The 144,179-nt window shown below is 38.9% G+C and overlaps 3 protein-coding genes and 2 long non-coding RNA genes across 17 annotated transcripts in view; 3 read left to right on the top strand and 2 right to left on the bottom strand.

Annotated features, from left to right (window-relative positions):
* The window catches only part of LOC104601625 (uncharacterized), an 11,318-nt gene extending 4,989 nt beyond the window's left edge, over positions 1-6,329 (top strand). For both annotated transcript variants that reach the window (XM_010265036.3, XM_010265037.3), the window contains one exon: positions 6,002-6,329. In XM_010265036.3, coding sequence (XP_010263338.1) covers positions 6,002-6,087 — 86 coding nt within the window. In that variant the 3' untranslated portion in view covers positions 6,088-6,329. The remainder of the gene's footprint in view (positions 1-6,001) is intronic.
* A 3,220-nt stretch (positions 6,330-9,549) lies between these two features.
* On the top strand, positions 9,550-12,622 carry LOC104601622 (uncharacterized). The gene is made up of 2 exons (XR_735923.3): positions 9,550-10,129; positions 10,297-12,622. It is a non-coding gene; the product is annotated as an uncharacterized LOC104601622 (long non-coding RNA).
* An 8,544-nt stretch (positions 12,623-21,166) lies between these two features.
* On the bottom strand, positions 21,167-27,601 carry LOC104601621 (methyl-CpG-binding domain-containing protein 2-like). Its single transcript, XM_010265033.3, has 6 exons — positions 27,465-27,601; positions 26,813-26,904; positions 24,971-25,598; positions 22,889-22,942; positions 22,478-22,659; positions 21,167-21,630 (listed from the first exon to the last, which is right to left on the bottom strand). Exons 3-6 carry the CDS (start codon positions 25,576-25,578, stop codon positions 21,392-21,394), a joined length of 1,083 nt encoding a protein of 360 aa, XP_010263335.1. The 5' UTR covers positions 25,579-25,598; positions 26,813-26,904; positions 27,465-27,601; the 3' UTR covers positions 21,167-21,391.
* A 20,589-nt stretch (positions 27,602-48,190) lies between these two features.
* LOC148790014 (uncharacterized) lies at positions 48,191-53,043 on the bottom strand. 2 transcript variants are annotated; one of them, XR_016079748.1, is made up of 7 exons: positions 52,159-53,043; positions 52,009-52,079; positions 50,398-51,914; positions 50,180-50,317; positions 50,014-50,079; positions 49,837-49,926; positions 48,191-49,740 (listed from the first exon to the last, which is right to left on the bottom strand). It is a non-coding gene; the product is annotated as an uncharacterized LOC148790014 (long non-coding RNA). The 2 variants fall into 2 exon arrangements; XR_016079749.1 differs by lacking the exons at positions 50,398-51,914; positions 52,009-52,079; positions 52,159-53,043 and having other exon boundaries at positions 50,180-50,387.
* A 7,826-nt stretch (positions 53,044-60,869) lies between these two features.
* LOC104601620 (Tetratricopeptide repeat (TPR)-like superfamily protein) lies at positions 60,870-130,561 on the top strand. Of its 11 annotated transcripts, XM_088893569.1 has the most exons (6): positions 60,870-63,749; positions 99,884-100,031; positions 116,503-116,608; positions 128,692-128,790; positions 128,901-128,964; positions 130,214-130,561. In XM_088893569.1, the coding sequence occupies exon 1, from the start codon at positions 61,134-61,136 to the stop codon at positions 63,654-63,656; it is 2,523 nt and encodes an 840-aa protein (XP_088749695.1). In that variant the 5' UTR covers positions 60,870-61,133; the 3' UTR covers positions 63,657-63,749; positions 99,884-100,031; positions 116,503-116,608; positions 128,692-128,790; positions 128,901-128,964; positions 130,214-130,561. The 11 variants fall into 11 exon arrangements, with proteins under 11 accessions (XP_088749695.1, XP_010263331.1, XP_010263330.1 ...); XM_010265029.3 differs by lacking the exon at positions 116,503-116,608 and having other exon boundaries at positions 128,915-128,964; positions 130,214-130,560; XM_010265028.3 differs by lacking the exon at positions 116,503-116,608 and having other exon boundaries at positions 130,214-130,560.
* Positions 130,562-144,179: the final 13,618 nt, after the last annotated feature.

Here is a 144,179-nt window from a genome sequence, read left to right as displayed (position 1 = left end):
CATTTTAGACATGCAAGATGCAACCAAAACTTCAGGGTAAGCCCATGTTTATTTGTTTTAACCCTTTCCAGTTTTTTTATACTGTCTTAGTGAGTTGAGCTTATAATCTATATGTAGTCAGTTATATTATTCTAGCATGCTAATCAAGTTTGTTGGGGTCCCATGTTTATGCTGCCTTGGGCACATAAGATGGAGGATAAAATATGCAATTGATGTGAATCAGTCTTCTAATATCAGGTTTAAAATCAGTAATTAACAGTGCAAATCAGATCTGAATAATAGTGCAAGAGTTGTGTATGTCGAAGAGAAGAGGTAAGAGAAGAAGAAGTCGAATAATTCACCCTTCTCCTCTAACCCTATTTTATTAATCTCTAGGAATTAATGATGACAAATATGCCCTTAAGTGATTGGCCATCTTGGCAATTACATAAAGAAAATAAAACAAGAACAAATAACAGGCCCATTAAGTGAGACCCATCAACATAAAATAAAAGATAAAAATAAAGGATATCACACAAGCAGCTGTTAGGGCCCATTCGGCCCAGTCTCTTTACACTCCCCCTCAAGCTGAGCATAGATGTCAATCATGCCCAGCTTGCTTATATAGTGTGTCAATTTCCCTTTGGGAACTCCCTTGGTCAAGATATCAGCCAGTTGCTCTTCTAATGTGATAAATGGCAAACAAACTTCTCCTGAAGAGACTCTTTCCCTTATGAAATGCCTATCAACCTCAACGTGCTTAGTTCTGCCATAGTAGTTCTGACACACCGTGAGCCATTGCCCTGTATTCTGCTTCAGCTGAGGATCTAGCAACTACTGATTGTTCCTTACTTCTCCAAGGCACAATATTCCCAGCAACCAGAGCACAATAACCAGAGGTGGACCTTCTGTCATCCATACATCCTGCCCAATCTGCATCAGTAAAGGCCTCCAACTTCATGTGGCCATGCTTAGCAAATAGAATACCTTTCCCTGGAGTACTTTTCAAGTAGCACAGAACCCTTTCCGCATCAGCTAGATGAGTATCTCTAGGCAAATGCATAAACTGACTAATAACACTTACTGCATAGGAAATATCTAGCGGAGTCGTGCAAAGATACAAAAATTTCCCAAGCAGTCTCTGAAACACTCCCTTATCAGACAAAGGTGCACCATCTGTGGCAGAAAGTTTATGATTAGGATCAATGGGAGTGGAGATGGGTTTAGCTCCAAGTTTACCAGTTGCAACAAGAAGATCAAGGGCATATTTGCGCTAAGATATGAAAATACCGTCCTTAGACCGAGCAACTTCAATGCCCAAGAAATACTGAAGGTCTTCCAAGTCTTTGATTTCAAATTCAGAATTGAGAAATCCTTTTTAGTTTCCTGGCCTCTTCAATGTCATTACCTATGACCACAATATCATCAACATAAACAATCAAGAAGGTCACCAGAGTGTTATTTCTCTTTAAGAACAATGTATGATCAGATTGTGTTTGAATGTAGCCAAAGGAGACAAGAGTAGCCCGAAATCTCTCAAACCAAGCCCGAGGAGATTGTTTGAGACCATAAATGGATTTGTGTAGTTTACACACCTTGCCTTTCATTTCTTTCCCATACACCCCTGGTGGTAGAGACATATAGACTTCTTCATGCAGATCTCCATTCAAGAAAGCATTTTTAACATCAAACTGGTGTAGGGGCCAGTCAAAGGTAGCTGCTAGAGAAAGCAAGACCCTAACTGAAGTCATCTTAGCTACAGGAGCAAAGGTCTCAAGATAGTCAATGCCATACAATTTGGTGTAACCCTTGGCAACCAACCTAGCCTTATACCTCTCAACCGAGTCATCAGAGTGATATTTAATGGTAAACACCCATTTACACACCACTGGTTCCTTCCCTTCTGGCAAGTCCACAATATCCCAGGTATGGTTCTTATATAATGCTTCAAGTTCAGTCTTCATAGCATCCCTCCATTCAGGTTGAGATAATGCTTCCGGTACAGACCTGGGTATCACATGTGAAGAAATAGAAGCAAGAAATGAGTAGTAGGAAGGAGAGAGAAGGCTGTAAGATAAATGTTTGGAGATGCAATGGGCTATACACTTCTGCTTGCCCTTGCGAAGAGCAATAGGAAGGTCAAGGTCAGGGACGGTCGAAGGTGGGTTGATAGAGGGCTGACCTGTTTCCTCAGGAACTATGGGAGTGGAAAGATGCTCTTCTGAAGAAGTGGAAACAACATGCATATGTCTGAATCTCCACCTTTGGTAACACCTTTGGAGAGTAGGAGCAGAAGCAAGAGGAGGATCAAGGGTGGGTCCAGTGGAAGAGGTGGACACCCCATAATCAGACTCAGAAGGGATGGGAAGAGGAACAACTGGAGACATAGCAATGGGTTCATCAGATGTCTCCCCCTCAGGAGGAATACTAAAGAAATGAGTCAACTCTGCAAAGGTGACATCCCGAGATACAAAGAGGGTGCCACGAACTGGATCAAAACAACAATAACCCTTTTGTGTAGAGGCATATCCCAGAAGCACACACTTATGAGCCTTAGTTTCAAATTTATGCCTTTGGTGGCTATGAATATGCACATAACAAGTACTCTCAAATACACGAAGAGGGAGAGAAAATAGATCCTCATCCGGGAAGAGAAGACTGAAGGGGGTTTTAAAGCCAAGGACCCTGGAGGGCATACGGTTGATTAGGTAGGTAGCAGTATGAACAACATCTCCCCAAAACCTTACATGAACATGGGATGCAAATAAAAGGGATCTGGCAACCTCAACCACATGTCTGTTCTTTCTTTCCGCCACCCCGTTTTGTTGTGGAGTGTAGGAACAAGAACTTTGATGAATAACCCCAAAAGTTTCAAGATAGGTGGAGAGGGTTTTCTCAAAGTACTCCTTAGCATTGTCAGAGCGGAATATTTTGATACGGGTATTAAACTGGGCGAGGATGAGTTCATGAAAAATTTTCACAATAATTGGTACTTCATCCCAGGATTTCATGAGATAAATCCAAGTATAACGAGAATAATCATCAATAAAAAGGATAAAATACCTGTAGCCCCCCATGGTTGGCATGTGATATGGCCCCACACATCAGAGTGAACAATATGGAAAGGAGGAGATCTTTTATTACTGATTGAATAGGAATGTCTACAATGCTTTGCTAGCTCACATGACTCACAATGAAGACTAGATAAAGACACTCCTTTAAACATATCTGGGAACAGATGACTTAAAGCAGAAAAAGACAAATGACCAAACCGGAAATGACATAACAAAATTTTGTTAACAGACTCCGACACAACTGACTCTAAAGCAACTCCATGAGGTGGTTCCAAGACTTGATTTGGTGTGTCCATCAGGTATATTCCGTTCGCCTCATGGCCACTCCCAATCGTCCTCTGAGACTGCAGGTCCTAAAAAACACAATGAGTGGGAAAGAAGGTTATGCTGCAGTTCATGGACTTTGTTAAGCTATTAACAGATAAAAGGTTTGTGTTAAGCTTAGGAACATGGAGGACAAGGTGTCAGAGGTCTTTATATCTCCTTTACCAGAGATGGGGGCAAGTGACCCATCAGCAAGGGATATTTTCTCTTTCCCAGAGAGGAGATGATATGAACAAAAGGGTTAGATAGGCTGGTCATATGGTTTGATGCACCGGAATCTATAATCCAAGGGAGTTTATGATTACCTGAAACTGAAGCATGATTTGCTGAGGCATATGTACCTGAGTGAGCAAAGGCCGACGAAGAGGATGTACTGTTGGAAGGGTGGGCTGAAGAAACTGTAGCTTCCAGGTGATTTAGGAGCCTCCCATACTTCTCAAAGTCTAACTTCATTGCAGCCAACTGCTCAATGGTTTATGTTTTCTCACTCTCCTTACTTTCCCCTTCAGGTATTGTAGCAGCATTAGTAGTCTTGAGTTTTCCTGCTTGACTGCCCTTCTTAGGATTGTTCTTAAACCTCTCAGGGAGTAGTTCAGGGTGAAGTTTCCAGCAGGTGTCCTTGGTATGCCGTGGTTTCTTGCAATATTCACACACCTGCTCCCCCTTTTCAGTAGGCCCCTTAGATTTCATTCCCGCATGTGCAAAGTGTTCTGTAGGTGGACTTTGCAACTGAACTTGTCATCTTCTTTCCTCACTACTTATCATGGCATATTCCTGTGATAGAGTAACCTCATCTCTGGCCAAAATATTCTGTCTGATAATATCAAACTCAGGGTTGAGTCCAGTGAGAAACTCGAACATCCTGTTTCTCTCCACCAGCTTTCTGTACATTTCAGCATCCTTCTTACTCTCCCATACCACAGTTTCCATAACATCAATTTCCTGCCATAGGGATTTTAGTATAGAGTAGTAGATTGCTACACTCTTCTCCCCTTGTCTCAGGTTCTTCACATCACTTTTCAATTTGTACGCTCGGGCTACATTCAGTTTCTGTGAATAAGTCTCAGTTACACTATCCCATATCTCCTTAGCAGAAGACATCCAGAGATAGTGCTGGCTTATATGAGGTTGCATAGAGTTAACTAACCATCCTATAACGGTATAGTTCTCTTGCATCCATCTCTCAAATTCAAGATCTGTCTCTTCGGGTTTCACCTTACTGCCTGTGAGATACCCGAGTTTTCCTCTACTACAAACATAAATTTTTAGACTGTAACCAGGCAAGATAGTTTGTCCCATCTAGCTTAATCGTGGTAACACCAGTCAAAACGGAATCTACTGGAGCAGGTCCAGAAACCGGCACCTGCTTGAACTCACTTCCGTATGTCTCCATTAATCAAACGGAAATCAAAGAACTGAAATTTTAACTATGCAAACTTACTTGAAGTCAAACCAGAAATAGGGTGCTTGAAAAACTAGGGTTTTGCTCCGTCCAGCAGATGTGAGGAAGAGAGAAGATGGTGCCGCACCAATCAGACTGACCCAAACTCTTCCTAACCTGAACCGCCCTCCTTTAGCAGTCACAAGACACCTTCCAAGCACAGAGCGCCACACCCAAGCTTCACCTTTCCTGGTAACCTCGAAAATCTCTAGTTGGCTAGGGTTTTGGGCAGCAGCAAAACAGCATCGATTATTGGCAAAATTCGGCCAGAACTTAAATCTCCAACCCTTCTACCAACTAGGCAAGTGATTCTCTATACTATAGAGAACCTATCTCTCCATACACTCTCTTGATTTTAGAGTGTACAGGAACGAAGAAAAGGAAGAAAGAAGAATTGTACCCGCTCTGATACCAAGATGTGAATCAGTCTTCTAATATCAGGTTTAAAATCAGTAATTAACAGTGCAAATCATATCTGAATAATAGTGCAAGAGCTGTGTATGTCGAAGAGAAGAGGTAAGAGAAGAAGAAGTCGAATAATTCACCCTTCTCCTCTAACCCTATTTTATTAATCTCTAGGAATTAATGATGACAAGTATGCCCTTAAGTGGGCGGCCAGCTTGGCAATTACATAAAGAAAATCAAAAAGAACAAATAACAGTTCCATTAAGTGAGGCCCATCAACATAAAATAAAAGATAAAAATAAAGGATATCACACAAGCAGCTGTTGGGGCCCATTCAGCCCAGTCTCTTTACAGTGTATCAATTATTTCAACTTACAATACATAAACACTTATCTCCAATTAAATGCCAGCAAAGCTATTTGTGTCATAACCTTGTAAGAGAATCTGTTTTCATTTAACCTTTACTGATCAAAATTTTTTCCTTCAACTTATCAAAAAAAATCTGTTTTTATTTCTGCAATAGTGATCGTTTTCCCTCTTGTGCTAATGGGCTTTGCCTGATCAATTATATATTTTAAATCCTATGGATGCAATACCCACATCTGCATCCATAGCAGATAATTGGTTTTTCGTGTTCTGCCTTCTCATTCTGTTATATGGTTATTTGCTATGATCTGCTTACCCTATTCAGTTATATGTTATCAAATGTTGAAGGACCTTGTGGGCATATATGGTATCTATTGAATGTTGACCGAATCAAAACATTTAATCTGTGCAGAGATTGTGATGTTGCAAAACAAATTTCAGCAGGATAGAAAGCGGATACAACAACTGAGGGCTGCTAGGAAATTCCGGCCCTACTAAATGATGTAAGCCTTTTGATGGAAGATTTAGAAGCCTCCCAGGTGTTTCTCATGTATTGTCTATCAAACGAAACACAGCTTTAATATTTCAAGATAAATTCTAGAGAATTTCTTGCTTGCTTATTGGTGAATTCTTGAAGAAATGGAGCAGATGGATAAAACTCAGTAATTGAATATACCAGTTTTGTGTGGTTTAAGAGAAAATTTTGAGGCATTTATCACACTAGATCTTTTCATTGGCCATTATTGGTTCCCCCATTTGTTCAAACGATGGTGACTTTGCCTACTATATATATTCTATCAACAAATAAACCATTTGTCACCCACTGTTAATTTCTTTCCCTTCGTTTCATCACTTCATCTTATAGCCAGAATGGCAAGAAGAAAGTTATCAGGACATTCCATCACATGGCACAACAAATGGAATACCAAAGCTTATGTATTCTATCAACAAATAAACCATTTGTCACCCACTGTTAATTTCTTTCCCTTCGTTTCATCACTTCATCTTATAGCCAGAATGGCAAGAAGAAAGTTATCAGGACATTCCATCACATGGCACAACAAATGGAATACCAAAGCTTATGTATGTGTTCCCAAATGAATACTAGACCTTGGCACACCAATGAATCTTGTTGCTCAGAATATCATGTTTTGATAACATTTTTGTTCAGAACTTGAGGCTTCATATACAATACAAGGTTGTCGATGATTCATTTAGATGGGAAGGTGAACTTTGCAGTTCAGGCGAGGTTGATTTCGTCCCACTGTCATACCCAGAACCTAATTATTGATCAAATATTTCATACAAGATTTCCATGCAAGTTTTAGTCTTTTGAGATTCACCTTCACTTCAACCTCAACTTCTAAGCGGGAAGAATGAAAGAAGATTGAAGTGAAACATCGCAAGTCATGCTGCTGAGTTTTGTTACTGATTAGATTAGAAGACCTTAAAGCACCATATTCTGAACAAGTGAGCAACCTCATGATGATGGAAACGGATTTGCTCCTTACACCAACCTCACAGTCAAGGTTCAAAGTATGGATATGTATCGGTCCGTATTGGACGATACATATTGTGCCAATGACTTCCCGATACACCCCTCCAGGGGTTGTATCAGGCCAGACCATGGTTCAGAGGGTAGTCGGGCCTTAAACCGACCCCTCTAAACCGATTTTGAAAAATAAATAAATAAAACTTAAAAAAAGTACCGATACAGGCTGATACGCCCTACCATAAGTATGAGAGATATTCCCGATTTGTGGTTGCAAATGCTGTGAGGTTGGTCTGAGGTGCATTCTGTGAGGAGCAAAACAAAACAAAAAACTATGCTGATTAGAGTTTATGGAAGACCATGCAAACATACGTGGGTATACCAATCACGGGTGAAATTTGGTTGGTAATACTGTAACAAGACCCTTGCAAAAACTGTTGTGGATTGGCACCTCTATCTTTTCAAGGTCCAATCTCCTGCCCACGTCTACTCACATAACATCGCAGTCACACACAAGGAACATCTCATCCTCCTATATAATATTATGCACGAGGAGATGTTGTCAATGCACGGAGGTAGTGTGTTGTGAGTAGACGTGGGCAGAGTTCTTATCGACAGGAGATCTGGAGTCCTCTTTTCATAGCCTACTACAATTCTGGTTTAAAGAGGTTGTTAGGGTCTCATTAGAACTCAGGATGAACATACAATAATCTAGTGTGTTTCAACATACCCTAGGATCCGTCACTCAGCATGCTTCACTCCAACCTCACAGCATGTGAACATCTCCTATACTTGTATTTATTATTCATGGGAAGATATTCTCAATACAGGGTGGGATGTGGTTGAAATTGCGATTGCCCTTAAACTATATGGTTGTTTAACCGTAAATAGACGCAGCCGTCGGAGAATTTTTGTTATTTAAAACATTCCTTCCATATATTAGTGACTATTTATGGAAGTTGTCCAAGTCCAACTAGGTCATTAATTATTTTTAATGATCACTAGTCAAAAGCCTATGTGATGCATGGGTAAAAATAAAATATAATTAATATAAATAAATAATTGCAATTCATTTTTAATTATTTCTAAAACCAATTATTGGATAATTACTCAACTTTTTTATAATTAAATTTAAAATATCAAACAAAATAATACAACCTACAATCCAAAAAACGAACAAAACCCTGTAATGTTGACAACATTGAAATTATCAAAACAATGTTGGTACCGTTGAAAAACTTTAATTAAACTCTCTACAATAACTTACCCACACTAAATTGATCAAACTGAGTGGCAAATCTGCTCAATATTCATACCATCAAAACATCAAAATTATGTCAAAACTCAAAATCTACAAGACCTGTTGCTTGTAGAAGGAATCATTAAAAAATATATCATAGAAGGGTAATCATGCATAAAATGTTTTGAACAAAAAATTAAATTTAAATTTATCATAATATAAGGGCAATTATATCTCTAGTCTTATCTTAATTTTACTTTATTAATAAAAGCCCTTTCTATGAAATTGAAAACAAATGAAAGGGTTTTAGTAAAAGAATTCAAAAAGAAAAAAGAAAAAAGATATTTAACAAATAGCCAGATTTTGGCTTAGCAAAGTAGGGGCAGGATTCAACATGTAGTAACATAAATACTCTTAAAAAAAGTATAATTCACTTTGAATCTTAGGCCTCCTCAACCTCTCTATGACTCTAATTGCAGACATGTTCTTTTTGCTTAGATGAATCCTAACAAGATTCTCCACATAAGTTTCAACTGAAACACATTTTAGTACATCACCCACGAAAAATATATCAAATTGGGTTTGGAATAGCGTAGAGAAAGAGAACAGATTTGTAGCAATGTCAAGTATAAACAATCAAAATTAAAGAAGAAAACACAAAAAAAAAAAAAATCCAACTACGAAAAATTCCAGAGGGGATGGAGAATTCCCGAACCAGCAATGAACTTGATTGCTTCTCAGAGAGGCCAGAAAAGCACAAATGATCTTCCTACCTCCCTAAACTATGAATTTAATATGTTTCTACTCGGAATAAAATGCTTAGCAGATCAAAAATAGAATCAGAAATTAACTAAAGAAGGAGATAGGGAGTAAATATATATAAATAAAATTATAAAATAAATAAGGTAAATAGAAAATCAAGTGAGGGAGTAAATATATATAAATATATATACGATTCTATGTCTTACTTTGCTAGCAATAATAATTTGTTAGATTATTAAATTATTAACTAATTAAATAATTTAGTAAAATAAGTAAATAAATAAATAAAACTTTGTGTTATCAATACAAGATTGGTAAAAGTTATCTCAAATTATTTAGTTAAGGGAAAATTCTTGATCAATACAATATACTTTGACGAGTGAAAATTTGGTCCCTGAAATTTAAAATGTGATAATCCAGTACTCAAATTTTCGAAATACAACAATGTAATACCTGCCGTTAATAGACTGTTAATTATGCATATCACGTGAACTCATGTGGGATTTAAGACTTTTAATAATATCAAAAGTACCCTTCAAAATAAAACACAGACACAAATGCGATCTTTTCACCCACTCATTGGATGGTTGGAATTGCTCCATATCATTTTTGTTTTCTTTTTTTTTATATTCTAATGAGAAATGTGTTGATTATTACAATACAACTACTAAAGAAGAAGAAAGAAAGGGAGAAAAAAACAGGAACCCAGAAAAGTAAGTTCTTCGTGTGCACGATGCATACATTACAACTAAATAAGCAGTCTTAACTCAAGTCTTCATACGCATTCCTGTTTTCTTTCTGCAAAAGTTGTATAAAATACGAGAGGAAAGAAAGGGAGGAAAAAGCAGCGAGCCTCAAATTTCTCTGGATTTCCCCCTAGAGAGGAGCCATCGGAGCTGTTTGCTGGTGATGGTGGGCGATGATCAATCATCTATTGCAATGGCGAGTAGAGATAGGGATCGAGAGCTTCTCATACCAGTTGCCGATGATGCCTCTTCCAAAGCTTCTTTGTCATCTGTTGCATCGTCTCATCATTTTGTACAGAGGTCAGCTATTTCTCTCCCTTCCTAGCAATTCCTTTTGTTACTGGATTTGTCTTGCTGATTTGGTGGTGACTCATGCTAACTTTTTCCCCCTTGAGTTTGATTTATTCTTTTTGGGACCTTATTACTTGATTCAGTTTGTTTTTAGAAACCCATTTGCCTTTTTTTAGGTTTTTGCTCCTGATAATGAGACGCGCCTTATTTTTCGAATGGGTTTCCGTAGAAACCTCTGTTTAGTTCTAGAGTTCTGTTGATAGTGGGAGAAGGAGATGATTTGGTTTTCCTTGCATACGCATTCTCTCTCCTCTCCAAGAAGTCAGAGCTGGGAAGATTGGTAACCAGTACCAGAAAGAATCTAAACGTATTCTTGTTTAGTTTGCTATTTGATTGATTATCTCTGAGAGGGAAAAATTAAAAAGAATGAAAAATTTAATGGTTGGTTCTGATTTTAGCACATGGTTGATAAAGAAAATTAGATGATAATTTGAAGGGCATTTGTGTCTTTTCACATGTTACTTAATAGCTAGTTAACGACAAGTAGGGGTGTAAACGGATCGAATTCGACTAGGATAAGACAATATCCAAATTTGAATCCGATTAGAAAATTCGATTCGATATTTGATGGATATTGAAAATTATTATCCGAATTTAAATTTGATTAAATATTTGAATATTCGATTCAATTCAATTTTGATTAATTAATTATTTTAAATAATTAATATATATATATATAAAATAAATATTTATTAATATAAATTATTTAGATAACTTAATTATTATATATAAATTATATAAAATATTTTATATAAGAATTAAATAATCGGTCAAATTGGGACATTTACCGAATCGAATCAGGTCATATCTGAATTCGAATCCAATTAAATATTCGGTATGAATAGGATATCCGAATTCGATCGTTAGATATTCGGATTATTCGAGTTTGATTCGATTATGTTGAATACCGTTTACACCCCTAACGACAGATACTAGATTGTCGCATTTCAAAAGTTAGGGTATTGGATTGTTGCATTTTAAAGTTCGGGGACCAAATTGTCACTCGAGCCAAAGTATAGGGTATAGATTGGGAATTTTCTCTTTAATTAATTAATTTATTATTGTTAATGGGTTGGGCTAAACTACTGGGCTACCGAGCCCATGAACAAGCTTAGCCCGGTTTATGGCCCAGCCTAGCCTAAGACTTGGCCCGCAGACCAGCCCAACCCGTGGCATGGCATGGGCCCCGTATGGGCTCGGGTTAAAATAAAATTTTAAGATCTTTAATTTTTTTGTCTATTTTTTTAATTTATGTTAAAATTTTCATTATTTTTTCAAAATTTTTAAAAAACATGGCTTAACCCAGTTCGTGGCCTAGCTTGGCCTAAGACTTAGCCTATGGACCGGCCTGGCCCATGGCACAACATGTGCCCGGGCCGTATATTATATACAATAATTATACAATATATTAATACATATAACTTTATAATCAATTTTATTATTGCATATATAAACAATTTTACACATCAAAATTCATATAAAATAAAATGTTAAGATCTTTTTAAATTTTCTGTCTACTTATTTTAATTTATGTTAAAACTTCCATTATATTTTGCAAAATTTTTAAAAACACATGGGTTAGCCCAGTTTGTGGCCTGGCCTGGCCTAAGACTTGGCCTGTACCATGGCATGGGCTTGTGTGGACTCGGACCGACCCCTAAAGTATCCTAGTGGTGGGAAGCACGACTTGTACGGCATGGCCTAATATGACTCGATTGTAAATAAAATGAGAGATAAAGTCAATTTTTAACAATTATGAAAAATGTAGAAGTTTAGTGGCATCAAAGTAAATAGTTAGTAGTAGCACCATTATAAATAATTACATGTTTAGTACCAAATATGAAAGAGGAAAAGGAGAAAAGATAAGTTATGATTTTTTTTTTGTTTCGATTGTAAATAAAATGAGAGATAAAGTCAATTTTTAACAATTATGAAAAATGTAGAAGTTTAGTGGCATCATTGTAAATAGTTAGTAGTGGCACCATTATAAATAATTACATGTTTAGTATCAAATATGAAAGAGGAAAAGGAGAAAAGATAAGTTATGATTTTTTTTTGTTTTATTTAATGACATCATTGTAATTAATTAAATTTGTAGCGGTAATGGTTAAAAGCATGAAAAGGGAAAAATTATAAGATTATAAGATTTCATGTAGGTTATATAAAAAAAGATTCCATTTGGCAAATGTACAACAATCCAGACTTGTGCTTTTAGGTTATATATATAGATTATAATTTTTAGGCCATGTTTGGGAGTACTTAAAAAGTAGTGTTTATTTGAACTAAGTGTTTATCTGGGTTGGGACTATTACCATTAAGCACTTATTGGTGTTTAGAAAATAAGTCCGAAATAAGTGCTTATTTTAAAAATAATGGTTTTTTTTAAGCCCTAATTTTTTTCTTCCAAAATTATCCCTAGGTGAATTTTATAAAAGTGTTTTTTTTTAAATGCTTTCGTAAAAGTGTTTTTTATAAAATTGATTTTATTATAGTGCCTTAATAAAGTACTTTTATAAAAGTGCTTTCATAAAAGTGTGGATTTGGTACATTAGGTAGGTAATCCTAGCAAAAATGTGGATTTGGACTTTTAGTCGTCTTACCACCTATCTTTGGAATTATTAGTGTTACCCTAAAATACCAAAAAAAAAAAAGATTTTAGGCAAATTGCTGAAACCTTCCCTAAAATTTTTGACAGTTGCTGATCTATGCCCTGCTTTTTTTTTTTTTTTCTAATGGTAGTCAACTCCCTTGAAGTTTCTAACACCCTTTCTCTTATAATTATAATAGAAAATGTTGATGCCTAGGTCTCAATTTTTTTAGGGATAAGTAGACTGCTCCACCTCAGAATTCTAAATTAAACTGCAGGCATATAACAATTCAAAATTATAAACACCTCTCCACCTATAACACCCATACTCGTTCGTGAATTGGCATCAATTCCAATCTGGCACCTACTCCCTAAAGGAAGGGTTAGGATCCATCATATGGATGTTCGAATCATGCTAGATGGTTGGGCAAATTTTCAAAATTTTCCTAATCTTTTTGGGAATCGAATTCCCTATGTTTTGGAAAACTGCATTTTTCAAGATCGATCTTGCACTGAATCGGACTATATTTGATACCAACCAAAGAGGGAGATGTATACCTAATACAGATGACACAAACACATATCCCAAGGTGAAAGTTCACGCCCAAATCAGACGTAAGACCAGCCTTCATTGAAGATGGCGCAGCATATTTTTAAAGTCGGTTCAGCAACGCAATTTTTAGCAAAACTACAATCCAACTACTTAGATTGAACTGGGGAGGTGAGCACAAAATTCCTCTGAATTTTTTTTTTTTGCAAAAATTAAAAGAACACTTATCTATATCAGTCCGGGAGACAAAAGGGTGCAGAGAGAACTAGAAACTGCAAAATATGAAACTGTCTTGGACTGGTCCGCCCCCTCTCTTTTATAATCTCTTATGAAACTATTTCCTAATCTAATTAGGAAATCATCCAAATCTAAATTGGATCTGGACTCTAATTAGAGATAGACCTTATCTTCTTATAAGATTAGATCCTCTATACCTAGATCCAAACCCGGATTCTCCCCATGTCACACGACAACTTAAGATGTCATGTGACAACTTAATTAATCACATTAATTATGGGCCTTAGGCCCATCATCTATAAGGCTCACGACCCAAAGGTGTTGCATGGCCAAGTTAGGCTTGATTTGTATGGCGTGGAACCCCATCATAACCTCACATAAGTCCACATGAAATTAGCCCAGCCTTTGGGAAAAGGCCTGGCCGAATTCACTGCTAAATGCAGTGAACCCTTGAACACATCACCATGGGCTCAAAAACGGGCCCAACATTTACACTTAAATGATCATTGAATTCAGCCATCCTATGAAGACCCAAGGATAATGAACTTAAGTAACCTAGGGTCTTTAGCTAACAAGAACAGTTGTTCAACATGTGTAATATAATTAGCTAATTATTATCTCATTTTTTCTTAAAATTGTTTAAAATTACCCAAAAAACTTCTCAAGCTGTGTCATGCGAGAGGCAAGCTTCTCAAGCCTTGTTGTAGAGGCCACTATCAGACATTGTCTACATGTTTCAAGTTTTGTCGATCCTTCCACAACTGGTTGCAGGTTGGGTTTCTACCTAGCCCGCTCAAAGAAAACAATGATGTAAGCAACACTGAATAATAAGAATTTGTATTTGCATCCTAAAATGCACTAGGGGAATTCTCCTTAGACGGGCAGCAAAGAGGCAAGGTTATGAAGCAGGTTATTGGTATTTTTGGAAGATGAAGAAACAGAATCCGATTCTAGTCGGAGAGGCAGAGTTAGACACAATGGCGAGGGAACTATTACAGAAGATGGAGAGGGAGGTGGGTTATGGGCCACTTAGTAAGTGTTCTCAATTAAGGTCAATCATGGCATCGGTTAAGGCTCAGTTTGGAAGGAGCACAAATACATATATAGAGTGCAAAACCTTGTATTTTGTATTATTTTATATGTATTTGCACGGTCCATATTTGTATTTGTATTCCTTCTAAACTAAGCATAAGTAACAACATTGAATTGCATGAATCCAACTGGCCCCTAATCCCAAGTCCCAACCTTCTCGGACAAAAAGACGAGCTCTCTCTCTCTCTCTCTCTCTCTCTCCATATAATCTTGATTAATCACATTTAGCAGTTTCTTGTTAAGAATCAGTGTACCATTTCTCAATATCATCCTACACAGAGAACATAGTGCAGGCATACTGCATAAGAGCAAGAAAATTCATCAAATCAAATGGTAGCAAGACCAGCATGACCCATTATCCACCACCATTCTACTAATAGATAAAAATAAGAAAAGAACGAATAAATGAAAATAGAATTCCGCCCAAAGGAGAGAGAGAGAGAGAGAGAGAGAGAGAACAATAGAAACATAGCAAGAGAGCGCAGCGTGAACACTTCGGCCATGGCAGATCCGCCGACGTTAACTCCATTCGACAGTTGTAAAGCAACCTTTTTGGATAATCAACCATAGCAAATAGCAATTTATAGAAAAAAAAAAAAAAAACAAAACAAAACAAAACGAAACTCCTGTTTCAAGCTCAAGAAGAAAGAGAAGAAGAAGAAAATCTCCCACCTTATGCAACTTCAGGCGCAAGGCAAAAGGTGTACGTCTCTGGGCCTACACCCATCACGTCCACTGCAAGGCTACCGAGGCCAAGCGATTTTTGAGCAACTTGCCTTGAGGCACACCTCACGCCTCTAAAACCATGGTCAACAATGCAGATTTGCAAAGGAAAAGTATAATAAACTTATGAAACAATTCCAATAATGCTTGTATCCTCTGATTGGCTAGTGATGGGAACCCCCACAAGATGTGGCTAGCTTATTCAACTCTAATTCTATGCGGCTACAGAAAAAAAAAAAAAAAAAAAAGGATGAAATGCTTATGGAAGGTAACAAGAGCAGCTGTAGTTTGGACCATCTGGGAAGTAATTGAAACCCAGAGCAGGTCAAGAGAGGAAGTAATTGAAACAATCAGAATCAGATCTGCATACTGGGTAAAAACTATTGACATATTCAAATATATCTCAATAAATGATATAATGAGAAAATAGAAGGAAGTGACTCAGATGGGAACACAAAGAGATTACTAAGATGGACTGCAAACCTCAAGAACCACATAAATTGAAGCTGAACTTTGAAACCCAGAGCAGGTCAAGAGAGGAAGTAATTGAAACAATCAGAATCAGATCTGCATACTGGGTAAAAACTATTGACATATTCAAAGATATCTCAATAAATGATATAATGAGAAAATAGAAGGAAGTGACTCAGATGGGAACACAAAGAGATTGCTAAGATGGACTGGAAACCTCAAGAACCACATAAATTGAAGCTGAACTTTGATGGCAGCTCCATTGGAAACCCTGGGAAAGCAGGAATAGGAGTATTCCGGAATCACAATGGGGAAATTGTGGCCTTGTACTCAGGACCAATTGGGTATGGAGACTCGGTTCAAGCAGAGACAATGGCACTCCTACAAGGCCTGAAAGTAGAAGAACAATTAGAAGCTAGAGATTTGGAGGGGGGGACTCACTTCTGGTTATTGCTTGGGCTAAGCAAGTAAACTCAGCACCATGGAAGTATAAAATTGCATTCAGGGAGATCAATTCTCTTACTAAAAGATTTAACTCCACTTTTGGATGGGTTAAAAGGACAGGGAATGGACTGGTAGCAAAACAGGGAGTTCATAAACCTACTCTATTTTGGGCTAAACTGTAGCTGGCTGTATCACAGCAGTGGGAGGTTGATCTACATAATCTGGGTTTATTTGTGTGAGCGTCGAAAAACGGCTCACTTGCCACTTGAGCTAGAAATGGAATCTTTGTGTGATGAAGGGGAAAATAAAGGCAGTTTTGGGTGAAACTTCTCCGAGTGGGGTTTTTGGGTAGTCTGAGATAATTCATAAAATCAGATTGAGCCAACTGGGCCCGGATCGGGCAGACCTAGAATCCAGTCAATCCAGAGCCTCGAAATGGAATCTTTGTGGGGTCGAGGGTAAGTGAAGGTGTTTTGGGCTGGAATTTCGTATGTAGGGGTTTTTTGGTATTCTGGGGTGATTGGAAAAGTTTGATTGGTCTACATGTGTTCGGATCGAGTGGATATGGGTTATGGGTGTGAGAATGTTCAAAATAGTATCTTTGTTTGATGGATGGATGAATGAAGGAATCTTGAGTTCAAATTTCATGAGTACGGGTTTTGGATGTTCCGGGTCTAATGGTTGTGTCTGATCTAATAGTTAAGGTGCAAGTGAGGGTCAATCGGGACCATCAAATAGGTATCGGGTAGGTTTAACGGTGGATCTGAAGGCTCTCGGGGTGAAATTTGGGTTTTCTGGGTTTTTGGGTGTTTCGGAGAGGTCAGAAGGGTCTAATCGGGTGTTTGGGGTGAATTGGAGGTTCAGGGGCAGACCGAGCAAAAATCGGGTACTGACACAGCTGCCCCTCTTAGCACACAGCTATTTTTGCGAAGGACAAGCTTGGAAGAGGGGCAAGACGAGGAAGGAGAATTGCGGTAAGGAAAGGCAAAGAAGAAGAGGAATTCCCGTGCAGCACCCTTTCATTACGTTCCGACCATTTTATTCTTGGCAAAGCGACCTTTCCTGGGTATCAAGAACCTTCGGAATCAAGGTATATTTGCCTTGAAAGAAAACAATTGATAATAGAAAAACTATTTGGAGAAAAGACCCCTCCTTGCGGAATCAGGGATACGTCTGCAAAAACTAGATTTGACTAAACCTACAAGAAACTGTATCTGGATAAATCTGCGAAAACTGGATTAAAGTAAATCTGTGAAATTTGGATCTAGGATAAAACTATGAGAACTGGACTTACTCTGGATTTGGGAAAAATCTGGATTAAAGTACATCTGGATCTATGAAAACTGGATTAAAGTAAATCTGTGAAATCTGGATCTGGGAAAAATCTGCGAAAACTGGATTAAAGTAAATCTTCAAAATCTGGATCTGGGAAATCTGCTTTTCTGGGCTAAAAGTACATCTGTGAAATCTGGACCTGGGAAAGCTGGATTAAAGTAAATCTGTGAAATCCAGATATGGGAAATCTATGAAAAACTGGATCAGAGTAAATCTAGGAAATCTGGATCTGGGAAAACAATTGCGAAAACTGGATTAAAGTAAATCTTCGAAATTTGGATCTGCGAAATCTGTTTTTCTGGGCTAAAAGTACATCTGTGAAATATGGATCTGGGAAAGCTAGATTAAAGTAAATCTGCGAAATCCATATATGGGAAATCTGTGAAAAATTGGATCAGAGTAAAACTGGGAAATTTGGATATGGGAAAACAATTACGAAAACGGGATTAAAGTAAATCTGGGAAATCTAGATCTAGGAAAACTGGATTAAAGTAAATCTGTGAAATCTGGATCTAGGAAAAATCTGCTAAAACTGGATTAAAGTAAATCTGCAAAATCTGGATCTAGGAAATCTGTGAAATCTGGGCTAAAAGTACATCTATGAAATATGGATCTGGGAAAGCTGGATTAAAGTAAATCTGCGAAATCCGAACCTGGGAAATCTATGAAAAACTGGATCTAAGTAAATCTGGGAAATTTGGATCTGGGAAAACAATTGTGAAAACTGGATTAAAGTAAATCTGGAAAATCTAGATCTGGGAAAACTGGATTAAAGTAAATCTGCGAAATCTGGATTAATGCAAAATTTGGATCAAAAAAATCTACGAAAATTGGATCTAATAAAATCTGGATTAAAGTACATCTAGATCTGTGAAAATTGGATTAAAGTAAATTTGTGAAAATTGGATCTGGGATACATCTGCGAAAACTGGATCAAGGAAATCTACAAAAAACTAGATCTGGGAAAAACTGGATTAAAGTACATCTAGATCTATGAAAACTGGATTAAAGTAAATCTGTGAAATCTAGATCTAGGATAATTCTGCGAAAACTGGATCTGGGAAATCTACGAAAACTAGATTTGGGAAAAATTGGCTTAAAGTACATCTAAATCTATGAAAACTGGATTAAAGTAAATCTGTGAAATCTAGATTTGGGATAAATCTACGAAAACTGGATCTGGTAAATCTACAAAAACTAGATCTGGGAAAATCTGGATTAAAGTACACCTGGATCTGGGAAATCTGCGAAAATTGGGTTCGAGTAAATCTTTAAAAAACTGGATCTGGGATAAATCTGCAAAAACTGGATCTGGGAAAATCTGGATTAAAGTACATATGGATATGGGAAATCTACGAAAACCGGGTTCGAGTAAATCTGTAAAAACTGGATCTAGGATAAATCTGGGAAATCTACGAAAACTAGATCTGGGAAAATCTGGATTAAAGTACATCTGGATCTAGGAAATCTACGAAAAATTGGGTTCAAGTAAATCTTTAAAAACTAGATCTGGGATAAATCTGCAAAAATTGGATCTGGGAAATCTACGAAAACTAGATCTGGGAAAATCTGGATTAAAGTACATCTAGATCTGGGAAATCTGCAAAAACTGGGTTCAAGTAAATCTATAAAAACTGGATCTGGGATAAATCTGTGAAAACTGGATCTGGAAAATCTACGAAAACTAGATATGGGAAAATCTGGATTAAAGTACACCTGGATATGGGAAATCTGCGAAAATTGGGTTCAAGTAAATCTGTAAAACTAGATCTGGGATAAATCTACGAAAACAGGATCTGGGAAATCTACGAAAACTAGATCTGGGAAAATCTAGATTAAAGTACATCTAGATCTGGGAAATCTACGAAAACTAGGTTCAAGTAAATCTGTAAAAACTGGATGTAGGATAAATCTGCGAAAACTAGATCTGGGAAATCTATGAAAACTAGATCTGGGAAAATCTACAAAAACTAGATCTATGAAACTGGATTAAAGTAAATCTATAAAATCTGGATCTGCATAAGTCTCCGAAAAACTGGATTGAAGTAAATCTGTGAACACTAGACCTGGGACAAAACTGTGAAAACTAGACGAAGTAAATCTGCGAAATTTGGATTAATGCAAAATCTGGATTTGGGAAAATCTAGCTTAAAGTACATCTGAATCTACGAAAACTGGATGAAAGTAAATCTATCACTAAGAAAAACATGTTAGAGACAAACAAATCAATCACAAAACACCAACAAGTATTCTTTAGCTGTTTTTTTCTTTTTTCTTTTAGTTGTGTTTTTACCTCTTTTCCTCCGTTATTTTTCATCAAACTGCATGGGTGTTTACTGTCTTTGAATATTGCTATAAATTTTCTGTTGAATCTTTATGCTCTTTTGTTCACTGTCGTAGTAAGTTAGATCGTGTCTTTTGGTGCATTTGATTTAGCTCTGTTTAACTCAGTGTGCCTACAAAAGAATTTTGGTTATTACCGAATGATAAGATTAGTTAGCATGGGTATTTTAATTTTTGTTGAACAGTGAACTATTAATACGAGTGTTCTAGCTTCTGTTTTTTCTTTCACCTTATTTTCATTTTTATTTCCTTGTTATTCTTACTTTTTCTCAATTTTTTTTATCTTCACGTTGCATGGCCTTTTTGGATAAGGAAAAAGGGTTTGTTCTAGCTTGTTAAAATAATTGCTAGGGTGTATGCTCACTAGGGTAGTGATCGGTTATGTCTCTCATCAAGTTTATTTATGCTGGATAATGTGTTCCACACCTTCATTTAATTCAGATTATCAGTTTTCCTTAATCTGTATTTAATGGATTTCAGCATCCCATGTGAGCCCCACTTTTGGACCCAGGAGAGGAATGCCTAACCCCTTCCCTCTCCCCTCCAAGACCTACCCGGAATGGTTCAACCGGTGCCTTGGGCTGCGGGAGTCACTATTAAACCGAGCATGCTTTCCGATGTCGATCTCGGAGGTCCCATCACCTCCAATCCCATGTTTGATGGGTGGCGACTCCATATCCAGCCCAAGTGGCAAGTGAGCCGTTTTCTGACGCTCACAATTTGTATATTGTAATACTCCGGAGTGCAGAGTAGAAAAAGAAACTGTAATATGTTTTTCAATTTAATAAAAAGCTAAATTCTCTTTTGCTGATAAAAAAAAAAGTATCTAAACAAGCTTATTTCTAAATTATTTACTCTCTCTCATCCTAAGCCCTCCCACAGCAACCCATCTTAACACATGGTAGATGATGGATGTCCATACAATACAACTCATCATCCAGCATTCCAGCCTATACTAAACACAAAATTTTGCAAAGTTCCTATGAAGTAAAAAAATAAACAAACCAAGACAAAAGAAGAAAAACAAATGTGGCAGTTGAGTCTATCGTTGCATATTTATCCCATAATCAATGAACAAGCCTTTAGCGTTAATCCACGATAATATATGCTAAAGATTTTACTCAGAACATCAGGCGTGTTATGATATACATCACTACATAATCATCCACACCAAGACCATCAACAGAGTGAACAGACACAATAAACAAAACAAGGAAACATATGATACTGAATTATATATGAACCAAAACTTTTGTTTTTTTATATATAAATTCCTTCTACACCAAGGATACTGCAGTTAACCAACCTTGCAAGGCCACGCCCAAAGCACCCTCAACCCCACATGTCACTGTCACTTTTCTTTTCTTTTCAAAACAAAAGGTCCATTTAAGAACAAGGTAAAAAGAGATAAGATATAATGAATTAAAACTTACAGACTGAGATCAGTGGTGCCACTTTTTAATCTTTCTGGTTCTTCTGTCTTGAACTGACAATCATACAATGGACTATTTCCATATATATCTTTAGATAGTGATTTTGTTGTCCGCTTCTTTGTTGGTCGAGCTTCAGGATCAAAAATAGGAACCTCTACGTAAGGAGTTGAAAGCCCCGGTCCACCAAGTTGCAACTCTGGAGAATCGGCAGGATCCGCCCACGATAGTGGGTTAACTGCAGTAGAATAACATATATGGACCTTGTCAACAAGAAGACATTTGAGTACCATTTGAACAATTAAGGTTCTAAAGTTATCTTCGAAGATGCACGTTTGAGTACCATCCACACCAGAGATACCTTGTACTTTAAACCAAATAGCATGCCTAACCATATGATTCAATTCATTCTTATAGACAGTGAAGAGTCAAGAGAGTAAACCAACTTTCCAAGAGTTGAGTGTATTGATTGGAACTAAAAAACATGTTGTGCACAGATAGCCCATCCCAAGCTCGAGGATTAGAGAAAAGCCTGGTAAACCAACCAATTTCTCTTGGTTTCACTGAATCCAGACACAAACAACATTCCACCCCCATGAGGAGATGCCCATTTTAGGAAAATTTTCCACTCAAATCACAATGATTTAAAGGTTAAAAATAGTCTACAATAGAATTATCAAAAAAAAGTCTACAATAGAAAGGTGCACATAAGCCAAGGAAAATGAAGGGGGGGAAAGAATATGACTGAGGAATAACAGCAATCCAGTATATCCCATAGCCATCCCATTAGCCCTATACCATGATTAACGATTAACTTAAATCAGATAAGCATTTCAGAACACAACTTGGTTTAATTTAATGTAAATTCACCAACAATGTTGTGTATCATGCAATCTTCTATTAAACCAGAAAAACAAACTGAAGTTAATTCAGTCAGATAGATGGGTTTCAATCTAAGGGTTTTATGGATGATAAGTTCTAAAGAAGTTCTATTATATCAAGCTGGGCCAAAACTAAAGGAATTTTAATAAATAAATTATGTTCTCCAGTAGGTACTCATAATTATGGTTAGTTTCTTCACGCACCATCTGTAGGTTCAAGAGGACTTGAAATTCCAAGACCAGAGCCATCATATGAAGGTGCCACCCGTGGGGGGCCTGGGGGCCGCTTTCTTACATAGTTTTCTTGTAATGGTTTTGGGATTTGGAATGAAAATTGTGACATAGTCACCCCAGCATCAGTATACTCTGGGTGTTCAAGTAAATATCTGCACAAACCAGAAACATGTAAAACAAATGTCAAGGAAAGACAGAAAACCAACATTTTCCTATTACAACATTTACTTTTTATCACCTTTAGTTATGGTCACCCCACAATGAGCATACTCCTAATATTCTTAGTTTTTATTTTATTCATGATCTTCTGAAGAACAAAAACCAAGAAGGGAGGGACAGGAAAAAGTCATTTTTTCAGTTATTGTCATGGAGTACATGTACCTCTGGATCTCCACCATGGACCGGAGTCTCTTTCCTGATGGTGCAACATAATAACTGAAAACATTTAAAGAGAAATCAAAATATTGTTGTGATTTGATGAATCCACAAAATATAAAATGTATCATCAGTTATCAAAAAGGGTCATGGATCATCAATTTCTTAATAGGATGTCTAGTGAATTTCCAAAATTATATATGTGGATTAACAATATATAGATTCAACAAGAGGAATGAAATCATATTACAACATCAGTTGCAGGACATGGTAGCACCCAGGACTGGAATAGATTTTTTTTATACAAGAGAGACACAATCCGAGAAAAAGAACCAACTAAAGAATCTACAAAGAAAGATGTAGTCCAACTCCAACGAATGCAAACTATTTGTGTTGATTGAACATTGATGACCCTCAATGGCTACCCATCCGCAGCTTAATCGCCCTCCCTATGAACATGATGATAGCTAATTCTTAAACACAGCATAATAATCATAGAAAATGACATAATAAACTATTTACTGCACAGTCAGGAGTAATTGACAATATGTTCCAATTCATTAAATGCAACACTTAATCGCTGTTATGTGCCTATAGGTTCTGAACAAGTGGGCTGTTAGTGGGTCCATGGGGTCAGGTATTAGAGATTTAGGTTCTCAAATGTATGGAGCTGGCAGGGTGGGGGGCACATCTGGGTAAACTAGTGTGAGCCATTTACGTGTAAGAGGCTTGGAATGGTTGGTCACATAAGAGTAGGGATGTATGAGGGTTACTCCCTTGAGGAATGCTATGAAGTTATCTAATTACACTTTCATTGGAGGTTATCCACTTTACTCCTAGTCCAGGAGGCCAGTTACTCTCAAAGCAAACTACTCTCTTTTCTACATTTTACATTTTGATTCTATTTTCTCAGTTAATGTCCAAGCAGGAACGTAACACACACTCAAAAAAAAAATATTGATCCTTTTCATGCACATCCACTTTTTCCATTAATGACATTGATCCAAAATAAAAGTAATGCAGAATTTAACAACTGATTTTTTGACTTTCTCTAGCAGACTGATATCCAGATCATTCATTCTTTTCCGCCTGGATCAGGTATTAGTTGTTCTGTTCTTGATTCTTTGGTAGAAATTTGCTATTTGCTATCCTATTTGCAAGAACTAAGGCTTCAGGTATTTGAAAAATCTATTTTTGTTCATTTCAAAAGCTAATAGACTATTACTAACATACAAATAGCAACAATAGGTAATTTAGAAATTGATAAACCGTTACAAAGGCACAAGACAAACCACTGAGTTCAAGGTACATACAAATAGCAACAATAGGTAATTTAGAAATCAATTTTTAAAAAGGCGTGCACTTCATCTAAGGCACAATGCACACCAAGCACACGCCTTTCTGAAAGGAGCTACACCTGGGTTCAAGTAAGGTACATGTCTTGCCTATGCACCTAGGCAAGCATTCTTAAACACTGCTTAAACCTCAAACCTTGAGGATTACACCTCATCCATCTAAAGGTCCTGGTGCCTTACCTCATGGCTGTGTTTTTAAACATTGCTTGATACCTTTGTCTCTTCTTTATAAAAATTCATCTTTCAAAAAAAAAAAAAACTGCTTGATTACCTGTAAAGAGACTCAAAGCAACATGGTTTGGCAGCTATTTCAATCTTATATCAAAGACAAATTCCTTGTATACAAGGTATGAAGAAATCTGAATATTTTACTCCAATAGGAATATCCACTTTCAGCAAACAGCAAATAAAAGTAGTTGTGAGTTTATCATCCAAACAAAGTTTGACCAAAGTTCTACAAATCCATTCCAAATTTTTTTAATGATTTTTAAATAAACAAAATAAGTTAGACTGAATATAGAGTTAAGTTTTATGCATATTAAGGAATATTTGTTCACTTGCAATTATTATCAGTACCTGATCAGAGTTGTATTACATCAAAAGAACTGCACAGTACAAGGACTAGTAGAGGAAAAGAACATTAAAAAAAACAGAGAGGTTGAAACCCTTGTCCAAATAAGAGAACTTTGAAAAAGAACTAAGAAGAAAAATGAAAATGAGAAGGTATACATACATATCAGCAAACCTGGTGCTCCCTTCACCTCTGATCCTAAGGAGCCGTTCCCATCCAGGAGGGGGCTGTGCAATATTAGGTTTGTCAATTGCCCAAAGCCTGCTTCCATCTTGGGAGATATCTGTTGGATCATCACAAGTTATACCAGGACGCCATGCACAAGCTGTTTCACACACAAAAGGGTTCTGCAAAATAGTTTCACGTATTTCTTCATATTTTTCCTTAGTTGGGATAAGCCTCCATTTAAAACAGTTAGCACACTGGACAGTAAATGCCCCTACAGAGGGCAAAATTCTCGAAGGTGGGTTTGGTTTTGTGTAAATAGACAAAGGTTGAAGTTGATAACCATCAAGGTCAGCGTCATTAGCCAGTTCACTTTGATCTGTATCAGTGACCTCAGGATTATAAACCACTAACTGGTTTGAAGTATTTCCATTAAACTGGTCATATTCATCCTCTAGGAATTGCACATCATCTTCTTCCTCTCCCTCCAAGGGAGAATAATACCCAGGTTGCTGAATAGTGTCATCCAAGTGACTTAAGGAGCTAGACTCAGTCAGTTCATTCTCCTTTAACTTTGGGGGAGCATCACCATGAAATGTTTGCATCTGAATAGACCTTTAGTAATCTGCAAATATCGATGATATCATGATAAATAGCATGTATTGATAGTTCGTAAACCTTCTACCACAAGCTATGGTTTTGTGGAGAAATAAATAAACAGATGAGCAAGTCTAGGGATGGCAATTTTCCCCATTTCCCCGGGGATCCGCCCCGAATGGGGCGGGGATGGGGATGATTTTCCCCCCTTGCAGGGACGAGGATGGGGAAATTTTCATCCCCGTTAGAGGGGACGGGGCAGGGATGGGGAGAGCACTCCCCGCCCCATGGGATCCCCACTAGTATATATGTATTTATGTATTCATATGTTATATATGTATATATATACACATACATCTATATGTTAATATTTTTAAAATATGGTTGAATATATTTGAATCTTTTCTAATAGGATTGTAATTTTTAATTATTTTATTTTTATTTTTTTAAATAAAATAAAAAACAAAAACAAAATTATTAACATTATACAAAATCACAAGGAGTGGAGATCCCTACGGGGATGGGGACGGGGATGGGGAGAGGCTCCCCGTTGCCATTCCTAAGCAAGGCACAATACAAAAGTCAAGTCTTCTGTCCAAGCAATTGGAATTCATTTATCAATCCTTTCCTCAAAAGGCTACTACCATCACAAAAAATAAAATAAAACAAAAGAGAATAGAAAGAAAGGGGGAAGGAGTAAGGAGCAGGCCGAAAAGGAGTAAAGGAAATGGGTTGGAATAGTAAGCCATGATTTGGAGAATAACAATTTAACAATGCATATTGCCCTTGAGGTGAAACAGGATTTATCTCTCTGACAACAGATAGTTGGTCAAAACTTTGTTAATTTGAGTATTTTTCACCATTGCCTAACGGCAACTAAACCATCCAGATAAGTGACTTAACGCGTACCACCCTAGAACACAATTCATCAATAAGTTGTTGCATTGCTTGTTCTGTAGCATATATAATCACAATGGAGCATCCATCTCTTGTTGATCTTCACTGCGCTTGCTACGGCATGAGACTTCAAGCCATCTAAACTGATCTACACAATTGGATGTAAAGCAGCCCGCACCACACACACGCACACAAGAAAAATAAAAAATAAAAAAACTAGAAATAACAGAAGAGCTTAAGAAGCAACGCATTTCGATCCTAAACGTCATAACAAACAGGTAGGAACCGATCTATAATAACACTTCATACCAAATCCATGGCGTTCAAAGTTCAAGAGAAACTAACCTTTTGACTATATAAACAGACTTATCTTGAATCGAACAATACTAACTACCATGCCACGGATATCTAATCTTCCAGCATTTCTTGTTCAATCCCTGAAAAAAGAAATAAATCTATCACATTCAATGCAACAGACACGAAAACCCAAAAGAAAACAGAACCAAACGATAGAAACAGATCGCCCTGAACATGTATGGAGTTGTCTAGACTTCGGCTAATAAATATATAAAACTAACCAACAAATTCCCAGATAAAAGAACAATGGACATGGCGATAGATAAAAGCTGAACACACCCGATGCATTGGAAAAGAGACGAAAGAAATACAAGAAAGGTCCGATCCCCATGAGAATGTTGAAAAACAATGAGATCCAAAAGCTGAAACTATACGGAAAAAAAAAAAATCATAAAATCTGAACATTCAGCATGCGAACCAAAATCCAAACCAAAGCCGCCAAATCTTCGTTTGAATTGCATATTCAAGTTCAGACCTTAAAAACCAATCTAACTACACCATTATCTTTTTCTTCAGAAAAACAAAACCCAAACCATCAACAGCTCCAAAACGGTAAAACCCCGGTGAAATCCAAAACCAACGAGCCGGAGACGACTATTTCCATCTAGCATCCGGCACCCATGGAAATTTCAGAAAATACCGCTTCGTCTCCGCACAGTTCTGAAACAACGAGCCTTGCTTCGTTCTGCTCGCAGAAAGGAAAAAAGAGAGACACCGCAACAGAACAGAAGCCAAGAAGCCTTCTTTCTTCACCTAAATAAAACGAATTTTTGTATTAAAATACGTATCCAGAATATAAAGTTATTCAAATACCCCTGATATTTTTATGTAATAACGAATCTGGTAATATCGCCGAAAGTACGTTATAATGGAGGAAGCAAAAGCCGGAGACCCACAGCAGAAGGTTGAACTTCAAACTTTATTATCCCAAAGTACGGTATCTAAAATTCTAAATTTGGTAATACAATAAAGGACCTCAGCAATGAATCTTTCCGTTAGATTCATAAAAGATTTACTTTCGCCTTCTTCCGGTACTTTCTTTAGATGATATCACTTGTTTTTATTGTTATATTGAGCTGTATTTGGTTGCAGCGCAAATAAATGCATTTTTTAATAGAAAGATGATTTCATTAAACAGGAGAATAAAGGGAAATATGGACCAACAAACAAACCAAAACAACACAACACCAAATTAGAAGAAAACAAGCTAAGATAAGCAAAGACACAAAGAAAACACTAACCCAAGGAATCTAAAACAGACACGAACCAAAAGGGGAAACTAACTATTCACCATCTAATAAAAACAGTTATAATCCCGTTGGCTCACTTTGGAAGGAGTATAGCGACAATATTTGCTTCCTAGGATCCACATGAAACTCATAACCAAATCTTCACAAAATTTTACAATATCGTCCTTTAAAAAACCCAAGTCTTGCTTGACCATTTGCCATTGAACCATTCAAAAGAGAAACAAAATTTCACAACGCAACTTGTTGTGACCCAACCTTTTTTGTAAGCTTAATAGCTTCAACAAGAGTGAGAGCTTCTACAACTAAAGAAGAACCAGAAAGATTTTATCCGCATCCAACCAATCAACAAACTCTTTTCTGCATCCCTTGCCAAAAACCCACAAGCAGCTTTATTTGGCAACAAAAAAACACCACCTACATTTACCTTGAAAAAGCCCACTTTTGGAGGAGATAGTGTTGTTAAGCGGACTGGATTTGGTAAAATACGATCTAATCCAATATTGGGCCATTTATAAATGGACTGGACCAAATCCATACAAACCAAGTCCGATATGGTCCAAATAAAATGGAAATGGACCGGATTGGGTCCAATCCAATCTAAATTGAATCAAACACTAAGATAACATGAGAAATCTAGAAAATATATAAAAATAGCACTTTGATAAAAAAAAAAAAAGGACTTCGGTAAAATGCAAATGGACCGGATTGGGTCCAATCCAATCCAAAATGAATGAATAAAAGTACTTTTGTAAAAGTCCTTTCATGACAAAAGTACTTCCGCACAAGTGATTTTATAAAAGTATTTTCATAAAAGTGTATTCGTGAAAGTACTTTTATAAAAGTGTTTTCACGTAAAAGTACTTTTGTAAATGTGCTTTCATAAAAGTACTTTTGTAAAAGTGCTTTCATAAAAGTACTTTTCATAAAATTACTTTTATAAAAGTACGTTTCTAAAAATGCTTTTATAAAAATGTTTTCATAAAAGTGCTTTCATAAAATTACTTTTATAAAAGTACTTTTGTAAAAGTGCTTTCGTAAAAGTGTTCATAAAAGTGCTTCCATGAAAGTGCTTTCATAAAAGTGTTTTTATGTCAGCTTCAGTTTTGATCAGTTTCAAATTAGACAAGGATTTGGCCTCGTGATCAGATTATTAGGAATATGGTTTAGGTTCAATTCAGACTAATAAGAATATGGACCAATTTGTTTTGGATTAGCCCAATCCAATAATTATAATGGACGATCCAAATCCAATTTGATAAGGTTTGGATCAGTTTGGACTCAATCGAAAGTCGGTCCATTGACACCCCTAGGAGGAGAACAAGCCTCCTAAAAATCCTTGCCTCTACTAATGGAGAAGCTTTCCCACCCTTGATGCAAGGGCAAAGACCTCTTTGTTCTCAATTTGTTTATTCAATGAATGACCAAGAGAGGATTAACGATTTAGTTTTCAAAATAAAATGTATTTCTATCCTTCTAAATTTCCCATCAATAAATAGAAAAATTAACAGGAACATGCTCAAACCAATTAATAAAGGGCCTACAATTCAATATCAAATATGTTCTTAGGCTCATCCAGAACCAAGCCAAATACATCTACCTCTATCATAGAAAAAGAAAATGCTTTTTCTTTGGGTCAATTGGAAGGTGCCATATGGTTAATTAGCACCTTCTCAATTTGAGCCTGACCCTTTACCCACACACCATTGCCATTCTTTAATTTAATAATTTTGTTCTTTGCTCTTCTCCTCACGGTAGCGTTGTGAAAAAAAAAAATCTTGTACTTTTATCCTCATACTTTAACCAATTGACTCTAGACTTCTAAGCCTACATATTTTCCTCCCTATGTAGCAAGGTATGTAACTCCTCCAATCTTTCAGAATTAGCACCATTAAAGTTAGATCCCCCATTTCCTCTTCTCCCCCTTTCTTGAATTCTTATTTACTCCAATTCCTAAGTACAGAGCTTAGCTTGTAACACGAGCCAGGCTTGGATTTTCAGTCCTCAGGCCCAAGAAGTCGGGCTTTTTGATTTCTCAGGCCAGGCTCGGGCCTAGCCCTTAGGTAGCCCGAACGTGGCCCAATTATATATATATATATATATATATTGTGTGTGTGCATGTAAATGTTGCATACATATTTACATATATATACATACATATTTGTATATATAACATTTGTATAGAAATTTTGCATACATACATAAATATATGGATATATATATATATATATGCATAAATACATTTATATATGTATAATTTTAAAGTGGGTTCATTGACCAACCGAAACCCAGATTAGGCCTGAGCCCAACCCGAGTGCATCAAATTACATGGCAGGTTGGGCTCGGGTTGGGAAAATTGGGCTTGACCTCGGGCTCAAGCCTTAAGCCCAAATTTAAGAGGCGGGCCTGGGTTGACCATAAACCCAGCCCAACCTACCCAACTTGCACCCCTATTTGCCACTCTAGTTATCTTTTTATAGAAGATTTGTTTCTTTTCCTTTGCTACCTCTCCATAAACAAAAGAACACCACCAAGGGACCCTAAAATTGTGATGGTGAGGATCAACTAAACAAGCCCTTTTGCTCCTATAATACAAATTCCGTATCGCCTATTTTGTAGGGAAATGCACAACACAACACCAGTCCTCTATTTGGGGGCATTTGAACCCGTGTAAATCTTCTTCAAACATTGATCTGAAATTAATTTTTTATTTATCAATCCCCCTAGAAACTTTCTTGAACAAGAACTCCTATTGTAGAGAAAACACAACCTACCGAATTTGTTTTTTCAAATTTAGGAGACAAAATTCCAAAATTTTCCTTTCTAAAAGAATGCAACTCACCATCACAATTTAAGGGTGTGCTAACAACTAAAAACCTTACCTCCAAGAGACCCATTTTTTTATCCAAGAGATCCTTAACCACCTTATCCCCAACAACTAAAACCTTACCTCCACAAAGGGATTTTTTTTATTGGAGGTTTCTTATATTTAAATCAGTCACAATCCCATAGGGTAAACTACCTTAGATGAATGCAGACAAAACTTTTGACAACCCTTGAAAGGCAATTTTAAATGGTGATTTTCTCCAATGTTTGGAAAGGCAATTTTAGTGTTGAAATAGCTCATGACTTCCCACTCTATGTCCTCATTTGGTAGCATATTCTTATAAGGTTTGGCATAACTACTCAGGTTGTTCTCCCTTGATTCTAAACATTAACCTTATAGTTTAAATATTTTTTTATATGAGGGTTTAGGGTTAACAAACCAGAACCTGCTCCAAAATCTAATTCATCAACTCATTCCAAAGTTTTCTCCTATTCATACATGGTAACAACTTCAACCTGCTTTGTTTTTTTCATGAATTTTTCATTTTCCCACCAAACTATAAACCTCGTTTAACAAATTACCCAGAACCAAACTAATGGATTCAAAAGTTATTCCCTTATTGGAATTTACTAGCATTAGGCCTACAACTATGCTACTTGATTTGGTATTTCTTCAATGGCAAGTTTCAACCTTTACCTCTTTTGGTTAGCTATCTCAATTTGAACCCTCTCCACTCTATTCCCTATGACCAAAAAAGGTAATATTTGTGCCTACCATATTATTGCCTCCTTAAAGCCAAATTCCTTTTTGATCAAAAACTTGGACCTTGTCGAAAAACATCATTAGAAAAGCCAACAAACCCAACTTCCTATTAAACCTCCTAGTGCTTCCATCTTCCACCACACTAGTACCTCCATCTTCTAAGAATAGTTGCCTTTTAACAAGGAAACACCGACTTCTCTTTACTAGTTTAGCAATATTCCCTTCCCATTTCAGTTTTAATGATTTGTAATGTTTATTCTTGTCTTATTACCGCCTCCTTGAAGACAATTCCTCTCTAACTGAAAATTTGGACCTTGTTAGAAAATCTTCACTAGAGAAACCAACAAATCAAACTTCCAATTGAACCTACCAGTACTTCCATCTTCCATTACACTAGTACCTCCATCTTCTAAGAATAGTTGCCTTTTAACTAGGAAGCACACACTACTACTCTAGACTGGTTCAGCAATATCTTCTTCCTATTTTAATTTTGATGATTTATCCTTCATTTTACCTCTCTTATTAGGTTATTTCCTTTCTCCTTGAATACTAACCACACTCATTCCTTAGCTTTTAACCATGGCCCATAAACACTAGGACCCTCAAAATCTTCCATCATCCATTTATCCATTTTTTGAATTAAGAGCTCCACCTCTTTTGTTATTAAATATTTTTATCTACACAACTCTTTTCATTGTGACCCTACCTTCCACAATTATAACAAAATAGCAAGAGTTTTTTTCATACTTGAAAGGGACCACTCTTCCTTACCATATTCCAAGAATCCCTTATATCGTTTGGTTAGCAATTTTTTGACATTTAACTCACTCTAATACATAGACCAGTATCCTACTTTGGCCTTTTCTTCCTCCTCTTGCACATCCATTATGGATTAATTATAGATTCACCCACTTCCTTAGCCAACATCTCCATAGTCTTTCTCGTTCGGTACTCCATAAGCCCTTCTAATATTCAAATCTAGATAAACTTGGTTACTCTGGGGGTTTTTGATTGGTGCTTGAATGGTGATGAGAAAAAAGATGAACTTGGTTACTCCGGTGAAGGGATCTGGTAAGTGTGCACCTGAGTTTTTGTCCGTAGTTTTGGTGGTGTGCCACTTCCCTTCCAGCAAATCTGTTGGAGGGAAGCGAAGATGGGAAGCTTTCAATTGGTACCGAAGAGTGGAGAATGAAGGCTGGGCAAGGGTCAATCTCTCCTATAGTGATGCGGCGGCAACAAGTGCTTGGCCTACTTTTGGGTCGTCAAAGGTGAAGATGATTGGCGGTAAAAGGGTGGTAGTTACAGACCCTTAGGTGGTGAATGCAAGAAGGGAGTTCTTGTGGAATTGTTTGGTGGGAAAGTTCCGATGGGGGAAGGGAACTAGGGAGGTGGAGATGTGGGCAAACAGGCAATGGAGGGAGGTGGGGGAGTGAAAGTGAAGAGAATGACAGACGACCTCTTCCTTTTTATCTGTCTGTTGAGAGCTGATGCGGAATGGGTGTTAAGAAATGAGCCTTAGTAGTTGGAAAGAAACCCCCTATTGTGGGGTCTTCATAGAGATAGATGATTCTCCTCTAGAGATTGCGACTTGTGAATGGGTAAGAATGAAAGTTTGTAGGGGTGATCAAATTCTGAGCAAGATCAAAGTGGTGGTGGGGGAAGTGTTGTTCACTGTCCAGATTTGGCAAGAGATGTTGTCGTCTAATTGAAGATGGAGAGGGGGAGAAGAGTTGCCTTGGAACGTTCAGATAGAAGAGAACGGGCTTTCAGATTGTACCAAGACTTGGGTCTTGGAAGATGCTGGCGAAAGTGTTATTCCCCGTATGTTTGAAGAGGTGTGAAGTCAGAAGATTTGTACACGATCAATCTCTCTGACAGTCGGTGGTAGAGAAGTACCTGCAAATCTTAGATTTCTTATGAGCCATCCAATTTCAGTGACAACGAAGGTTCCAAATGGGCTCGATCAGGAAGCCAATGGAAAGGAAGTTTGAATTTCAAACCTAGGTGACAATGGGCAGACCTTGGGAGTGGATGCCATTAAAGGCTTGATCAAAGAGTGTCTGGCCAAGCTACAACTTGCACCTAGGGAGGGTCGTGCGTCAAATATTCAAATCATGGACCACTACCCCCCTCTTCTCAACTCACATGTGGCCCATGGCAACTTAGATGATGATTCTGGGACTAGGTCACCCTTTCCAACCTAGTCGGGTTTATCTTCCTTTAACTCAGATGTTGGGCCTAGGCCCAAAGCAAATACTGAGCCCAGGTCCCCCCTAGTCGAAGGGTGCAGACGAACTTTGATCTCAGAACCCCTGGTTGGTTTAGCCAACCGTTTACGGGTTTAGGGGCCACTCAAGGTTCTCAGGACCAACATTTAAATACTCTATGATGGAAGAAGAAGGGTGGGAGGGGGGACTTTGGACCTCCACTCACCTGAAATGAAGCCTATGACCCTCCGACTGCTTTTACCGAGGCAAGGTCTCAGTTGGAGTCCAACAAGTTTGCCGGGCTACGAGTGGAAGATAAGTTGATTGAGGTGGATCCGATTGCAATGGTGGCTTCATATTCTCAGGCCAAAGGTGGTGGAGGTGAGCAAGAGGGTGCCGGTTCATAGGTGGAAGGTAGCAAGCTTTGTGCTGCTAATGTGGGTGTTGAAATGGAAGGGCAAATGCAGAAGATCAGCAGTTTGATAGTGGTTCAGCCGAGTCAGTAGGGGAGCAATCAGTGAGTACATGTGCTTCTTCCAAGGTTTCTTCTAAGATGCTGGGTTTGGGAAAGTTTCTAGGGATTTAATTAGGAGGGTTTGAAGAGACAATCAAATATTTGGAGGGATTAGAGCAAAGAATGCTTCTGGATAGGGGAAAGCTACAGCAAAGAAGGGGATAACAAATCTAAGAGAAGCAGAGAAATGATGTGATTGATTTGGGGCTTAAATGACAAAGAAGGCAGTAGTGAGGAGAGTGTGAGGGAGGAGAAAGGCTTGAGTGCCAAGCTTTCCTTTGCTTTAGTGATATGTAATGGAGTTAAAGTTACTCTCTTGGAACGTTAGGGGTTTGGGGTCGGGGAGAAGGAGGCTTGTAGTGTGTGAGTCTGAAGAAGTCAGGGTCAAAAATTGTGTTGCTCCAAGAAACTAATATGGATAGTGTTGAGGCTACAGTGGTTAGAAGCATCTGGGGGGAGGGAGATGTTAGGTGGAGATCAAACTCAACAGTCAGGAGTGCAGGGGGGTTGCTGAGCATGTGGAACCTGACGGTTTAGAGTTTGGTTTCCTATAAGATTGGAAATTTTTTAATTTCCCTTGTCTTTAAGTTTGTAGATGGTAATGTTTGTCAAATTACTAATGTATATGGTCCTAATGATCAAAGCCTGAGGGAGGAGTTGGATGTGGCAAGGGGAAGTTTCTCTTATCCTTGGGTTATTGGTGGGGATTTTAATGTCACTCTGTCTACGGAGGAGAGAAGCTCTAGAGGGAGAAGATCAAGGGATATGGTTTAGTTTGTTGATTTCATTAACAGATTTGAACTTCAAGACTTACCCCTTCACGGTAGTCAATTTACTTGGACCAACAACCAAGATTTGCCTTACCCTTATGAGGTTAGACAGGTTTCTGGTTACTTCTAATTGGGAAGATATCTTTCCAGAGTTTAAGCAGATTGCCCTTCCTAGGCCAATTTCAAACCACATTCCAACTCAGCTGGTTTGTGGTGTCAGATTGAGAGCAAAAGTCCCTTTCAAATTAGAGAATGCCTGGTTTGAGGATGCTACCCTAATTCCTTTGTTGAAGTCTATTTGGGAGGATCTGTCGGTTGTGCATACCAGTTCAATCATTCTAGCAAAGAAATTGGGGACCATCAAAGCAAGACTAAATATTTGGAAATTGGAGAAAAATATGAGTCTAGATGTTGAGAAGTAAGCTCTCCTAAGTACCATAAAGGAAATCGACTTAGCTATTGAATTGGGTCATATTTCTAAGGAGCATAGGCTAAAAAGATCTCAAGCAAAATTGAAGTTTGATAAATTGGCAGTATCAGAAGAAATCAAATGGAGGCAAAGAGCTAAAGTGGCTTGGATTAAAGAGGGGGATAGGAATACACACTTTTTTCACAAAATGGCAAATGGCAGAGATAGAGCCTCTGTAATTACTAGGTTGGAGGGAGAGGGCAGGGTGGGTGTCTCTGAGACTAATATGAAGCTAGTGGCTACTAGCTTTTATAAAAAGTTGTACAAGGAGTCTTGGTTCTTCAGACCTTTTCCTAGATCCCTTTCTTTTAATCAGTTGTGTGATGTGCAATCATTTCTTATTGAAAGATCCTTCACAAATGAGGAAATAAAAGTAGCAATCAAGTTGTTGGTTGATGAGAAGTCTCCATAACCTGATGATCTTACAAATCTTTTCTATATTAAATGTTGGGATGTGGTGAGACAAGACATTCTGAATGTTTTCCAGGACTTCTATGAGAGGGGATCATTGTAGAGAAGTCTGAATACTACCTTTATAACCCTCATTCCAAAGATTGAAGGTGTTGTAAATATTAAGGACTTTAAGCCGATTAGTCTTCAACATAGCTTTTACAAAATCTTAGCTAAAGTGCTTGCTGAGAGAATGAAAGGGGTCCTTGGTAGTGTTATCTCAAATAACCAAAGTGCTTTTGTTCTGGGTAGGCAGGTGTTGGACTCTGTTCTCATTTCCAATGACCTCATTCATTCCAGGAAAAAAGAAGGTTCCCCAAAGCTGATTTGTAAACTTGATATTGAAAAGGCCTATGATCATGTCAACTGGAGATGTGTTGATCTTGTGTTACATCCGATGAATTTGGGCAGAAATGAAGGAATTGGGTTAAAGATTGTATCACCTCTCCAAAGTTCTCGGTCTTGGAGAATGGATAGTCTACAAGCTTCTTTGATAGTTCTAGTGGTCTTAGATAGGGTGACCCCCTGTCTCCTCTTCTATTTATATGTGTAATGGAGATCCTCACTCTATTCTTTAAGAAGGTTGCAGCTTCAAGTGAGTGGGAAGGTTTTGTCATTGCTCCGGGGGAGAGAAGGTGAATATTCTTCAATTTGCAGATGATACGTTGTGCTTTGTGGATGCCTCTCCCTCACAAGTGGAGTTAATCCTTGGGATCTTATCTTGGTCTGAAATGACTACTGGTCTAAAAGTTAATTGGAACAAGTGCCAAATTATCCTAATGGGCTAGGTTTCCAACTTAGCAGATTGTGCTGGTATTTTGGCTTGTCAGATTGAGTCCCTTCCAGTCGAATATTTGGGACTCCCTCTGGGGGTGAGTGGTGGTTCTGCAATTTGGGACCCGGTAATTGAGAGAATGGAAAAAAAGTTGGCCTCTTGGAAGGCAAAATACCTCTCTTTTGAGGGTAGGGTGACTCTGATTAAGAGTAGTCTCTCCAATTGACCCACCTACTTCTTGTCTCTATTCTCTATTCCAAACAAGGTAGCAAATCAGCTTGAAAAGCTTCAAAGGAGTTTTCTTTGGAGAGGCTGGAAGGAGAAGAAAAAAGTGCACTTGTGAGTTGGGAGCAAGTTTACCTCCACAAAGTTGAAGGGGGATTAGGCATAAGGAAGTTGAAATCTTTTAATTCTACTCTCCTCTGCAAGTGGATTTGGAGATTTGTAGCAGAAAATTATGCCTAGTGGAGATCTTTCATTGCTAGCAAATATGGTGTGGATTGGAGTAAATGAAGAATGAGAGACCCTCCTCCCAATTGGGATAACTCTCTATGAAAAGGGATAATGAAGAATTTTTCAACTCCGGTTGCTAGGATCGCAATTAAAGTTAGCAATGGTAGCAGGACCAAATTCTGGAAGGACCCTTGGTGCTCAAATGAACCCCTTGTTGATTCCTTCCCTCTCCTCTTCTAGTGTGCTTTGGATCAAGAGGCTTCAGTTGCAGGGTGCTATAGTGTATCTAGTGGTTCAGTTCTTTGGTCTCTTTCATTTCGAATGAACCTTTTTTATTAGGAGGTGGATAAGGTTTTGAATCTGTTGACCTGTCTTCAGGACCATGAGCTGGATTACGGTGCGAAGGATAAGTGGCAATGGAAGTGGAACTCAGATGGGGTGTTCTCTATCAAATCTCTAGCTTCTAACCTCTGTAGGAGGGGTATTCCTGATTTCCCTGATCAGCAAGTGTGGAATCCAACCAGCCCAACTAAAGCCAACTTCCTAGTTTGGACTATGGCTCTTAATAAATGTCTTACTAGAGATAACCTAGTGAGAAGGGGCATTCAGATGTTGAACCTATCTTGTAGTCTGTGTGGGAGTAGTGCTGAATCCACTAACCATTTGTGCATCCATTGCCCATTTTCTGCTCTGTTATGGGGCCATTTCCTCAGCTCCATGAAGTTAAGTTGGGTGATGGCGAGGTCGATTAAAGAACTGTTGTGTTTCTAGCAGCTTATGGGTTTGAGTAAGAAAAAGAAGACTATTTGGAAGATGATTCCAATTGTTGTAATTTGGTCCATCTGGACTAAGAGGAATAGAAGGATTTTCAGTAACAAGATTCTAAATCCGAAAGAGCTAATTCAGAAAACAGTGGGCAAGTTGACATCTTGGGTGTCTGTGTCTGCAGATTTCAAAAATTGTAATGTGTCGGTTGTTTTTCTTTCTAGCTCATGGTGGAATGTGTAATTGCTGATTTGATCAGTCAGCCTTTTCTGGGACTGATCTCAACTTCCTGTGTGTAATTTCTTTTCAATAAATATTACTTTACCTTTTCCAAAAAAAAACATTATATTCTAGATATCTAAGGTATCAAAAACTAGATGTGTAGTTGTCATTGAGGATGACTATTTATCAACATGAGTGGATAGCCTTTGCCTATCCAAGGCTCATTTAATAAGACATCCTCCATATCTCTCACTTCAAAACTTTATCTACAAGACATCATTCTTAAGTTTCTCGATCTTATAGTCTTCATCAGTCCACCACCAAAGTTTATAAAGCTTTTGCATCACTCCTTCCACATTAAGTGGTTTGTTTAAAAGGATCTTTTCCATAAAGACTACACTTCTCTATTCTATTTCATTCACTACATGTCCACATTTCTTTGAGTTTTCTATTTGCACTTATGCTATTCTCTACTTTTCCTTCACCTTCATTCAAATCCTCCATCTATCTTCATATATGTCCCAAAGGCAACTTCTTTCTCTACTCAAATCCTCACTAGACATTCCTACTAAAAAACGGGCTTACTCCCTCTCAGAGTAGTTCGCACGCTCTCTCAAAGCAACTCCCCTTAGAAAGTTTTGGAAATGTGTGGGATTACAAATAGGTAGAGTGTAAATTATAGTTTACTTTCTGCATTTTGCTTCAAATTTGATGTTGTCTTGTTTTTTATGAAAAGTAAAATGGTATGGTCCCACCTTATATACAAGAGAATAGAGGTAGGAGGAGGGTTATTTTGTTTGAGAGCAAGGTCAGAGGCAATATGATGCCCCCCCCCCCCAACACACACACACACACTTTGTATGAGAGAAATTTGAGGTAGGAGAAAGGTGATGCAAGTTTTGCATCAGTTTTTGATATGCAAAATTTACATTACTAGAGAGTGCAAACGAGACAGTCAGTACAAATTTTGTATCAAGTAAGAGTGCAAATCATAGTTACAATTTAGGCTCAGTCTAGGAAGAGTCCAATACAAATATATACAGTGCAAATACAAGGTTTAGAAATACTATATAAAAGGTTTTGTACTCAACATATTTGTATTTCAACTCTTTTTTAAATAAAACTAATAGTGTCCTCTTCCCAAATTGAGCCTGAATTTCCTCATGTGGGTTTGTGAAATATCACGACAACCAAAAACAAAGGATTTGCATAGATTTCCTTGTAAGTAGGGTCACTTAGTTAGACATCCATATAGTTTTAGGTATTTACTAAAACCTACCCTATAGTTTGTGTATTACTAAGTGTATGTTTGGGAGGGCTAAAGCACAAAGGCTTTTTGTTTTTTTAGATGGGTCCTAGGTGGACAACTAATAAACTGTGTTTGATGAAAAGTCTAAAGAGCCCAAATCTGCTATAATCAATCACTTGAAGGGTTTTCTTCTTTACCCTCTTTGAATAGCTTAAAAATTGGAAAATAAAAAATAAGTTGAGAAGAGACATTGATTTTCTAGGAGAGCTATTTTTTGTAGCTTGCTTTGAAGCAGTTAGTCAACACAACTCAATCAATGTTGAAGCTCTCCGAGACGAGCTCTAAAAACGTGAGAGGGTATGGGTTAGAGGTTTTAATTTTGAAAACACCCATGACAGATCTCTAATCAACATTTTAGAAATAAAAATTAGGGGTAGAATCAATATTTTGGCCTTTTTCTTTCCCTTCGATTAATTTGATCAAACAAACATTAGGATCAAAAACATCATTTCTTGCTCACATCTGAGCATAACAAGATAGGTGTAGTAAATAGATGAAACCATATCGGATGTTTACCATGATCCTTGTAATTATCTTTTGCATTTATCAAATTTGATTTTCTTTTCTTTTCATTTGGAATCATTTACTTGCAATTCTATCTTTCTCAAAAAAACAAATGTAAAACCTTGAAAAAATATAAACCAAGATTTACACTCGGCAATTTATCTTTCCATACATAATACATTAGCACCCATGCATGCATAAATGAAATTTATACCACAAAGTAAAAACAAAACAAATGGATTTGTTATTTTGGAACATGTGATGCATCTTCGGCCCCCATAGTGGTGACCAGGTGAGGTACTACATGCTACACCATTTTATTCAATTCATAGTGTAGTGGGTTAATGGAAGTGATAGGGCACATATGCGGGTCCATGTAGGGGTGTAAACGGATCGAATTTGAACCGGATCAGGTAATATTTGAATTCAAATCTGATTAGAAAATCAGATATCTGAATTCGATTTGATATATAATGGATATTGAAAATTAATATCTAAGTTCGAATCTGATTAAATATTTGAATATTCGATTTGAATTCTATTAATTAATTATTTTAGATAATTAATAAATATATAAAATAAATATTCTATTGATATAAAAGATATAAATTATTTATAAAACTTAATTATTATATATAAAATATATAAAATATTTTATATATTATATATAAGAATTAAATGATCAGTCGAATTCAGACATTTATTGAATCAAATCAGGTATCCAAATTCGAATCCGATAAACTATTTGATAAGAATAGGATATCCGAATTCGATCGGTTAAATATTTGAATTATCCAAATTCGATTCGATTATGTCAAATATCGAATTCGAAATAAGATTTTCGAATACTATTGCCACCCCTAGGTCCACTAGCAATCCCTAATTGAACTACTCTCAACTATTGGGGTCATTGGCTACAAACAAATGGATTTAGGCCATACTTGAGTGGACTCCCAAGCAAAGCTAAATTGTTTATAGCCTTTGGACTGTTTGATAATGGCTGAAGTGGTTGAATTGAATGACTTATAATAATAAAGTGTTGGGTTTTAGGCGCAAGATGGGCTAATCTTCTATTGTATTGGTTTATCTCCCTTATGATAATGGTTAATAAAATTTTAAAGTGGTCATTCCTCCACCTAGAGTTATTCACTAAAACAAAGAAATAAATCATTTAGTTTAGCAACCTCAACTGTTATCAAACATCTCCTTAGGGGCCATTTGATATAACTGCAGATGCTTAACTAAAAAGCTTATAGATTTGTATTTTAGGCTATGTTTGCTTTGAAGGAAAAAGTAGGGAAAGGTAGAGAAACCTTTACAAATCTTGTATAGCTTTCCTTACCTTTTCCTTCCTTTCCCTACATTTTCCTTCAAACCAAACATAGCCTTAGTAAATAAGATTTTAAAAAAGTTTCGGGACTTTTAGTACTCTTACACGTGGCTTAAGATGGAGTTGCCAGTTGTTTCCATATTTGTTTATCCTATGCACTTAGATCTTGTCGTGACTTCTAGAAGCTAAACTCCATCAGCATTGAACCATGGCTTTAAGCTAGGTAATTCAGGTGTGTGGAATTAACACTTTTTTTTTGTTTTTTTTTTCCTGATGTTCTAAGGCCATGTTTAGGAGTTCTCAAAATCTTGTTTCTAATGGGCCTAGCCCGAAGTCCAAGCCTGAGGTAGTGTAAAATTGGGCCCAAAGCCCAGCCTATGAACAGGTCTAGGCCCACGAGGTAGGGGCAAGGTTCAAAAAATTGCCCCGATACGCCCCTATAGAGGGTGTATTGAGGTTTTGACTGGTTCAGGGGGTAAAGGAACCTTAAACTGGCCCCTTGAACTGGATTTGAAAAAAATTAAAAAAAGTAAAAAAAATATCAATAGCCCCTATCGGTGTATTGAATGTATCGATATTTAGAACCTTAGGTAGGGGAGCAAATGAATCAGATCATAATCCAATTTGATTCAAATATCCCCATTTCATGTTTTTGGATAAGATTGGATAATAGGATCCAATAAAGGATCAAATTCGGATCACCAACTATATATATATATATATGTATATGTATGTATGTTATTTATATTGCATTTTGTGTTTTTTATAAAAAACATGTATACATAATGAAAGTAGTTGAAAAAATACATACATTTTTTATTTTTGTTTATTTAAACTATTATATTTTCTTTCCCTTTTAATAATTTATTATAATTTTTAAAATGAAATCAAATCAAACCATATTAAAACATCCAACGTCCTTATAAAATTTGAATTCAAATCAATACTTATAAAATCCGATTGAATCTTTTAGTTTTGAATTAGATTTAGATATACACTAATTTAAATCCGATTCGATCCATTTACATCCCTACAGGTAGGGTCGGAAATGATCAACCCATGAAAAAGGTAATGAATCTCATATAAACCTTGCCTCTACACCTTAATCCCTCTTAAATGAAATAAAAAATATATATAATTAAGGGTGATCATTTCAGCCTAAATAAAAATTTTGGGCTTAGCCCTTGGTTTTATGTTTAGGCCAGAGCGAACTTGCATCCGACCCACAAATTTCGGAATTTGGGGATCGGTAGGCCCAAAAGTTGCTATAACCCTCATCACCTCAATGATCACCCTTACCTATAATGCATATTATATGCATTTCGTGGGTTCTCTGTCCTATTAACATGGTGGGACCTGCAATTTGACATGGACACATGGCACGCGGTAAGCTAGAGTAAAAAGGGATACCAAGATTTGGTTTGATGTACCTTCTATGGATTGTTTTGATAGAATAGAATACTTCTTTATCTTTTGGATGAAGCAATGAGAGGAGATGATGCAAAAATATGTAAATGTACGGGAAATGTGGTATAATGTCAGCATAGTTTTTGACTTTTTTTTTTCACGAAAATGGAGGCGTGGTTGGATTTCAATTGTCCACATGGTTTGATGTGCGAGGACGTGCCAGTGAAGTAGCAGAACAGCGGGGAATTTGTCTGCTGGAAGAGTCGGAAATATGGGTAGCTGAATTCAGAGTTTACTCTTGATTATTCTGAGACTTGGGCAAAATTAAAGGAGGTTTGTTGCCTTGTTGGTACTCTAAATGAAAATGCCATTTGACAAATAGGAGGAGACAACCGTATACTTTGATATATTCATATACCAATCCAGCGGTGGACCAGGACCCATAACTAGCGAAACAAAACAAAACAAACGGATTTGAAAAAAATAAAAATAAAACCCAAAAAAGGCCCATGAGGCATGGACCAGTACTCGGTGGTCCTGTCTGTATTCTGTCCGACTTCGGGTACTGATTAAAATGAAAAAGCACGGGAAATTAATGTGTACCGTTCGGGGGAGCTGTGACCAGTAAATTAATGGGTCCCACCATAGATATTATGGTTTTCATGGTCCCAGTGTCCCACTACCACCGCAGATGTTGAGGGTGGTGGGCTTCATTGCTGGAGATTTCGGATCTGCGCCTCACACCGACCTTACGGCACGTTTCAGCCGTGCATATGAAACATCTCCGTAATTGTACGGCTGAAACTTGTTGTGAGGTCGGTGTAAAGCGTGCTCTAAAAGAGAAGATCTGATTCATTGCTGGATCGTGGATTGGATCTTTCGAGGGATTCCGGATCTCCTGTACACGAGAACTCACTACCCATACCATGGTTTTCAAAACTGGATCGTACCGGAAAAACCGGGAATCGGTCGCCTGACCGGTTCCATTTTTCCCCAAAACCATTGATTTTGGTTAGTAAATCGTTGAACCAGCTGGTTAACCATTTAAATGGTTTTAATCATTTTTTGATTTTTTTGATTTTTTTTTGTTAGAATGGGGCGACTGTTCGGATTGAACGGTCAGACCGTTCAAACAGGTAACTGGACCCCTGTCGGTTTGGTTTTAAAAACCATGACCCATACCATACGTACCCCCAAACATTACTTCTGTGCATTGGGATCATCTCCTCATGATTCACATCTACACCCCACATGCACATCTCAGCGTGAATGTTCCCAACGCACATTGAGATGTGCATGTGGGGCGTTTGTGGGGCACAAATGTGATCTTCATAATATCATGTAAGAGGATAAGATGTTCCCCATGTGTGGCTACGATTTTAGAATCCGGATCTGCTCCTCAGAGTCACAGAGCACACCTCACACTAACTTCATAGCATGTTTTGATCGCATATCGGGAACATTTCTCATACTTATATTTATTATTCATGGAGAGATATTCCCAGTGGCCCAGTGGGATGTGACGATGAGGTTGGTGTGAGGTACGTTTTGTGAGGAATAGATCCCAACTTGTGATGTTATATGGGTAGGTGTGGGTAGAATTGTTGTGGATAGGAAATCCAAACTCCTTTCGTAGACATCGCATCCCACTCGGTTAAGGGCCATAACCCATAGGGTAGGATGAATTAGTTCAAATCTCTTCCCAACCAAAAAACCGCTCCAATAGTTTTAACCATGGATTTTAAAAATGACCCAAAGACCGAATTGGTGAGGGGTCTGATTATCAGGTCGAATGGTCCAAACACTCAACCCAAACAACTGGCCCATTTTGACAAAAAATTAAAAAAAAAAAACAAAAATGGTCAAAATTGTTTGAACAATTAACTGCCTGGGTCAGTAGTTTGCTGACCCGAATCAACGGTTTTGGGCAAATATCTGGTTTTGGGGAAAACCGGAACCAATCACCTAACCGATTCTTGGTTTTTTCAGTCCAATCGTCTCATTTGGTCCGATTTTGAAAACCATGGTTTTAACATCATCTTCGGATCGATTCTTTAAAGAGGGTTCTTCACATGAATTCGGGAACTCCTCACATTGACCTCACAACACCTGAAATTGAAACCGGAACCGACCCTGTGTTAAGCAAAACCGACCTGGTCGGTTTGAATCAGGTTGGGTCGGTTTCGGCTCTAAGTTCAACCATGGTAATAAATTGAAATTTCAAAATTTTGATTCTTGAGAGTCAAATTGTATTAGAGATTGTGTTTGAGTTGAGGGGCTAAAGGGGGCGGACCAAGTTAGAATAGAAGTTATCAAGAAAATAGAAAGTCAAACTGTATTAGAGAAAGAATATTGAAATTTGTATATTTCAAAAACCTTCTAATCTAAGTAAAAAAGGGTACCTAATTCTAATTGTAATTGGTTGCCTATTTGGTGTAATAGACCATAGAAACTAGGATCCTTTGATTCTTTTCTTTAAACTTTTCCACAAAAATTCCTTGTCTAATTGTCTTACAATACTTGCCATTAATGTCATTCATAAGTAGAAGACTAGAAATTTAGGTTGTAACTAGGATAGAGACAACTTAATTAAGTAGGAACTAAGTAGGTTTTAACTATTAACTAGGAACTAACTACTATGTCGGTTGGTTCAGTTCGGGTCGAATTTGGTTTTCACACATGAAAACCAAAACCGACCTGAACCATCGGTTTATGATTTTTTACAACCCAAAACCGACCAATATTGAAGAAAACCCGACCGACTTGGGTTGGGTCAGTCTGAATTAGTCGATTTGGTTGGGTTGGGTCTTCTTATGAACAATCCTACTTTTCAACTATACGTATAGAATATATCATTGCAAATTTTTATTCACAGGTAATTGTTCATTTGGAGAGGCTAGATCTGCTCCTCACAACTGGCGCCTCACATGCACATCCTACCATGCATTAGGAACATCTTTCGTACTTATCAATAAATATTCACGGTAGATGTTCCCAACATACGGTGGATGTGCGTGTGAGATGCCAATTTGTGAGAAGCAGATCCCGTCACTCATTTGGGATGTGCTCTACGGCAATACGCACTCTACGGGGAACCAATGTGAATTTATCCATGTACACTCCCATACATGATGAATCCTAATCCAATAGTGAGATTTGCAATGATGATTGATCTTTGACCTCCCAAAAGCATGTCATCTCTAAAAAAAGGTGTTTACAAGATTGAAATCTTTCGCCCTTTTGGGGATTTTTAGACCGCAAAGAATATATAATTACGTATTTGAATGCAAAGAATATTGTTCTAATATTTGACTTCTAGTTATGAGAAATGACAAGTGATGATTTTAGGGTGATAATATTATGATAAGTAGTAATTGTTTTGAGAAGGTGAACTATTTGGAGTATAATAAAAAATAAATTATTTTGTAAAACGGAATTTAAAATTGATAAGATAAAACTATCAAAATGTCCTTGCCACCAATAATTAGTGAATAATAATGTATAATTACATATTTATATATATTGATTAAATATTTATAATATGTTACTACACATTTAATAACTATTTATAAAATATGAATTAAATAATAAATATTATTTGCATTTAAATTATTAATAATTAATAATTAATATGAAATACAAGTAATTAATTACAAATAATTAATTGAAGTCAATAATTAAATGTTCTTTATTAAATAATTAATTAAAACAATAATTATTTCATTATTAAATAAATAATTTTTAAAGTAACTAATGACTTGATTAATTATTTACTTAAATATATAATTACTTATGTATTAGTTAAATAATTTAATGATTAACTAAATTAATAAAAATTATTTAACTAAAAATAAATATAATATTTAGAAAACTCTATAATTAAATAAATAAAAATTAACTAATAATAACCAAATAAAACTTAAATAATTATTGTACAATTAAAATAATTAAATCATAATAAATCATTTATTAAAATAATTAATTATAATAACCAATTAAATAATCAATTAAAGTAATTAAATAAACATAATTAATAAAATAATTATCTAAAAAATAATTACTTATTTAGTAACCTAATAATTGCAAATTAATTTAATAAATAAATAATTAATAAAAAATAATTAATTAAGGATAAATAAATACTAATTTAATTAAAAATAATTATTATTAAATAATTAATTAGTAACTATTTCATTAAGAGTAATGGCATAATAGTTATGAAATAATTAAATATTTAATTCAAAAAATTAGTTGAAAATATTTAATTAAATATTTTTGTAATAGTTGGTTTGAATATTGGTTAATTAGTTGGTCAAATATCGATTTAATTGTAAAGTTGAAATGACTAGAGCTTCTTGGAGTTTGATAGAGGGGTGGGATTGCCACCAAACCCACTCCCCTATTGTCACTCACCCACCGAGCATTCTAGCACCTTCCGATCCCCCATCGGCCCGATGGCCCGAGCCAATGGCGGTTTTGCAAAAGCACTATTTCCCACCATTGGCTTTTTTCGTTGGCCTGGGCCGTCTCCGCCTCATCTAGGTACTTATAGGGGACCTCCTCCCACCCTGTGGAGGTGGTTCCACCACTCGACTACTCCTGCGCCCCCCCCTCCGGGACCGTTTCTACGAATTGGCCGAATCGCTCAGAGGCCGATACGATGGGTACAAAGGGGTGGGATTACCCACTCTCTCCTACTGCCACTCACCCACTGAGCATCTCGACACCTTCCGATCGCCATCGGCCTGATGGCCCGGGCCGACGGTGGTTCTGCAAAAGCACCATCTCCCATTGGCCCGAGGCGTTTCCGCCTATCTAGGTACTTATAGGGGACCTCCCCCCACCCCATGGAGGTGGTTCCGCCACCCGGGTACCCCCATGCCCCCCCTCCGGGACCGTTTATGGGAATTGGCCGAATCGCTTGGAGGCCGATCACTCCTAATTGTTACTTTACATTGCTTTGTGACGCTACATTTTGATCAAAATTTTAATCACAAGGTTTCAAGGCAATATCTATAAAAAATTGTTTTCTGCATTACTTTACGCCTTTCATTTATAAATTTATGTAGTTAGAGCTGACTAATCATTAGCTCTCTACAAAATTTTCATTTGTTAATATATGCTTAGAGTTGTAAGGTGAGAGAAAGGAAAAATAAAATGGTTTCCAATCATCCTCGTAAGATCTTCAATTTATGGGTATGGTTCCGAATGAGTTGAGCCCCTATCTGCCACCTAATAACATCGATATTCCCTACAACAAACATGCTACATGTTAGTATTAACATGAGACATATAGGCATGTGCTAGCAAATGAAATTCACATATACTCACAAAATCAAAGTCAAAATCTGAACCTCGGGTGGTGCAATCCATGTACTTCATAACAAACACTCCACACTCTCTACCACTACAAAAAAGATACACTTATTGACTCAATAACTACCTAACAAGTACCCATACACCTAAGCATTAGATCATACAACACATACCCAATCTGTTGGGGGGTTGACTCTATGAATTGAAACAACCAATCAATGATCCCGGGATCAAATGGTGACAGTTTTTCTCTCAAAGTTGTTTGCTGCTTGATATTAGACTCATCTTATACCCAATTAGTAATGTAAAAATCAACTCATGATACATAACATGGATCTTGCATACGTGTCGTGGAGGCTATTGTTTAAGGAACTATTGGCTTCGATTCTGTAGTCCACCATATTCACCACTAGTAGCTACCAGTGTGAGTCATCAGATAAAGGTATTAAAACATTATTGCACGTCAATATTTCATAGGGCTTCAACCATTGATAGAGAACATCGTTGTGGGCATTTGATAAATACAACTACATTACAAACAATAACATTGGGATTATATCACAAAATGCATCACAAGCATATGAATTTCAGACACTCTACAGTCAACAACCCATACCGATGTCATCAAAGACACATAACATATGTTCATGGTGTTGGTGTTTCTTGCCTTTAGCAAAAACTCATATGCATCAATGACCTACACAGCTACACACATCAAATTGACCACATTGACAATTAGCCTTGTATGACATGCAACACTCCCCTAAACCAAAATAATACCTCATCGTACACCCATGCTTTTAGGCTGAAGAAGGGCAACAAACAATCCAGGGTAAAAAACACAACACCATTAGTCCATACCATTTGATCACTACCATAACCATTAATCAACCTCGTTACTCAATAAAAAAAATAACGATACAAATAAATTCTAGTTTAAAGCAAATCACTTAAATAGACACAATCTACTAAACAGTCATGTGCACTTGCCCTTTCTTTTGATTCTTCAAGAACCATTCACAACTTCAAGGTCCTCCTTTGGGACCAAGTCCTTCATCTTAAAAGAATTCCACAATTATCATGCATCCACCAACTCCAACAAATATTCCATGAATAAACTAATAAGAAAGCCGAATCAAACCAAAACAACCCTACAAATAACCCCAAAACAACACCAACAATGATCATTTCACCTTCGCCTTCACTTCTCTTTTGGACCCTACAGCAATAGCAAACTCTTTTGCTACTTGCCCTTACCCGAGGTTTGTAAGTTTCGGCAATAAAGGGCGAGCCATTAAGAATTTCACAGGATGGGGCTGCAACGCTAGTCCTTTTAGGAGATTGCTCTAACCCTGTGGTGCCGCATGCAACTCTAGTAGGAAAGTTTGCACCATAATCATTTGCCAAACCTTCATGCCCCTCACTAAATGGTGCTACATCAGGGTCCAACCCACTATTTTCATCATTCTACGAAGCCTATTTACTTCATCATGAAGCTCCATGTTCTGCTTTCTTGTCAAGTTATACCCTTTGGCCTCCGTACATAGAATTTGATATTCCATGGATTCCACGCAAGATTTGCAAAATTCCTGAAAAATCAAGTTAGAAGCAATTTAACAAATCTCAACATTAGTAGTAAGTCAACTTGTATATAACTCAAAACATGTATGATACACTAATCATACCTTTTGCCCAAGCCGACGCCACCCATGACCAGCATCCTCTCCATCATAAAAAGGTTCCCCACCCACACCATGGCCCCCTCGGTCCACAAACTACATATCAAAACAAAGGTTAATAACTAACATGTACTTAGATCACATAAAGGACTCCACTCTAAAGAAAAATAAAATAAAACTTACATAGCCCTCTGACGGAACATCCACTAAGGCCATCTCCTTGCTAGTAGGGTTCAAACCCTCAATAACCTATAATAAGTTTATAAATTCATATGAGATCTTCAGTTTCTACTAGAACTAAATAAAAAAAAAATACAAACACCACAAGTAGAGGAGCAGAAGTGAGAACCGTTTCTGCCCTGGATTTCTTCAACAAATCGACCCTCTTCAACTTCCACTAACACCCCATATTCCCCCACTTAAACCAACGAAGATTGGAATCAGGAACTGAAGGATTGAATAATGTTGTGTGCTCATAAAGCCATGCCTACAAAAAAGAAATCAACCAATAAACGATCGTCAATTGAATGATAATAAATAAAAAAATTGAATGTCATCCACACTAACCATCAACACTGCACTGCATTCAAATAGACAGCCGCTATACGAGGATGAGCCTTTGTTCGATCCAACACCACAACCGAAAACAAACTGATCAAAACCACTAACCAAGAATTGATGTACACATTTACCCAGGCATAATCACCGATACGCTGTAAATCGTCAACGTATCTGGCCCAGAAGGAACTCACCCTCGAATTGCCTTGAGGAAACAACACACAACCGAACAAGAACAGAATAATCAACTTTACCACCTCCTCAACGTACTCCTCACCATCTAATCGTACAATCTTCTTTAGCCTACGCCACACAAGATCCAACTCTATAGAGGCAAAGTGATTTTGATCAAATCCAAAAGATATTTGTAACAATCCACTACCAACAATGCCTTCTGATAGGGAAATTGTACTACCCGACATGCCAAGACCCGTTATCTGGGCAACACCAGCCTCACTGAATTGCACAGTCCTTCCACAAACTATAAAACACTGCCTAGTCGAGTCCCACAATTTAACTAAATAATTCAATAAGGACGTCTCTACAATGACCTGTGGCAAATCCAAAAGTGTCAAAGGGAGTCTCTTGGAGCCTTCTCTTGTGCTCCACACTTAGAGACAAACTCTGCAACATCTCCCTAGACCGTTTCGAGGAGCACCTAGTCCCAACTTTGTCACCTAACATTTTTTTGTCAGGAATTTAACAACTTATTGTTAGCACAAGTAACAAAAAAAAATATAGTACCATTTAAATTTCATATATAAAGAATGACAAAACTCAATTAGCACTAGGGGTGATCATTTCAGCTCGACCCGAAAATTCTAGGCTTCGGCCTAGGTTTTGTGTTCATGCCCGACCCGGGCCCAGGCCCACATTAGGCCCGCAAATTTTCAGGCCAGGTTTGGGCTAAGCCCGACCCACATATATTTAAACTTACATTTTGTGTATAATGTATACATGTTATTTTACATTATATTATATATTTTATATATAAATATTATAACATCACATGCATACTTTATATATTATATTAATGTATAAAATAAGTTTATATGCATTTTATGCCACTTAATATATAGATATGTAATGTTTTTATATGAGAGACATTGGCCCGGAATTAGGCCCGGCCCGGCCCGAACCCGTATAGATTTGGGCTAAGGCTTATGTTTCAGGCCCGGAACCCTGGGTCAGTCCGGACCCAGGCCTAAGTTATAGCCCTTATCATAAGTGCAAAGCCCAGTCTGGGCCCGGCCTGTCCCGGCTCATGATCACCCCAAATTAACACTCAACAAAACCAAGAAATCAACTCCCAACAACAAACCAAGAAATCATCAAAACCAAAATAAACAAACTGTGCAGAATGCAGACACAGCTAGATTATTTCCGCACTCAAAGAAGTGGAAAACACATTGTAGCTCTGATGATGAGAGATGAAGCTCCGAAGCTCTGGTGATTAACGGCAAAGAAAAATGGGAAAAACGTTGTAGCTCCGGTAATGAGAGATGAATCTCCGGTGATTAAAGACTCTGAGAAACAGAGATTAATGACAATGAGAAATGGATAAGAGAGTGAATAATATAGTTTTGAAATGAGGAAGAAGAGGATGGAAAGATATTATACCTTTTGGCTTTGAGAAACAGAGAAGAGGATGAAACTGCTACGTTCGGTTCAAATGAGGAAGAAGACTAAAACTGCTGCATTTGATTCAAATGAGGAAGAAGAAGACGCTGCTAGTTCAATTCAAATGAGAAGACGATGGAAGATGTTTACCTTTGAGGAAGAAGAATATGCTGCTAGTTCGGTTCGAATGAGGAATAGGTGAGCAAGAAGACGACGGAGATGCTGCTGCTTTCGGTTCGAATGAGGAAGAAGATTACCGTTGGGATAAGGGGTAGACGATGAAAGATATTTAGCTTCGAGGAAGAAAAAGGCGCTATTGGTTCAGTTCAAATGAGGAATGGGGTGACCAAGAAGACAACTGAGACACCGCTGCTGCATTCGGTTCAAATGAGGAAGAGGATTACCATTGGGATGACAGTTTAATGGAATCAAAACTTTAACTTATCAAAGTGGCAAGGGGGAGCCGAAATAAATTTTACATTTATTAGGTGGGGGTGACATTGATTTTGATTTCCGTACGTCCTTAATTGAGTAACTTTGTAAAACAAACAAGAGATGTGGTTGTTTAGGCATGTTTGGTGCCTCATTCTTTATTTCTTGTTCATTTTAGGCAAGAATGAATAACTTAGAGCAATGTTTTCAAATTGCCGTTGACCCAGACAGTCGGACTGTTCAGGCAATCGGTTCCGTTTTATCCTCAATTGTAAAACAAACAAGAGATGTGGTCGTTGACCCAGGCAGTCGAACCGTCGACCCGTTCAACAATTTTTTATCATTTTTTGTTTTTTATTATTTTTTAATTTTTTAATTTTGTTGTTAGAATGGGCCGTTCATTCAAACCGGGCAGTCGGACCGTCAACCCAAAAACCGGTGGCCAAAACAGTTCCATTTTCAAGTTGTTTTTTAAAATGTTGACTTAGAGTATTTGGTTACAAAATTCTTGCCATGGGTCACATTCTTGTTAGAATGAAAAATCAGCCCCATAGCACAAAAATTGAGTAGCCTCCAACATGAAAATTAATCATGCCCCATCATGCTCATTTTCATTCTTCGAGGATACTCTCTCTACCAAACTGCTACCATAGATGTTTACTTTTGCAAAAGCACTTTTACGAAAGCATGTTTACAAAAGTATTTTTATGAAAGCATTTTTATAAAAGTACTTTTACATGAAAGCACTTTTATAAAAGTACTTTTACATAAAATCACTTTATAAAGGTAAATTTATAAAAAGTACTTTTATGAAAGTAAAGTATTTTCACGAAAGCACTTTTACAAAAGTAGTTTTAGTAAAGTACTTTTATGAAAGCATTTTAATAAAAAAGCTTTTACGAAAGTACTTTTATGAAATCACTTTTATAAAACACTTTTTTGAAAGCACTTTTGCTAAAATACTTTATATATTTAGTTATTAACAATATTTATAATAACTATTATATATTTATATAATTAGATAATTATATATAACAATATTTATATATCTAACAATATTTAGAAAATGGATTGTAGGTTGCTCTCACGTGGGAATCTACTCTCATCCTGCACGGAGAGAGCACCCCTTTCCTATATATATTGAGAAGGTGAACTATTTGGAGTATAATAAAAAATAAATTAATTTGTAAAAAAGAATTTAAAATTGATAAGATAAATCTATCAAAATGTCCTTGCCACCAATAACTAGTGAATAATAATGTATAATTACATATTTATTTATGTTGATTAAATATTTACAACATGTTACTACACATTTAATAATTCCTATATTCCCTTTTCATCACTTTTCATTGTGGGTAACCTCTATTCTAGTTATTTAGATTCAGAAAATATTTGACATGAAGATACAAATTAACCAACAAAAATATAAGGTTTGCAGGGTTTTTTACGACATTAGCGCAAACTGGCCAATGTAGATATATATTTTGTTGGCTTGGTGTTATGAACATCTATCCTTTGTAATGGAAGCTGGTAGAAACAAAAACTATTCAAGAGAAGAGGCCACATACCTTAGAAGGAGCTCCAAGATGCTTATCCCAATCTCTGTGAGGAACTTGACTCCGGCTACTACTATTTCCTTCATAACCCATATGAGTACTTTGTTATTTGTTGGTTGGTGGCAACAATCCCTTACAAGATTCATCTAGAACAGTAGTTACACTACTGTCCTGTTCCATAATTTTTTCCTTTAATGATTGACTGCTAATGGAATAAAACATATATTTTTTTGGGGTCATATTGATTAGAGACTTCTGCTCCTTCTTTGAGAACTATGTAGCTGCAGCTCATGCACCAGCTATGGCTGCAGTGAGGCTTGGTGGTTTCTCCAAAGATGATTTAGAGCCAGTGAAACAAGAGCCAGTGTAGCTGCTCCAACAGCACCGGCGTCACCCTCCTTGTTCAGTCTGGGATTCAGCCATAAGACATACCGGAATCAGGAACGCCAACGGTGGAGGGAGCCTCCATCTCAAAGTGGATGTCTGGGTTGGCAGCGGTCGAAGATTGAAATGAGAGATCGAGGTTTTTTATCTTCTTGGTGGACCTCCATTCGTTCTACTTTGGAGGGATTACGAGCTTTTCTGATTTTAGGTTCACCAATCTGACACATAATGACATGCGAAGGAAGAGTCCACACTCAAGAGCAAAAGCAGAAAATAAGGGACACACCCGAGCCCAACTGAAAATCTCGCAAATGCTCCTACAGAAAACATAACAATGGAGAGAGAGAGAGCAAAAATTCACAAAAAATGGAAGCACAGTAGTTGTGGGGAAGAAGTTACCTTAATGCAACTCGAAGAAAGCTCTTGCTTTTGTTGTCTACGGTTCTTATTCGAGAAGAAGGAGATACGTGAGGGCATTGATCTACTCCCATGAGTAGCACTCAAGAGCAAAAGCAAAAAATAAGAGACACGCCCGAGCCCAACTGAAAATCTCGCAAATGCTCCTACAGAAAATACAACAACGGAGAGATAGAGCAAAAGTTCACAAAAAATGGGAGCACAGAAGTTATAGGGAAGAAGTTACCTCAATGCAACTTGAAGAAAGCTCTTCCGGCGAGAAGGAGAGGAGGAAGCCTTCGCTGCAAAAAAATTCGGCGATAAGGAGAGGAGGAAGGAAACCTCGAGAAATCTCTCCCCACAAATCACGAAGACCACGTGGCACTCGAAAGCAAGAACACATGATTACACTGTTTCACGTGCGACTTTGGATCTACTCGCACTTTGCATAAAGGAGAAAAGACCCATTCCGTATTCCGTAATAAGTATATATACATATAGATTGCACTTGAAAGTAATATTCAAATAACTATTTATGTTCTGACAATAAAGAGGAATTTGGATTTCATCCTTTCTCACAATCCCTTACAATGGTGCATTGCGAATATATCTCCATGAATAAAAACATATTAGTATGGAGATATTCTCAACGGCTAAGGGCTGTATATAATTCATATTTGCACCACAAACAAATAACAACGAGTACATGTAAAAGGTACGAGATAACAAATGAGTAGAATATATGAAAATAATGGTTTTGTTGGACCATATTTGAGTGCAATCAGATATATTTAAGCTTAGTTTGGGAAGAGTACAGATATAAAAATTAAAATTATGTACAATACAAATATAAGAATATACAAGGTTTTACAGTATACATATGTTTGTATTCCTTCCATACCAAGCCTTATTTGTAAGGGTATCCTAAGCATTATATTTTCTAGCCTAGGAAATGAGGTTTTATATCATATGGAGGCAAATTTTGATGAGTTTATTAAATATCTATGCAAATCTTAGTTTGATTTGAGCCTCACAATTCAACTGCTAAATTCAATCTGGATATCACAAGTAAATGCATAATTGGGCTGCATGTAGTATATTATACATTTATTTTACTAGCTATGATTCAACTATTTCTGGTCCTAAAGTAACCTAGTTTTGTTCTGTCTGATTTAGACACTTCCCTCTTTGTGCACTCTCTAAGGCCTTGTTTGGTTCATGGGAATAGGCTATTTCAATTCCAACTATTTGATTGGGGGAATGACCATTCCTTGCCCCTCCCTTTGGAATGAAATTCTATTCATGTTGATTCTAATTTTCATTCCTATTACTGTATGAACTAAACAGATTATGGGGATGGACTATTCCGATTCTGATTCTAGAGGATTTTGATTCCGATTATAACTATGAACCAACAGACCCTAAGGCCTTGTTTGGTTCACGGGAATAGGGGTCTGGAATCAAAATCTAAATAGGCTATTCCAGTTCTGACTATTTGGTTGAGCAGAATCAGAATCTCATTTTCATTCCTATTGGAATGGCATTCCCCCATTTGAGGGAATGGCAATTCCTTGCCCCTCCCTTGGGAATGGAATCCCATTCTAACTGATTCCAATTCCCATTCCTATATGAACCAAACAGACTATAGGAATATACCATTCAAATTCTGATTCTAAAGGATTTCAACTCCAATTTTGGCTGTGAACCAAACATACCCCAAGTCTTTGTTGCCTTGGTAGCAGCTAGGGTTGCAACTTTGGTAGACCTATCCTCCTAAGCTTGACTTATCCAACCCAACTTTGTGCATAGATTGGCCGGGGCAAATAGGGTTGCAACTTTGGTAGACCTATCCTCCTAAGCTTGACTTATCCAACCCAACTTTGTGCATAGATTGGTCGGGGCAAAAACTTGGGCCTTGTCTAAACTTGGGTTGAGATATTGGGTAGCCCGACCCAATCTGAGTCCGCTTGAACAAATAAATACACAAATGCATTATATTTTTATAAAACCATATTTTTTAATTATATATACATATATTGTTTTGGGAAGAAATTATATATACATTTAAATATTTAATGTATAAAACACACACACACACACACAATATATATATATATATAGTAAAAGTGTACGTGCATTGCACATGGTAATGTCAAATGATGACAATGATAATAGTCAGCAACCAAATGACCTTAATGGTTAAACCATTAACCTATTTAACCAGGAAAATGGACTACCATTTCTATCTTTACTAACAATAATTCTTATTTTTCAAACATATTTTTGTTTAATATGAAGAATATATAATATTAATGCATGCTCAAAATTTTCTATAAAATTTATAAAAAAATTATATTTTTTTATTATTAATTATTATTTAATTTATGAGATAATAAAAACTACTTATTTACCAAGAGGAAATACAATTCAAATATATTGTTTGAATATTGGTTTTTAATGTTGTGGTCAAATCAATTATATATATATATATATATATATATATATATACATATATCATTTATATATAATATATATGTAATTTATTATTTATTTATAAATATGTTATTTATATTGCATTTTTAAACTTATTATATGATGAAAATAGTTGAAAAAATACTTATATTTTGTTTTTCTTTATTTCAACTATTATATTTTTATTTTCCTTTTAATAATTTATTATTATTTTAAAATTAAATCATATTGTATTAGATTCAGATATCCAGCATCTTGATCAGATTCAGGTTCGAATCAATATTTATGAGATTCGATTAGATCTTTGGATCGAATCAAATTCGAATATACCTTGATTCAATTCCAATCTGATCTGTTTGCATCCCTACCAAACCACTTGTCTACAATACCTACCTAATTAGATCATTGAACCATTTGCCATGGTTAGTGGGGTCATGTGTTAGACATTAATGCTTTTTATTTTTTATCCTAATTTTTATCCCATTTCTATCACTAATGAAAATAAATCTCATTAATCACACTTTTTTTAATGATGAATATATAATATTATAGAATGAACACAAAATTATCTATAATTTTTTACATTGTCTAGAATTTTATGTATTTTATTATTTAATAATAGCATCATGTGTTGATCTATTTAACATGGATAGTTGAACCACTAACCCACCACTTGGACGGAAAAACCATTTTTTCCTTTTCAATTGATTTTAAATCATGTATTACATTTTCATCATCAATAAAAGTAAATCTTATTTTTGTACGTGGCAATATCAAATGATGATGATGATAATAATCAATAACCAAAGGACCTTACTGGTTGAATCGTTAACCTATTTAACTAGGAAAATGGACTATGATTAAGACATTAATTCATTTTTTCTTTGTATTTTAGCCATTTCTATTTTTACAAATAATAATTCTCATTTTTCAAACATATTTTTGTTTAATATGAAGAATATATAATATTAATGTATGTTCAATTTTTTTATAAAATTTATAAATAATTATATATTTTTATTTATTATTATTTCATTTATGAGATAATAACTTATTTACCAAGAGGAAATGCAATTCCAATATATTGTTTGAACATTGGTTTTAATATTGTGCTCAAATTAATTATTTATATATAATATATATGTTATTTATTATTTGTTTATAAATATGTTATTATATAGTGCATTTTTGTAAACTTTTTATATGATGGAAATAGTTGAAAAAGTACTTATATTTTTTGTTTTTTTATTTCAATTGTTATATTTTTTCTTTTAATAATTTATTACTTTAAAAAAAATTAAATTGGATCGTATTGGACTCAAATATTTGACATCTTGATCGAATTTGGATTCAAATCAATGTTTATGAGATCCGATCGAATCTTAGTATTTGATCAAATTTGAATATACCCTAATTCAAATCTGATATGATTTGTTTTTGTCCCTACCAAATCACTTACCTACGATGACCTAGATAATTAAATTATTGAACCACTTGACATGGTTAGTTAGGTCTTGTGTTAGATATTAATGATCTTTATTTTTTATCCAATTTCTATCATTAATGAAAATAATTCTCATTAATCACACTTTTTTATATAATGAATATATAATATTTTATTATTTAATAATAACATCGATTTGACATAGATAATTTTACCACTAACCCACCACTTGGATTGAAAAACCATTTTGTTTTTTGGTTGATTTTAAATCATGTATTTCATTTTCATCATCAATAAAAGTAATTTTTATTTTCACATTTATTTTTGTTTAATATGATGAATATATAACAATAGAATTGCATCAAAATACTTTATACAAAGTTTATATTTTTCTTTGAGTTTATATGTATGTGTGTATGCATGTATGTTTGTATGTTTGTTTGTTTGTATGTATGTATGTATGTATGTATGTATGTATGTATGTATGTATGTATGTATGTATGTATGTATGTATGTATGTTTAATATTTGTTACTTAGTTATGACATCATAGATTGAGCCATCTGACCCGGAATGTTAGATCATTGACCCACCTATCATCTAGATATGGAAATGGTTTCACTTTCAAACTGATTTTAAATTTTGCATTTCATTTATATCATTGATAAAATAATTATTATTTGTCATACTTATTTTTGTTTATATTATTAGTATATAATATTATAAATGTGCCTAAAATTGTTTTCATATTTTTTTGTATTATTCTATTTTAAAAATTTTATTTTTAATTATACATCACGGGTTAACCTATTTGACCTGAAAGGTTGAACCACTAACCCACCCCCTAGATAGGAAGATGGTTTAATTTCCCATCGGTTTTAAGTTGTATATTTGATGTTCATCATTAATAAAATTATGTCTATTTTATCATAGTTATTTTTTAATATGACAAATATATAATAGTAGAAATGTGTTCAATTTTTTTTCAAAATTTATTTATTTTTTATATTTTTTGTATTTCTTATATTTCTAAATTTATATTATTTATTTATTACATCATGAAATTATCTATTTGACCCAAATGGTTGAACTACTTACCCAACACTTAAATGAAAAATATGATTCCATTTATATGTTTATTTTAAAATATAAAATTTCATTATATTAATAATTATTGTGTATGGATTTATTAGTGAAATTTAATGATGATAAACAAAAGTGTAAGTGTTGGATTCAATGAGAGAGAATGCGATTTATTTAATGACTTAAATGTGAGACTTAATGAGGGGTAATTGAATGTACTTAATGTCATTCTCTTAATTATATTTTTACCCTTTCAATGGAGATGAACCAAATTTAAGAGGGGTATTTTAGTAAAGAAAATTTTCAGAAACCAATTCCTCCTCATTCACACTTTTATAAGTAGTATATATATACACACACACACACACACACACATATATATATATATATATTAATAAATGAAATTTGTATATATTTTCAATTAATTTTACTCAATTAGGCTATAAAACCCAAGAGAAATGTATTTATAAATTCTTTCAAACCTAAACCAACTCGATTAATCCTTGCCTAACCCAACTCAGTTGTGTTGGGTCAAGCTCGGGTTGGGCTAGGCCCGAGTCAAAGGTTTGTACTTTGCACCTTTAAGGTTGGGCCCCGAGTTGCAACCTTAGTGGATAGCCAGTAGGTCTTCCATTCCATATTCCACGTGGCCTAAAATTTTTGAAAAGTTTTTGGGGCTCCACGTAGTTGAGAAAGGTGGAATGGTCGTGTATGGGGGTGATCATTTCAGCCTGGCCCGCACAAAAGGTCGGCTTGGAAATTTCGGGTTTGGGCCTGGTTTTTGTATTCCGGCCCGACCCATATCAAGCTTGCAAATTTTAGGGCCGAGCTTGGACTTAATACTTTAAGCTCAGTCCACATATATTTAAACTTATACATTTTATGTATAATATATACATATGTATACATGTTATTTTACATTATATTATATATTTTATGTAAAAATATTATAACATGACATGTATAATTTATATTGTACGTAAGATTTTATATTATATAATATATAAAATAAGTTTATATGCATATTATGTCATTTAATATATAAATTTATAATGCTTTATATATGAGTGACATTGATCTGGAATCAGACTCGGATTAGGGCTTATGTTTTAGGCCTGAAACCCCGGGCAAAACTGGGCCCAATCCTAAGATATAGCTTTTATCATAAGTGCAAACCCCGGCCCGACGGCCCATGATCACCCTTAGTCGTGTACCAGGAAGAACCGGCCGTCCGATGAGCATTTCGTAGTGGAGGCAGTGTTGGCGCCGGTGTTGGTTCACTCTGCTCTGCAAGTCATGGAGGATTGAGAAAGAAGATGTAGAGAGTGATTACTTCAAGAAGAAGGTGGTCTTCTGATGATCTCTGTATCATCCAAGGTACTCCAAAAGCCCACTTCCTTTCGCTTATTGATTTCTTATCTGCTCAACTGCACGAGCAGCTTCACCACTAACTGCACTTCTTCTTCAAAAACCCTGGAGAAGATCTACAACGCATTTCACCAACAAAACCCCAACCTTCTCCATCAAATTTCTGTCTCCGAGTTACAACCCCACCAAGTCGAATACATTCTCCGTCGCCTCCGCTCGGAACCCAGTTCAGCGTTTCGGTTCTTCGAATGGTCCGAGAGATTTTTGGGGTCTCGCCACTCCCTTGGCTGTTTCTGCAGTCTCGCTCATGTATTACTTCGATGGCGGATGTTCGATGCCGCTCGACCGCTTGTCGGTCGAATTGTTACACTGTTTGCGGATTCCGACGTGTTTGTTGCTCTTTCAGTGGGATTTTCTACTTATAATTCGAGCCCTAGCACAGTTTATGGATTCTTAGTTGAATGCTACTGTCGGGCGGGAATGGTCGATCGGTCGGCCGAGATTTTATTTCGAATGTGCAAATCGGGGATTCTGGTGCCGCATTATGTGCGCTTGTCGCTGTTTAGGTCCTTGATTGATTCAGGTAGGTTCGAATTGATTCTGGAAATTCATAGAGAGTTGTTCAATGGCTCAGGAAAACAACCAAGTTGTTGTTTTCCGATGTATAATTTTGTCATGGATCAGTTTCTGGAAAAGGGCGATGCAAGAAAGGGCTTAGATTTCCATCAGTTGATGATTGAGAGAGGATTTATGCCTGATATTGTCTCTTGTAATAAGTTTTTAGACTCCCTCTGCAAGGGGAATCTGGTAAGAGATGCTTCGAATTTCCTTTCCATGATTCTATTCAAGGGTCCAAAGCCAAATTTGGTAACATTCAGCACTTTGATTAATGCATACTGTAAGGAGGGTAGACTGGACGAAGCACTTGAACTTTATAATCTAATAATCGAGAAGGATATGTCTCCTGATCTAATTGTCTACAGTATTCTTATTGATGGTTTCAGTAAGATAGGGAGGATAGAGGAGGGGCATGATCTTCTTTCAGTGGCTTTAGGTGCAGGGGTTAAGCCAGATGTGGTAGTTTTCAGTTCAATTATGGATGGGTACATCAGAATTGGAAATTTAGAGAGAGCAACTGAGGTATACATAAGAATGTTGAAGGAAAGTATCACACCTAATTTGGTTACTTACAGCATTCTTATTAATGGGTTGTGTCAGAAGGGTCACATCCTTGCGGCTTCTGGGATATTTTGTCAGATTGTGAAGCATGGTTTTGAACCATCTATTTTAACCTATAGTAGTCTTATAGATGGCTTCTGCAATTATGGGAATTTGAGAGATGGGTTTCATGTGTTTGAATCTATGGTAGAGGAAGGTTGTGTCCCTGATGTTGTTGTTTACAGCATACTTATAAAGGGTCTCATCAAAAAAGGGAGAATGGTTGATGCTCTTAGGTTCTTTTTCAGGGCAGTGGAGAGGGGTTTAGAGCCCAGCCTTGTTACTTTTAACATATTAATGGATGGTTGTTGTAGAACAAAACGGTTAGCAGATGCACTAAAGATATATACACAGATGGGAAGGGATAAAGTTGCCCCTGATTTAGTTACATACACTATGCTCATCAAGGATTTTACTGATCAAGGTAGATTAAATGAGGCATTGATCTTGTTCTTTCAAATTGTAAAGAAAGGCTTCTCACCGGATGTTATAATGTACTGTACTCTCATTGATGCACTTTGCAAGCAAAAGAATCTAAAAGCTGGATTAGAGATTTTCAATCTGATGCTCAAAAATGGAGTCATTCCTGATATAAACATCTACAATATTATCATTAGTTGTCTTTTTGAAACTGGCCATGTGGAAGAGGCATCAGAGCTTTTCCATTGGGTTCTAAACTGTGGGACAGAACCAGATATAGTAACATTCAACACAATGATATGTGGCTACTGCCATGTGAAAAGGTTGACTGAGGCAATTTGTCTTTTCGACAAATTGACACATAAAGGGATCCATCCCAACACAGTTACATTTACTATTCTAATTGATGCTTTTTGTAAAGAAGGTCGAATGGATGAAGCAATGTTGGTCTTCTCTGCCATGCTGGAAAAGGGTCTCACACCTAATGTAGTCACATACAGTTGTTTAATGGATGGTTATTTTAAATTTCAAAATGTGCAGACTGCATTGGAACTTCATGAAGAGATGCTTGAGAACAAAATCTCTCCAAATATTGTCAGTTATAGTGTCCTCATTGATGGCTTTTGCAAGAGGGGCCAATTGGATGAAGCATCATTGACTTTCCATTGTGCTCTAGACAGGGGTTTGCTTCCTGATGTTGTGGCATATGGAATTATGATCAGTGGCTACTGCAAAGTTGGACGATTAGTCGAAGCCATGATGCTCTATGACCAGATGGTGGCTAATGGTGTCATGCCTGATGGTTTTATCTTGAGTATCCTTGCAGATTGTCTTCTTAGAGTTGGAGAGAAGAATCTTAACAAACTCAACTAATGCATTTGTAAATGGAATCTCTCAGATAGTTCAGCTGGAGCATTCTTTATACCATAGTGAATTTATTCAAGATACCATTTGTATATGTAATTAGTAAGTCCATTTAAATCAATTGTTGTGAAATTGGTAAAGAGTTATATGAGATAGATGCCATACTTTTGTTCCTTAATCCTAAAATGTGTGGGGACGCTTCTTTGAATGATTTTAGACCCATAAGTTTTACACAACCAGCTTATTTAAGATTGTGGCTAAGTTTTTGTCTATAAGACTAAAGAATGTACTTCACTTTGTCGTATCAAATGATCAAGGATCCTTTGTCAAAGATAGACAGATATTGGACCAAATTTTAATAGCCAATGAATCAGTGCAAGACTTAAGGAGAGTAGGGAAGAAAGGCTTTGTATACAAATTAGATCTAGAGAAAGCTTATGATCATATTAATTGGGGTTATCTTTAGTGTACAATGCAAGAAATGGGGTTTGGGGCCAGATGGATTAGGTGGATGATGGAGTGTCTGAAGACCACTCATTTTCAATCCTTATTAATGGCTTCCCAAAGGATTTCTTTAAAGCAACTAGAGAGATTTGACAAGGAGATCCTTTATCTCCTTCGCTTTTTATTTTGGGTGTTAGATTTCTAGTAAATTGTTAAAAAGAGTTGATGAGTAAGGTTTGTTCGAAGGTCTAAGGGTGGGGAGACAAGAGAGTGGTGTCTCATTTACAGTTTGCATATGATACCCTCATTTTAGGTGAATTTAGGGGAGTTCAGGATGTGAGGAGCTTTAAAGAATATATTTGGAGATTGTAGAGAAAATTTTAGGTTTGAAGATTAATTTGGCAAAGCGCAGTTTAGTATGCATGCAAATGGGAGCTAGTGAGTTAGAGGACTGTGCAACAATCCTAGGGTGTGGGATAAAAGAGTGGCTGCTAAAGTATCTAGGAGCTTTAAAGAATATATTTGGAGATTGTAGAGAAAATTTTAGGTTTGAAGATTAATTTGGCAAAGCGCAGTTTAGTATGCATGCAAATGGGAGCTAGTGAGTTAGAGGACTGTGCAACAATCCTAGGGTGTGGGATAAAAGAGTGGCTGCTAAAGTATCTAGGCTTACCTTTAGGTGGCAATCCAAGGGATGGATCTTTTTGGGAAGGATTAATTGAGAGATTTGAGAAGAAATTGGCTACTTGGAAGAACAATTACCTGTTGAAGGGTAAATTTAATTAGGTCCACTTTGTCCAACTTATTGATTTACTTCTTGTGGGTATTTAGAGCCCAGGGAAGATAGTGCAAAGATTGGTGAAGTTAATGCAGAGTTTTTTGTGGGATATTGGGGGAATTAACAAGGAGCATCTTATGAATTGGGAGGATATGTGTAGGCCTAAGTAGTTTGGAGGGTTGGGAATAGGGAAGTTGCAAGGAAACACAAGGCGCATTTTAGGAAAATGGCTATGGAGGTTCCCCAAGAAGAGGGAGGCATTGTGGCACTTGGTGATTAAGAGTTTCTATGGGTTGCATCAAAATGAACGGGACTTGGGTCTTACTAGAAATCAGTCTTCAAGAAGCCATTGGAGGTCAATTATGACATTACTCACTCGCCTTTTTGCAACACATAAGATAAGGTGCCAAATCAGGTCACAGGGTAAAATTTTGGGAAGACACTTGGTGAGGAGATTTTCCACTCTTCCAAACCTTTCCTAGAATTTACAGCTTGTCCAATTTCAGAAATAAATCAATTGTTGAATTTGCTACTATGGATGATTTGGTTGTGGGGTGGGACCTTGGCTTGAGGAGAGTTGTGAGGGACCATAAAATGGGTGAGTTAATCTCTTTTTTGGGAACCCTTAAGATGTGTGACTTTTACCCCCAAGTGGGGATGAGAGAGTTTGGGCACCTACTGTGAATGGTCCTTTCTCTTGTGCTTCCTTCCATTCTTTTTTCTTATTAATTGATAGTAACCCTTTCCCAGCCAAAGAGATCTGGAGTGGTCCTATTCCCCTAAAGGTCGAGATTTTCTGTTGGGAGGTGGTTAATAAAGTCATTGATTTCCACGAAAGACTCCAAAGAAAGTGGAAGAACTAATGCATCTCACCTCATGCATGAATCCTCTACTTGAAGAATGGGGAGAGCACCAACTACCTTTTGCTCCACTGTTCCTTTTCTTCTCATATGTGGTAGCATTTTTTTGTCCTTGGATGGTAGGACTTGGGAGGCCCCTGCTGATGTTTCAGCCCAAGTTGGAAACTTGGATGAGACGTACTAGTAGAAGGCAAAAGATCTCATGGCAACGTGTAAGAGTTGTACTTTGGGGACTGTGGAGTGAGAGGAGTTAAGAATTTTTGAAGACAAACAGAAGACACTTGAGGAGGTTTGTGGGTGTTATCAATTTGGTTTACACAGGTTTAGAAAAGTAGAGAAGAAGAAAGAGAGAGAGGAGGAGGAGGAGAGAGAAGAGGAATGAATGAAAAACAAAGGTATAAGCTAGAGAGGATTGAAAATCAGATCTCTCAGCCAACCAGATCTGTATTTTATAGGTTTGTAAACAATATACAAAGACACTTATGCCCCTAATTAAGTATGGGACATAGTACTTAAATTGAAACAAAATAGTCAAAACACCTCTTAATACAACAAGATATAAAGACTATAATATCCCTGACTGTTGACTCTAATTCTCCTCAAGCTGGTGAGTATATATCATATAGTCTTAGCTTGTTACATATGTAATCCACTCTTCCTTGCCAACCTTTTTGTGAACAAATTTGCCCATTAACTTCTTGAGTTCAATGTGCTATACTTGTCACTTCACTAAGCACCTTTTCTTTTGTAAAGTGAAAATCAACCTCTATGTGCTTTATTTTCTCATTGAAGACCAGATTAAATGAGATGTAGACTGTAATTTGGTTGTCACAGTACAACCTCCATGTGCTGTTAATTGAGTACGCAATCTTCTACAGGAGGTTCTTCAATCACACTAGCTCACAAGTATTATGTGCTTTGGCTCTATATTCAACTTCAATAGTGCTTCTTCCTACCATTTCCTATTTCTTGTTCTTCCATGTCACTAAATTCCCTCCAAGAAAGTACAGTACCATATAGTGGATCTTCTATTAGATATTAAGCCAGCCCAATATGTAACCTTTTATTTCAAAACTTCCACCAAGCTTGTACAATAACCCACAGCCTGGAGCTCCCTTCAAATACTGCACAATTCTTAGAATTGTATCCCAATGGGGAACCCAAGGGTTTTGCATAAACTGGCTAACTATACTAACTACAAGGGAGATATTTGGATGGGTAATAGTCAAGCAGTTTAACTTACCCACCGCCTTCTGTACCTCTTAGGATCATTAAATTCCTCACCCACATTAGTGCTTAATTTGACATTTGGCTCTTGGGTGTTTTAGCTAGTTTGGCATCCAACAATCCTGTCTCCTTTAACAAGTCAATAATATACTTCCTTTGTTACAAATTGATACCATGCTTCGAATTTGTAACTTCTATTTCTAAAAATACTACAATTTGCTATTTTTTTTTTGTTTGGAAGTGATCATGTAGAAAGGCCTTCAATTTGTCAATTTCCAACCTCTTACTGCTAGTTATAACAATGTCATCTACATATACCACCAACAAAATATTTGTAGCTTTAGAATCATAGCCGAGTACTAAGTAATCAACTTGACACAACTTCATAACGAAATCTTTTACCACTTCATTGAATCTACCAAAGCAAGTACATAGAGACTATTTCAGCCCATAAATTGCCTTCTTGAGTCTGCACACCTTAGACCTTACCATCCTCCCCTTGAGCAACAAACCTTGGTGGTTTCTCTATATAAGCCTCCTCAAGAATGTCACCATGTAAGAAGGCATTTTTGATGTTGACTTGAAATAGGGGCTAGTCATACATAGTTGCTAAAGATATCATAACATGAACTGATTCAATCTTAGCAATAGGAGAGGTCTCTGTGTAATCTATGCCATACAATTATGAGTAACTCTTAGCAACCAATCGAACCTTCAACCTCTCTACCCTACCATTTTTGACAATGTGCACCCACTTGCAACCAACATGAAGCTTACTAGGATGGAGAGTGGTGAGCTCCCAGGTGTGATTATGTGTGAGTGTAGAGAGTTCTTCCATTGCTTGGTGCCACCTTGGGGAGGTAATGGTTCTTGGACATTCTTAGGAATAGAAATAGAAGACAAAAGGGAAACAAACTAGCGATGGGGAGCAAAGGTGAGAAACAAAAACATAATTAGAAATGGGATGAAGAGTACAACCATGTTTATCTTTATACAATGCAATGGGAAGATCAAGGCCAGAGGTAGGAGGCAACTCTATCTGTTGATGAAGAAGAAACTGGAGGAGTTGGTATCTGTAAATGAGTACACACTTGCCTGATTGGTGGCCATTTAATATTTAACTTGCATTGGAGGAGGTGAAGGCTTGGCCACAACTAGAACGGTAGGAATGGGGTCAACAATTGGAATTGGAAGTGGAAATACAGGAGGTAAGGGAGTAACATTAGAACTAGTGAAGAAAGGAACAAATTCAAGAAAGTGATAGATAGACAAACAAATGAATGTTAGGAACTGGGATTATAGCATTTATACCCTTTTTGGGTCTTAGAATAGCCAAGAAAGATACACTTTGTAAAACATACATAACCAAAAATTTTGAGAGTAAGAGGAAAAGGAAACAAAGTGGGAAACAAAATTAAGGAGAATGACCTTTAAGGATAGACATGGGCATCTAATTAATGAGAAAACATGATGTAAGTACAAAGTCACTTAAAACTGTTTGGGAACATTCATATGATGCAGAAGGGGCCGGGCAGTATCAAGTAAATGGTGGTTCTTCCATTCAGCCACCCCATTTTGTTGTGGAATGTATGTATGGGAAGTTTGATGAATGATACCGTGTTATTCCAAATATTGCTGGAACGGTGTAAATAAATACTCTACCATTATTAGAGCAAAGAATTTTTATATGAATACCAAATTGAGTTTGAATTTTAGCATGAAACTTTTGAAAAATGGAGAATAATTTACTTCTTTCAAGGTGGGAGATGGGTCAAGGGTAAGATTTTGGGAGGATGAATGGTATGAAGTAGGGAAGTTGTGTGAGATATGCCCAAAGTTATAAAGGTTAACTAATCATCAAGTTAAGATTGAACAATGTTTTGAGATGAGGGGTGATCGGGTTGTGTGGTGTCCTAAATTTAGAAGACCCTTGCTAGATTAGGAATTAGAAGAGTGCGTACCATTGCTAAAAAAGCAACAACGAACAAAGGTTACAACCTCCTCGACGGATGGGCTATGGTAGAAAGAGAGTAGGAATGTGTTGAGGATTTTGTGTAGATTTATGAGTTAATTTTATTGGTTATTTGTTTAGATAGGTAGTGGGGACCACGACACACTTGTTGGGACCCTTTGGAGTCTTTTAGAGTGCCTTTGTTAAGTTTTATATTGAGTTTTTGTGTTCAGTCGCCATTATAAGGCATACTTATATGAGAGGGGGCAGCCTAACTGATTGCTCTCTCATTCTTTATTCTTCTTCTCCCTTCTCTCAAGAACACTTCCTTTCTTCATCTTTTATATAGGTTTTTTGTTTTTGCAGATTTCTACATGGTATCAGAACAGGTTTTGAGCCTTTTTTGTGCTCTCATCATGCAACCATAGATAAGCCAATTGCATGATGAGTTAGAGGACTGATTGAAAACATTAATAGTGTCTGGTTTTTGGAGTTTTTTGGTGGATCTAGAACCCCTTGTGGCAGATCATGGATTGATCAACAAAATCAAGAAAAACTGGAGAAGGGGGAAGAATCCTGATTGCAGTAAGACTCTTCAATTTTGACCTGGGAAGGGGCGATATGGATTTCTTAGATTTCTTGGTGAATTTTGAAGGGGGCGGTTCAAGTTCTAGTGATTTTTGAGGTCTCTAGAGGGAGTGGTAGCCTATTCTCTTCTTTCCACTTGCTTCAATGGAGACTGGAATCTTGGTGGGAGGAGGTTTCTGAGTACCAGAAGGGAGATTAAGGCCTTTGAAGGAGATAAATATATTCTTTCTCACCTATAATTTCTTTTCTAATCTATTTTGAGATTTATGGAGGGTTGGAGCATTGAGTAGAGCTCAACTAGTGACATGGGACTAGGTGGAGCAATCTTTGGAGAATCTTTTGGACCTGGGATCATTACCACGCTAAGTTAGATGGTACAAACTATTTAGAGTGGGTACAATCAGCCAATATAGCTATTGGAGCTTGTGGGAAACTGGGATACCTTACTGTGGATGGGAAGAAACCTGATACAAATTCCTCCCAATGGGTACAAGAAAATTACATGGTGATAAATTGGCTATGTGATTCAATGTTACCACATATTGGGAAGAATTTTTTTGTGGGCATATATAGCAAAGGAGATTTGGGATGGAGTGACTGAGACCTATTCCCAGAAACAAAATGTAGCCAGAGCCTATGAGTTAAGGAATCGGGTTATTAATACAAAATAGTTAGATAAGCCTCTTGCTATGTATTTTTCCATGTTGAAAACACTTTGGCAAGAGATAGATCACTTAGAAACTATGGTTTGGGAGAGTACGAAAGATGCAACAACCTATCAAAAGTTGGTAGAGAAGAATAGGGTCTTTGATTTCTTGGTTGGACTGAACCCTGAATTCGATATTGTTGGGCAACACATCCTTTCTAGAGAGAGTGTGACTTTTTCTCAAGCTTATGCCTTTGTGTTTGGAGAGGAGAGTAGGAGGAATGTCATGTTGAGATAGCCTAGTGGTGACCACTCGACTATGGTTAGTACAATCAAATTTAAACCAAATGGAGACAGGGAAGTAGCAAGATCAGGAGGGAGGATAAGGACCTGGTATGTGATTACCACAAGAAGCCTAGGCATACTAGAGACACCTGTTGGAAGCTCCATCCACATCTCATATCAGCACGGGTCAAGAACAAGAATTTGATTAGGAGGGAGGAAAGATTGTTTGAAGATAAGTCAGAAAATATTGAAATGCTTGTGGCCCTGGTTAGGAAACTTGTGTTGGATTGGGTATTGGTGATTCTAGAATTTGATTAGATTAGTAGATCAAATATGGGGGAGAACTTTTGGAATACTCTTGAAATCTAGGTCTGTAATACTGAACTTTTTTTCCTAGTGTACAACTACTTTATATTGGTGAGGTAGCACCTTGTCACCTCTTGGATTATATTTCCTTTTTTTGATTAATGAAAATTTTCCTTTTACTCTTAAAGGCAAGATAAAGCCATGTCATGCTTGAATAATCATCAACGAAAATTACAAAATACTTGTAACCATTGTATGACACAATTCTATTTGGACCCCAAATATTTGAATGAACCAAAGCAAAAGGACTCAAAATTTGACTATTGACTCTAGGACTGAAGGAAACTTGATGATGTTTCCCATATTGACATGACTTACATTCCAAAGAAGAAAGATTACTTAATGATGAAACAAATAACTTAAGTGCTTCGAGAGATAGATGACCAAGATTGCAATGCAACTGGAGAGGAGCAAGAGAGGACTGAAGTGCTACTTTCGGACTACCACTGTTATGATAATACAACCCACTAGCTTCATGCCCTCTAGCAATGTTCATCCCCATCTTGAGATCCTGAAAAACACAAGAAGGGTAAAAGGTGATAGAACAATTAAGAGACTTGGTCAGTCTACCAATAGACAAGATTAAATGGAAATTTGGATACACATAAAATAAAGGATAAAGAAAAAGATGCAAGGTCAACATTTCTAGCACCCCAAATAGGGGAAGTAGAACCATTAGCTAGGGTAACTGTTTAGGATGTGGAGGACTAAGAGAGGGAAGAAAACACATATGGAGTCCTAGTCATATGATCGGAAGCTCCAAAGTCGATAATTCAATGGGAAGGTTTGGATGCTAGATAAGCCATACTTTAATGGGCAAGGGTAGCAGTGTTTCATCATCTCCTTAGAGGCATTTGTAGATGTAGAAGGTGTCTGGTCAGCTTGCTGATTTTCACCTACTTCACCACTACTACCACCACTTTCCATAGCATGATTGGCCCATGTAAATCATAATAAAAGTTAATAGCATGCCCCCCCATTCCATAAGATGTGTACTTCCTAGGACCATTATTGCATCATCTACCATGAACTCCTCTTGAATCCCGACCTCCACTATGTCCACCGCCACGATTAAACATAGGACTACCATGGCCTCCTTGAACTCCATAGCCTCCTCTATTTCCATGACCTTTGCCATTGTTAAAGCAGACTTATTAGAGATAGTAGGACCCTCTGAAGATCCAATAGAAATCCTACGGAGTTGGGCAAGCACTTCCTTAAGAGAGGGAAGAGTAGAACCACCTAATATTTGTGCTCTAACTGTCTATGTTTTGCTTTCAAACCCATTAAAAGTCAGGTCACATCAATTTGCTCCCTTTGTTGTTCCTGAATTTTAACATCTGATGTTAAGGGATGGTAGATATTTTCATTCCGGAGATTTCTCATACTAGTATACTATTCTTCAAGGCTCTGATTTCCATGTCATGGATTAAAGTACTTCTGGTAAGATTGATATACCTTTGTATTTGTCTTGCCCAACAAATTCAACAACCATTGGAGGCATGAATACCTCATACACAGATAAACAACAAGTTCTTTGTGGCCTCTCACTGATTCTCCAAGTAATCAATGAGCTCTCTTCAAAACAGTGTGCTGGAAGGCGATGGGAAAAGTTCTGGGATGACTAGCAATGCTTTGCTATGTTATCAGTTCAGTTTACACTAGTTTCAGCTCTAGGTTAAAAGAAAAGGGGGGAGAGGAACGAATGGAAAACAAAGGTCTAAGCTAGAGAGAATTGAAAGTTAGATCTTTCAGCCGACCAGATTTGTATTTATAGGTTTGTGAACAATATACAAAGACACTTATGCCCCTAATTTAGTATAGGACATATTACTTAAACTGAAACAAAATAGACAAAACACTTCTTAATAAAACAAGGTATAGAGACTAGAATACCCTTGACTACTGACTCTAACAGTGAGCTTCTAATGATAAGGGTGGCTCATTGGGCATCAGTTTGTGATGAATTCAGTGGTGTTTCTGTGAACGACTTATCAAGGAGGTGTTTGGTACGATGGCGTTGCGTTGCAGTTGCTTTTGGGTTGATCAATACAAAAGAAAAACAGCCTTTTGAGAAGAAAGGACTGTTTAGAAAGTTGCAAAAATTCAAAAGAAAGTAGCAGAAATCAGAGTTCAAGAGGAGAGAAGAAGAAGAAGAAGGTGGCGGCAACTTGGGTTCAGAAAGAGAGATTTTCGAACATAATCTCTTTTCTTACTCCCTTAATTCTATTTCATTAAGTTAAACTTTAGTAATTTACAGAGAAGCCCCTAGTTGGGCAGAAAATTAAAAAGATATAACATAAGAAAGAATAAAGCCCAGATTAAGGCCCATTACAGCAAAGAACATAAAAGATAAAAAAGGATAAACAGCCTATGGGCCATTCGGCCCATCTTCTCTACACTCCCCCTCAAGCTGAGCATATATGTCAATCATGCCAACCTTACCAGTATCATGCTGAAGTTTAGCCTTGTGAATGCCCTTGGTGAGGAAATCAACTAACTATCATTCAGAGGTGATGAAAGGTAGACACACTTCTCCAGAAGCCACTCTTTCTCAAATGAAGTGTCTATCAACTTCGATATGCTTAGTTCTGTCATGTTGCACTGGGTTGTGAGCAATGTTGATGGTAACCTGATTATCACAGTATAACATTATTGGCTTATCATGCTCAATACCCAGTTCCTCCGTCAAGGATCTAAGCCACAATAGTTCAGAAACTCCATGAGCCATGGCTCTGTTATTCTGCTTCGGCTGAAGATCGAGCAACAACCTATTGTTTCTTGCTTCTCCAAGAGACAATATTACCTGCCACCAAGCTATAGTACCCAGAGGTAGATCTTTTGTCATCAATGCTTCTGGCCCAGTCAACATCTGTGTAGGCTTCAAGTTTCATATGGCCATGCTTAGCAAATAAAATTCCCTTTCCAGGGGAGCCCTTCAAATAACACAGAATCCGTTCTGCTGCTGCCATGTGAGTATCCTTGGGAGCATGCATGAACTGACTGATGCAACTGACAGCATATGCAATGTTTGGCCGAGTCATGCATAGATAAAGAAGTTTTCCAAGTAGTCTTTGGAAGACTCCCTTATCTTCTAACAATATTCCATCTGAAGCAAAGAGTTTATGGCTTATATCGATAGGAGTAGCAACTGGTCTAGCACCCATCTTCCCTGTTTCAGAGAGCAAATCAAGAACATACTTTCTCTGAGAGATAAGGATCCCATCCTTGGATCTAGCAACTTCTATGCCAAGAAAGTATCTCAATTCCCCCAGATATTTGATCTCAAACTCTGTATGAAGGAAAGATATGAGATCATTAATCCCTGAGACATCATTACCAGTCACAACAATATCATCAACATACACAATCAGGTAAACGGCCAAGGATCCTCTCCTCTTCACAAAGAGGGTATGATCAGACTGTGTCTGTACATAGCCAAAGCTAACAAGGGCAGCCCTAAACCTTTCAAACCATGCTCTAGGGGACTGTTTGAGTCCATAAAGAGATTTCTTCAGCCTGCAGACCTTTCCTTTCATATCTGTTTCATACATCCCTGGAGGAAGAGACATATAGACCTCCTCATGTAACTCTCCATTCAGAAATGCATTCTTTACATTCAGTTGATAAAGTTAGGGCTGTTCATAAGAAGGCCCAACCCGACCAACCCGGCCAACCCGAACCGACCCAACCCGAGTCGGCCGGGTTTTCATCAGCACCGGTCGGTTTCGGGTTGGGCAAAATCATAAACCGATATATCAGGTCGGTTTCGGTTTTCTTATGTGAAAACCGAAACCGACCCGAACCAAACCGAACCAATTAGTTTTCTAGTTCGGTAGTTCCTAGTTTCCTACTTAACTAGTCTTCTACTAGAACTAGAACAGCCCTATCTTCTAGTTCTTACTTAACTAAATTGTATCTATCCTAATTTCTCTAGTCTTTTACACCAAATAGGCAACCCATTAGGCAATTACAATTAGAATTAGTGTCCTTCTAGTTCTAGGCTTCTCTATCATTTTTGTACAGGAGCAAAACCGAAACCGACCCAAACCGACCCAACCCGACTCAAACCGACCAGGTCGGTTTTGCCTAATAGTGGGTCGGTTTTGGTTTCCACCTCATGTAACCTGACCAGGTCGGGTCGGTTGGGAAAACCCCTGTAAACCGACCCAACCTGACTTGTGAACAGCCCTAGATAAAGTGGCCAGTCTGAGTGTGCAGCCAAAGATAGCAGAACTCTCACAGAAGTCATCTTGGCAACAGTGGCAAAGGTCTCTAGATAATCAATCCCATATGTCTGTGTATAGCCTTTTGCAACCAGCCTAGCTTTCTACCTTTCAATGGTGCCATCAACATGATATTTGATAGTAAAAACCCACTTATAGCCTACTGGATCCTTCCCTTCAGGCAAATCAACCACTTCCCAAGTGTCATTCTTGTGCAGGGCATCAATTTCTGTTCTCATAGCATCCCTCCATTCTGGAATATTAAGAGCTTCTGACACAGACATGGGAATTGGGTTAGAAGCAACAGAAGAAAGGTTGGCGAAATATAAAGGAGAGAACAAACTATAAGAAAGGTGTTTGGAAATGCAATGTGTAGTACACTTTCTTTTTCCTTTCCTAATAGCAATGGGGATATCAAGGTCTGGGAAGGATGGCTCCAAAGGGGCTGTAACAATACCTGTTGTCTCATCTGTAACTGGAAGTGCATGAGGCTCATGTGTTGTAGGGGAAACAATCTGCTCATTTATGGTTCTCTGCCGTTGGTACAACCTGGGATTAAAAAGAGGGCGAGGAGGTAAAGGAGGAGGAATAGGAACACTGGAATGAGAGTGAAGTGACTGATCTTCCCTTGACTTATTTGAAGGAGGAAGAGACTCAACAAAAGACTCAACTGGGACATGAAGAGGAAGAGCAAACACCTGTGACAAATCCTCCCCCTTTGGACAATGTCTCTCTAGAGAAGAACCATAAAAGGAAGAAAGCTCATCAAATGTGACATCCATTGAGACATACCGAGTTCCAGTCTTCGGATCAAAACAACAGTAACCCTTTTGTGTGGGGGAATAACCAAGGAAGATACACTTGTGGGCTTTTGGTTCAAATTTATGTCTCTGGACACTTGGGGTATGTACATAACAAGTGCAGCCAAAGACATGAAGAGGAATAGGAAAAAGATCATTGTCTAGATGAAGAAGACTGAAGGGAGACTTAAACCCTAAAACCCTGGATGGCATACGGTTTATAAGGTAGGTAGCAGTGAGAACAGCATCACCCCAAAATTTTGTAGGGACGTGTGAGGCAAATAGAATACTTCTTGCAACTTCAACAATATGTCTATTTTTTCTTTCAGCAAGTCCATTCTGTTCTGGGGTCCTAACATAGGAGCTTGGATGAATAACCCCTAAATCAATGAAATAGCAGGTTAGGTTTTTCTCAAAATATTCTTTTGCATTGTCGAATCTGAAAATTTTAATTCTGGTATCAAACTGGGTTAGGACTGTTAGAATGCTCGAGTCAGGGGTATTTTAGTAATTCTGGATTATCTGCTTGAGAGTGAAAGGTCTATTGTATCTGAGTTTAAGTTATGTGTCCCATCTTCTATGAGGGACAAAATGGTCTTTCCTGTAACTCTATGTTTTTGAATAAATACAAGTGGGCCAGCTAGGGGAGTGTGATTTTGACTCTCTTCTAGTCTGGCCGAACCTTTCTTTCTTCTTCTTCTTCTTCTTCTTCTTCTTTCTCTTTTCTTTCTTCTTCTCTACTTTAACCTAGAATCTGCTAGGGTTTACTAACATGGTATCAGAGCTGTAAGGTCGTATCCTCATTTCTTTCTTGCTGCTGTTCTCTTTTTGGGTTCGCCGCCAACTTTCACAGTCATCTTCTTCCTTTTCGACTGACCTGAGTGGAGGTTCGATAAGGGGCTGAAAAGGAGCTGTCGTTTTGTGGGCCTGGAGGTGAGGATGCCTCCGGTCGTTGCTGTGGTGGTCGTTGGAGTGGTATACTAAACCCTCTATTCAGTATCGAAGAGGGCTGAATGTGGACAGGTATGAACACGACTGTTGTTTGTCCAAATAAGGGACTGTGAATGTTTCTTTTTGTTTCAAAAGTTGGTTGTGGTGGTGGTGCTCAGTGTGACTGATATGCATCTCAGTCGTGTTCCTCTGCATTCTCTTCGTATGTATGTTGAAAGAAGAGTTGTCGACTGCTGAAGTTCACAACAGCAGTAGATTGGTGGTGGTTGTGTCGTGGTGATTGGTGTATCTATGTTTCAAAATATTTAAAAGTGATCTCCTATACCTTGTGTGTAATCAGTCTGCAGTGTGCAGCCCAAGTGTTTGATGTGAGGACTGAGTGATTTCAGTCTTAGTGTGTTGATGGTGAATGGTTCTGCAGTGTGCAGCCCAGGTGTTTGATGTGAAGACTGAGTGATTTCAGCCTTAGTGTGTGGTGTGTAATGTGTATTTAAAGAAGCTGGAATTGGTGGTGTTATAAGTGAGATATGTCTTGTGAAAGAGTGTGAGGTTGTGTTGTATATTTGAAGGTGAAATAATTAAGATGGCTTCATTTGAAAATGGGAATGATAACAAAACAAGTGTCATGCTTTCTCCAGACTATCTAAGTGTTCAAATTACTTCCATCAAGTTGAATGGTGAGAATTATGTAGCATGGGCAAAATCTATGGAGGTGTTCTTGAAGGCCAAGTGGAAGGTAAAACATGTAAGAGAGGAGAAACCTCCCTCTGATTTCCCTGAGTTCAGTGACTGGGAACAAGTAGATGCATAGATAATGACATGGCTCTGGAACAGCATGGAACCAAAGATTAGTGTGAACTTCATGTTCATAGATACAATTAAGGAAATCTGGGATCACGTTAAGAAGTTCTACTCTGGACAAGACAATACAATTAGGGTGTATCAGTTGTACCAAGAGTATTTCAATTTGAAGCAAGGGAGTCAAAGCTTAGAAGAGTACTATGCAAGTTTGAGGAACATTCGTAATGAGCTCAATGTGTATCATCCTCTAACATCAGATGTTCAGATCCAACAACAACAATGTGAGCAGCTTGATGTGACAAGGTTTCTTGTGGGGTTGAAGGCTGAGTATGAGCCTATCAGAGCACAAATATTGGGAGGATCTGCTCTTCCCTCACTTGAAGAAGTTTTTGCTCGTCTTAAGAGGACGTCCATTGAGTCGGTAGAACATTCTTCTCTCTCTGACAGATCTGGTTTGGTAGTGACTAAAGGGGGTGGTCGTGGAATTAGAAGTGGTGGTGTCCGGAGTGGACTCCCAAGCAACCGTGGTGGTCACATGTTTAGCAGGGATAGTGGTCAGACTGGAGGCCGAGACTCAGGGGGAGGTCGGGGAAGAGGAAGGAGTAATACTCAGAGAAAGTGTACACATTGTGGTTTAGAGGGGCACACAGTTAATTTCTGCTATGATTTGCGTGGTGCACCCAACACTTGGGCTAACCATGCTAGGACTAAGGGTAGTGACACAATTACTGAAAGTCAGCAAACTGACCCAATCCCCTCCACATCTACTTGTGCTTCTGAGAAGGAAATGGTGAGTGTACCATGTGCAGTATATGAGCAGTTCATTCAAACATCTCAGCAGAACACCGCTACACTTGCCCATTCAGGTATGGCTTGCGTAGCTTCCAAATACTCACACTGGATCATTGACTCTGGGGCCTCGGACCATATGTCTGGGACTCATGATGTATTTTCTTCCCTTTTCCACTCCTCCACACCTCAAACAGTTACACTTGCTAATGGTTCTACATCTCCTATCTGTGGTGTTGGTGATGTTAATCTCTCCTCCTTGCCTTTATCATCTGTTTTATATGTTCCTAAGTTTCCTTTTAACCTTATGTCTGTCAGCAGATTAACCAAGTCTCTTAATTGTTCTGTAACCTTCTACCCTTCTTCCTGTGTGTTTTAGGATCTCAAGATGGGGAGGAAGATTGGTGGAGGGCATGAAGCAGGTGGATTATATTACCTTGATGGTGGTGGTCCTCCAGTAGCTTTTCAGTCATCTCTTACTCCTCTTCAATGGCACTACAGACTTGGTCATCCTTCTCTCAAGGCCTTGAAGTTACTGGTTCCTTCCTTGAGTCATCTTTCATCATTAGATTGTAAGTCATGTCAATTGGGTAAACATCATAGAGTCTCATTTAGTCCAAGAGTTGATAGTCGTGTCTCAAGTCCTTTCTCTTTAGTTCATTCCGATGTATGGGGTCCAATTAAAGTGGTGTTATACAATGGGTATAAGTATTTTGTAATCTTTGTTGATGACTTTTCAAGGATGACATGGATTTATCTTATGAAAGATCGTAGTGAGTTGTTCCCTATTTTTCAAAAATTTTATGCTGAAATACGCATTCAATTTGGTGTTCATATTAAAATTCTTCGCTCCGATAATGCCAAAGAATACAATTCCTCACCATTTCAGCAATACCTAGAACATCATGGGATCATTCATCAAACTTCTTGTGCCTACACCCCACAACAGAACGATGTAGCTGAACGAAAAAATCGACATCTTCTTAAAACTGCTTGATCCTTGATGATTAATATGAATGTCCCAAAACATTTTTGGAGTGATGCTGCTCTCACATCCTGTTTTCTGATCAATCGGATTCCCATGTCAATCCTTGGAAGTCAATCCCCTTTCTCCGTGTTGTTTCCCACTTTATCTCCATTTCCTCTTACTCCATGAATCTTTGGCTGTGTTTGTTTTGTTCAACACTTGGGGCTTGGGTTAGACAAGCTAGATGCTCGAGCTACTAAGTGTATCTTTCTTGGCTACTCAAGGACTCAGAAAGGGTATAAGTGTTATAACCCAAAATCCCATAAATCGTTTGTGTGCTCTGATGTCACATTCTTTGAGTCAGTTCCGTTCTTCTTAGATGCTGGGGTCTCTTTCTCTCCCTCTGTGGTTCCCCTTCCTGTACCTGTTGTGGACATCCTTCCAGTAGCTCCTGTTTCTACTACAGATGCACATCCTATGCCTGTTACTACTGAGAAGCCGCCAATCACTCAAGTGTATACCCACAGAAGTGTATCGGGCCCTCTTCCACTTCAGCCCCTGTCGACAGATCCTGCTACTGCTCCTTCTCCTTCAGATCCTGATCTTCCTATTGCTCTGCAAAAAGGTAAACGTACTTGTACTTCTCACCCTATTTCACACTATGTTTCTACTGCTCACCTTTCTGCTTTTCATTGCAAATTTATATCATTACTCTCATCTGTTCCCATTCCCAAGACTGTCCAAGAAGCTCTTGCCTCCCCAGGGTGGCGGCAAGCCATGGAAGAAGAACTCTCTGCTCTACAACATAATCACACATGGGAACTCACCGCTCTTCCTTCCGGTAAGCACACAGTTGGGTGTAAATGGGTCTATACAGTGAAGTATCTTCCTGATGGTAGTGTGGAGCGATTGAAAGCGAGGTTGGTGGCCAAGGGTTATTCTCAGATGTATGGTGTGGACTATATGGAGACATTTTCTCCTGTGGCTAAGATTGGTTCAGTTCGGGTGCTGATTTCATTAGCTGCTATGTATGATTGGCCTCTTGTACAACTTGACATCAAAAAATGCCTTCCTGCATGGTGATCTAGTTGAGGAGGTGTATATGGAGCAACCACCAGGGTTTGTTGCTCAGGGGGAGTCTGGCAAAGTGTGTAGGCTCAAAAAAGCAATTTATGGACTGAAACAATCTCCACGTGCTTGGTTTGGCAGGTTCAATGAAGTGATGAAAGCCTCTGGGATGAAACAATGTCAGGTTGATCATTCTGTGTTCAGCTATAACTCAAAGGATGGGAAAATCTTGCTAGTTGTGTACGTGGATGATATTGTCATAACTAGGAGTGATAGCAATGGAATCAACAGGTTGAAGAAATTCTTACAGGATCACTTCAATACGAAAGATTTGGGGAAGCTGAAATATTTCCTAGGAATAGAGGTTGCGAGGTCAAAACATGGGATCAACCTATGTCAGAGAAAATATGTTCTTGATCTACTTGAAGAAACAGGGTTGTTAGGTGTTAAACCAGCATAGACTTCTATGGAACTCAATGCCAAGCTGAGTGTTGATGCGGGTGAAGAGTTTGATGATCCTGGAAGATACAGAAGGTTGGTGGGCAAATTGAACTACCTGACCATTACCCGACCAGATATATCATTTGCTGTGAGTGTGGTGAGCCAGTTTATGCAACATCCTCGGGTTCCTCACTGGGAAGCTGTTCTGAGAATTGTTAGGTACCTAAAAGGTGCTCCAGGTCGTGGTTTGTTATACCAAAGTGGAGGAACTCTTGAGATAGTAGGGTACACAGATGCTGACTGGGCTGGTTTTATATCAGACAGGAGATCAACTACAGGGTATTGTACCTTCCTCGGTGGCAATCTTGTAACTTGGAAGAGCAAGAAACAAACAGTGGTGGCAAGAAGTAGTACAGAAGCAGAGTACAGGGCTATGGCCCATACCACAAGTGAGCTAGTATGGCTGAAGAACTTGCTTCAAGAGATGAGATTCTCAATTGACAAACCCATGAAACTATACTGTGATAACCAAGCTGCTGTTCACATCTCTTCCAATCCCGTCTTTCATGAGAGAACTAAGCATATTGAGGTTGATTGTCACTTTGTAAGAGAGAAAGTGATAAGTGGGGTGATAACCACATCTCATGTGAGCTCAGGAAATCAGTGGGCAGATATCCTCACAAAGGGATTGTCTCGGGGAAGAATAGATTACATTTGTAACAAGCTGGGACTATATGATATATACTCTCTAGCTTGAGGGGGAGTGTTAGAATGCTCGAGTCAGGGGTATTTTGGTCATTCTGGATTATCTGCTTGAGAGTGAAAGGTCTATTGTATCTGAGTTTAAGTTATGTGTCCCATCTTCTATGAGGGACAAAATGGTCTTTCCTGTAACTCTATGTTTTTGAATAAATACAAGTGGGTCAGCTAGGGGAGTGTGATTTTGACTCTCTTCTAGTCTGGCCGAACCTTTCTTTCTTCTTCTTCTTCTTCTTCTTCTTTCTCTTTTCTTTCTTCTTCTCTACTTCAACCTAGAATCTGCTAGGGTTTACTAACAAGGACAAATTCATGGAATTGCCTCACAAGTCTGGGAATTTCATCACGGGACTTCATAAAAAATATCCAAGTGAACCGAGAAAAGTCATCAATGAACAAGATAAAATATTTGTAGTCACCCATAGAAGGTAAGCAGTAAGGCCCCCACACATTAGAGTGCACAATATTAAAAGGAGAAGAATATCTTTTATTACTCAGAGGATAATTGTTTCTACAATGTTTTGACAGTTCACAAGACTCACAATGAAGACTGGACAAACTAATTCCCTTAAACAGTTCTGGGAATAAATGACTTAAAAGAAAGATGACCCAAACGAAAATGACATAACATGACTCGACTGATGGACTCTGTAGATGTAGACCCAAAAGCAGTTTTTCCAGGTTGTTCATGGCACTGCCCAGGAGTATCTAGCAGATATATTCCATTCGCCTCACAGCCACTCCCAATCACCTTCTAAGACTCCAGATCCTGAAAAACACAGTAGGAAGGGAAGAAGGTTACACAACATTTTAATGACTTAGTTAGGCTACTTACAAATAACAAGTTTGTATTTAGTCTGGGTACATGAAGAGCAGAAGGAAGAACCGAGGAGTCTGTAGCCTTGATGGTTCCCTTGCCAGAGATAGGGGCAAGAGAGCCATCGGCTAGGGTGATTTTGTCACGTCTAGGAAGTAAATCATATGAAACAAACAAAGTAGAAAGGCTGGTCATATGATCAGAAGCACCAAAATCAATAATCCAAGGGAACCTATGATTACTTGAAATGGTTGCATGATTAGCAGAAGCCCGTATACCTGAATGAGCAAATGCAGAAGATGTTGAATTTCCTAGAGGGTTGGAAGAAGAGGTCACACCCTCTAGGTGACTGATCGTCCTCCCAAACTTCTCATATTCTGCCTTCATAGCTGCTAACTACTCACTAGCCGTCATCTCTTCAGTTTGGTATCTGTCACTATTTGGACCATCAACAACATTGGCACTCCCTGCCTTTATATTATTAGACTTCTTCTGAAACCGAAGTGGTAGGAGCTCAAGATGCAATTTCCAGCACTTGTCTTTAGTGTGTTTTGGCTTTAGACAGTACTCATAGATAATCTCTTTCTTCGCTGAGCTACTTGGAGTCCCTGCAACCCCCTTGGGTTTCACTCCCATATTAGCAAAGTGATCATTTAGACCAGCCCCTTGGACTTGGACAAGTCTTCTGCTTTCTTCACTACTTACCAAGGCATATGCTTGAGACAGTGAGACACTATCTTTGGATAAAATATTTTGCTTTGTAATGTCGTACTCTGGATTTAGCCCTGTCAAGAACTTAAACACCCTGTTTCTCTCAACCAGTTTTCTGTAGGTCTCAGCATCATTAGTGGTATCCCAGGCTACAGCTTCTATCGAATTTGTTTCTTGCCATAAAGACTTCAATGTTGAGAAGTATACAACTAATGGTTTCTCCCCCTATCTCAAACTCTTTACATCATCTCAACTTGTAAACCCTGGCCACATTTAATTTTTGGGAATAGGTTTCAGCAATACTATCCCAAATTTCCTTTGTTGAATTCATCCACAAATAGTGCTGTTTAATATGTGGTTGCATTGAGTTCACAAGCCATCCAATAACAGTATAATTTTCTTGCATCAACTTTTCATATTATGAATCTTCTTCCGGAGGAGCCTTTTTTCTCCCGGAGATAAAACCCCATTTTCATCTGCTACAAATATGAACCTTTACTGATTGTGACCAAGCCAGATAATTAGTTCCATCTAGCTTGACTGTGGTCACAGCCAGTAGAGAGTCTACAGAGGCTCCCGGAACCTATCCGAATTCAGCAACATGCTTGTTTTCAAAGTCTGAGGAGTTCATCTTCTTAAATACTTCAAAAATGACTTCAAACAACTTTGAATAACAACAAATGAAGACAGAACAAAAACTGTGTTGTGAGCCAACCTCTATGCAGCCGTACCAGTAACCTACGTCAAACCCGAAAGTTGGGAGAAACAGAGAAAACTCAGCCGCTACTTGTAGACTTCATAGAACACCAATCCACTTGATTCGATCTTCAAGAAGAAGAATGAGAAGGTCTTCAGTCACTGAGCGCCCAGGTCAAACTCCCTGTGGGGCCTACAATCAGATTTCTCTAGAAAATTAGGGTTTCGGGCAACACACTTGAATCTGTCAAGAGGACGACAAAACCAGTCCCCTTCTCTCCAGAAACCGCTAACATCTGGGCTGAAATAGGTTTTTTTAACTATTCATATGATTCAGTTCTCCATACACACTGTGTATGGGAAAAAAAAAGGTGAAAAAAAGGGAAAAACGAGCATGCTCTGATACCAAAAAGAAAAACAGCCTTTTGAGAAGAAAGGACTGTTTAGAAAGTTGCAAAAATAAAAAAAAAGTAGCAGAAATCAGAGTTCAAGAGGAGAGAAGAAGAAGAAGGTGGCGGCAACTTGGGTTCAGAGAGAGATTTTCGAACATAATCTCTTCTCTTACTCCCTTAATTCTATTTCATTAAGTTAAACTTTAGTAATTTATAGAGAAACCCTTAGTTGGGCAGAAAATTAAAAAGACATAACATAAGAAAGAATAAAACCCAGATTAAGGCCCATTACGACAAAGAACATAAAAGATAAAAAAGGATAAACAGCCTATGGGCCATTCGGCCCATCTTCTCTACAAATACAAATTTGGCGAGGGATATTTTTCTACCTGAAATGTTTTGAGTTGATCGATACAAATTGCTATTTCTACCTAAAATGTCAAATTTGATGTTTTTGGTGTGCATGCATTTTTTAGTTGAAATGACTCATATATGATGTGGCAATACATATCTTTTTTTTTGAAGATAACAGTAAAAATTTTATTGAAACGCAAAAGAAGATACAAGGTGATAAGCAATCATCCACAAGAAAGATCAACCCAAACAAAAACCAGATGAAAAACAAAAAAACCCAAATCAACCATCAAACTAAAAAGACCCAACTAAACGAAAGCCCCTTATCCATAACAATCCAAAACAGACGAAATAACCAGAAAACACAATAGCCCGAAGCCCCACAAAAACCCAAGCAATACACCCAAACCCCAACTTGCCACTTTAAGCATCTTTTTCAACTTTTTGAGTAAAGTTTTGTTGTCATTTTTTGACTAATCCTTTGGGTTTTCTGATGAACTTGTTAGGTCCCATTCCGAATAGTCCACCCTTCAACCTTGTGAAAACCTTAGAGACTGGGATCTGCTGTTGGGATCTTTTATTCCTCTGATTTCTGAATCTTCTGACTGTGTTCAGATTTCCCACTGTTGCTTCAGAAGTCCCTGTTAGCTTCTGACCCCTGTCTTCAACTACCAACCCCTCAACCACTTCTTCTGGCTTCTCCATGAAATCCCCGCAAACCTCCAACAATTGCCCCCATCTCTTTCCTTGTTGAGTTATCACAAATAGGATTAACTGCTGAATCTATCAAACCTTCATTCTTCTCAGATGTTTCCTCCACAGATCTAAAGGCTTCTTTTGGGAATTCCTCCCCTCATAGAAAAAACAAACACAATATTTTGCTAACTTCCACTTCCCTATTCACCACTTCCTCAATGTTAGCAGTCTTTTCAACCAGATGGGTCTCATCGATCATTGGTTCAGACTTCTTTTACAAATTTGTATTGATAAACTCAAAACACAATGAAAACGCAGAATGACTGTACCAAACACCACCTAAGAGAATGGAAGATTATTGCTGGCTTTCAAAGCACAAGACCACAAAGACCAGCCGTGCGGTCCCCATCAACAGTTGGAAAGCTTAAATTTAATTTTGATGGCTGTTGTTTGGGAGTTCCAGGGGAATCAGGAGTTGGGGATGTTGTGAGAGATGAATCTGGTAATATTCTTCTTAGTTTTTCAGGCTCAATTGGACATGGAATCTCTCTCAGCGCTGAACTGTTGGCGGCCATTCAAGGGTTAAAATTGCTAAGATTAAAGTTGTGGAAAGAAATGGATATTGAAGGAGATTGTCAAACAGTATCTCTTGGCTGAAGAATCAAGAAGAAATACTGTGGAGGAAGAGACCTTTGGTAAGGTAGGCACTCTCCCTAGGGGATCCCTTGAACACCTAGTAGTTGAATGGGACCGCAATCAGTCCTAGGTTCAATGTGAATTAAACAAGAGAAAAGATTGAGAAGAGAGAGGAAGACGAAGAGAAGAGGAGAATTCAGAAAAGTGAGCATTGACAATGATTGTCGCCCCACTCTCAGCAATGTTGTAACACCTAAAATCCCTCATTCAGCTTCCCAATCCATTGTAAAGAGGAACCTATCCAAACAACAACAGGTAGGGCTTTCTTGTAAGTTTGACCAGGTAAAATTTGCTTGCTGAAGAGGGAGGTCCCGCAATTCAAAATTCTCTACAAAGAGATTAAACTTCCTCATGCTAGATGTAATCCTACGACTGGGGTTATTGGACTCGTTAAAGAATCTTATTATGTTGAAATCCCCACCCAAACTCCAAGGGCGATCCCACAAACCCCTAACGGCTGCTAGTTCTTCCCAGAAACCTTCCCTTTCTGGGTAAGAAGTGGGACCATAGACATTAGTTAACACCCAAGCTCACCCATCTTCCTTTCTCTTCAATTTTATTGACACCGAGAAGTTCCCAATTGTTTTGACTGTTGCTACAGTAGTCCGAACCAGTAAGGAGAAGAAGAAAGAGAAGGAGAAGAAGAAAGAGAAGGAGAAGAAGAAGAGAAGAAGAAGAAGAAGATGAAAGAACTGTCGAACCTTATAGACTAAACCCTATCAGTCGACCTCTTAATAGTGATTAGGCTCTAATTAATTGTACAAAGACTAAACTGCCCCCACTTAAGTATGGGACAAAGAGTCTCTAATAAGACTGCCACATAAGCACATAACTTAACAAAGGTGAGTTGACTAATCTACCCTTATTCGGCTAACTCTAACACTCCCCCTCAAGCTGGAGAATATATGCCATATATTCCCAGCTTGTTACATATATAGTTCACTCTCCCTGAGCTTAAGGCTTTTGTAAACAAATCTGCCCACTGATCACCTGAGCCTACATGTTCTGTGCTTATCTCTCCAGTAAGAACCTTCTCCCTCACAAAGTGGCAATCAATCTCTATGTGCTTTGTTCTCATGAAAAACAGGGTTGGATGAGATATGGAGCGCAACTTGATTGTCAAAGTACAATTTCATAGGTTTATCCATGTGGAACCCGATTTCTTGTAGGAGATTCCTCAACCATACTAATTCACATGTAGTGTGTGCCATGGCTCTGTACTTGGCTTCAACACTGCTTCTAGCCACAACCGTCTGCTTTTTACTCTTCCACATCACAAGATTTCCTCCAAGAAATGTGCAGTAACCTGTAGTAGATCTTCTATCAGACATAGAGCCTGCCCAATCTGCATCTGTGTACCCAACTACTTCAAGTTTTCCTCCTGGTTTATACAATAGCCCACGGCCCGGAGCTCCCTTAAGATATCTTACAATTCTAAGAACTGCATCCTAGTGAGATATACGAGGGTTCTGCATAAATTGGCTCACCACACTGACTGCAAAGGAGATGTCTGGTCTCGTGATAGTCAAATAATTCAGCTTCCCCACTAGTCGTCTATACCTTCCAGGATCATCAAATATTTCCCCTATATCACTGCTCAACTTAACATTTGGTTCCATAGGAGTCTCAGCCGGTTTTGCACCTAACAGTCCTGTTTCGTCCAGTAGATCGAGAACATATTTTCTTTGGCACAGGTTTACACCTTGTCTTGATCTAGCAACTTCTATACCCAAGAAATACTTCAATGTCTCAAGGTCTTTTGTTTGAAAATGATTTTGCAGAAAGACCTTTAGTTTGTCGATCCCCAATTTGTCACTGCCAGTTATGACAATATCATCCACATAGACCACTAATAAAATCTTTCCGGCTTCTGAGTCATAGCTGAACACTAAGTGATCAACCTGACATTGTTTCATTCCAAAATTCTTCACCACTTCACTAAACTTCCCGAACCAAGCACGAGGCGATTGTTTCAACCCATAAATTGCCTTTTTCAGTCTGCACACCTTACCATCCGCCCCCTGAGCAACAAACCCAGGTGGTTGCTCCATATATACCTCCTCCATAAGGTCACCATGAAGGAAGGCATTTTTGATGTCAAGTTGAAATAGGGGCCAATCATACATAACTACCAGGGAAATTAACACACGGACAGAGCCAATCTTAGCCACTGGAGAGAAGGTCTCCATATAGTCCACTCCATACAACTGTGAATAACCTTTAGCAACAAGTCTAGCCTTCAGACGCTCCACACTACCATTTGGAAAGTATTTAACAGTATACACCCATTTACAACCCACAACATGCTTACCAGGTGGAAGAGTAGTGAGCTCCCACGTGTGAGTATGCTGAAGAGCAGAGAGTTCCTCCTCTATTGCCTGCCTCCACCCAGGTGAACTAAGAGCCTCTTGGACATTGTTAGGTATGGAAATAGATGACAATAGTGAAACAAACTGGCGATGTGAGGCGGAAAGGCGAGATACTGATACAAAATTGGAAATGGAATGGAGAGTAGAACTACATTTACCTTTCCGTAAGGCAATGGGTAGATCAAGTCCTGAGGGTTCAGCAACAGGAGCAACGACAGGATCCGCGGACAAGGTAGAAGCTGGAGGAGGGGCCGGTGTTGTTCGACGTGTATAGGCTTGCCGAATCGGTGGTCGTTCAGTAGGGATCTGCATTGGATGAGGTGACGAGTCAACTCCAACAAGAACACCCAGAACGGGATCACTGACTGGAAGAGGAAGAGGAAGTAAAGGTGGAGACGAAGATGCTTCAGTTCCTGAGAAGAAGGGGACAAACTCAAAAAAGGTGACATCAGGATAGACATAGCACTTCCGAGTAATGGGATTATAACACTTGTACCCTTTTTGAGTCCGAGAGTACCCAAGAAAGACACATTTAATGGAGCGTGCATCTAGCTTGTCTATTCCAGGACTCAGATTGTGAACAAAGCACACACAACCAAAGATACGAGGTGTTAATGGAAATGGAGACAAAGTAGGGAACAAGATAGAGAAGGGAGACCGACCATGAAGAATGAAGGAGGGCATCCGATTAATGAGGAAACATGCCGTAAGTACAGCATCACTCCAAAACCGTTTAGGAACACTCATATGATGAAGAATGGACCGAGCAGTTTCAAGGAACTGACGGTTCTTTCGTTCAGCCACCCCATTTTGTTGAGGAGTGGATGCACATGAGGTTTGATGAATGATGCCATACTGTTCTAAATACTGTTGAAACGAAGTAAAAAAGTATTCCTAACCATTATCTGAACGAAGAACTTTGATTGGAACACCAAATTGTATACGTATTTCAGCATGGAATTTCTGAAAAATGGAAAATAATTCACTTCTTTCTTTCATTAAGTAAATCCATGTCATCCTTGAACAATCATCAATAAAAGTGACAAAATACTTGTAACCATTATAAGACTCTATTTTGATCGGGCCCCAAACATCTGAATGAACCAAAGCAAAAGGACTCAACATACGACTTTCAACACTAGGACTGAAGGAAACACGACGATGTTTCCCAAATTGACACGACTCACACTGTAACACCGACAAATGACTCAAAGACGGAACTAGTATCTTGAGTGCCTTGAGAGAAGGATGTCCCAGTCGACAATGTCACTGTAGAGGAGTGAGTGAAGTCTGAAGTGCAACTGACGATCCACCACCGTCAAGATAATACAATCCACTAGCTTCATGCCCCCCACCAATATTTTTCCCCGTCTTGAGATCCTGAAAAACACAAGAGGAAGGGAAAAAAGTAACAGAACAATTAAGAGTCTTGGTTAATTTACTAACACACATAAGATTGAATGGAAACTTAGGGACATATAAAACAAATGATAAAGAAAGAGAAGCCATGTCAACATTGCCAACACCACAGATGGGAGAGGAGGAACCATTGGCAAGGATAATAGTTTGAGATGTGGAATTTTCAGAGAGAGGAGAACACACCTGGAGTCCCGGTCATGTGATCAGAGGCTCCAGAGTCAATAATCCAGAGAGAGGTTTTAGATGACAGGCAAGCTATACCTGAGTGGGCAAGAGTAGCAGTAGTGTGCTGTGAAGTAGACTGAAGGAACCGCTCGTACTCATCACGCGGTACACTTACCATCTCCCTCCCGGAAACAGATGTAGATGTGGAAGGAGTTAGGTCTGCCTGTTGATTATCACTGATGTCAACCCCACCAGCTACAACATGATTGGCCCATGTAGAGGGAGGGCCATGGAGATCATAACAGAAATTTATTGAATGTCCTTCCCTGCCACAGTGGGTACACTTCCTTGTAGAGTTGCTTTTTCCTTTGCCACGGCCTCTCCCTAAGTCACGACCACCACCACGGCCAAATATGGAACCACCACGACTTCCTCGGGAGGCATGTCCTCCCCCTTTTTTACCACGTCCGCCTCCTCTGGCTGTCCCAAAGAAATCCTACGGAGCCGTGCAAACACTTCCTCAAGTGTAGGAAGGGTAGAGCCCCCCAATATTTGGGCCCTAACTGGTTCATACTTTGATTTCAACCCCACTAAGAACCTTGTGACATCTAGTTGTTCCCTCTGTTGTTGCTGAACCTTAACATCTGGAGTGAGAGGATGATTGACATTGAGTTCATTTCTGAGGTTCTTCATACTGGCATAGTACTCTTTTAGGGTTTTATTTCCTTGTTGCAGATCAAAGTACTCCTGATAGAGCTGATATACCCTTGTAGTATTATCTTGCCCAGAATACAGCTTCTTGGCATGTTCCCATATGTCCTTAGCTGTATCTAATAACATGAAGTTGGCACTTATTTTGGGTTCCATACTATTCCATAGCCATGTCATGATTTGAGCATATTCTTGTTCCCAATCATTAAACCCTGGAGAGTCAGCCGGTGGTTTATCTTCTTTCACATGCTTCATTTTCCTCTTTGCCTTGAGAAAAACTTCCACTGACTTGGCCCATGGAACATAGTTCCCACCATTCAGTTTAATTGAAGTCATCTGTACACCTAGATAGTCAGAGGAAACCACCACACTAGGTTTCTGATCACTACAGCCATCTCCCATTGCTGCCATGATACTCTTTCAATGCTGCCTCTAATCTGAATTCCCAGTCACCAACTAAGTGCTGCTGTTAGGAGTTTGATGTTCCAGAACCTACAGCAGTCCCTAAACACAATGATAGATACACAAGTCTTTGTTCTTGTCCACACCACTACTGATTTCACAAAACCATGAACCACACCGACATTAATTCGGCACTTACTAACCACATGCAAGCCCTCTTACAACTACTCAACAGAGATTGTGCATCACAAGCACCACCACACAGCCATAGCTGTCACACACGGTACAGACCTGTCTAACACTTTTAAGAGGGCACTACAAGACCAAAGAGAACTCAACTAGTGCCACTGCATTACACCTTGCACCATTCGGCCACCTACAGTAGCCCCTACACCATTTGGCCACCTGCAGCAGCCCTTACACCATTCGGTCACTATAAACACAGCCTGTTCTTGGAATTTTTTCCAAGAACCGGGGCAACAACCAACCTAGTTCTCTAGGTTCTAATCAGTCCTCGCAGGTTCTTGAAGATTTTCAACCCAGAAATACCAACAACACAAAGAGAAGAGATAACCAACCTTCTTTTGAGAGCTTCAACCAACCATTCACTGCTGAAGTCATTTTCTTAAGAAAGGAGGTTCTGCGCACCAGAGAGAAAGAAGAGCTGAGATGTTTCAGGCCTAGGACGAACCAGTTTTCTCCATTGACAGCCCAAAAAAGAAAAGGAGAGAACTGAAGCACAAACTGAAGTTGTCACGAATTGAAGCAGGTCACGAACCCTGTTTTGATACCATGTTTCGACTGTTGCTACAGTAGTCCGAACCAGTAAGGAGAAGAAGAAAGAAAAGTTGAAGAAGAAGAAGAGAAGAAGAAGAAGATGAAAGAACTGTCGAACCTTATAGACTTAACCCTATCAGTCGACCTCTTAATAGTGATTAGGCTCTAATTAATTGTACAAAGACTAAACTGCCCCCACTTAAGTATGGGACAGAGAGTCTCTAATAAGACTGCCACATAAGCACATAACTTAACAAAGGTGAGTTGACTAATCTACCCTTATTCGGCTAACTCTAACACCAATTAATTCTTCTTCACACTCCTAGTCTTCATTTCTCCACAAAGTAATAACTCCCCATGAAGCTCCCCATGATTGTGCAAAGGCCCAACTCATATTTCTTGTTGACCAGATACTTCTCGCCCATTTCTTGTCCACCTCAGTCAATTTTGATTCTTGTATTAAGATCACATCTGGCTTTTCTCTTCTCAAGAAGTCTTTGATCACTCGCCTTTTCTTTGAACTCCCCAAACCTCTTACGTTCCAGCTTATTAACTTCATGGACAGATATTTTAGGTTGCCCCAATCAAACCGCCCTCTTTACTTCTTTTTTCTATCCTTCCTACCCCCACTTGCTTTATCATAATCCACCCCACTCTTCAACTTCTCCACCTCACTTAGCTTTTTCTTCCTCTTCTTAGAAAGCTCTCCTATCTTCTTACTAGACTCTTCCACCTTCTCCTTTCCTTCTAGTTTCTTACCTGACCCCTTCTTCTTCTTTTTCTGTTGTCCTTTTGATTTCCACTGTATCCACTTTTCTCCACTATATTGGGATTTTGAATAATCTCCTCCTCAACCCTACCCTTTTTCTCATTCAGCTCCTCTTCCATTCTGATTCTAAATAGTTCCAAGATCAAGTCCCAAATTGTCCCCCAATTCTCTCTCTTCTGCTTTAGAATTTATCTCCCCCACTACCTCTGTCACTTGTCCTGAATCAAATGAATTGGCAAACTTTATAGTTGCGCTGGATTCACCTGTAGGCCAAACACACAGGACTTGGGGAAACAGAGTTAGGTGTTGTTTGGCGTGTCTTTTTGCGCGGTCTTTCGGCTGTTTACAAGCCGGGAAGACCGAAAATCGGTCTATTCCCATTTGGCACGCAGAAGATCTAGCCGCCAAAAGACACGGTGCCGAAAAGACGTGCGAAGCCCATTTTGGGCTGATTTCGGGAAGCTCTAAATGAAGCTTCTCGCGTCTTTCACGTTTTAATCTCACACGAAAAAACCTGAAACGACGCATGGAAAGACGCGCGTCTGCTAAACGATCTTTGGGCTGCCCAGATCTTATGTCTAAAGCTCAATGCATCTATTGACTATCAGAGCTATGAGAAGATCTTCTCAAAAAGACTTGCCAAACGGGCCCTTAGTAACCAAAAACTGAACCTGAAAACAATCCAAACCTTGGGGGGGAAGAAGATGCAATATGAGTTGTTGGACTAGCCTGAACCTCCTTTTTCTGACTTTCGCTGGGAATAGGACCCTCGAAATCAAGACCTGGATTGATTGCAGTGGGAAACGGGCAGTTTATAGCTTTGCTCGGATGAACCAGATTGCCAACACACACCGTACAAGCACCCACTTCCTGGTCTTTAAAAAGGATTGAATCCCCTTTTCTCCCTGCTTCGGTTTTCTCCTCACCCGAGCTTGTTTTCTTTCTTTCCAACTCCTTTCAAGGCCGAACCATCTCTCCTGGAGGTGTACAAGCCCCTTCTTCGAACAGTAACTTTAATCCTGGGTCATCTTCCTCCCCAATCCTTCTATGACATTTACTCTGTATACTACCAAAGCTGGACTCTTCAACATACAACTCCTCTTTTAGAGATTCATCATCTACACTTACCCAGTCTGAAACAGAATCCTCCTCTCTTAACCTCATGTGATTATATCTCGGATTAGGTTTATCAGGGCTAGTAGAGTAAGAGACCAGTCTTGGCTGCCATGCTAAAGTCGGACCAGACGATCGTTTTTCTTTCAATCCAGTTGCAGACCAATCTGGAGAGGACGAAGATAAAACACAACAATTGTCCATAGTCTGAACCTTGTTCCACCTCACGTGCCTATTTAAGTGGTCACTTGATTTATGTATGGACTTAATCGATGTTATAGTCTTATTTCCAGGCCCATCCACTTGAAGTTTATGACCAGGCCCACTAGTACCCCTCACCTCAGCCGTTGGCCCATCTTTACAATTTTGAACCTGACCCAGTCTTTTTAAAAGTTTAGTATTGGTTCCCTGACAACCCACCTGGTTGTTGTTTCAATGTACCTCCACCTATCCCCACCTTCGAACACTTGTTCAAATTCAAAAAGTCTTCTGACAGCTTTTCTCCATCTTTGGACGTTACTACCTGAGCAAAGTCCTAGCCCGATCCTCTAATTTGCCATTTAAAGTGGAAGACTGGGGTATTGCTTTCCTATCCCTTGCTTTTACAGTTCCCTTCCCAGTGGTAACTCGAACCTTGGTGGCCGCGTCATCGTCTTCTTCCCCACTCTCCACCATCTAGCTTCTGTAGATGTTGCAATCCAACGACGTTTCCCTTTGTGTATTGCAATAGGAAGGTCAAGGCCATCCGAGGAAGGCTGAATTTCAATGGTGGTAGTGGGCATGTCATTTGCAGTAGTTGTGGGTAAAGAGGTTGTAATACCTAGATCTGGTGCCCCAAAGGAGACTGGAAGTGGCTTGGACTGCTCATTATCGGAACCAACCTACTTCCACCATTGTCTGTAAAACACCCTTAGCTCTCTACACTTCTAACAGTCCCCTTCATTACACTTCCCTTCAGTGACAAGAATAGGCAAAGGGACTTCTTGAGCAAAGATACCCTACTCACCACTCTCCCCCTGAGATGAAATCTGGAGTAATAAGGAATATCCTCAAAGAAGGTAACATCCATAGACACAAAATGAATCCTAGAGACTGGATCATAACAACAATACCCCTTTTGATTTTGTGCATACTTGAGAAAAAAACACTTGGTTGCCTTAGGATCGAATTTAGAATGGTCAAGTCCAAGAATTTGAACAAAGCAAGTGCATCCAAAGGTCTTAAGGGGAATGGTGAATCGGTCCTTATCAAGATACAATAGGTTGTGAGTAGGCTTCATATCTAAAACCCGTGAAGGAACCCAATTGATAAGGTAAGCAACTGTGTGGATGGTATCACCCCAGAAACTTATAGGAACATTAGAATTCATCATGATGCTCCTAGCAACTTCCAAGATGTGCGTATTCTTTCTCTCATCTACTTCATTTTGCTGAGGTGTGTGAGGTCAGGTACTTTGATGGATAACCCTATACTCAAGAAGATATGAGGCCAAGGATTTTGCAAAATACTCTTTGGCATTATTAGATCTAAGATTTTTTATTCTAATGCCAAAATGTGTCAACATCATCTAGTGGAATGCATGGGTCAAAGTAGGTACCTCATCTCGAGAATGCATAAGGTAAAAACTGAGGGTAATCATCAACAAATAATAAGAAATATCTGTTAAGGGCCCGCAAATAGGATCTCGTCACAGGTCGGTCAACGGGGAAAACCTCTTGTTTTCCCTTGTTCCTCCCTTTTCTTGAGAAACCTATCTTGGCGCCTTAATGGTGATTTGTTAAAGAGATCACCAACTCTCCTCTTCTCTTTCTTGACTGAAAATTTCGATATCTTTATTGAATATCATCAGCTCCTTTAAATAGGAGATTACAAGAAGATAAGAGTCCTACTTTTAGGAAGACTCCCTACTAATCTATACTACTGAATTTAGCTAAGATAGAAACAGATAAGATAAGAACATTGAACAGATAAGACTCCTTACTAATCCATACTACTGAAAATAGATAAGATAAGAACACTGAACAGATAAGATAGAACTGTGTCTAGCTAGATAAGATGAGAACACCGAATCTTGCACCCTTTACTGCTGCTGTCGGCGGCGATATTGCTTCCCAATGAAAGCGTCCACAACATTACTCCCCTCCTGGACTAAGAGCTTGTCCTCAAGCTCGAATTCAGGATAGGTGTCTTGAAACACAGTCAAAGGAATCCAGGATAGGTGGAATGATTTTTCCCTCTTGGATCGGGTTTGAATGAAGAGGGTTCATCCTCATCTTCCTCTTGTTCCACCTTGAGGCAGAAAAGTCTCTTGCACTTGTGCCCTGTTGAGTAAAGTTCATCACAATTAAAACACTGTCCCCTCGCCCTGCGTTCCGCCATCTCAGCCCTGGACAAGTGCTTAATAGAGGGTGCAACCACTCTGCTCCCCAAACTGGATGCCGAGCTGGAATTGTTGCTCGTCTGTGGTTTCTGTTCTTGGCTGGCTGCTGAAGATGGAGCCATTCCGAGTGGTTTCGGGGATGCCCATGCTGTTTGAGGCCGCCCTATATTGATACTTCCGCGGTTGAGTTGCAGCTTGCATTCAAAGGCGCGAGCCAAATTCATAGCAGTAACCAGATTGGGGGGATTTTGCATTTCCACATCCACCCTCAAAGTTTCTGCTAACCCCGCGGTGAACATGTCAACCTGCTGGTCTGGTCGTACCGATGATGCTCTTGCAAGGAGGGTCTGAAACTGACGTTGATATTCAGCCACCGTTCCCGTCTGTTTGAGGTTGATTAGTTCGCCTAATGGATTGCTTGTTAATGGGGGCCCAAACCTGAGAAGGCAGTAGGATTTGAATTGGGTCCAACTGAGCCCGGGTTCCTCCTACTCCAATCTATAAAACCAGAGCTGCGCCTCCTCCGTCATGTGGAATGTGGCTAAGCTTACCTTATCTTTGTCCTCTGTCCGTTGGTTGCGGAAGAACTACTCACATCTGTACAGCCATCCCAAAGGATCTCCAACGCCATTATAGGAAGGGAACTCCAGCTTACTGTATTTGGGAACGATCGCGGCTCCCGAGGCAACGACTTGCTGCTCGTCGGACGATTCTGCCATGTCTGGTCGGTGGCCGTTTGTGGTTGCAGCCCCTTCTGGATTCCTTTCCTTGCTAGAAAAATATAACTCCATCAAGCGCCTTAATTCTCGGACGTCGTTCTTGATCTCGTGCACCTCCGTGCTGTTTTCCACGAGCTTGTGCTCCAGTTCATGAACCCTAGTCGTCAACTGCTCAAGGTCACCCATGACGCCTGGCTCTGATACCAAATTGTTAAGGGCCCGCGAATAGGATCTCGTCACAGGTCAGTCAACGGGGAAAACCTCTTGTTTTCCCTTGTTCCTCCCTTTTCTTGAGGAACCTATCTTGGCGCCTTAATGGTGATTTGTTAAAGAGATCACCAACTCTCCTCTGCTCTTTCTTGACTGAAAATTTCGATATCTTTATTGAATATCATCAGCTCCTTTAAATAGGAGATTACAAGAAGATAAGAGTCCTACTTTTAGGAAGACTCCCTACTAATCTATACTACTGAATTTAGCTAAGATAGAAACAGATAAGATAAGAACACTAAACAGATAAGACTCCCTACTAATCCATACTACTGAAAATAGATAAGATAAGAACACTGAACAGATAAGATAGAACTGTGTCTAGCTAGATAAGATGAGAACACTGAATTAGATAAGATGAGAACACCGAATCTTGCACCCTTTACTGCTGCTGTCGGCAGCGATATTGCTTCCCAATGAAAGCGTCCACAACAATATCTGTACCCCTCCAATTGCAGTAATGTGATATGGCCCCTAAACATCGGTATATACAATTTCAAAAGGAACAATGCTTCTTTTTATTACTCAAAGAATAGGTTTATCTACAACGTTTTGCAAGTTCACAACTTTCACACCTCAAACTGGACACTTGGACAAACTCAAATGAAGTAGAAAGACTCTTCAAAGACTTAAAAGATAAATGACCCAACCAGTTATGCCAAAGAAAAATCTGACTCACAGACTAAGATACAAAAGACATCGTAACTTCTTTATACCTCCCAAGCAGATGCTCTAGCAAGTAGATTCCATTCATTTCATGGCCAGTCCTAATTACCTTCTTTGTCGCCAAATCCTGAAAGACACACCAATCAGGGAAAAAGGTTACTGAGCAATTATGCTTTTTTGTAATACTACTAACTGAAAGCAGATTGGTGCTAAGCTTAGGGACATGTAGGATTGGGGACAAAAGAGATGACATTAGACACTCTGATATCTCCCTTGCTAGAAATAGGTACAAGGGAGCCATCAACAATAGAAATTTTGTCTCTTCCAGAGGATAAGGAGTAAGAGGTAAACATAGAGGACAAACTAGTCATATGGTCTGAAGCACTTGGATCAACAATCCAAAATAGACTAGTGTTACCTGGGGCTGAAGCATGATAGGCAGTAGCCCTTGTACCTGAGTGAGCAAAAATCAAGGTGGGAGTAGCAGTGGATGTAGTGGTTGATGGTTGAGATGATCTTGAAGCTCCAATGTCACTCTCTAATTGAATTAAGGCAGCTCTGACTGCGGATAAGGCATCTAGGGATGTGGATTTCATGGTAAAAGATGCACAATCAGTAATAACAGCTGCATTAGCATTCCCTTCTTATTCTTGAGTCTTGCTAGAACAAGATGAGGATACAACTTCCAACAAGTGTCCCTAGTGTGCTTTGGTTTCTTACAATAATCACAAATGATCTCCCTCTTGTCTTCCCATTTTATATCCCTCTCCTTATCACCTATAGGCTTTGGTTTCATTACTGCCATTGTTGATTCCATGGGTGGAATATGTAACATGACTTTCCTTTTACCCTCTTAATAAGCCTGAGACAAAGTGATACTGTTCCTAGTAAGTAATTGTTGCATAAGTAATTTCTAATGATGTGGAGCTGCATAGAGTTGCATCTCCAGTTATATATCCAAGTTTCCCCTTTCCTCCAATAGCCATCATGGCTAATTGGGTCTATTCCAGGTAACCTGTGCCATCAAATTTAACAGTGGTAATCTGAAAATTATTGTGACATATTTCCAGGCCCCATAGATCCTTCCCTAAGTGCTTTTGCTTCCTTCCCAACTGTCTCCATGTTAATCACATCACCAAAGACTCACAGGTATCTAAGAGGCTGAAAAAGGATTTTGTACAGCAACCCATTGTCAATTACAGCTCTGAAATAATCTTTCAGCAACTTAGTACCAGAACCAATACCAGCCCTAGAGAAAACCAGAAAATCTAGCCCCTCCTTCCAGAAAAATCCAACCACCTTTTATAAGCTGTCGACTTCTGAAAGAATGTATTTTCTACCCAGAAAACCCTGAGAGCCACTACCAATGAAGGTTTTAACCCTTAAACTTCTATCCAGTCCTAAATCTCTAATTCTTCCTGGTTGTTGGTGATCTCCAAGATTACACAGGTCTTGGACAGCAACAGATTTCTCCAAAAACCTCCAAGAATTAGGCACACCAAGCTGAAAACTCCAGCCTTAATTTATCCTCATGTAGTAAGTTGGAAGAAGCTTAACAGGCCCTAAACTTTGCTCTGATACCAAGTTGGATGGTCTGTTCACAGTCGGCCAGTGTTCTGATGCAGTTTCAGCAAAAAACAAGAGAAAGAAAAGAGAAAAAGAATAGGAGAAAGCTGGGGAGAACAGAGGAGAAGGGAAGAAAATAAGAATAGGAGAATAAAGGCGCAATTGATCTGTCTGCCACCCTCTCTCACAATTGGTATTTATATGTTTCTAATATAAAAATCAGTACAAAGGCATAAATACCCTGCTACCCAGGTAACACTAACAGCAACACTAACAGCAACTAAAAACATAGCAAAAACTGACAACTTATAAAAACAGCAACTACGGCAACTAATTTACTGCACTATTTCTCCATAACATGGTAACAGAGCAGGTTTAGTGTGGGAATTAGTTTGGTGAACCAAGGAAGACTAGCAATCGAGTTATTGTTTATGGTTACCATTCATGTTACTATTCACAGTTACTGTTTACACAATATGGTTCTTGAATTTGTGAAGCAATCTGTTTAGGATTTTTACCCTTCAATGAGGAATATTTGTGAGCATTTTTCATCATTTTTTGGAATTTTACACTACCCCTGAATGGGTGATATTGCTTCTTTCAGAAAGCAGGAAAAAGTAAGATCAGATTTGGACTTTCTTTCGATTCTCTCACACTTGGTGGAATATAGACTTGAAATTTATAGTTCAAGTCGGTTTTATATGAGAAAGAAGATCAAAGAGTCATTTGAGCAAGGAAATCTAATCTAATTGGTAAGCTAGGGCAGCATTTTTCAGATTTTCTCTTTTATTGGTTCTCTAGAAGGAATCCTATGGAAGAATTTATATTTTAACTCCTTGTCTTGTGGGTTATGCTCCCTAGCATCTGAACTATTTTACATCTTCAAGCAAATTCTGGTTTCTATGTTACATACAGCTATTTGATTAATTTTCTTAAAGGTTGGTTCCTAGCCATTTAGCCAAGTTTTTTGTTGTTGTAAGGAATGTTACCAAGACTGTTATAGGGAATGTTTTATGTTTTCTCTGTTAAGTTGTAATCAGGGGTATTCTTATAATATCCCCTTTTATTTGATCACCCTAATATATAAGTCAAGTGGGGCGCTGCCCCAATCACTTTTTTGGTAATCCTTCTCTCTTCTCTTTTCTTCTTTTCTATTCTAGATGGTATCAGAGAAGATCTGACTGCAAGAGGAGCTCGAGTACATCTTCTTCTTCTTCTTCTTCTTCTTCTTCTCTCTCTCTCTCTCTCTGGAAAAGACTGGTCACTCAAATCTGAGAAGGGCCTGATTGGATAAGGGTTTTTCTGTGTTATTGAAGAGCACTATATATCAACATGTATGAAACAGTTCTACCTAATATATTTTTATAAAATAATTAAGACAATAAAACAAAAAGAGAGACTTGCTTGTATTGGTATATTTGGTCAGCACTGTGAATCTCAAATTGGATAGTTGTAGAATTGGATCCCACGTGCAGCTTTTATTTCCCCACTCACCAAATAAAAAAATCTGTAGTTTGGAGTTAATACAGTGCCATCAGATAGGTTAGGGTGTATCTGCAAGTTTATACTAAACGGGAAACTTGAAACAAAACAAAATAGAAAATGAACCGACCATCCCATGTATGAGATATGCTTAGTTCACATCTAGATTTTGGCTTGCCTATAGTTCAGACACCATTTAGGGACAACATCAATTAGCTTCACTTACCATTCACCATTTATTTTCATCTCATTTCAGAAGTAAGAATAATTTGCATTCTAAATCTATTGTCTACTTTGAAATTGCTCTGCTCTCCTCCACCCTCCTCCCACACACATACACACCTTAAGTTCATAGGTTTTACCTCATTCAATTTGCAATTGTCCTGCAATTAATGTTAGATGCCCCTTGTTTGACAGGTACAACGTTCATAGCTATAATTGATATATTGTCCTTATTGATTCATGAATGAGCCAAGGAATCCCCTCCTCATTCTATTTTTCAATTTAGTTAGCACCCTACCTTTTTAATAGGGTGAACCAGGGTTTGTTTGGAGTTCAACTTTATATGTCAGAGTTGGTATGACCACAACCTAGACCAAACCCAACCTATCACCATTCCTAGGCTGAATTTGTTTCATTTTACATACCATTAATATGTATAGGAAAACCAAGACAGAAAACAGTTGAATTAAGTAAGGGGTTTGGTTAGGGAGAAAACAGTTGAACTATGTATAATTCCAACATTAGAATTTATTTGAGTGGATTTTGCCTTCTGATTAAGGAGAAGATTTCTATTTAGTGGGTGTGGGTGTAGGTGGGAATCGCATGGGAAGATTGAATCAAGTTAACACATTTTCCTTCCATGGCCATTTGTAAAACATAGTTGGAACCTTGTGCAACTGTTGTTCTCCCCCATAATCCACTACGAGTAAGAATTGCTTGACCTGTTGGAATCATCCAAAAACATTGCTTTCATCCTATAGAATTTTCTAAGAACATTGTTTTTTCTATTCTTGTTTATAATACAAATTGTTTTTGACAACTGAACTTGGATCCTGTGTGTGGTTTTTACACGAGGTTAATTTAGATGTGAGTACACTTTCTTAGGTTGTGTGTGTTTGGCATGGTTGAGAAAAACACAGAAACATAACATTTTTTTTTTGTTGATTAGTGCAGAAACAGAAAGTTGGTGGAATTGTTCTTGAGGAATTTGGCAAAATTTGTCAAGAACTTCCCCCTCAACTTTCTGTCTCCGTGTATCTAACTAAACATAGCCTTACAGTCAGCATAAAAAATGAAGGAAGAAGGCACACAAATTTTTACGTGGTTTACGTGGTTCACTTCCATAAATGGAAGTTACGTCCATGGAAGGGTGTTTGGGTTGTTTTCATTACTCAGAAAAGTAAATGTAGTAGTACACAATAGTAGGATGAGACAAACATATTATCTTTTCCTCCTCATCCCCCTCTTTTTTCTTACTCATCTCTCCCTTTCTCCAGCTTTCAAATTTAACCACCCTAAATTGTGTCTCCTGTGGCCAATGATACTGAGGTAAAAAATGAGGGATTGGGACCATTGTACAAATTCATGTTTTTCAGGTATCTGTCATCCCATATCTGATTTATTGCTGGCTGTGGTTGTAGACATTGTGGTAGTAGCTGCTGCTGCTGTTGTTATTCAACACCAAATACCCAAGAATCACATCATACCGAAGATTCACATGGTTATTTGCTTGCTGACTTGCCTGCAGTGTTATCTCCATGGGTTGTAGTTATGGTTGTTGCTGCTGGTAGAAAACCTCATCAGAGTAGATATGCTCCTGCATAAGAATTGCACTGTCCTCTTGTTGTGGCTGTGGTAGTTGCTGCTGTTGTTCTTTAATGCCCCCACTGGGATGAGCTGTATGAACTTCTGGAGAATAGCTATGATTTGTTTCAATCATTTCCAACAGTTCGTTAATTTCCACCTCTGCATCATCCACTGGCAACACCAGTACAGTTGCCCACACTATTCCTCGAAATGTCATCATTTCCTCTGCTTCCCTCATTTCCTCATCCCCCTTTGTCCACAATACTGCATTTGTAGTGTTGTTGGTACCCTGTTGATCTTCCAATATTGTTTCTTCCTGATGATAATTTCCTTGTTCTAAAAGTGGGATTGAGGATGCAAATGCATCATTGAAATTCCTATAGTCCCCGGCCATGATTCCTCCTCCTCCTTGTCTTTCTTCTGTATCATTTCCTTTTTTCTTGTTCTCTTTAATCCTACAAAGGACCCATTGTTGGAACTTGTTGCCTACTTTTCCATCATCTTCTGCAAGGCTGAACTCATGCATAATCCAGTTGGTTTTTTTCACTGGATTTGCTAGATTTCTTAGTCTCCTTGTAGCGGTAGAATACAAGACTCTTCTTGTATCCCACGGTCCTCCTTTCTGCATCAAAAATCTTTTTTATTGCCTTGCGTAGAATTCCACCAACCTCCTTCCTTAATAGGGTGAGTTACCACACGATTTTGTCTTGATGCATTCTGTGATTTCTTCTCTCTTGGAATGAAGTAATACCTTTCCTTTATCAAACCACCATATGTAGTAACCACTGTAAATGCATACATTAATTAGAACACAATAAATCAACAATGTAGAATTGTAGATAAAAATCATGAGCTTGCCTTGTGGGTCAAGCTCCTAAAGTGTAGATATTTAAAAAATCAAGAGCTAATCCCTTACAGATTTTTGAAGGAAGCTTCTCAAATCTGGAAAACAATTTGTAAAGCAGTTTGGTATTTTTTGCCAAAATTATGGGTTCAAATTTGCAGGAATGCTGAAATTAATATGTAAAATTGTCCTTGGATCTATGATGGAAATAGCTTTAGAACTCCAATAGGTTCACCAACTAGAGGGGGATCAAGCTCTAACTGTGAAAGAGTTGATCATGGAGAATGGGGATTGGGATGTGACAAAGCTAAATCAGTTGCTTTCTTATGAAGAAGTTCAATTCATTTTAGGAACCAATGTCTTTAGAACTCTGGATAAGGAAAATTTTCTGTGGTTAGGAGCTCCTAGTGGTAAGTTTTCTATCAAACTCTTTTGTGACTATCTTCGGCAGGACTCAAATGTGGTAGTGGAAGAAAATCAGAAAAGACTAATTCAGAAGGCTTGGAAACTCAAAATACCTCCAAAATGCAAACTCTTTTTGCGGAGAATAATTAGAGGATTTTTTCCCACTAAGTCCTTTCTGACCAGAATTGGTATGCAGGTGGAGAATGTGTGTTCTTTCCATTGTATGGAAGGAGAAGATGTTCTATAGCTTTTTGTGCATTGTCCATTTTCGAAAGCTGTTTTGTTTGCTTCTTTCTGTGGTCTTAGAATTATGTGGTATCATTTTGGTTGTGTCAATGAATTTCTGCATTTTATTTATGTCAATGCCATTCAGAGGAGTTGGCTAGTTATATGTTGAGTAGGTTGGCCATTGTTTACTCTCATTTGGAAGGCTTGGAATGATATAGTTTATAATCTTGCTCATTCTCTTAACTGAGTGGTGAAAACAATAAGTAATTTGTGCTCTGAATTAGGTTTCTCACTGTTAATACCCTCCTCTATTTGGGTTGCCGATGAGCTGGTTCAAGGGAGCTCGCCCTCCTGAAACAGATGAAATAGGGTCGAGAGAGAGAGAGAGAGAGAGAACGATATTCTGCTAAATGTTTCACCGCCCATTCACGCAATGCGGGTTGGCCTTTATAGTGCATGGCCGTACAACCCATAACAACTTCTGAGCACACATGCCTCTATTCAGTACGTGGGCGACGTGTGTATGCAAACGTAATTGGTGGAGTAACCCTTGTGACGCTCTGGACCTTCAAATGGGCCTGATGGGCCTGAAGTATTTCATCTGGGATATTCTTCTTATGGGGTTTATCAATCCTGCCTTCTTCCAGAACGACCTTGTCCTCAAGGTCAAGTGTAGGAAACTGCTTCTGAAGCTGAATGTAGTCTTCCCACGTGGCATCCTCATGAGGCAAGCCATGCCATACTACCAATGACTGTTTGATCACCTTCCTTCTCCTGTGAACCCAGCGTAAGTCCTTAATCATCTTGGGCTCAAATAGTACCTCCCCTGACTCAGTGAATGGTGGAAGAGTAGGACTGATAGTATCAGTAGTAGACACACAGGGCTTAAGGAGGCTGACATGGAATATGGGATGTAGCTGTCACTCAGCTGGTAGGCAGAGACGGTATGCTACTGGCCTGACTCGTTCTGCCACTTGAAATGGGCCAAAGAACCGAGGAGATAGCTTCTGAGACACCCTCCTCTCCAATGAGGTCTGCTGATATGGCTGGAGCTGAAGATGGGCCCAATCCCCGACGGAGAACTCCAGTTCGCGGTGCTTCTTGTCATAGGCCAGCTTCATTCGCTGTTGGGCCTGCTGTAGATGGAATTTGAGGAGCTTCAGGGTAGTGTCTCTGGCCTGCAGCTGTGTGCCCACCTTGGCTACCGGTGACATGCCCTGTTCATAAGGCAGTATAGAAGGAGGTTCGTAACCGTATAGCACCTTGAAGGGGGTGGTCCCGGCAGACACCTGGAAGGTGGTGTTATAACAGTATTCCACCCAGGGCAGCCATTGGGCCCACTGCTTGGGCCTATCGCCCACAAAACATCTCAGATAAGTCTCCAAACATCTGTTAACGACCTCTGATTGCCCATCTGTCTGGGGGTGGTGGCTAGTGGAGTGCAACATCTGGACCCCTTGGGCTGTGAAGTATGCCTTCCAGAAGGTACTCATGAAAAGCGGATCCCGGTTCGTCAAGATGAACTGAGGGGTCCCATGGAGCTTGGCCACCTCCCGGATGTAAGCTTGGGCCACTGTGGCTGCTATATAGGGTCGTGAGAGGCTTATAAAGTCTGCATATTTGCTCAGCCGGTCTACCACCACCAGCACTACGGATTTCCTTTGGGATGTGAGCAACCCTGTTATGAAGTCCATGGTTACTTCTTCCCATACCTGTTCGGGTATTGGCAGTGATTGCAGCAGTCCGACTGGGTTCTGGGTGCTGCACTTCTGCTGTTGACACATAGTGCATCGGGTCACAAACTGCCGGACCATTCACTTCATTCCTTTCCAGTAATAATGGGCGGCTAAACGTTTATAGGTCCGCAGAACTCCCGAGTGCCCTCCTTGGGCTGAGTTATGAAAGAGCCGCAACAGCTCTTGATGGTATTTGGACTCACTCGACACCACCATCCGTCCCTTATAGTAGAGAAGCCCATTCTGAAGTGTGTATCCTGGGACCTGGGTCACATCCTCCTATACCTGGGGATCATCTTGGGCTTCCTGTTTCAGCTATGATGTCATTGGGTAGCTTGGTCGAGACACGCCCAATGAGCACAGGTTTTCAGCTCTGGAGAGGGTGTCTGCTACTGCATTGGAGGGTCCTGGCTTGTATTCGATAGAAAAATCATACCCCATCAGCTTGTAGGCCCATTTGTGCTGGTCAGGGCCCAAAACTCTCTGCTCCAACAAATGCTTGATACTGCGGTGGTCAGTCCTGACAATGAACCGCCGGCCCAAGTAGGTAAGCTCTCCATTTTTGGACTGCTAGGGTGATGGCCATGAGCTCCTTCTCGTAGGTGGACTTGGCTTGGGCCTGTGGAGAGAGGGCCTTGATGAAGTAGGCCAAGGGCTGGCCCTGCTACATTCGGACTGCACCAATTCCGGTGCCCGAAGCATCAGCCTCTACTATGAACTCCAGCTCAAAGTTAGGAAGGGCCAGTGTAGGAGGTGAGGTGACAGCTTCCTTAAGTGCTTGAAAGGCTTCTTCTGCCTTCTGATCCCATTCGAATGAATGTTTCTTGAGCAGTCGGGTGAAAGGTGCTGCAAGTATTCCATACCCTTTAATGAACGTCTGGTAATAACCGGTTAACCCCAGGAACCCCCTAAGAGCTTTTGGGGAGTTGGGCCGGGCCCAGGAGATCATGCATTCAGTCTTCTCCGGGTCCGTGTGCACCTGCCCTCCAAAAATGATGTGGCCCAAGTAACTAATTTGGGTATGTCCAAACGAACATTTTGTGGGCTTAGCAAACAGTTGGTGCTGCCACATTAAGTTTAACACACATTGCAAGTGTTCCAAGTGAGAAGCCCAACAGAACTATAAACTAGTATGTAACCAAAGAACACTAGAACAAGGAGACGCAGGTAAGGTTTAAAATTCCGTTCATAATCCTTTGGAATGAAGAAGGGGCATTGGTTAGTCTAAACAGCATCACAAGGAACTCAAAGTGTCCATCTGAGGTTCTGAAAGCAGTTTTGTGCATGTCATCTGGGTGGACCCGGATCTTATGGTAGCCTGACCGTAGGTCCATCTTGGAAAAATACTTAGCTTGGCCCAATTCATCGAACAATTCTTTAATCAGCAGTATGGGGTACTTGTCCTTGACTGTGATGCAGTCCAGGGCTCTATAATCCACGCAAAACTTCCAACTCCCGTCTTTCTCACCAAAATCACCGGTGATATGGACTGCTGCTGGGCCGAATTAGTCCCTTGCCTAACAGTTCTGTCACCATTCGCTCTACTTCCATTCTTTGGTAATGGGGGTAGCGGTAGGGCCTTACATTGGTGGGTGGAGCTCCGGGTTGGATGGGGATCCGATGGTCATGGGCTCGAGGGGGTGGTAGTGTAGTGTGTTGGTTCGGCTGATATGTTGTTATTCTCTTGTCTGGGCTGGGTATTAGAGTCTCTAGTTAATGGGCCTTAGTAACTGGGCCTAATTGTATCTTGTGTTTTATTAGACTGGGTGTCCCATCACTAAACAGGGGCATCCTGGTCCTTTCATGTAAATTATGTATTGCTCTTATTTTAGTGAACAGTGCCCATTCAAACACATCAGACTCTCCTCTCTTCTTCTTCTTCTTCTTCTTCTTCTTCTCAGCTCTCTCAACAGGTTCAGTTCGGCAAACATGGTATCAGAGCTCTAGGTCTGGTCGTAGAACACCTCTCTCGCCTGGTTACAGCAGCTGTCTCGCACTTCTCTCTCTATCTTGGTACTGCAAAGAACCCCTAGGTCTGGTCGTAGAACACAGCAGAACCTATACCTAGGGTTTCCCTTGGTTGTAGGGCCCAAGGGGAGTTAGTCCTAGTAGCTGATGCCCTAAGAGATACATAGAGCAAGGTGTAGCCATTCGGCTAAGTGAGATCTGTGTAAAACAGATCTAGAAGAGAGGACTGATTTCAGCAGTCCTAGAGCAGTTCATGGGTGAAGGTTAACCTGCGATAGCAGTGATTGGTGTGTGGTAGAAGCCACAACAGCTAGGTCAGGGTTGCGGCAACAATGGCCAAACACAACAGAGTTTTTTTTTTTCTTTGGCTCGGCACTTCAACTGTAAGTGGCAGCTTGCGACAGCAGTGAGTGGAGCAGTACAGCAGAGTGGGAAGGGTATTACAGCCCTAAAACAGACCCTCAGGTCTGAGATTACAGTGCTGCAAGGTCCGGATGTCTGAAGAGGTTTCACATAACCTGTGTGACAGTTTTGGTACTCTTTCAATTCGGAGAAGATGTCTTCCATATCTGGGGAAGTTTCTTCTAGAGATATTAGGACTAGTGGGAGGTCTCCTAATCTGGAGAACCCTAATTTGCACAGCCTACAGATAACAAGTGTGTTACTTGATGAATACAACTTTAGGGAATGGTCTGTTTCGGCCACGCTCTTTATCACATCCCGGGATCTTACAGGCTATTTGGACGGGCAGAAGAAAGAACCCAAAATAGGGAGTGCTGAATATGCTGTTTGGAGAAGAGAGAATGCTACAGTCATGTCTTGGCTGCTTGCTTCAATGACTCCCAGGGTAGCTAGGACGGTTCAACACTTCTCCACAGCTGCCAAGATATGGGAGGTGTCTAAGACCTATGGGCAGAAAAAGAATAATGCCCGAATCTATAGACTGAATCAAGATATTGCTGCCCTGAAGCAGGGAGACTTGAGTGTTGCTACATACTTTGCTACATTAGAAGGATTGTGGGAAGAGCTGGATCACCACCTCATCATAGACTGGGAGAATGCCAGAGATAAGGAGAAACACAACAAACAAGTTGAAGAGGGTAGAGCATTCAAATTTTTGGCTGGCCTAGATTCGGTATATGAGAACATAAGGTCCCAAATTCTGGGAAGAGATGAGATGCCTGATCTACATCATGTCTACTATCTTGTGAGAAATGAAGAGGTGAGAAGAAAGGAGATGCAAGTTGATGCCTAGACTAAACCAGTAGAGCAGTCTATAGAACATTCAGCTCTCATTTCTACAAGCCAAAGGGGGAACAAGTTCTCTGACAAGAGACACCTGAGGTGTACTCACTGTGGGGGAGAAAAACATGTGAAAGAGAACTGTTGGGTTCTCTACCCTCATTTGAAACCAGCAGCATTGAGGAAAGAGAAGAAGCACCAGAAGGGCCATTCGACAAGTGGGAACCTAGCAGCAAGTCACAACGATGGAGGTTCCAAACACTCATCCATAGTTGCTTCCTCTTCTTCAGGATAGACTACCAGTTCCCAAGGACATAGGCCTATGGATTTCACAGCTGATGAGGTAGAGGTACTTAGTCGGGCACTGGCCCGCCTAAGGACAAATTCTCTTGCTTCCACCTCCCTTGCCAGATCAGGTATTGTTTCAGCCTTTAGTGCAACTAGTTCCATTGATCCAGCCTCCTGGATTATTGATTCCGGTGCAACTGACCACATGACTCACATGTCTTCCTTATTCTCTTCCTATCGTTTAATGTCTGGTCAAGACAAGATGAAGGTTGCTGATGGTTCCCTCTCTACCATATCTGGGAAAGGAGTGGTTGACCTAAGCAATGACATCTCCCTCAAATCTGTCTTACATGTTCCCAATCTCTCTTCAAATCTTTTATCTGTTTCAAAACTTACCAAGAACTTGAATTGTAGCATAACCTTTTTTCCTACCCATTGTGTTTTTCAGGGCAGTTTGACGAAGAGAACGATTGGGAGCGGTCATGAGCGTGGAGGCCTCTACTACCTGGATGCAGACATCAGTTCATCCCTTCAAACATCTACTACTAGTGGTCAATCTAATGTGGAGTCATTATCTAAGCTGCACCTGTGGCATGCTAGACTAGGTCATTTACAGTTCTCGTCATTGGAAATGTTGTTTCCAGAATTGTTTCAAGGTGTGTCAAGTCAAAAGTTAGTTTGTGAAGTCTGTCAATTATCAAAACAGTGTAGAACTGTGTACTCAACTTCTAGTAATGGAATTCAAGCACCTTTTGACTTAGTGCATTCTGATGCTTGGGGTCCTCCCATTGTTTCTGTGGATGGCTATCGATACTTTATCAGTTTTATTGACCACTATTCTCGATGCACATGGATCTACTTATTAAAGACACAAGATGAAGTGCCACGGGTAACCATGGCATTTTGCAAAATGATTGAAACACGATTTGGCAAGAAAATCAAGCAATTCAGGTCAGATAATGCTGCTGAATATTTCGAAAGATCCTTAAACTTGTTTATGGAGGATGCGGGAATGATTCACCAGTCATCTTGTGCTAGTACCCCCCAACAGAATGGGGTTGCTGAGCGCAAGAATAGACACTTATTGGAGACTGCACGAGCTTTATTATTTCAGCACAAGGTTCCAAAAGGCTATTGGTCTCAGGCAATCCTCATTGCATCATATCTGATAAACCAAATGCCATCTAAGGTCTTGGGAATGAAGACTCCATTTTCGGTTCTTTGCCCTCATCTCCCTGTTTTTTCTCTTCCACCGAGGGTCTTTGGGTGTGTATGTTTCATACATGTCAAGGATCCAAAGAAGACAAAACTGGATCCTCAAGCTACAAAGGGAATCTTCTTGGGTTATTCTCCTACTCAGAAGGGATACAAGTGTTATGATCCAGTCACCAAGAAAAGATATGTCACAAAAGATGTGGTGTTCTTTGAGTCTCAATCCTACTTTCAATCTTCCTCGGATCCTCTTCTGGGGGAGACTAGTAGGATGGAAGAGGACCCTCCGGTTGATTCTTCTATTTCCCATTTCTTTGTGCCCCTCTCTGCCTCGGATCTTCCATCTTCTCCTCTTGATCCTCCTAGTTGTGGTATCCCAGGTGAATCTAGTGAGGCTCCCATTGGCCCAGCTACTACTAGTGGTGTGGAAAATGTTACTAAAGGCTTCAACAGGCAGCAAAAAGATATAAGAGTTACCTACAATAGAAGGAAGAAGAGCCCTCCAACTCATGACAGCAACCAATTGGACTCGGATCAACCTGTCTCAGTAACTCAAGGTAATCCTATCAATTCCTCTGACTTGGATCTTCCAATTGCACTTCGTAAATCTACTCGTTCTTGTACTATCAGATACCCTATTGCGGATTTTGTGTCTTACTCACACTTGTCCCCTAGTTATTGTTCTTTTGTGTCTGCTCTCTCTTCTGTGCATGTTCCTACTAGCTACTCTGAGGTTGTGTCTGACCCAAGGTGGAAAGAGGCTATGAATGAAGAAATGAAGGCCTTGATGAAAGCAGGGAGTTGGGAACTAGTAGATCTACCGGAAGGGAAAGGTACTGTTGGATGCAAGTGGGTGTTCACCGTGAAGCATAGAGAGGACGGGTCCATTGAAAGATACAAGGCTAGACTCGTGGCAAAGGGGTTTGCTCAAAAGGAAGGAGTTGACTACAAAGAAACATTTTCTCCCGTAGCAAAACTCAACACTATCAGAGTCCTACTCTCATTAGTTGCAAACTTCTCATGGGAGCTTCATCAGCTGGATGTGAAGAATGCTTTTTTAAATGGTGATCTACATGAGGAGGTATTCATGGATCCTCTACCAGGTTATGAATTTGGCAGAAAAGTGTGTAGACTGAGAAAGGCACTGTATGGCCTTAAACAGTCCCCTCGTGCTTGGTTTGAGAAGCTATGTGGAGCCATGAAGAAAGGTGGTTATATTCAAAGCGGGGCAGATCATACTCTATTTATGAAGAAGAGGAATGGGAAACCTATTGCTCTTATCGTCTATGTAGATGATATGGTAATTATTGGGGATGATAAGGAGGAGATCAACAGACTGAAGGAGGTCCTAGCTGCTGAATTTGAAATCAAAGACCTGGGTCAACTGAGGTACTTCCTAGGGATTGAAGTTGCTAGATCCAAAGAGGGCATCTATATATGTCAACGGAAATACATCCTTGACCTTCTACAAGAGACAGGCATGTTGGGGTGCAGGCCAGCAGATACTTCAATAGAACTGAATCATGGTCTACAGGAGTCAGTGGGAGAGGACTACCCTGATAAGGAGAGATACCAGAAGTTAGTGGGGAAGTTAATTTACTTGTCCCTCACTCGTCCCGACATTGCTTATGCTGTTCATGTTGTCAGCCAGTTTATGCACAATCCCAAAATTCCTCACATGAAGGCTGTAGAAAGAATTCTCAGATATTTGAAGTCTTGCCTTGGGAAAGGGATTCTGTTCAGAAAAAACAATAGAATTGAAGTTGAAGGATATACTGATGCAGATTGGGCTGGTTCTGTGGGTGACAGAAAGTTGACTTCAGGTTACTGCACTTTTGTTGGGGAAAATCTAGTTACATGGAGAAGTAAAAAACAGAATGTTGTTGCAAGGTCTAGTGCAGAGGTAGAATATCGAGCTATGGCTCATGGTGTTGCGAAACTGTTGTGGCTTAAAATTCTTCTTGGTGAACTGGGGTACTGTGACAACAAGGCTGCTATCAACATTGCAAATAACCCAGTGCAACATGATAGAACAAAACATATTGAGATAGACCGCCATTTTGTTAGAGAAAGAATAGTCACAAGAGAACTCTGCATTCCTTACACTCCCTTAGAGATGCAAATTGCAGATGTTTTAACTAAAGGGCTAACCACAGTGAAATTTTTGGACTTACTGGGCAAGCTAAACATGATTGACATCCATGCTTAGCTTGAGGGGGAGTGTTGGTTTGGCTGATATGTTGTTATTCTTTTGTCTGGGCTGGGTATTAGAGTCTCTAGTTAATGGGCCTTAGTAACTGGGCCTAATTGTATCTTGTGTTTTATTAGACTGGGTGTCCCATCACTAATTAGGGGCATCCTGGTCCTTTCATGTAAATTATGTATTGCTCTTATATTAGTGAACAATGCCCATTCGAACACATCAGAGCTCTAGTTCTGGTCGTAGAACACCTCTCTCGCCTGGTTACAGCAGCTGTCTCGCACTTCTCTCTCTATCTTGGTACTGCAAAGAACCCCTAGGTCTGGTCGTAGAACACAGCAGAACCTATACCTAGGGTTTCCCTTGGTTGTTGGGCCCAAGGGGAGTTAGTCCTAGTAGCTGATGCCCTAAGAGATACATAGAGCAAGGTGTAGCCATTCGGCTAAGTGAGATCTGTGTAAAACAGATCTAGAAGAGAGGACTGATTTCAGCAGTCCTGGAACAGTTCATGGGTGAAGGTTAACGTGCGATAGCAGTGATTGGTGTGTGGTAGAAGCCACAACAGCTAGGTCAGGGTTGTGGCAACAGTGGCCAAACACAACAGAGTTTTTTTTTTCTTTGGCTCGGCACTTCAACTGTAAGTGGCAGCTTGCGACAGCAGTGAGTGGAGCAGTACAGCAGAGTGGGAAGGGTATTACAGCCCTAAAACAGACCCTCAGGTCTGAGATTACAGTGCTGCAAGGTCCGGAAGTCTGAAGAGGTTTCACATAACCTGTGTGACAGTTTTGGTACTCTTTCAAGTCGGAGAAGATGTCTTCCATATCTGGGGAAGTTTCTTCTAGAGATATTAGGACTAGTGGGAGGTCTCCTAATCTGGAGAACCCTAATTTGCACAGCCTACAGATAACAAGTGTGTTACTTGATGAATACAACTTTAGGGAATGGTCTGTTTTGGCCATGCTCTTTATCACATCCCGGGATCTTAAAGGCTATTTGGACGGGCAGAAGAAAGAACCCAAAATAGGGAGTGCTGAATATGCTGTTTGGAGAAGAGAGAATGCTACAGTCATGTCTTGGCTGCTTGCTTCAATGACTCCCAGGGTAGCTAGGACGGTTCAACACTTCTCCACAGCTGCCAAGATATGGGAGGTGTCTAAGACCTATGGGCAGAAAAAGAATAATGCCGGAATCTATAGACTGAATCAAGATATTGCTGCCCTGAAGCAGGGAGACATGCCCGAACACATCACTCTCCTCTCTTCTTCTTCCTCTTCTTCTTCTTATCAGCTCTCTCAACAGGTTCAGTTCGGCAAACATAGTGGGTTCTTGGAAAACATCCGGATAGGCTCGAAGTAGTAATTGGAGTTGCTGGGTTTGGTCAGGGGCTGGGTTATTACTTCTTGTGGTTGGAGTGGGCCCTGCATGCATTGAGCCCATACTCAGCAGCAAGGGTGTTGAGTCATGTTGGCAAGCCTTGAAGACGGCTTCCAAACTTCCTGCAGCTATGGGCTGAGCTTTAACCCCCTTCAGTGTACAAGGTTTACCATCATGGGTGAACTGCATGGTCAACTCAGTCTAGTCGCGCACCACTGGGCCCAACAATTGTAGCCATTGTATGCCCAGGACAATATCATCCTCTGTGAACTCTAATGGATGTAGGTCCACCTTAAATCGGTACCCCTGAATCCCCAACTCCACCGCCTTGCACCTCCTATCACAGGTTATTTGGTGGCCATTTGCCACGTTTATAGCAAATTGGGAAACCGTTTCCACTGCTAACCCGAGTCGATCAGCCAACCGAGGAGTAATAAAGTTCAAGGAGCTCCCGCTGTCAATCAGGACAGCAATGCTCTTTCCTGCTATCAGACCCTTCACTCACATAGTCCTGGGGGCCCGATAACCCACCAAAGCCTGTAGGGATATGACGTAGTATTCCTCCTCCGGTACCACCTCCATCTTCTGTATACCCAGGTCTCCCATTTGGGTATCTGGTTCCTCTTCCCCTTCTACTTGTAGTAGGAACACTTGTTGGGCCTTGCATTTGTGGCCAGGGACAAACTTTTCGTCACAATTGTAGTAGAGACCTTTCTTTCTACGGGCCTGCATCTCGGTCCATGATAGTCTCCGGTATGGGAGGGTCATAGCTCTCGGCCTCCTATTCGGTGGGGCTGGTAAGGGAAAGGGTTTGTGGGGGTTGGTAGGAGAGGTCTTGGTTTTGGGTCAACCTTTGGGTAAGGACCTTTCTGATTCAGGCCCGCCTGAGGCCCATTTGGCCTCCCCAACTTCTGTAATTGGCCCAATCTTTCTTCCTAGAGCTTGGCCAGGCCCACTGCCACCATCAAGGTGGTCGGCTACATGGTGTTCACTTCAATTCTTATTTCATCCCTTAAGCTGCCTATGAAGCAACCCACCAGGGCTGTCTCCGGTCAGTCATGAACCCAGGTGGCTAACCTTTCAAAGTCCTTCTAATACTCTCTTACTGTACCAGTCTGCTTCACTCGGGAGAGTGATTCATTAAAGTTCTCATACCCTGAAGGCCTGAACCTCACATGTAATGCTTCGGTAAGGTCTAGCCATGTGGTCTAAGGGTGGGTTTTCCGATACCACTGGTACCACATAATGGCTTCGCCATCCATGTGTATGGCGGCAATGGAAACCATCTGATCTGCTGGGGTCTCATGGAAGTCAAAATAACGTTCAGCCCGGTAAATCCAGGGAATGGGATCATCACCTGAGTACATAGGAAAGTTGATCTTAGCAGCCTTGACTAGGTACTCTCCTCCTCACCGTACGTCGCTGTTGCTCGATCCTTCCACCTCTGGAGTTCTGGGTCCGACTGAGATTCGCTCGAACTGGCCTACCAGAGCTGAGAGAGTCTCCTTGATTTCACTTAACTCACTGGTGGTCTGGCGGACTTCCCCTTCTATACGATCAATATGTTCCTCTACCGATGAGGATCTGGTGGTCGACATCGTGGCTAGGCTCTGATACCATCTTTTAAGACCCTGCTCTATGTGGGTTGCCGATGAACTGGTTCGAGGGAGCTTGCCCTCCTGAAATAGATGAAATGGGGTTGAGAGAGAAGAGAGAAGAGAGGGAGAGAGGGAAAGAAAGAGAGAGAGAGAGAGAGAGAGAGAGAGAGAGAGAGAGAGAGAGAGAGAGAAGGATATTCTGCTAAATGATTCACCGCCCATTCATGCAATGCGGATTGGCCTTTATAGTGTATGGCCGTACAACCCACAACAACCCATAACAACTTCTGAGCACACATGCCTCTATTCAGTATGTGGGCGACGTGTGTATACAAATGTAATTGGTGGAGTAACCCTTGCGACACTCTGGACCTTTGAATGGGCCTGATGGGCCTGAAGTGTTTCATCTGGGATAATCTTCTTATGGGGCTTATCACTCACATCCTCAACAGATGGACTCCCCTCCTGAGCCAATTTTCACTAGGCCTATGCCTCCCTCAATCTTATCCTTTATTAGCTCTTTTGATGTTATTCGTACCTGTGACGGAGGGGTAATTTTGAATATTGGCGTTTCTTGTGGTATTTTCATGGTTCAAAGTATCGATACAGGCTGATATCGGTGCTTTTTTTGTATTTTTTTTTAATCTGGTTCAGAGGGGTCGGTATAAGGCCTGGCTACCCTCTGAATCATGGTCTGACCTGATACACCCCCTCTAGGGGTGTATCGGGAAGGCCACGATATGATACATACGGCCGATATGGGCCAATATGTAATGATATTTTAAACCTTGGGTATTTGTACGTATAATTCTAACAAAGAATTTTTATTTGCTGCAGGAGGTAGAATGAATTGCAGCAGAGCTTTTTGCTGTTTGGATGGGGTTGTCTTTTTCAAGGGAGCGAGGCCAGAACATTGCTAATATTTTCAGATGCTAAATCAGTGGTTGGTTTTTTGGACTTTGGTTATTCTCCTTTACCATGGGAGGTCTCTTATTGGGTGGATACTATTAAGGGTCTGTTTGGTTCGAGGGAGTAGGACCCTAGAATCGGAATCGGAATGGATCATTCCATTTCCAGATGTTTGGAAGAACGGAATAGGAACGAGTAGGAGGAATGCCATTCCCCTATATGGGGAAATGGCCATTCCCGACCCCCTCCCCCGGAATGTGATTCCCATTCTGCTATTAGTTCCCTTTTTTTTCGTTTTGGACAAAAAACCCCTCCAATCCAACCTGTGATTGAGTTGCTGTGAAAAGGAAGAATCTTGCCATTGCCGCCATCAACCCCATTTCCGGTGAAGTAAGACCACTGCCAACCATCTTTCTCCTCCTCCTCCTCCGTCTTCTTCCTCCAAATCAGCTACCACTCTTCTTGCTCCTCCTCATCTTTTTTATTTAACTTGTGAAATATGGTGGTTTATTTTACAGATCCGCCCCTTCTCCTCTTCCGATCTGCCTTGCTGTGATTCATTTTACAGAGCTGCCTTATTCTTGTTCATTTTAATCTGCTTCCTACTCTGGTGAGACATGTTTTGTTTGGTTTGATTATAGCTCTGGGAGATCAGCTGATACATATGTTTTAGGATTTTCCATATATTTGTTTGGTTTGATTATAGCTCTGGGAGATTGGCTGATACATATGTTTTAGGATTTTCCATAATAAAAATAAGAACCAAATGGGAAGTGTCTAAATCAGCACCGGAAGGAGAACTGTAAACTTTGGCTTTAAGAGGTGTCTTAGATGTGACCAACTACTCTTGTCTAGTTGTTTTTGTGGTATTTATACTGTACTAAATCACTGATGACTCTGTAAAACCAATATGTAAGGAACCCTATTAGCTAGCTTTGTCTTGTTTTTTATGTTGTTGTCTCCAGAGACTTACTACTGCTGAGCATGGTCTAACAGTAATAACAATAACGGTAATAGTAATTAGAATTAGGAAGGGAGGAGAAGGTGACAAACTGTGAAGTGTTAATCAGGGATTCAGGGCAAGGACTTCCGTTCACGTCCAAGGCGGAGGAGGCGGTGGTGGGGGACTTCTCTCTACTTTTTCCTTATGGACCTTGTCTCTTTCTCTTGCCCTGGACAAAAATTTTCACATTGAAAAGCTATCAGACACCATGGACGCTTTGGCCCCTCTAAAATAAATTAAAAATCTTCGTTCTAAATACCCAAAAGAACAGAAAAAGCATCCAGTTCATTTTCTGTCCAGTCTCTAAGTCCCCTACTTTTTCTGTTTATTTCAGCACTGTTAACTTGTTCAGGACAGGATCAGAGGAAGCTCAAAAGAATAAGCTTTCTGGGGTTAATTATCTTTCTTGACAAAGAAAATGCTCATTCTGATGAAGAGGATGATAATCTACTGCAGAATTCATGGGCTTTTATATTACTGCATATGATAAAACTGCTCCATTTAGCAACAGTTTGTTTTATCTATCACTGGCTAGTACTATATAGTATATTCTAATAGCTTAGATGCAACTTGTGGAAACCCAAGGTCAAACTTATGAAGATCAAGCCAGAAGCCTTAACATATCAACTCACAGGCTGCAGATGCTATTTCTTGAATATCTCTTAGAGAAAGTCTTGGAGATATAGAAGGTTATCTGTATAGTTCAGCATCCCCACGCAAGGGTTTGAATTGTTTTGGAATTTTAGAAAACCTTTGTTTTTTAATTTGGTATTTCTTAGGCAGCAAGTCTTAGAATGCCACATAGCAAATGATTTTGGGCAGTTCATGAAGGGTGTGTCGATTACTTTTCTCTATCTATATCACTGTATATCTGATGAGAATAAGTGGAAATAAAGAAAAAAAAAACTTTGAAGTTCTTGGTTTTAATGTCTGTTGCTTCTAATTCTGTTTCCTTTGCTGTTGGCTCTTTGTTCCCCTTTGGTGCCAACCCCAATAAGTCTTCCTTTATGGTTTCTTTCAAGATCTTAAATCAATATCAGAATCGAGACTGTTGTAAGGCTTATTTAATAGCTACAGTTACAGTTACAGTTACTTGTTTTTTTTCTTCTTTCCTTTTCTTATTATTTTATTTCTAGGATATGCCGCCAGGGGCATACTTGTAATTTCAGACTCTTTTATGAAGTTAATATAAATAGAAAACTGGCGGCTGCCAGTAGTGACTTTTTTCCTCTCAACCATACCTCTCTCTCTCCCTCTCTCTCTTTCTATCTCTCTCCCAATCCCCACGAATCACCACATGGTATCAGAGCAGGTTCTCTGGGTTGAAAAAAGACCTACGATCCCTCCTGCCCTGTTCTTAAAAGTGTTTGGATGTGGCTGTTTCTGCAGAAACCCTAGCAGTTTCTGGCGGCTGGTTCTGCAGAAACCCTAGCAGTGTCTGGCGGCAGTTTTTTTTTTTTTTTTTTGGGAAACCCTAGTAGTTTCTGGTGGCAGCTTTGTGATTCCTTCTTCCTGGCTGTAACAGCAAGAAAACCCTAGTCGGAGAAGGGTGATGCTGGTGCAAACTCCTCTGTTCGATGCTGTGAAGTCAAGTTCAGATTAGCACCTTCGTACAAGTGCTGAACAGGTGTGTTTTTTGTTTCAGTGTGTTTCAGCCTTCTTTGAGTCCGAGCCATTCTTCCCTCCTCCTCAAGGGGAGAGTCGTAGTGTGGAAGAGGAGAAGCAGGTTCAGGTATCTCTTCCTTCTATTCCGGACCTTACTCCCTTTCGTGTCTTCCAACGTACACGTCGGAGAGATCAGCGGGGTGATAGAAATGTGGAGCAGCCAAACACTGAGCAATTGACATCATCAGACTCCCAGGAGGCAAGTCCATCCCCTCACCCTACTCCTACTGTGGATGACCTTGACATCCCTATTGCCCAACTGTGAATAAACCCTAGTTGATTCTAGGTTAAAGTAGAGAAGAAGGAAGAAGAAAGAAAAGAAAAAGAAGGAGAAGAATGTTCGGCCAGACTAGAAGAGAGATTGTGAAAGAATCACTCTCCTAGCCGACCCACTTGACTTTTATTCATAAAACTTAAGTTACAAGAAAGACAATTTTGTCCCTCATAGAAGATGGGACACATAACTTAAACTCAGATACAATAGACATTTCACTTTCAATAAGATACACCAGAATTACCAAAATACCCCTGACTCGAGCATTCTAACACTCCCCCTCAAGCTGGAGAGTATATATCATATAGTCCCAGCTTGTTACAAATGTAATCTATTCTTCCCCGAGACAATCCTTTTGTGAAGAGATCTGCCCACTGATTTCCTGAGCTCACATGAGATGTAGTTATTACCCCACTTATCACTTTCTCTCTCACAAAGTGACAATCCACCTCAATATGTTTAGTTCTTTCATGGAAGACAGGATTGGATGAGATGTGAACAGCGGCTTGGTTATCATAGTATAGTTTCATGGGTTTTTCTATTGAGAAACCCATCTCCTATAGTAGGTTCTTCAGCCATACTAGTTCACATGTGGTATGGGCCATAGCCCTGTATTCTGCTTCCGCACTACTTCTTGCCACTACTGTTTGCTTCTTGCTCTTCCATGTTACAAGATTGCCACCCAGGAAGGTACAATACCCTGTGGTTGACCTCCTGTCTGATATAGAGCCAGCCCAATCAGCATCTGTGTACCCTACTATCTCAAGAGTTCCTCCCTTTTGGTATAACAAACCACGACCTGGAGCACCCTTTAGGTACCTAACAATTCTCATAACAGCTTCCCAGTGAGGAACCCGGGGATGTTGCATAAACTGACTCACCACACTCATAGCAAATGATATATATGGTCGGGTAATGGTCAGGTAGTTCAACTTTCCCACCAACCTTCTGTATCTTCCAGGATCATCAAACTCTTCACCTGCATCCACACTTAGCTTGGCATTGAGTTCCATAGGAGTCTCTGCTGGTTTAGCACCTAACAACCCTGTTTCTTCAAGTAGATCAAGAACATATTTCCTCTAACATAGGTTGATCCCCTATTTTGACCTCGCAACTTCTATTCTTAAGAAATACTTTAGCTTCCCCAGATCTTTCGTATTGAAGTAGTCCTATAAGAATTTTTTCAGTCTGTCAATTCCATTGCTGTCACTTCCAATTATGACAATATCCTCCACATACACGACTAGCAAGATTTTTCCATCTTTTGAGTTATAGCTAAACACAGAATGATCAACCTGACACTGTTTCATCCCAAAGGCCTTCACCACTTCATTGAACCTGCCGAACCATGCACGAGGAGATTGTTTCAGTCCATAGATTGCCTTTTTGAGCCTGCACACCTTACCAGCCTCCCTCTGAGCAACAAACCCTGGTGGTTGCTCCATATACACCTCCTCAACAAGATCACCATGTAGGAAGGCATTTTTTATGTCAAGTTGTAGGAGAGGCCAATCATACATAGTAGCCAATGAGATCAACACCCGAACTGAACCAATTTTAGCCACAGGAGAGAATGTCTCCATATAGTCCACACCATATAATTGAGAATAGCCCTTGGCCACTAACCGTGCCTTCAATCGTTCCACACTTCCATCAGGAAGATGCTTCACTGTATAGACCCATTTACACCCAACAGTGTGCTTACCAGGAGGAAGGGTGGTGAGTTCCCACGTGTGATTATGTTGTAGAGCAGAGAGTTCTTCCATGGCTTGCCTCCACCCTGGGGAGGTAAGGGCTTCCTGTACAGTCTTGGGAATGGGAACCGATGAGAGTAATGATATAAACTTGCAATGAGAAACAGAAAGGTGAGCAATGGAAACATAGTCTGAAATGGGATGAGAAGTACAAGTACGTTTACCTTTCCGCAAAGCAATAGGAAGATCAAGATCTGAGGGAGAAGGAGTAGTAGCAGGATCTGTCGACAGGTGCTGAAGTGGAGGAGGGGCCGAAGCACTTCTGCGGGTATACACTTGAGTAATTGGCGGCCTTTTTGTAGTAACAGGCATATGATGTGCATCTGCAGTAGGAATGGGAGCTATGGGGAGAGGGTCCATAACCGATACAGGAAGAGGAACCACAGAGGGAGAAGAAGAGACCCCGACATCTGAGAAAAATGGAACTGATTCAAAGAAGGTGACATCAGAGCACACAAACGATTTATGAAATTTTGGGTTATAACACTTATACCCTTTCTGAGTCCTCGAGTAGCCAAGAAAAATACACTTTGTAGCTCGAGCATCTAGCTTGTCTACTCCAGGCCCCAAGTGTTGAACAAAACATACACAACCAAAGACTCTTGGGGTGAGAGGAAATGGAGACAAAGTGGGAAACAACACGGAGAAAGGGGATTGACTTCCAATGATTGACATGGGCATCCGATTTATCAAAAAACAGGATGTAAGAACAGCATCACTCCAAAAATGCTTTGGGACATGCATATTGATCATCAAGGACCGAGCAGTTTCAAGAAGATGTCTATTTTTCCGTTCAGCTACACCATTTTGTTGCGGGGTGTAGGCACAAGAAGTTTGATGAATTATTCCATGATGTTCTAGGTATTGCTGAAATGGTGAAGAGATGTATTCTTTGGCATTATCGGAGCGAAGTATTTTCATATGAACACCAAATTGAGTGCGTATTTCAGCATGAAATTTCTGAAAAATAGAGAACAATTCACTATGGTCTTTCATAAGGTAGATCCATGTCATCCTTGAAAAGTCATCAACAAAGATTACAAAGTACTTAAACCCATTGCATGACACAACTTTAACTAGACCCCATACATCAAAATGAACTAAAGCAAAGGGACTAGAGACACGACTATCAATTCTTGGACTAAATGAGACTCGATGATGTTTTCTCAACTGACATGATTCACAATCTAACGATGAAAGATGACTCAAAGAAGGAACTAGCAGCTTCAAAGACTTGAGAGAGGGATGACCGAGTCTGCGGTGCCATTGGAGAGGAGTAAGAGACGACTGAAAAGCCATTGGGGGGCCACCACCATCAAGGTAATACAAACCACCTGCTTCATGCCCTCCACCAATCTTCTTCCTCGTCTTGAGATCCTGAAACACAGAAGAAGAATGATAGAAGGTTACAAAACAATTAAGAGACTTGGTTAATCTGCTAACAAACATAAGATTAAACGGAAACTTAAGAACATATAAAACAGATGCTAAAGACATGGAGGAGAAACTGACTGAGATGTGGAGGAGCGAGAAAGGGAAGAAAATACATCAAGAGTCCCAGACATATGGTCCAAGGCTTCGGAATCAATGATCCAGGGTGAGGCTTTGGAAGCTAAGCAAGCCATACCTGAATGGGCAAGTGTAGCTGTGTTCTGCTGAGATGTTTGAAGGAACTACTCATACACTTCCTGTGGTACACTCACCATTTCCTGTCCGGAAGCACAAGCGGGTGTGGAGGGGGTTGGGAAAGTTTGCTGGCTTTCAGTAATAGTGCTACTACTCTTAGATGTAGCATGGTTAGCCCAAGTGTTGGGTGGACCACGCAAATCATAGCAGAAATTAACTGTGTGCCCCTCTAAGCCACAATGTGTACATTTTCTCTAAGCATTACTCCTTCCTCTTCCACGGCCTCCCCCTGACTCTCGGCCTCCAGTCCGGCCACTAGCCCGGTTAAACATGTGTCCACCATGGTTGCTTGGAGGGCCACTGCTGCCACCACCACTTCTACTTCCACGGCCACTCCCTTTAGTCACTACCAAACCAGATCTATCAGAGAAGGAAGAATGTTCCACCGGCTCAATGGATGTCCTTTTGAGACGGGCAAAAACTTCTTCAAGTGAAGGGAGAGCTGATCCCCCCAATATTTGTGCTCTGACAGGCTCATACTCAACCTTCAAGCCCACAAGAAACCTAGTCACATCAAGTTGTTCACGTTGCTTTCGTTGGATCTGGACATCTGATGTTAGAGGGTGGTACACATTTAGCTCATTGCGGATGTTCCTCAAACTTGCATAATACTCCTCTAAGCTTTGACTTCCTTGCTTCAAATTGAAGTACTCTTGGTATAACTGATATACCCTAGTTGTGTTGTCTTGTCCAGAGTACAACTTTTTAGCATGATCCCAGATCTCTTTGGCTGTATCTAGGAACATGAAGTTCACACTAATCTTTGGTTCCATGCTGTTCCAAAGCCATGTCATTATTTGTGCATCATCTTGTTCCCAATCACTGAACCCAGGAGAATTAGAGGAAGGTTTCTCCTCCCTCACATGTTTTACTTTTCTCTTGGCCTTCAAGAACACCTCCACAGATTTTGCCCATGGTACATAGTTCTCACCATTCAACTTGATGGATGTCATTTGAACACTTATATAATCTGAAGAAAGCATGATGCTGGTTTTGTTGTCATTCCCATCTACGGAAGAAGCCATCTCCATTATTTCACCTTCAAGTATACAACACAACCACACACTCTTTCACACGGGTTATCTCACTTATAGCACCACCAATCCTAGCTTTAAATAGACATTACACACCACACACTAAGGCCGAAATCACTCAGTCTTCACATCAAACACCTGGGCTGCACACTGCAAAACCATTCACCACCACACACTAAGACTGAAATCTCTCAGTCTTCACATCAAACACTTGGGCTGCACACTGCAGAACTGATTACACACAAGGTCTAGGACACGACCACCACTACCACCAATCACCACGACACAACCACCACCAATCTACTGCTGTTGTGAACCTCAGCAGTCGACAACTCTTCTTTCAGCATACATATGAAGAGAAATGCAGAGGAATATGACTGAAATGCATATTAGTCACACCAAGCATCACCACAACCAACTTTTGAAGCAACAAGAAAACATTTACAGTCCCTTACTTGGACAAACAACAGTAGTGTTCATACCTGTCCACTTTCAACCCTCTTCGATACTGAATAGAGGGTTTAGTATACCACTTCAACGACCACCACAGCAACGACTGGAGGCATTCTCACCTCCAGACCCACAAAACGACAGCTCCTTTTCAGCCCCTTATCGAACCTCCACTCAGGTCAATCGAAAAAAAAGAAGACGACTGTGAAAGCTGGCGGCGAACCCAGAAAGAGAACAACAACAAGAAAGAAATAAGGATGCGACCTTACAGCTCTGATACCATGTGAATAAACCCTAGTTGATTCTAGGTTAAAGTAGAGAAGAAGGAAGAAGAAAGAAAAGAGAAAGAAGGAGAAGAATGTTCGGCCAGACTAGAAGAGAGAATGTGAAAGAATCACTCTCCTAGCCGACCCACTTGACTTTTATTCATAAAGCTTAAGTTACAAGAAAGACAATTTTGTCCCTCATAGAAGATGGGACACATAACTTAAACTCAGATACAATAGACATTTCACTTTCAATAAGATACACCAGAATGACCAAAATACCCCTAACTCGAGCATTCTAACACCAAAAGGGAGTCAGATCCTGCACTACCAAACACCCCATTACCCACTTTGTCTCCTATGACCACATTTCTCCCTCGTACCGAGCCTTCTTATCAGCAGTTGATTGCATCTCTATTCCCAAAAATGTTACAGAAGCCTTAAAATGCCCTGAATGGGTAGACGCCATGAAGGAGGAGATTAATGCCCTCCACAAAAATCAAACTTGGGAATTGGTGGATCCTCTAGAGGGGAAAGACCCCGTGGGGTGCAGATGTGTGTTCACAATTAAGCACAAGGCAGATGGAACAGTTGAAAGGTACAAAGCAAGACTAGTAGCCAAAGGGTACACACAAGTACATGGGGTTGACTATGATGAAACTTTTGCCCCGGTGGCTAAGATGAACTCGATTAGGGTTCTCCTCCTTAGCTGCTAATTTTGACTGGGAACTGCATCAACTGGACATAAAGAATGCTTTCCTGAATGGTGACTTAGAAGAAGAGGTATACATGGTTCAGCCTCCTGGATTTTGTGCCAAGGGAAGTGAAAATAAGGCGTGCAAGCTACGGAAGTCTCTCTATGGCTTAAAACAGTTTCCCAGAGCCTGGTTCAGTAAATTTCACATGGCAGTTCAAGAGATGGGATTCAAACAATGTTAGTCAGAGCATACACTCTTTGTGAAGAGATGTCAGGCGCAGGTTGATGTATTGATAGTGTATGTAGACTCTATCATCATTGCAGGAACTTGGAGCTCAGAGATACAGAACTTGAAACAATTCCTTGCATCAAAATTTGAAGTGAAAGATCTAGGACTCCTGAAGTATTTCCTTGGGATTGAAGTTGCCCGCTCAGAAAAGGGTATCTTTGTCTCCCAAAGGAAATACACCCTTGATCTATTACGGGATACAGGTAAATTAGGTGTAAGGCCGGTAGATACTCCTATGGATGTGGACCACAAGCTAGGTGACTGTTTTGGTGAACCTCTGAAAGATGTGAAGTAGTTCCAAAAGTTAGTGGGAAAGCTGATTTATCTGTCCATGACCCGTCCAGACATTGCCTATTCCGTTGGGGTCCTGAGCCAGTTTATGCACTCTCCTAAGAAGCCACACATGGAGGCAGCAAAGAGAGTTCTTAGATACTTGAAGAAATATCCAGGAACAAGCCTACTATTTAGTAAACACAATCACCTAAAGGTGGAAGTCTTTACAGATGCTGATTGGGCAGGAGCTGTGGATGATAGAAAGTCCACTAGTGGGTATTGCACATTTGTAGGAGGAAATCTGGTGACCTGGAAGAGCAAGAAGCAAAGTGTGGTAGCAAGGTCAAGTGTTGAAGCTGAATATAGAGCTATGGCACATGAGGTGGCTGAAGTCCTTTGGCTAAAGAACCTTCTACATGGGGTGGCTTGGAGTTGTTCACAGCCCTATGTCCCTTTACTGTGACAACAAGGCTGCAATAAACATCGCTAGCAATCCAGTCCTACATGAGAGGACCAAGCATATTGAGGTAGACAAACACTTCATAAGAGAGAAACTGGGAAAAAGGGAAATTTGCATCCCTTATGTCAACTCCAAGGAACAACTTGCTTATGTCCTTACAAAGGGGCTTCCGTGCTCGCGGCACAATGAGTTATGTGATAAGCTGGGCATGATAGACATCTTCAGCCCAACTTGAGGGAGAGTGTTGTAAGGCTTATTTAATAGCTACAGTTACAGTTGTTTTTTTTCTTCTTTCCTTTTCTTATTATTTTATTTCTAGGATATGCTGCCAGGGGCATACTTGTAATTTCAGACTCTTTTATGAAGTTAATATAAATAGAAAACTGGCGGCTGCCAGTAGTGACTTTTTTCCTCTCAACGTACCTCTCTCTCCCTCTCTCTCTCTCTTTCTCTCTCTCTCCCAATCCCCACGAATCACCACAGAGACTTTGAACTTAAACCTCTTTGTTAGAATTATTTTTAGCTCGGTTCCTTGATTATACTGTGGTTGATCCTTGTTCATTGTGTGTGTGTGTGTGTGTGTGTGTGTGCGCCTGCCTTGGTAAGGTTATCCAGATGGAAAGTGTGATATACTAGAGTACAGAGTATGGTCCTTTATGGATTTCCCATTGATGAATGGATACTTCTTAGCTATCATGAAATTTTCATGAAACTTTTGATTTGGTTATTGATTAAAAAAAATGTCATTGGCCACACTCCAGCCAAGAGGATCTTTCAATATGTAGTATGTTATATTTATGGAAACCAGGGATCCAGGGTGGATATTCCACCTGAGATTCTTTTTGTGCCAAGGGGCCATTACTTGGTATAATAGTAAAATCTTGGGCTGCCAACACTGATATTAGCCTTTTTTAATTCCTTTTGTGGTCAAGATCCTGATTGAGTGTTTGTCCTTCACATATCAGTGGTTGAATAAAAATGTACTATTTCCATTTCTCAACTTCAGAAATTGCTTTTCTGGCATAAGGTTTTCTTAGAAGCCCTAGTCAGCAGCTTTCTCTATGCTTTACATGGTATTTGTTGAAAACAATTGTTTTGCAGGTTAAGTTGAATAGTGTCTCTTGCATGGTTTGATTTTAATGGTTAAACATTTTGTCACCTATGAAATCTGGATACCTGTATATGGGTATTATGTCATGTTGGATATTCTGATTTTTTGTGTAAATTGTGTATGCAACAACTGGTCCATCCATTCCTCTACCATATTTTTGTCATATCTATACAACTCGATATACATTGGTTAACCCTTATTTGTTACTTTCCACACTTGAGTGGAGATAAAGATGTTTGTACCTCTTAAAGTTTCACCAAGTTGGGATGAAAGGAAATTGGAATATGTGTTTGCTCATTTCCCTTACTGCTTTTTTGGTAGGGGAGCTTGCACTTTATTATTTCTTTCTTTGTAAAGTTCTCTTGGTGATTGACAAAAAGTAGCTTTGCCCCATATTTTTACTTACACATTACACATTTATATTTCTCAGTTGTACTTTTGAGTTTGTTCATTTCTCATTTAACATCCCTGTAGATTTACAGGAACTTCAAGAAATACAATTTTTGTGTCCTATCTGATTTTGTAATTTGTAAAATCTTAAATTTCTGTAATTTGCAGATTTACCGGAACTTCAAGAAAATCTTAAATTCCAAGAAATACAATCAGTTAACATCCCTGTAGATTAATCACCTCAATTTGCAAAATTATTTAATTTTTGCAATTTTCTAATTTTCTTGCATTTTTCTAAATTTCTGCAAAATTTCAGGTATTTTCATGCATTTTTTGCAATTTTCTGCAAATTTTCTGTAAATTTGTTGTAATTTCTGCAATTTTCTGATTTTTCTTGCAAAATTCCTATATTTTCATTCGTTTTTTTCTGATTTTTTTTTTGCAAAATTCCTATATTTTCATTTGTTTTTTCTGTTTTTTGTGCAAAATTATTGTAATTTCTGAACATTTCTGCAAATTTTCAGGTATTTTCATGCATTTTTCTGCAATTTCCTACAAAAGTTCTAGTATTTTCATGCATTTTCTGAATTTGCTGCAAAATTGTTGTAATTTCTACATTTTTTTTGCAATTTCTGCAGATTTTGAGTATTTTCATGCATTTTTCTGAATTTGCTGCAAAATTATTGTAATTTCTGCATTTTCCTGCAAAATTTCTGCATTTTTTATATTTTAATGCATTTTTTGCTTTTTTTTTATTTTTATTAGGGGCAAAATTGGAAAGCATGGCTGATTCCGATTCCAGCCTCTTGATGAACCAAACAGCATCAATCGGAATCCGATTCCATTCCTGTTTGAACCAAACAGGTAGGGGGAATAGACCATTCTGATTCCGATTCCAAGGGATTCCCATTCTGATTCCGATTACGAACCAAAGGCACCCTAAATCTTTAACTGCTAATTTTGTAAATGTTTAGTTTTTTTTGCCTAGGTCTTCTAATGGGGCTGCCGATTCTATTGCTTCTCTAATGAAGAACTCAGGTATATGTAGTTATTTGGGACAGCCCGCCTTGTACAATTCTCTTTGTCTCTGTTAATATAGTTTTTTTACCTATAAAAAACAAAAACATAGATAAAAAAGATTAACGGTTCATTTGGTTTGTGGGAATATATAGGGTCTATTGTTTGGTTGGACGGAATTGGAATCCCACTCCCATTCTGAATGGCCATACCCTTTCCCTCCCTTAAGGAATGAGAATCCATTTCAGCCAATTTTGAATCCAATTCTGATTCCGATTCTAACATGAAACAAATAGTATAGTAGACCATTCTGACTCTTATTCCTGTGCCAAACAGACCCTAATATGCATATGGGCAAGGTTCAAAATACCGGTAGGAGCACAACAGGCGATATCGGTAGTGTTTTTTATATTTTTTTCAAAAGCTGTTCAGGGGTTTTATTAAGGCTCCACCACCTGAACCGGTCAAAACCCCGATACACTCTTTGTAGGGGTGTATCGGGAAGCCACCGTATTGATACTTTGAAACATGCATATGGGTGCGAAAAAAAAAAAAAGTAAAATTAAAGAGCATACATAAAAAGATGATGTATGCATATGCATATGGGTGTTAAATTAAAACTCAAAAAAAATCAACAATAGATTAAAATATTTGTATGTATTATTAGCTATTCACCTGCAACGTATTTTATGTAAAAAATACATAGAGTAGATAAATTAAATCATCTACGCAAATGGGAACTGACATAACATGATGATCTGTTAATCAAGAATCGGTCTAATCTTTGTACACTGACGTAGAAAAAAAAAATCAGAAACACGTAGTGATTAAAATATTTGTATTTATTATTAGCTATTCGTCTTCTACGTAGTTTATGTAGAAAATACATATATATGATTAGATAAGTTAAATCATCTACGCATATGGGTACCGACATAACATGATGATCTGTTAATCAAGAATCGGTCTAATCTATTACACTGACGTAGAAAAAAAAAATCAGAAACAAGTAGTGATCAAAAAAGAATTCCGCAAGAAAGTAAGAAAAACGTATTATCAAAGAAAGAAGGCACCAAGAAAGCAAAAAACTTACAAGGTAGAAACTGAGGCTCACAGCGATAGACATCAAAGTCTATAACGTCGATTGAAGGCATATCACTACCAAAAACTGAGTCTGAGATAATAATTGATCAGTTCTTCATCAGTTGGCTGAAATCGGTATCCAACAGGAACAGGTATGAAAGTATTCATGTCTTCAATTTTTTTGCAGTATGTATTCCACTGCCACTCCAGTAGTATCACTGTCTTGGTAAGTGTGGAACCACCAATTCCAATTACAAGATCGTACGTGAGACGGTCCCTACACCAGCGTATAAGTATGAAATCTGACATGGACTCTCTTATCTCCTCAGAGTTTACTTGGATTATGTGGGTGAAGACATATAATAAAGGGTAAATTACAAAGACTCTCCGTATTATGACGGTGAGACAAAGGCCCCCTTTTGTTAGCCTTCCGTTCAGAAAAGCTGTTACAATATTTTTTAATTTCCATACTACCCTTGTAATAGACGAGAAAAATACTGTTTATATTAAAATCGAAAATGTACGTCTTTCTCTCATTTCCTTCTTGTGATTAAAAGAGATGCATGCATTGTCTGCTTCGTTCCATTCCCTGTACTCTCATGCTATAACGAAACCCAAAGACATTAAAATCAGTTGCTTTTTTCCGCACCCATGGTTGTGTTGCGTGTGCCGTGTGGATCTACCGAAGAAGATAGGTTCTATGTCTGATCTGATGAGTGATGACTCTGGCAGCTACGCACTGGCTGCTTGTTATGACCCCACGAAGCATTATTTCTATTTTTCTTTTCTCTGATAATTTTTGGAGCTTTCTAAGGTCTACCTCTCTTCTCTCTCTCTCTCTCTAAAATCTAACCTACATACATTCATTTGAATTCTCAGTTTCTCACTTCTCAGTAGTAGTACAGGCCACAGAGTTACATGCAGAGATTATTATTTAGATTTAAGGCTAGAAGAGAAGGAGACGAGCAATACCAGAGTGGCCATGAAGCTCACAGTGAAGCGGCATAGCTAGCCGAGCCGTTGTGGATTCTAACAGCGTGAACCATGCTGTCACCATCGAAGAAATGGTGACTGGCCACGGGCTTGGCGACGGGCTTGAACAGGGGATCGGCGCCTTTATGAACATAGACGCCTTGAATCCAATCAGGGAATAGGACAGATGGACCACGACTCCTTTGGTGTTAATTCATTGTTGTTATTGTTCACACTTTCTGTATTTGTTGCATCTGTGATGTTGGCTGCAGAAACTTACACAAGAGGGTCCCTCTGCATTCTCTTCCCTAGAAGTTCATAATAGAAGAAAGGCCAAAGAAGTGAAAGATCTAGTACAAGCATTCAACGAAGATAGGGGCAAAGAGTCTCGCTCTTCTTCTCTCATTGTTGACTTACTTGCTTTACCTTTTTCTTCTTCTCTTTCGGTACTCAGAATTTCTGTTAGGATTAGTGGTGGCTTCTAAAGAATCTCCAAAGCTCGGGATTGTAATTGGTATCGATCTCGGGACAACTTAATCTTGTGTTGGTGTCTACCGGAATGGGCACGTTAAGATTATAGTGAATGATCAAGGGAATTGGATCACCCCCTCGTGGGTTGCATTTACAGACACCGAGCGTCTCATTGGGGAGGCGGCCAAGAATCAAGCGTCTCCCAATGCCAAACGGACCATCTTTAATGTTAAGAGACTTATTCGGAGAAAGTAAAGAAGAGAAGAAAGGGAAAACAATGGGTTAAATAGGTTTTAAGAGAAAAAGGGCAAAAAAAGAAAATAGAAAGAGTTTAGTGGGGTATTTTGGTAATTTAATGCATTTCGTCATCTGACTTAACGGTCAAAGGGGGTCTTTGTCTCAAAGTCATAGTACCGGTGGGTCTTTGTCGCAAAATAATGTACAGGGGGTCTTTGTCATAGACCCCATAGTACAGGGGGTCTTTGTAATTTACCCAATAATAAAAGAAATAGCTTATGTATCGGAGCCCGGAGGATAATGAAATCTGAAATGCACTCTCTTATCTCTTTAGAGTTTACTTAGATAGATTGTCTGAGTGAGGACAGTATAAGAAAACAAATAGCTTATGTATCGGAGGAATAATCAAGGTTAAGTTGCAAGAATTCCACATGAAAGCCGAAATGGAACCACCAAGTTAAGAAATTCCCACAAAAAAAAATCATAATTCATAAACTAGCTAGCTTCATCTATTGTTGTAACTTGTAAGTTCTAAGCGCCTGTTTAGCATCGTTGTCATTGCTTCAGAAAATGGCACTACATCAGCACCACATCAAAAAAAACAGTACTCCAGGAAACGGGCATTTGTTTGGAACCATTGTTCCATAAAAAAAGGGTGCTCCAAGCCATGCCTAGGAAATCAGGAAGGCATGGCTTGGAGCAACGCCAAATTTGGTGTTTCTTGGAGGTACAGCTCGTTGTTGCCAACAAAGATGTGAGGTGGCATTGATGTGGCATTCGATAATGGGTACCAGTGCTGAAAAGGTTTCCTGGAGAATTGGTACCAAACATTAAAAGTTGTTGTTGCTCCAGGAAACGTCCTACCTGGCAGCAATGATTCCAAACAAAAAAAAAAACATTTTTTTTCAGAAAATGGTGCTTCCAACCCACACATCAGCAGAGAAAACGGTGTTGCATCTGCAGCACTGATGCCAAACATATATTAAATTGTGATTGATGTTCCCTACATACGGCATGCGGCTCCAGCTGTAGGGCTGCAAATGCATTGATCATGATTACTTTCTTGGATTGGGATATTGCACCTCGGGTTTTTGGATATTCAAAATTAATTGTAATGGTTTTTTTTTCTTTCAAAAATTTATGAAATTTTTCAGAAGTTAAATTGGATTGGATCATGTTAGGAAATCCAAAATTCTGAACAGATTTGGATTTGGATCGATGTTTGTTAAATTCAATCGGATCAGATCTGTCTCCAGCTGTAGGGCTGCAAATGCATTGATCACGATTACTTTCTTGGATTGGGATATCGCACCTCGGGTTTTTGGATATTCAAAATTAATTGTAATGGTTTTTTTTTCTTTCAAAAATTTATGAAATTTTTCAGAAGTTAAATTGGATTGGATCATGTTAGGAAATCCAAAATTCTGAACAGATTTGGATTTGGATCGATGTTTGTCAGATTCAATCGGATCAGATCTGCAATTTATATTATCGGGTTATATACAAATATACCCCAATTCGAATCCAATTTGTTTTCATCTCTATGCGGCTGTGATTTCCTTTGGTAAGTGTGGGTAGGTGATCACACCATAAATCCCTATTGGGGAGTCCAGATCTCCGGAACATGTTCTAGTGATATGCAGGCCGAACCATGTCGTGCTAGCACAAGCCCTCATGGTACTATAGTTGGTGGGTTGTGTCGAGCTTTGCGCCTCTACAACTCTACTTGTATTTTGCATATTGCTAAGACACCCCCTTTACCTTGCAACTGCTTTAGTGCTCGATTAAGAGGTCTAAAGCTCACTACTAGCTTCTAGCTTTTCGAGGCAGGCCCTACATGGACAGTGTATGAGATATGTTTAATGAAAAGTTGGAGACCTGAAGTTGGCCATCAGTAGATCCGTTCATGGGCCAGGCTTTGGTTGAGCATTTTCTGAAATTTGAATGGTCCCAAGCCTAAGCTCAAGCCCGAACACCGACCTATGAACAGGTCTAGCTGTCTACTTGTCAATTAGTCATTTTATGGGCTGTCCACTTAAGCCTCTTTTAGTAGCTTATCTAGAGTGCTTCAAAACAACTAAGATTACATTTGGCATTCCTTATTTTAAGGACTTATCTCTCTTTTGCAATTAAAAATTCAGTGTTCATAAGGAAATCAGATTTAGTTAGTGAAAGGCCTGTTCGGAAAACCTTTATAGCCTTGCATTGGGAATATCTCCCATGAAATAAAGCATAGAAATATGGAGATATCCCCAATGCAAAGTTGTAAAGGCTGTTTTAATGGTGTTCGAACAGATCTTGCATTGGCTGAAGCCAATCTCATTCATAAGGGCATTTTAATTGCAAAAAGGAGATAAGTACTTGAAATAAGGAATGCCAAATGCAGCCTAAACCAACTTAGTTTAATCTTTATCTCAGCCCCAACAGCTTCTAGCTTTCTAAGGTGGACCCACATTGACAATCTATAAGCTATATTTGGTGAAAAATCTGTAGAGCCCAAATTGGTTATCAATCAATTTTTTGAACTTTAGCATATTTGAATAGCTTATTTGAAGTGCTTCAAAGAAACTGAACCAGCTTAGCTAAACCTCCAACTCAGCCCTTCCCAAACAGGCAAGCACTTAATGTTGCTTCTCTTAGGCCCCATCTGTTTTTCAAGTAAATGAGGGGATGAGGAGTTGGTCAATAGGAAAGTATTTCTCATTGGCCAACAATTCCATATTATTTTTAGTTTTTTCAATAAACCACAGATCCCATGGTAAATGACTTTTCCTTGGGTATCACTTACCTGCCCATCTTCCAAATGGGTAAGTTGCCTACACATGATGAGACAAATTTGCCCCATTTAATAATGACTTTTTTTATGGGTGAAATAGTCATTGTTTAACTTACCTAGGAAATATAATTACCAAAAAAAGTTACCTAGGAAATAAAAGAACATGGATAATTTGCATTTACCTAGGTAAATTGGGCCTTACATGAAAGTGTAAAATAACTGTTTATTTGACTAAAATAATTAAAACAAAAGAAATAATTGAAATCCCAATTTGAAATAAAGAAAATAAAAAAATAAAATAAGACAGTACAAAATAGGCTATGAGACTATTTTGTAGAAATTTAATATGAAAAACAAAAATAACAAAAAGTATGAAATTGTAGAAGATATAGAAATTACAAAAAATAACAAGAAAAGAAGAAAATAAAACATAATACAAGAAATAGAAGTTGTAGAAAATATAACAAAAAAGACGAAATACCAAAAAAACATTAGAAAGATAGACTGAATCGACCGGTTCAATCATGTTCCAAGACCTGGCCAGTTCGGTCAAATCCTAAAACCAGATATCATAAAAAACTAGAAAAAAAAAATAGACTCAACAGATTCAATTGGAAAACTAGTGAAATGGTCCCAATTTTGGAAAACTAGTCAGGTTTTTGAAAAATTTTAAATGCAAAAGCAAGCTTCTGAAGGCCATAACTTTGCACTTACATGTTCAATAGAGGTGACATTTGCCAAAAAAAGATGCCTTTTTTGCCTCAAATCTTAATTTTTAATAAAAAATGAATCCAAAATAAAAAAAGATATGTTGGAGTAGAATATAATTATATAATTTGAATATATGTATGTAATTATGATATAATTATGTGTGTGTGTGTGTCATCACGGTTCAACCCTAGTTAAACCTTTGACTGATGAGCCTCTCCTATTTGTGTATTAATGCTTGGTACAATTTTGTGAACATTTAAAAAAAAACAAGAGAATACAGAAAACACTAAATATTAGAAAAAACAACAAAAGTACAAAAAATTGCAAACAAAGAAAAAGAGAAAAGTATAAAATGACAAATTCAATAGAATGTAGAACTTTGTAGTGCAATTTTGTAATTTTATCTTTAACATCCAAGGGGCAAAGTACTAAAGTCTAAAAGTTTAGGATGGTTTTTTGTCACAAACATAAGTTCTAGGGGGTTAAGTGTCACTATCCCCAAAAAACCCTTTGCTAGATGAAGGCCTTCAACCTTAGATCTTGTGGTTAATAGCCCACTCTAACCAATTGAGCTAGAAAGTTGATGTTGTAGTGCTAGATAATATAATTAATTTTTTTTTTTGCAACATTTGTTCAAACAAAATTTTCACCATCATCATCACCAATTGTTATCCTATGCTACATAAATCTTGTTTTGCCAATTCGTTCTCTTTAGTGCCATATCTTTTGTTGTTAAGGTAGCTCAACCAAATTAATCAAAAGAAAATAAAAGAAATTGTCAATTTTGTTGTAGGTTTTTTTTCCTAGAAGGTTGATATGAGAGCAAGAAAGGAGGGGGTGGGGTGCCCCCCTCCTTTCTTGCTCCTTCGGTTTCAAATTTATCTCCAAACTCTTTGATCACCAACACCTCCTTTGAAATATCTTCTAAAAGCCCTTATCTCTGTCCTTCTCTACAACATCCTTCTATGCACCTTTTGTAGATATGATCTCAGACTCTGACACACTTGTCAAACCTAAGAAATCCATTATGGTCTCACCAACCTTAGCACATTTCTATTCAGCCCTTCACTTACCTAGCTCATGGGCTTAGAAGTAACTACTTCTTGAAAAAGGGCATTTCTCACAATCAACTCAATATATTCAATTGGAAAACTAATGAAATGGTCCCAATTTTGGAAAACTAGTCGGGTTTTTGAAAATTTTTAAATATAAATGCAAACTTCTAAAGGCCATAACTTTGCACCTAGACGTTCAATAGGAGTGATCTTTTCAAAAAAAAGATGCCTTTTTTACCTCAAATCTTAACTTTTAATAAAAAATGAATCTAAAAGAAAACAAAAAGATATGTTGAGCAAAATATAATTATATACTTTCAATATATGTATGTAATTATGATATAATTGTGTGTGTGTGTGTGTGTATGTCATCACAGTTCAGCCCTAGTTAAACCTTGAACTTCTCCCATTTATGTGTCAGTGCTTGGTATAATTTTGTGAACATTGGAAAAAAAAGAGAATACAAAAAAAATAAATATTAGAAAAAACAAGAAAAATACAAAAAAAAATGCAAACAAAGAAAAAGAGGAAAGTACAAAAAGACAAATCCAATGGAATACAAAACTTTGCATGTGTGATTTTGTAATTTTATCTTTAATATCAAAGGGAAAAGTACTAAAATCTAAAAGTTTCGGATGGTTTTTTGTCACAAACATAAGTTCTAGGGAGCTATGTCACTATCCCCAAAAAACCCTTTGCTAGATGAAGGGCTTCAACCTTAGACTTTGTGGTTTACAGCTACGCCCTCTATATAATTGAGCTATTCTAGAAAGTTGATGTTGTAGTGCTAGATAATATAATTGATTTTTTTGCAATATTTGTTTAAAGAAAATTTTCGCCATCATCATCGCCAGTCCTTATCCTATGCTATATAAATCTTGTTTTGCTAATTCATTCTCTTTAGTGCCATATCAATTGTTGTTAAGGTGCTCAGCCAAGTTAATCAAAAGAAAATAAAAGAAATTGTCAATTTTGTCATAGGTTTTTTCCTAGAAGGTTGATATAGGAGCAAGAAAGGAGGGAGGTGGGGTGCCCCCCCGCCCGCTTTTCTTCTTCCTTCAATTTCAAATTTATCTCCAAACTCTTCGATCACCAACACCTCCTTTGAAAGATCTTCTAAAAGCCCTTATCTCTTTGTCCTTCTCCGCAACATCCTTTTGTAGAAATGAAAGTCTCGGACTTTGACACACTTGTGAAACCTAAGTAATCCATTATGGTCTCACCAACCTTAGCATATTTCTGTTCACCCCTGCATTACCCAGCACATGGGCTTAAAAGTAACTACTTCCTAAAATAGGGCATTTCTCGCAATACAGGGTCTTGGGAGGGGTGGATTGGATACTGACCTAACCTCTATTGTTTTAGCATGATGAAGTGGTCACTCTTAGAAGAACCTTATTCCTACATGGAGAAAATACTATCTACAAAATGTTTTAAAACATAAATGTGATGCAAGGCATTCCACTACCTTGAGGCATGAGGTGTATTTTAGAATGTAAACAGGCCTAAGACTTTCAAATACAAGGAGGCGTAAACCTCCTTAAGAAAAAGGGGGATGAAGAGCAAGGAAGAGGGGGATGAGGATTTCATTTTTCTTTTTCTAATAAAAATCTTTTATATTAAGAAGAATGAAGATGAACAGCACTAACTGAAAGGAAGAAGGTATAATCTCAATTTCTTGTGATTTTTAATAAAAATCTCATTTTTCTTTTTTTTAATCTATTTGTGAACCCTAAAAGAGGGAATATACAAGGAAGATCCAAGGTTTGGTGGTTGACCAATGTCCAATCTAATCTATTTTGACATGCATGGTCTTTTTAGGTGGAAGGTATTCCTTATTAGTGTTCTTCATGTTGAGCATCAAAATTAGGGGTGCTCACAATTCGGTTGGGCTAATTTTTGAAACCGAACCGGGGTTATCAGTAACCGAAACCAAACCAAAGTTAATAGTTTAACTGATTGACCGGTTTGGTTAATCGTCGGTTTTTTAGTTTTTTATTATTTACAATATTTATTATAGAAAAATATATAAATATATAAGAAAGTACTGAATATATATAATATTATATTTTAAATAATAAATAATATATTATATATTATAAATATATATTTATATATAATGCATATTTATTAATTTATAATGTATAGAAAATATAAATTATATATAAAAATATATAATATATAATATAAATATACATAATATATATAAATATATGTATACTGGTCGATTTGGTTGACTGTCGGTTTTCTATTTTGGTTAACCAAAACCAAACGGGTACCTTCAGTTTTTTAAAATATTGAACCAAAATCGAACTGACCAGTTTGGTTAACCAAATTTTTGGTTTGGTTTTGGTCGGTTCATTTTTTCTCACCCCTAGACTTAATGCTTCTCTATTCTCACGAGTGTTTCAGAAATTAACGTCAATGGAGAAGTAAATTGTCCCATCACCAGTTACAACCAAAGAGTAACTCCCAGAAAACAAAAATGTTCTCTGTTGCAGTTCCGATGGTGGTTGTTTTCTTCATTTCTTAAACCACATGTCTACTTTATATAAGATGGACATGCCCAAGTCCCAAGTGCAAGTGAGGAAAGTAGTGATGGAAATCGGGCCATATCAGGCAATGCTTGCTACTTTTGGGATACTTTAGAGGTTCGGCCCGACACGGTCTATGGCATGGGCCCGGGCCATGCTGTGTTGGGTTGTGGGCTGGGTCGGTCCATGGGCTAAGCCTTAGGTCGGACAGGGCTGCGGAGAGGGCCAAGCCATGAGATTTTTTTTTTAATTTTGAAAAAAAATATAATTAAAATTTTAAAATAAATTAACAAAACAGACAAAGAAGGAAAAAGAAACTTAAAATTTTATTATATATGAATCTTGATGTATACAATTGTTTATATATAAAATAATAAAATGAAATTAAAAAATCACAACACAATTGGAATAAAATATATAATAAAATTATATATATATATATATATATATATATATATATATATATATATATATATATATATATATATATAAAATTTTATGGCTTGGCCAACACATGGGCTTGGAAGCCCAAGTCTTGGCACGACCTGCATGTAATCGTGCCAGACCGTGCCAAGCCAAACCAAAATCATATCGTGCGACACGATTCTGTTCCACCATTTTGTTTTGTAGTTAATTCATAGAAGATGATCATGAACTTCTATACCTTTAGGCTCAGTTTGGAAGGAGTACAAATACAAATATGTAGAGTGTAAAACTTTCTAATTTGTATTATTTTGTATGCATTTGTATATTTATATTTGTGCTCCTCCCAAACTGAGCCATAACAATTTTGATATGTAATCTAATGGCTTTTACATGCATGTGAATTGTTAATCAATCACAAACTAGTCAATATATTTTGCAAACGTCCAAATGAGTATGAACAATTTTTAAAGTTTCGAACATTTTATGAAGATGATTCTCTAATCCGCATTTTATTAAGAAGGGTCCCTCTATTTATAGCATGTCATGTAAAGGAAAGGAAATATTGGACTATTGAATAGTATACATTAGTAGTTTATCATTTTTTAAGGGAAAATTCCAGATCAGTACCTGTACTTTGGTGCGAGTGATAATTTGGTCCCCGAACTTTAAAAAGCGATAATCCTGTACCCATACTTTCAAAATGTGACAATCCAGTACCCAAACTTTCAAAATGTGACAATCCAGTACTTGCCATTAACTAGTCCATTAATCAGCCGTTAAGTGACATTTGAAAAGTCAAAAATACCCTTTGAATGCCATTTAATTCTCTTTATCAACCATCCAAATTGTCACATTTTGAAAGTTCGGGTACTGGATAAGGAATTTTCCCTTCTTTTAATATCTTCTGAAGGGCTATACAACGGAGGGTAGCCCATCCCTCAATACAGGTGTACGTGGGATTGAACCCCAAGTTTTCACTACAACCAGCATGAAACCATACCAGCTAGCTGATTGGCACCTTGCTACATTAGTAGTTTATCTATTTCTGAAGAATATCAAAAACATCCTAAGTGACCCAACAGTATCATAATTCGATTGTACAGTTCGAATCAATGTCATGGGGGGAAGATGTCAAATCCATTGGAGGGATGGTGTTTATAGAGGGAGCTAGGCCTAAATATATTTTGATAACAATTTCCCAATTTTGAAGTGGAATGGAATGGACCATAAAAAGGCCAAAAAATTGGGTAAAATACAAAAACCTCCCTTGAAATTTTTGACAATTATAAAAACCTCTCCTATAGTTTCATTTTAGCAAAAACTTCCCCTCTATTTTTGAAAAATTCAACAAATACCTCCCTTCCGTCAACGACCAAGACGGAAAACGCTAACGTACATATATTTTTACTAAAATAACCCTATGTCAGAAACTCGCTCAAACACTATTCATCTTCTTCCTTCCTCAGACGCACAACGACAAAATGGTGGTGGACTCCCCCCCTCTAGAAGATTACATAGATAGACCTCTCCATCAAGGCACTCCGCTTACCTCCTTACAACAAGAAGAGATTCATCAAAATCCAAAAAGGCCTCTCCTAATACCTTTTGAATGGCGTCGTTGGTTCTCGAAGACTGAAATCTAGATAAATCACTTCTAGGGACATGACCCTTCCACTTCCACCTCTTCTATTTCCTCCACTTCTTCTTCTAGACAATGCCCATCTCCTCTTGTTTCAAGGCCCACTACTTCGACAACCACTTCAACACCATTGTCGTCTTTGATCAAACGGTCTCAATCTACCGAGTGGAGGTGTCCAGTCACCCTTTCGACCCACCACGCCATTCTGCCGAGATGGGCATCGTGCAGTCAAGAAAACATTCAAGGTTTGATTGCATTGGCCTTCTATCAAAAATCTTGGTTGGAGAGAGGTAAGGAGAAAGGAATACAGAGCAAGGGAGATATCCTAGTTTTCACTTTTCCCCCCTCCCCACCTGCGGAAAAGAGGAAGAGGGAGAGAGAGACTATGGGATTCTTTTTTTTTTTTTTTTTTTTTTTTCTTTTCAAGGGCAAGGAAAAGAGGAGAAAAAGGTCCAAGGGAATTCTATTTTTTGATGTTTGAAGTTTCAACAGAAAATTATATATAAAATTAAAAGAAGAGTTAAAAACGATGGCACCCGAAAAAAACACTGAATTTGGTGAACCCAAATCTTATGACCTCCAAATTTTTGAATGAAATCCTATTTAAGAGGCTCCTTCACTGAAATATCGTCCAATTTGGTTTCCAGGAGGAAACTGCAATAGGAAGAAATCCTTCTCTATTCTTTGATCTTAAGGAAAACTTAAAGGGCTCTCCAGGATGAGCTCTAAAAGGAAACATGAAAGAAAGAAAGAATACCCTTGATTGAAAAACCATGACTCCGACTCTAATACTTCAATAGGTTCTAATTTAAGGGAAAAAGAAAAGGCAAAACCTACCCAGAAACCTAGACCTCAATTCTCGCAGCCCACTATCACCCAGAATCAGCTCTTTTAAACTGCTAGACTATTTTCCTTTTCTCCCTTTATTCAGGGTTTTAATGTGAAAGCAACCCAGATACTCTGCTAAAAAGTTGATTGATTCCCAGGATTAACGTTGGTTAAAATGATGCAAAGAACAGAACTTTCTCAAAAGTAGGAGTTACAATACTAGCAAAAGAAAAGATATAGGATCATTGTATTTTAATCGAAGAGATATCGGTTGAAATGAAACCTCGCTTTTAGAGAGAAAGTAGGAATAGGAACAACAAGAATGGTAGTCCAAGTCCAACATGAAGAAATCAGATCAACGGACCCTTTTTGTTTCTTGTTCTTGTTGAGAATCAAAGACCCACCAATTTCCAACTTTTAATTCGTTCGTGAAGCAACTGGGTCCATTCCATTGGATTGATCAGGATGTAGCCTAGCCAGTAACTAATTCCGAAATTGGAAAAATAAAATAAAATGAAAACAAAGCCCGTGAAAATGGTAAGAAGAGGAGTTAATAGGTCGATTTGCCGCATTTTATCTACAAACTTGTATCGTTTAAATTCATTTTTATTTCCCCTTCAAATTTCCATTTGCACTTCTCTTGTTCTGTATGGGTTTGGTTTGAAGAAAAACAAATAAAGAAAACAAAAGGCTTGCGGTTTGGATAACCGCGTGAATTAAATCCAATAGCTAACAACCAAACCAAGGACGTCTCACGTCTGTTTAAAGGGTAAAGCAATGACCACGCAAATTAGTCCCGGGTCTAGTCTCCTCACAAATCCATCATCAGTGAAGACTCACCCACGACTCATGACCGAATCAAAGTAAACAATCAAAGCACTGGATTACAGGAATGAGCTTCTGGAATCGGAATAAGCGGAGTGCTTGATGGAGAGGTCTATCTATGTAATCTTCTAGGGGAAGTGCATTGCCATTCTACCGTTGTACATCGTGAGGAAGAAGATGAACAATATTCGGATGGATTATGGAGTTATTGAGACAGGGCTATTGAAGGGATGAGGGATTCATCATATGGATGGCCGAAACCTACAGGAAGGTTGGGCGAAATTTCAAAAAATTTCTCTTTCCCATTTGGGAATCGCATTCCCTATTTTGAAAAACTACATTTTCAATGGTCAATCTTGCACCCAAAACCAGACCAGATCTGAAACCAAAAGGGAGGAGAGTGATGTACCTGATATGAAGTAGCAATAACCCCAATGAAAGTGTTCACGTCCAAGGAGAAGACCAAAACTCGCTTCTACTGAAGATGACACAGTGTGTGATGAATCATGATCAACAGGATGGCTCTTCAGCAAGAACCAAGATTCTTCAGCAAGAATCAAACATGGCTGGTAAGCAGGTCTTCCAATTGTTTCATCAACCAAGGAACAATATCAAGAACCTTTCTTGATCAATTCCTCAAGAGGAGATCGAACTGGGTAGGGATGGCAAGAATAGGAGAGAATTCTGTAGGTTGTTGTGTGTTAAAACTTAGGAATTTGCCCCTTATTTATAGTCTTCTTTGGATCAGCCTCCTAATCTAATTAGGAGAGAGTTTCTTGATCCAAATATCATATTTGGATCTGAACTCTTAAATGGATAAGGCTTATCTTATCCTTTCAGCTAATCCTAATCAGATTATAAATTAGATATTGCCTCCTTTTAATTAACTAATTTAAACCCAGTTCGAATTGGGCTTTAGGCCCATTAAGCTTATGTGCTCACTTACCCCTTTAACCTGCTATCTAGTTCGAATTGGGCTTGGCGTGGGACCAAAACATTGATCTACACATCAGGCACATGGGTTCAGCCCAACCTTTGTTACAAGGCTGGCCGAATTCCCTATAGGAGACAGTGAACCCCTGAGTCCATCACCATGGGCTCTTAATGAGCCCAACATTTACACTAAATGGTCATTGAGTCCAGCCACCTTATGAAAACCCAAGGATCGTGGGCAGATGCAAGATTAGCCCATTAAGTATTACCCTTAATGGTCTTACACTTAACCTCTCAGCTCATAATGATCAAATACTGCCCGACAAGAGATGACCTCTCCCTCGGCTGCAAGGAATAGTGTTGCACTCTCTACTCACATGGATCACAGGAATTAAAATCTTTTGCAAATATTTTGAAACCATAATATATATGTATATCTCTATATAAATATATTTTGCAAAACAAATCTCAACGTTTGAAATCAACTACTGGCAATTTAGGTTTCCATCAGAGAGAGTCAATTCCATGATCATTCACTTTGTCCGACAAAGGGGCTGATCCTATCACTATGATCACCTACTCAGGTGAATTCTTGAACTATTCCAACATACCCAGGTTTTGACCCCCTCTAAGGATCTCACTGATTGGCATATCAAATACAGTCCAATCCGACACCTAGTGCAGTACCATAATCGAGTCTAGGGGTCAGGTGTAACATTTCAGTTTTTCCCATCTATCTCCAAGGT

Source organism: Nelumbo nucifera, chromosome 8, assembly GCF_055504915.1.
Source record: "Nelumbo nucifera cultivar China Antique chromosome 8, China Antique-T2T, whole genome shotgun sequence".
NCBI lineage: Eukaryota > Viridiplantae > Streptophyta > Magnoliopsida > Proteales > Nelumbonaceae > Nelumbo > Nelumbo nucifera.
This window is presented reverse-complemented; position numbering and strand designations above follow the sequence as displayed.

Coding starts and splice junctions, on each gene's coding strand:
- LOC104601621 (XM_010265033.3), bottom strand. CDS start 25,578: ATGCAAACATTTCATGGTGATGCTCCCCCAAAGTTAAAGGAGAATGAA. Junction 22,943..24,970: donor AGCACCAGGTTTGCTGATAT/GTATGTATACCT, acceptor AAATGTTTTCAG/TTATTATGTTGCACCATCAG. Junction 22,660..22,888: donor TCCATGGTGGAGATCCAGAG/GTACATGTACTC, acceptor TGGTTTGTGCAG/ATATTTACTTGAACACCCAG.
- LOC104601620 (XM_010265025.3), top strand. CDS start 61,134: ATGATCTCTGTATCATCCAAGGTACTCCAAAAGCCCACTTCCTTTCGC.